This window comes from Heloderma suspectum, chromosome 3, assembly GCF_057233095.1.
Source record: "Heloderma suspectum isolate Gila_16-S chromosome 3, 16-S_ref, whole genome shotgun sequence".
NCBI lineage: Eukaryota > Metazoa > Chordata > Lepidosauria > Squamata > Helodermatidae > Heloderma > Heloderma suspectum.
Window position 1 is genome coordinate 320,115,458 of NC_139460.1, and position 127,625 is coordinate 320,243,082.

At 47.9% G+C, this 127,625-nt stretch overlaps 2 protein-coding genes across 3 annotated transcripts; both read right to left on the reverse strand.

The window, feature by feature from the left end:
* Positions 1–7,969: 7,969 nt before the first annotated feature.
* Positions 7,970–18,993, reverse strand: LOC146351617 (heat shock protein beta-7-like). Of its 2 annotated transcripts, XM_084842084.1 has the most exons (5): positions 18,875–18,993; positions 16,653–16,886; positions 15,499–15,644; positions 10,501–10,655; positions 7,970–8,433 (listed from the first exon to the last, which is right to left on the reverse strand). In XM_084842084.1, exons 2-5 carry the CDS (start codon positions 16,694–16,696, stop codon positions 8,260–8,262), a joined length of 519 nt encoding a protein of 172 aa, XP_084698210.1. In that variant the 5' UTR covers positions 16,697–16,886; positions 18,875–18,993; the 3' UTR covers positions 7,970–8,259. The 2 variants fall into 2 exon arrangements, with proteins under 2 accessions (XP_084698210.1, XP_084698211.1); XM_084842085.1 differs by lacking the exons at positions 16,653–16,886; positions 18,875–18,993 and having other exon boundaries at positions 15,499–15,812.
* Positions 18,994–25,578: 6,585 nt separating this feature from the next.
* FAM131A (family with sequence similarity 131 member A) lies at positions 25,579–104,878 on the reverse strand. Its single transcript, XM_084842086.1, has 6 exons — positions 104,833–104,878; positions 70,284–70,423; positions 47,130–47,223; positions 40,137–40,319; positions 30,339–30,467; positions 25,579–26,111 (listed from the first exon to the last, which is right to left on the reverse strand). Exons 1-6 carry the CDS (start codon positions 104,861–104,863, stop codon positions 25,579–25,581), a joined length of 1,110 nt encoding a protein of 369 aa, XP_084698212.1. The 5' UTR covers positions 104,864–104,878.
* Between the last annotated feature and the right edge of the window lie 22,747 nt (positions 104,879–127,625).

Sequence of the window (127,625 nt, forward strand, 5' to 3'; positions counted from 1 at the left end):
AACTGGCATTTTATATTACTGGCGACCCAGGAAGTGAAGTCTCCAACCCGTGGAAACTTGGCATGTCATGCAAAGACTTTTCCCTGTCTCTCATGTGGGAATCGCTGAGGTAACTTCTGACTGAGGGGTTCAACCTGGTACTCCCTATACATCTCATGCCCCTATACACCTTATAGAGCACTTTGCAGGGTTTTTATAGGAACCCAAGTCAAGGAGTTGTCAATAGCCATCTATTGGCTAAGAAGGCATCCAGGTCCCTCCAGGCCGAGCTAGGCATGATGTTAAATGTATCATTGCATTTAATGTGCAGGTTTTTTAAAATGTGAACCACTTCAGCTGAGGAAGTGGAGCAAGGGAATTTATCCCTTGCCTGGCTTGCTTTAGTGCTGGGAAAACAACTCCTCTGAAGCTGGTATTTGCTAGGGGGGCGGGGGAGAAAATTTCCTCACTGGTACCAATGGGGAATTTGCGCACACACACAGGCTGCATTTGGAGGAGGTTGCTTCTCCCCTCCAATCCCAGTCACAAAGTGAATAGTACCTTCAGAGGAGGGATTTTCCTCAAGACTGCAGCAGCTGAGGAAAGGGCCCCTCCACGCCTGCTGTTAACAATGATTTCTGCATGCCCCAGTTGCCTTTTTAAATGCAAAGGTGCATGTTGCATCAGGTGGTGGCAGTGAAGGCTGATGGCTCTGATGTCACTGGGGCGGTGAATCCACTCCTGGTTTCAGTCAGAACTCTAAAGGGGTTATCCAAGGTGCATCTGGGGGAGCTCCTTTAGAGTTCTGACGGGAACCTGGAGCAGATTCACTACCCCGCTGACATCGGAGTCACCTGCCTCTGCCGGGTGGTGGATATTTTGGCCCTCCGTTTACCCCTTCCCAGGCCCCAGTGCCCTGCAAATTCTTGCTCTGGCACCAGCCCGGCTTTTGCTTCTGCTGAGGATGGCCAGCCTGCCCCTGACAAATCGCCTCTCCCACCTTGGGGACAGCAGCCAGGCTCAGCTGCTGCTGTTTGGTTGTCCCACTCCCCTGCTCTGCTGCCGTGATATTCATGGGCCCTCCCCGCCGTCTCTGAGCTGCCGTGGAAGGTGAGCCTCTCCCTCGGGCTCGAGCAGCGCTCGCAACGACACTCGCTCAGTGCCACGACAGATCTGTCATCGTCGCTGGGCTGCCTGGAGCTCCCACTTGCCAGCCTGCTGGGAGGCCTGTGACCCTCTGACCTCTGGGCCTGCTGCCCCCCCCCCCAGCTAAGAGCAGCTGGTGCCCTTGTACCTGCCGCGTGGGGCTCGGCTCAGCCCCGAGAAGGACTTTGTGGTGACTTTGCCACTGAATGAGCTCTGCGTTGCGGAAGAAAGGGAGAGAGGCAGATGGGGGGAAGTGAACGGGAGCACACGCACAGGCCAACACAGGCTGTGCCGCTTGCTGTCACACCAGCTCTTGGGCTTCTCCTTCACCCAAGGTGCTTAAGCAGATGCTGGATGGCTGCCTGTCAGGGATGCCTTAGTTGCATCCTGATTTGAGCAGGGGGTGTGATTAGATGACCTCCAAGGTACCTTCCAGCTCTTACGATTTTAAAGCAAAGCTTCTGCTGCTTTTAGAGATCTGTGGGTCGGTGGGGGCCCGTTCTGATGCTAGCAGGGGGTCTCATTGAAATTTACCGTGCTCAGAGGATGTTGCTTCAGTGCCCAGCGTTGCATCTCCCCTCAGCTACCGAAACTACAATAAATGATGCAGGATTACATAACTGGGGAATCTTGCTCAACCAGACCATTTGATCTAGCATCCTGTTTTAAACAACAGCCACCAGACACACCCAGGAAGCAGCTCTCCCTGGGTTTTTGGTCCAGTTCTCAGAGGTACACTGCCTCTAACTGTGGAAGCTCTGTTTTTGCCTGAACAAAGCAAGCACTTTTCCTTAATGTGCCCATCCGGCATCCTGTTTGTCAGTAACACAGTATGACTTGTGCTGCAGTCCTGTGCGCACACTTACCTGGGAGTAAGTCCCACTGAACTTAGCTGGGCTTAGTTCTGAGTGGACATGTGTAGGAATGCACTGTGAAATGCTTAGGAAACTTTGGTTCACATTTCCAGAACATCGTATTTTAGTACTCTAGCTAACTGCAAATTTGTCTTTTTCAAAGCAACCTGCCTGGGATTGCTGGCAATGCTCCAGGAGTGACACACACAGAGAGACACCCCTCACCGGCAGGGAAGGCTGGTGGCTCCAATGTCAGTGGGGCGGTGAATCCACTCCAGGTTTCAGTCGGAGCCGGTCAGAACTCTAAAGAAACTAGCCAAGGTGCACCTTGGAGAGCTCCTTTAGAGTCCTGACTGAAACCCAGAGCGGATTCACATAGGAGCCCCCCGCCTCCACTGCATGCCAGCACAGTATCTGCAAGAGCATGGGAGTGCAACCTCCGGCCTGCAGGGCCAATCCGGCCTACAGAGCCTCTTCATCTGGCCCACAAAGACCCCTTCCATTCCTCCGGGGGGGGGGGCTTGCTGTCCAAATCCCGCCCCCTGGAGGGTGCCCCCTGAAGGAAGCCCCACGGTTCTCTCCAATCTGAGAGAACAGTGGGGATGCAGGCAGCGTGGGACTTGGCCAGCACTGGGAGGAGCGGACATTATTCCAGCACATCAGAGTCTGTTCGCGCAGTGCGTGCCAACCCCATGGGAACGACACATGCTGCATGAAGCTTGGGACTCAACCGGCGCTGGAGGGAATGACTGCACTTTCCAGTGCGGGTTGGGCAGGCCCGTGGCTAGCCAAAATGTTCGGGGGGGGGGCACCAAAAAGGTATGGGGGCAGTTCATCTGGTTTGCAGGCCTTTTAAAGACAAAATCGTACACTTTTTAAATTACTTGGGGGGGGGGAATGGGCAGAGAAAATTGGGGGGGGCAGGTCACCCCTAGCCCACCCCTAGCTACAGGCCTGGGGCTGAGTCCATTCATGTGGTGCCGCATGGATACAATGAACAGCGCACAAAGCCGGGGGGGGGGGGGGGGGCTCTGGGAGAAGGATCTGCTCCTCCCTCCCCCAGCCAAGTCCCTTTCTCAGCACAAAGAAAGGGAAAACGGTGGTGTGCGTGACATCAGTAGGTGTGGCCATGCCCACTGACATCATCCAGCCCATGGGAGGCCCAGTGGGGGTCATTTTGCACCCCCACCTGCCACTGGTTGCCCATTCTGGCTGGAGGGGAAGATTGAGCTGGAACGTGGAGTCCAGTGATTACTGCAGAACAATGAGAGCCCATGGTGGGACACACACACACACACCTGCTCCCAGGCACCAAATCATGGGGCTGTGTTTGTATGCCCCGCAATTTATTTGCGGGTTACTGGTCTGGGAAAGACATGGATGGGCTTATGGGAGGAGTCGTAGCTTAGTTGTGCATGCATGTTTTGGATGCAGTGTGTCTTCAGTAGGGTGAATCTGCACACTTTGGTCTCTCTCCGTTTATCATTTTTCCAGTCTTCAATTCATCCTGAACTCCATAGTTTTCTTAAAAAGTTTGAATGAAAATTCATATGTATTTCCGTGCACAGTTCTCCAAGTACATGCATTATTATATATTATAGAGATAAGTTGTGCCTTTGGAAGCCCTTGCCCAGTCTTTCGACACACTTTTAACGTTATCCCTGCTACCTTAAAGGCTGCAGTCTTGCCTGATTGTGTGTCTGTTTTTAAAGGTAGAAACAGATCTCCCCCAGCCCCCAAAGCCAGATTCTGTGCTAGATACCCAGTTCCATGTTGCTCTGTTGGGGTTGTGCCACATGGGAACCGGCCTTCATTCATCACGGAAGGATTCTAGGAAGGCAGGACTCTGCTATGGCTTGAGGCCATATCTTACCATTCTCTCCTTCCAGATTGGCTTCCTTTTTCTTGTTTGTTTCTTCTCTCTTTTTTGCCAGAGCTCTCTCTGCCTAGTCTGGGCTGGCCTTCTGGGAGCTGTGTGCGAGAATGCTGAGTGAGGCGGCCTGGGGATGGGAATAGAGAGGGAAATGGAAATGAAGCCAGCGGGCTGGAGAGATGTAATGAGCAGCTGGCATCTCCCCCGAAAGAAGGCGGCAGTGAGCTGGAGCCAATAACTCCTCTGCCAAAGTCATGTGGATCCTTTAGAAAGAACTTCCTAAAGGGGGGCTGGTCGGCTGCAAAAATGCAGCTACTAATACGTCCAGAGTCGTAGATGTGGAGTTAAGTTAGGGGCCAATTGTCATACTAATAAAAATGCCGTGTGCCCAGTGGTGTAGTGGCACATTTGGAAGTGCAGGCTCTCATCATGACCATCGACATAGCCACACCCCTAGGGAGGGGCCAAAAATGCAGGCAACTGCGTCCATCTACATCAACAAATCAGTTCTAGCAGTTTTCTTCTGCACGAGGAGCTGCTCTTTCGTAAAGCTATTGGGTCTTAATTGCACATTCAAGACCAAGGCACCCCAAAATACTTTGCATTATGACAGGGAACAATATATTGCTGCTGGGAAAATTCATTTCCCCACAGCTACGGTGAGGATTGCTGCTAAGCTCAAAGGGAGCAGGGAAGCCTGAGGAGGGCTGGAGATGAAGTCAGTGCCCCTGCTAATAAAGTGCTGGTGTTGTCTCCCCATGAGCCCTGAATCTGCTGCTTCACTGTGTGTGCCCCCTCGGGCAAAGTATATGTGGGTGAGGTACAGTTTTGGAATGAGAGCCATCTTTTGAAGTGGACAAGCACTGAGAGACCCAGCGTTGTTAAATTATCAGTGTGAAATTCTTGGCTCGAGCCTCAGAATTCTTCCACTCATGCCCTTGACAAGGACTGGGCCCAGAAGGAGAGCACCACTGAATGGGCAGTGATGACCATGGCAAGAAGGAAGGGGGGAGGGCAAATGAAAGCAAGTGAGGGCATCTTACTTGAGAGCCTTGGAAAACCCAGAGCCAGCGCTGACCGTGATCCACTGGTCCATTTCTGATGGGCCTGCTGGTTGCTGGGATTCCTTCCAAAGAAAGTTTGATGAAGTGGACATTGATGTGACCCAGCAGTGCCTGTTTGGGATCACTGAACACTGATGATTAGTTGTAGCTTAACTGCTAAGAGAACCTGCATAACTCTTGGGCTATACGGGCTGCAGGGATTCTCGTTGTTGTTTCTGTTTTAAGTAGACTACCCAAAAATGAAGTCAGGTCAACCTTGCTGTATTAAGGCTAGGGATGTACGAAAGTCACTTACCTTTTCGCAGCTTGGCTTTGCGGTGGGGGGGAGGCGCTTTGCTTTTCCCCCTGAAGTTCAGGCGAAGGGGGGGAGGCTTCCCGCCTCGCCCGGCTGAAATTCAGGCCAGGGGGGAGGCTTCCCGCCTCACCCGGCTGAAATTCAGGCCGGGGAGAAGCGCCCCGTCTCCCCGGCCGCGAAACAAAAAGTAAAAAAAAAAAAAAGACCCTGTGATAGGCTACGTAACAATTTACATAGCCTATCACGGTTAGATTTCCAAAGTCAGCCGTGATAGGCTACGTAAATCGTCACGTAGCCTATCACGGGTGACTCTGGGGGAAAAAAAGCGCGTACACAAATGGCGGCGGCCCATGGGCACCGCCATTTGCGTTCCTTATTTTGGCACGTCTAGTCTATGTAAAGATTTACGTAGACTACAGCGAAAATAAGGGCAACGCAAATAGCGTGCCGTTATTTTCGCCATAGTCTACGTAAATCTTTACGTAGACTAGACGTGCCAAAATAAGGAACGCAAATGGCGGCGCCCATGGGCCGCCGCCATTTGCGTACGCGCTTCCCCCCCCCCCAAGTCACCCGTGATAGGCTACGTGACGATTTACATAGCCTATCACGGCTGTCTTTGGAAATCTAGCCGTGATAGGCTACGTAAATCGTTACGTAGCCTATCACGGGTGTGTGTTGTTGTTTTTACTTTAGTGTTTTTTTTTTGCAATGGCAGCGGCGGCAGCCGGTCGGGAGACTGGCCACCGACCCCGCCCGTGACGAACCGCCGCCGAACCACCGCCGGGACCCGCCACCGGGAGGGACATTCGCCAAAGGTAAGTCCTGTCCCGGGGGGGGCAGGGGGGGAGAATTTCACCACCGATTTCGGGGGGCCGAATGCGTTGGCGCTCGGCCCCCTGAAGATTCGGGGAGAAATTCTCCGCCATCCCTAATTAAGGCACATCACCTCAGGAATGGATGCTGGAAGGAGGGATGTCGGAGAATCCGCAACGGATTCAAATGAGTCTGGATTTCTATGACCAACCTTCAGAATCTGCTGCGGACCAGCTTTTTCTGAATCTTTTGGATTCCACTGAGTTGCAGACTGGTTTTTTTACTTGGGGGAGGGGATTAGTGCAAATTCACACACGTGCTAGTGGGCATTTGCACAAGTGGAATGAAATTTTTGTACCTCCCTCAAAAAAATCTGATTGTATCAGTGAGCAGATGACAGAATGAAAAGCGCCTAACAATCTGTGAAACAGACAGAATGGGTTTAGCAGAATCCGTACATCCCTAGCTGGAAGAGTACAAGGGTCGTGTTCCTGAGCCGTTTCTCCTCACCTCAAGCAGCAGTAATCCCTCCCCCAGCGTATCTACTGTCCTTCACCTCTAAGCTGGTCTAAAGGGCTGCACGATGCTGAACAAAAACCTCACACCCACATGACTCCTGCAGTGACCAGAAGTAGCCCACAATGTAAGGAAGGGTGTCCATGCTCTTTACAGAGGACAGTCTTTTATTTGAAGGGTCGCCAGTGGACTGTCCTCTATTTCGAAGGTGTCCTCTATCTGAAAGGCTGCCTACTCCAAGTCCAGTATATAAAGATGTACCATCAGAAGGAAAAGCTGCATATTCACAGTTGCGCCTCAACAGCCCCGGAACAGCAGGCTGCACAGGCAGGCACAGAGGTCACCTGATCATAGCCCTCCACAGTATGGTGAGATGTGCTGTATTTTGATTGAAATTATAATAGTTATGTCTAAAGGTGCATATATTTGTATATATCAGGACATGCAATTTTTATGCAAAATCATGTCCTCCCTCTTTTTGGGGGGGGTGATGCATTTCCTCTTTCAGGGGAATTCACAATTGGCCACCCTAAAGGAGGCGCCTGCTCCCTGACATGCACGCTCTGCTGCTGTTAAAGGAGCTGCTAAAGAGAGAAGGAATCAGCGAGCAGAAGGAACGCTTGCCCACAAACTGTACCTGGTTGGGGCAATTCCTGAAGCAGAAAGCCCATCATCCACAACCCACACCATCTGCCATCCAGCACACTCTTGCTTGTAGGCATGCAGTCCTGCCAGGCATATGAGATTTTAAAATCTTGAGACTTGGAAGGGACCTTGGAGGTCACCTAGTCCAACTCCCCGTCAATGCAGGGATTGTGCAGATACACCAGTCCTGCACCACAACCAGAATGGCTGTGTACTGAACATTCGGCACAACAGAGCATGGGTCGGATCCAGATTTAGGCATGTGCAACCAGGCTGTTTATTTAATCTCACAAGCTGTCATGGCCACTGGTCATTAAAGAGACCCCTATATGGCAGGTGTGGGGAACCTCAGGCCTGTCAGCCAAATCCAGCCCACTTAGGGTCCCAATCCCCAGGCCCTAACCCTTTTCCCCTCAACACTGATCATTCAGAGGATTCCCGGCTTTTGCATGTCCCCACCCCCCATTCTATAAAGGCTGAAATGCCTCTCTCTAGTCTTAGTTACCGGCAGGAAAAGCTTTACACTAAAATATGCTGGTATTTCTGGCCCCACCCCTTTGGCCCTGCCAGCCACCAGCACGCAGCTGCCGAGAACCTCTCCACCACTGAATTCACCTTGGGCAGCAAGAGGTTCGACACTCCTGCTATATAGGAATACGGTGAAGGCATTCCCTCCATCTAGGTACAAAAAAAGGAAAGGATGCAAAATGTAGATAGTGTGACAAAGAGACGCAAGGCCTGGTAATCAGAACGAAAGAACGGTGTAAACAATACTCTATTTAGGTGTAAATTAACATGGTTTAATGGTCAAATGTGCAGTTTTGTTTAGGGCATATATGAAGAAATATTGATGGCAAACTTCACTTGATTGAAACCAATGATTTAAATGGGTCTACCGTTGATTTCAGTCTTAATTGCCTTGATTTCAGTCAGTGGACCCTGTCTAACAAATGCTAATCCATCCACAACTCCAGCCCCACAACGCCCCTGCTCACATAACTACCCTTTGGTCCTTAACCTGCCATTTCTTCCTTGGCTTACATGTCCAGGCTTACATGACCAGGTGGGCTGTTAGAGCTTGACCTCGGTGCGATAGAGTGGTGGCGGTGCCAGGAGTTGCCGTCTGGCAGTAATGATCAAGTTGCCGGCATCATTCAGGGAGCAGCTGATGGACAGGGGATCCATGTCTGCTGGGAGTTGGCACTTGTGGGTGAAGGTGTTAGAGATGGTGCCGTCTTCTGCCACCTGCGGGGCAAGCAATTGCACGGGCTTAGGCATTTCTCCCAAATGGATCCTTGAATTTTGCCGCAGGCAGAACTCAAAGGCTCAACAGACATTGCCTAAAAGGGAGGTTTTGTTTTTTTAGAATGGCACCATGAGCACAAACAGGTTCCAATGCTCTTTGAGAGGTTCATATTCAAGAGGTTCAAATGCTCTTCAGAAGTGTGTGTTCCCCTCTGACCTACATCTCTATAGCTTACTATTGTTTATGTCAGCGGTTAGGGACATAGGAAGGTGCCTTAGACTGAGCAGGGTAGTGGGCCATCCAGCTCAGTTCTGTCCAGTGGAGCCTGGTGGCTCTGATGTCAGTGGGGCAATGAATCCACTCTGGGTTTTCATCAGAACCAGTCAGAACTCTAAAGGAGCTATCCAAGGTGCGGATTTCTGACTGAAACCCAGATTCGCCACCCCACTGACATTGGAGCCACCAATCTCCACTGGTTCTGTCTACACCATGTGTGGGCAGATATCAGGCTGGTGGGCTCTACTTTGTTTTCTCCTAGCCCTCTGAGATCCAGCAACCGGAGCAAGGAGGAGCAAAATGGTGGCTTGGGGCAGGGCTTGGGGCCAGATGAAAATGATGGAATAGGGGTTGAGTCAATTGCCTGCTGTATTCCATGAGCCATGCACACACTGGGATGGCCTTTATCTGATTTACTATGGATCAGGGACGCTGAAAGCCTAACTAAAATGTTCAATGAGAGTAGGAGCTGGAAATGAAACAAATCATCCAGAGATCCAGCAGTAAATCCCAATATACCATCTGTCTACCTCTGGTCTACACTGACCAGTAGCAGCTCTCCAAAGTCACACAGGTGTTTTTCCCATCTCTATCTGGAAATTGAACCTGGGACCTCTCTTATTATTAATAAGATTATTAATAATATTATTAACCACCATTGCGTCATGCAAACTGGGCCTCTGTCTCTCTGTCACCCCTACACTCCCTCTTTCTGTCTGTCTGCCATCTCCTTGTCTCTCCCACATTTCTCTCTGTCTCTCTTTCCCACTCCTCTCTCTTATTTCTACCACTCCTCTCTCTCTCTCCCTTCCCCTCTCCCCCTTTCTACCACTCTTTCTTTCTACTACTCCTTTTCTCTCTCTGTCTGTCCCTCTGTCCCTCTTGGGCTGTTCACACAACACACTAACTCGCACTCAGTGGTTGAGTGTGGGTTGTTTTGAACCACGGGTTGTTTGTTGAACTGTCGGTTAGTGTGTTGTCTGAATGCAGCATGTTTTCCACAGGGTGGGTTATCGTGTTGTCTGAATACAGCCAGTGTGGCTCGTTAATTATGCAGTGTGGCTTGCTAACCACCCTGAACAACCCAGCAATAAACCATGGGTTCTCAAGGTAGTTTGTTCAGGAAAGTAAGCGACACTGCATGGTTAACAAGCCACCCTGGCTGCATTCAGACAACATGATAACCCACAGTTCAACAAATGACCCATGGTTCAAAACAACCCACCCTCAACCACTGAGTGTCGGTTGCCCCTCTGACTCCCCACGTTTATCACTCCTTTCCTCTCCTCCCACTTTCTACCACCCCTTCTCTCCTTTCTGCCCTCCCTCCCTCCCTTCCTTCCTTCCTTCCTTCCTTCCTCCCCCCCAATCTCTCTCTCTCTCTCCTTGCTTTCCTCCTTCTCTTCTTTCTACCACACTTTCCCTCTCTCCTTTCTGCCACCCCCTTCCCCCTCTTCCTCCATGCCTAGCAGGCTGCCAGGGACGGACAGTTTGTTCTTGCCAGAGGTCTGAACAGATGGCTTACAGAAAGCTTCTGAAGTTAGCCAAAGGGATGCCCGGGTTGCCCACCCCTGGTCTACAGTGACTGGCAGCAGCTGACATACTTGGCTGGGGGATTATAGGAGTTGTAGTCCAACACACCTGGAGGGTACCAGGTGGGGAAGGCTGCCTTAGATTAAAGCAATGAATTGAAACCAGTGGGTGGAGAGAGAGTCCCACATCCAGCAGTCTGGATTTCCCCACCCCCATCACCTCTGAGTAACTCAGCTCTGCTTGGGCTCCGTTCTCACCTTCTCTGCCTGGATGACAATACAGTAGTTGTAGGTGGTCACCACGATGTCTTGAGGCTCAAACTGGCTGACGTCGGCCATGACCTGGTACTTGTCCCCACTGGCGATCACATTGCTGCTGCCCAGAGTGGAGGGATGCACCGGCGGGGGCGAGCCTGTACGGAGAGCAAAGGCCAGAGGAGGCGCAGGGGGTAACGCATGCGTCTGCCCACTGCAGCTGGTCCTTTGGGGATGCATCCCAACAGAGGACAAGGGGAGAGGAGCATGTGCCAGATGCAACAGAAGCAGGCAGGGCTCCTGCGACGCTAGGAGTTGGGCAGGAGAGAGAATTTCAGCAGGTGCAGCTTTTCTGTCCCCTGCTTGGCCAGCTGCACTTTCCAAAGGTGGGGATGGGCCCCTGCGTGTGTGTCCGCATGTGTCCATCTGTGCGTGCACGCATGTAATACACGTACTTATTTAAAAATGCAGAGAGCAAGTTATCATGCCAACTTCCTTCTCTCTCATGCCTCCCCTCAGAAGGGAATGCTTCTTCTAAGGGAAGGAAAGCTTCCTCCTGTGCAAGCACCGGGTCATTACTGACCCCTAGAGGGATGCCGCTTGTGCTGGCGTTTTCATGGCAGACTGTAGCGGGATGGTTTGCCATTGCCTTCCCCAGTCGTGACTGCCTTTCCCCCAGCAATCTGGGTCCTCATTTTACCGACCTCGGAAGGATGGAGGGCTGAGTCGACCTGAGCCGGCTACCCGAGACCCGGCTTCTGCTGGGATCGAACTCAGGTCGTGGGGAGAGTTTCGGTTGCAATACTGCCACCTACCACCCTGCGCCACACGAGGCTCTTCTTCTAAGGGGACACGATTATATGGCACACATATGTGCATGATCTAAAAGCAAAGTCAATATTGTTATGGGGTTGGGGTCAGTCTGATTGACCTTTCAGGGAAACCCCTTATGTCCCAGTGCCTCTGAGTGCGAAGAGATTAAGGATCCCTTCCAGCCCTGTAATTCCTGACTTTAAGGATTTCTGCAAGTAGAGCTATTGGTGGCTTGGGTGCCTTGAGGCAATGCTTCTTAAGGCCTGACAAAGGACAGTTGATAGCCGGTCGGTCATTCTGGTGCTGTCTTTCGGGAGCTGGCCTGGCCAAGAAGGCAAAGGTCAGGAGTAGGCAACGTGGTGCCCACAGAGCCCAGTGTGACTCCAGCCACCTTTCTGGCATCCGCCAGGGTGCTGTCCCCTCTCACTTTTCTCTTTAAATCCACCACCACCAAGTGTTCCTCCCAACACCTGGGATTGCTTCAACACAAAAGTTCCTTCACACGGAGCATTTATCCTGTGATGGAGATTGCTCCTTCAGGGAAGTTTGTGGGCTCTTTACACGATGCCGTGATCCTCCAGGGCTTCCCCCGCACTAAATTCCCTTTCTTCCGTTTTTAAATAGATCGCGGATAATGAGCTATTGAATTACCCCGTTGTGTTCCGCTTCAGTTTTCTCCGTGAAAAGAGGAAAAGCGGCAAGAAGAGGAGCGAGATCAGTGAAAGATCATGGAAGACGCAGATATGGGTGGGGGGAGCAGAGGGGAAGGGGAGGGGAGGGGAGGGGGAAAGGAAGCACGTGTAAATGGAGTCAGTTGTGATCCTGCATTTAAAACAGAAGCAGAAAGCCCCGCTTTAAATGCAGGATTTTAGGCTAGTGTAGACACTAGCCCAAAATGTCTGCCGTCTTTATTTCCCATGAATGCCTCTGGGCCAAATGCACCTTCTTTGGAAGCACAGTCGTGCTCCTGGGAGCTTTCCAGAAGCATGATTCTGCTTCCCAACAAAGCGTGCGCTCCCAGCGTGCCTTGCTTTTAAGCAAAATCGTCCCTCTTTGTGCCGCTGCTCCCACCATGGCAGCAAATTCAGCTGTGGTGGGGAGCAGCGGGAGCCACAAAAACAGCTTGGGGTGGGAGACTACTAGTAGTGTCAGCCCTACTAAAAATTGAACAGCTCTGTTCAGAGGCCGTCTGCTTCTGGATACTAGTTGCAGGGGTGTGTGTGTGTGTGTGTGTGCAGAGGGGTGACTATCTTTAGGCCTTGCTTGTGGGCTTATGAGAAGCATCACATAATGGAACCAATTCCCTAGGGAGGTGGTGGGCTCTCCCACACTGGAGGCAGTCAAGATGAAGCTGGACAGCCATCTGTCAGGGATGCTCTGACTTGGATTCCTGCACTGAGCAGGGGGTTGGACTCGATGGTCTTCCAGGCCCCTTCCAACCCTGCTATTCTATGATTCTATGATCTGGCTGCCCTCTGCTCACAACAGAATGCTGGACGAGATGGAGTTTTGCCTGGTCCAGGAGGGCTCTTCTTAGGTTCCAAATTATCCCTCTCCTGCGCAGCAGTTAATGGGAGAGGAGGCCTGGCATTCTTTGCATCGAATAATCACTCGACCCTCTGCTGTAGCCTAGACTGCTTATCCAAACCCAGGGGTCTTAGATTGGGAAGTTACACAATGAATCATTTCATCCAGCTCTCCTGGGCCTTAGCAGGGTGTCTCCTGTCTCCGAGTTCCTTCACTGTCACAGCTGCCATCTTGCTTTCTGGTGGGGCGTCTGTCTTCTACAACAGGCAGAAATGGGATTTTTATTGTTGCTTGCTCGAAATTGTTTTTATATTGTCATGTGAACAGTTTCATATCATGTTACATTGTATTTTTAGGCTTATATTTTTTCTCAACAGCCCACAGAGCCTTGGCTATTGGATGGTATAGAAATGTAATGAATGAATGAATGAAATGGAACAGGCCAAGCTGTCCTTGACACTGGTAGGCATCTTACATGCTTCCCCTCCCAACCAATGACCATGCTGGCTGGGGATGGTGGGAGTTGTAGTCCAATACATGTGGAGGGAGGGAGGCTGCAGAAGGCTTATTTAGAGCCTCATTTTCCCCCTCCTGGTAATAGGCTTACAGCCCAGGCTGCCTCCCACCACCACCCATAGAACCACAGGCCTGGATAAAGTGCCCTCTCCTCCACCTCCATGCTTGGGCCCTGTGTTTCTCCAGCCCTCTTCTCTACCTTATCCCTAAGCCTCTCTGAGTGGTGGAAAGATGGGAAATTGGGATATAAATGAGAATGGATAACTTTGATGGATGCCACCCATATTTACCATCCAAACGTAGTTGTGTATTGGATCCCGTATCTTCATGACCAGCTCCAGCATGGTAGCCACAGCTTCTACTGTCTTCTCTAACCACTTTTCCCATGCACAGAGGCCGTCTTGTGGTGGCTGAACCTCGGCACGCCCAGAATACTCTGCATGCCTCAGTCATTAACACAGCACTGTCAGCCCTTCTGATCAGTGATTAGCAATGGCGTAGTGGTATATTTAGAAGTGCAGGAGCTCATCACAACAGCCCCCATAGCCACGCCCCCAAGGAGAATTCATAGCCACACCCCCAAGATATAAGCTTGATTTATACCCAAAGAAGCTAACGCACAAAGGATTCTCCAATGTCAGTGGGGCAGTGAATCCACTCCGGATTTCAGTCAAGACTCTAAAGGAGCTTTCCAAGGTTGGAGAGCTCCTTTAGAGTTTGGACTGGTTCAGACTGAAACCCGGAGCGGATTCACCACCCCACTGACATTGGAGCTACCAGCCTCCACTGTAAAACACTTCCATCCAGAACAAACGAACCACTAACAACATCTCACAGTTAATTTTAGGGGGCATGATTGCAATTCTGTGCATAGTTACCTGGGAGAAAGTGCCACTGAACACAGTGGTGGTGCTGACTTCTGACTATATAGGTGTGACACACTGAGCTTTAACAAAAGATACTCAGCCAGCTGAAATGCAACCTTCAGCTTTCAATTAGAAATGCAAACCATCTGGCCAGGAAGTGTTGCCATTTAAACTGCTCCTGTGAAGGAGAAACCCCCTCAAAGAAATGGAAAGAAGTATCCATCCTCTACTTGGTTATTTTCTGCATTCTCTGCCTTCTTCTACGCTCATCTGTCACAAGTAATAGTAAAAGTTGAAAGCCTTGTTATCGCCTCATTCACTTGCCCAGCAAAGTCCGGCAGAAAAACCGTCCTGGAGCTGTGCTCCCCTGACTTCCCCCTCCACTACACACAGGCAGCTGGAAACCAGTAGCTCTGAGGATGGAGCAGGTCATGAAAGTGAACTCTAAGGGAGACTGGACGACGGCAGCAGCAGGGGGCGGGGTGTCCCATGCGGAACAGTAGAACTGCAAAGCAGAAGCGTTTGGCCTTCCAGGAACCTTCCCTTTCAGGAGAGGCTTTGCAGGAGGGGCCAAGTTTTGGCCTACAATTCCCATCTGCCCTAGCCAGCATAGCCAAGGGTGAGGGATGAGGGGAGTTGTAGGCCAGAACAGCTGGAGAGTCACAAGCTGTTCCCCACCGCCAATTGCATCAATATCTGTCCATGTCCCCAGGGCTGGCCTAACTGCAGAGACAAACCGGGCAACTACCTAGAGTGTCGGGATTCCATAGGAGCCTCAGCTGCAGAAACGTCTCGTGCGGGGCGGCAGTGCTTCTGGAGGGGGGCTCCGAGGCAGCTTAGCAGCTCATCAGCTGAGTGATCTCCCTGCCTTTTGATGTCCACCAGCCACCCAGGGGGACATTAACTGAGAGACCCTCATATATGGAAGAGCGAGTAAATAAGTGGCAAATGTTCACACTGGAAATCAGAAAATAGTGTCCTGGAGGTCAATGTCTGATCATCTAAGGCAGCCTTCCCCAACCTGGCGCCTTACAGATATGTTGGAAGGACCATAATGCCCATCACACCCAGCCAGCACATCTGGAAGACACCAGGTTGGGGGAAGCGGAGTACCACAGTTACACTGCTCAGCCCACAACGTGGGACGCCGCATCCTCCATTCGTGCAGTGCCGCAAAATCATTGGGCCGGCCGTGACTTCCCTCTGGTTCCATAAGCCCAGAGGGGAAAGGGGGCTGGAGGTCCAGGGTGCCCGACCTTGCCAAGTGTGGCTCACTCACCTGAATATCCGTAGGAGTCCCGGGCCCTCCCAGCGGTGGCAAAGATCCCATGCGGAGGGTCGAGCAGGGGTTCGAAGCAGCCCTGCGTGGTGGGGCTGTAGGTGCTGATGTGCTCCGAGCGGAAGGTGGATGAGGATGAGGATGAGCTGTGAGCGGAAGACATGGCCCCGGTGATGGTGGCAGCTGTCTGCTGTGGCCGAGGCCTGTGTGCCTACGTGAAGGGCCTGCGAGGGGTGGGGTGGGGGAGAGGGAATGGCCTTGTCCTTGGCTGGTCAATCTGAGATGCCCATAATTGGCTTAGCCTCTTGCGTCCTGTTCGCTGGAATGCGAGATAAGGGAGGCTGCATTCTCAGCGGCACGGAGTGAGGGGCGATGAGGGGAACAGGGCAGGGTAGAGCCCCTCCCTCTCTCTTCCCACCCTCAGTCTGCTCCTGAGCGACCCGTGTGACTGACTGTGCCGCTTTCACAACAAAATGCCACCTCTGACAATGGCTGCAACTGGAGAGGTGTCAGGGCTGTCCCCAGACACTTTGCTGCCTGAGGCGGAGCATCAAATTGTGCCCCCTCCCTTATCGCAAGCCAAGATGTCCAGTGCTCAAAGCCAGGCACGTTATTTTAGTACATGAGGCAGGAATTCCAATTCGTACCTCTCCACATCCCTGGCAGTGGAAATACACTCATAACAAAGGCAATGACTAACAATCTGCTGCCCTTTCATGACCACCAAAATCTGCTGCCTGAGGCATCTGCCTCATTCTGCCGAATGGTAGGGCCGGCCCTGAGCAGTGTGTCCATGAGAGGACCTGTTTTATAACAAGGACTTTCACCACAGTCATTTGGGCTTCCGAGGCTAGCACAAATGAAGCAAGATGCTGATCAGAACATTCCGCATTCGCATGGAAAATGCGTCATGCACGGTCTCCGTAACCCTTGCGACAGCCTATAGGTTGGGCTGGTACTATTATTCCCATCTTGCAAATTGGGGTGGGGGAAGAGACTGACAGAGGGTGACTTGCCTAAGGCCTCCACAGGAGCGTTTGGCTGACGGTTAAGCTCGCATGATGCTAGGCTACCATTGGCTAACCTTCAGCCACGCATTCTCTCTCTCTCCCTCTCTCTCTCTCTCTCTCATTCTCTCTCTAAGTTTAGCCTACCATGCAGGGTTGTTGTGATGTCTGCCACTCGGCTGGATAACCATGTCATGGATAACCTGTTTGGCAAAAGTGCCACAAGTTGCACTCGAACTAGATCATTATCCTGCTTCTATGTTGTTGCTATTGCTGTCTTCTGCGCTCCTTTTATACTGCGTTTTCATGGCTTAGGAAATATGGTGCTTCTATATTTATATAGTGGACATTGCCCTGTGAGGGCTTGGCCCTATAAGAGAGCTGAAAAATATTTTAAACAAATGCACTTTTTAGAAGAGTACACAGGCTACAGTACATAGCTGTCCCCAGCTCTCTCCTTCTCCCCGCTGCAACATCCACCAGCAGTTTTGAGTGGACAGGTTTGCAGACACCCCACCACCCCACCAATTCAGTTGGTTTTGCCTCTAATCATCAGAGCACAGTATGTGAAAGCCGGGACAGTGCACAACATGGACTCTTGTGCCTGTTGCAAGGCCCATGGGCAGGGTCGGCATGGTTGGGCACCTGCCGAGGGTCCATAGCTGAGCAGGGGGCCCACTGACAAGAGCCCCCTGGACTTATTCCTCTTCTTCTTCATCGCAACCTGCTTGTTCCCTTGCCTCTTGCTCTGCCCCTGACAACAGCAGTGGTGATAAGGAGGAGCAGGAGATGCCTACATGCAAGGAGGCGGCAGCAGCGGTGACAGTGCTGGTGAGAAGGCCTATGGAGGGTGTCTTGCCCAAGGACTCTCCAGAATCTGGCACCGGCACTGCCCATGGGCCTTCCTGCCCGTGCCTAGGCACAGCTGAAACCTCTGTTTCCTGTGCCACAGATTGGCCACCAACGGCTCTTCCTGTGGCCCATGATGGTCTTGTCTGGTCTGACATGGCTCACCCACCTTCCCCCACAGCTGGCCACAGCAGTGCCTTCATCTCTAGTTATCCCAGTCATGGTTGAAGAGTGCAGGTGAATGCCTAGCTAGGTGAATGCCTAGCAAAAGCAACCCAGCTTGCTACGTCCCTGGTCAAGTTACTGTGGCCGGTTTGCCTTTGTGCCCATGTGCCTGCCTCAGTGCATCTATGTTGCTGGAGATGCTGGCGGCACCATGATCTCCGGATCAGAGAAATGCGCGGCCTCAGACTGTGCATGGGTTTGGTGTCAGCCAGCCTCAGCACATACTCTTCTTCCTTCCCACATGGTCCCCAGCTCTCTCCTTCTCCCCGCTGCAACATCCACCAGCAGTTTTGAGTGGACAGGTTTGCAGACACCCCACCACCTCACCAATTCAGTCCCCTGTCGCACGCCGATGTCCCTGTGAAATTCCTGTGCTCACCTCTTCTCCATTCACTTCATTGGAGACGCCAAATATCAGAGGTGTTCAACCTCTTTCAGCCCAAGGGCTGAATTCCATTTTGGAGAATGGAAATTGGGGGCCATAGTCTGGGGGGGCGGCAGAAGTCAAAAGGCCCCCAAATACTAAAATGACCAGAATATTGTAGCTTCAAGCTCTCACTGGCCAGTAATTAAGCCATGGGAGAGGAAGTTCAACCTTACGGAATGCGGGGGGGGGGGACTGCACAAAAGCCCGGAAAACTCCCTGTGATTGGTGATCAGGAGAATGGGGGCGTGGCCATCTGGGGAACCCTAGATCAGGGCCAGCATCAAGAGCAGGCCTGGCTGGGCAGTTGTCAAGGGCCCAGACCCCAGCAAAGGCCCACTGACAAGAGCAGTCTGGAGTTGCTTCTCCAGCTCGCCACTGGAACCTGCTTGTTTACCTGCCACTTGTTCAGCTGGCTCTCACTCTGACAATGGCGGTGGTGGTGAGGAGGGGGACCAGGAGATGCCAAGGCCTCCTCGCTCCCCGGCTCTCTGCCTGTCAAGCAAGCAAGTGGCAGCAGTGATGAAAAAGAAGAGCAAAAGCAGCTGGGGACAGTGGCAGTGAGAAGGTAGGCTCACTGAGGGAAGGGGCCCAGCGAGGGTGTCTTGCCCAAGGGCCCTTGAACACCTGGAGCTGGCACTGCCCCAGAAAGCTGGATGAGGGCCCCAGGTGGGCAGGATTTGGCCCCTGGGCCAGAGGTTCTGCATCTTGCCAGATATTCATGGCAGCATGTTGGTATGTTGGCCTCTGGGACATCCAGAGCCAAGTTGGTCTCTGGGGCATCCCGTGGAGACCATATTACATCGGTTTTAAAATCTTTACACTGGCTGCCAATTTGTTTCTGAGCAAAATATAAAGTGCTGGTTCTTACCTTTAAAGCCTTACATGGGCTAGGTGCAAGGTGCCTTAGGGAGCGCCTTCTCCCCTACATCGCAGTCCGCACCTAAGGTCCTCTGAGGGCTCTCTGCTGCGGCTGCCTCATGTGAGACTGGCAGCCTCACGCAAGAGGGCCTTTTCCTTTGCCGCCTGTGCTCCTGCTGACCTCATTGAAGGTCTTTAAGCGGAATCAACCCTGAGTGCTCATTGGAAGGACAGATACTGAAGCTGAAGCTCAACTATTTTGGCCACCTAATGCGAAGAGAAAACTCCCTGGAAAAGACCCTGATGCTGGGAAAGACTGAAGGCAAAAGGAGGAGGGGATGGCAGAGGATGAGATGGCTAGATAGCATCACCGATGCAATGAATATGGACTTGAGCACGCTCCGGGAGAGAGCGCAGGACAGGAAGGCCTGGCGTGCTATGGTCCATGGGGTCACGAAGAGTCGGACACGACTGAACGACTGAACAACAAAAAGCGGGCATTAAAGACTCTGTTATTCCTGCAGGCCTTCCCTTTTGAGAAGTCTTGTTCCTTTTCTTAATTCTTGTATACTGTTTTTAAGTCGTGTTGTTTCATTGTTGGATTTTTTTTTTTGTTAAATTGTTTTAGCTCAAAGTAGTTTTTAGTTATATGCTGTTTGTATATCTTGTCTGTATACTTTTATGTAAATAGCTTTTAAACTTTGTATATTGTGTTTTAATGTTTTATCTTCTGTAAACCGGCCAGAGAGCTTTGGCTATGGGGTGGTATAGAAATGTAATGAATGAATGAATAAGTGCCAAATTCACCTGTCACGGTAATGCCCTTGCTGTGGCACCAATCGCCACATCTATAAACATGCACACAACGTATGGCACACAGATGTCTAAATTCATGGTGCACACAGACAGACCCACACTTCCTTGGATTGTGACCACCACTGCACCCAAACACACACGCTGCTATATATGCAATCTCGACATGTGTGTCTCCTTCAACCCAGTTCAGACGTGCTTGGACATTGCTTGGTTTCTTTACGCTCACTCTCACTGTATGCTACTCAGTCAAAAACAGAATGTGTGTGAACCCTTGAACAGGATCGCCTTTGAGGTGATGGGGGAGGGGCAATATGACAGTTCTGTCTGTGGCATTATATCCACAATGGCACGGTCATGTGTGCAAGTCATCCCTTGATGTCACTCATGCTTGTATACCAGAATTCAATCTTTCCAACACAGCTTTCTGATCTGGAAGCCTTGTACTCTCTAGTCCAGTTGTTTTCAGGATGCATTCTTTCTGTGTAGGGTGGCCAGGTGTCCTGATACACATAGAATCATAGAATAGTCATAGAACAGTACGGTTGGAAGGGGCCTACAAGGCCATCAAGTCCAACCCCCTGCTCAATGCAGGAATACAAGTCAGAGCATCCCTGACAGATGGCTGCCCAGCCTCGTCTTGAATGCCACCAGTGTGGGAGAGGCCACCACCTCCCTATGTCATTGGTTCCATTGTCATTGGTTTCATTGTCGTAGTGCTGTACCAGTCAGGAAGTTTTTCCTGATGTTCAGCCGGAATCTGGCTGCCTGTAACTTGAGCCCAGAGGACAATGCTCTATTTCAGCTTTCTCTCAACCTTGGGCCTTCCAGCTGTTTTGGGCTAAAACTCCCAGTGTTCCTCTTGGCCATTGGCCATGGTGGCTGGGGCTGATGGAAGTTGATGTCCAATACATCTGGAGACCACCAAGTTGGGGGAAGGCTACTCCATTTGAAGGTGGCCTCTCTTTAATGGGCTGCCCAGCCCAAGTCACTGCATCTTGTGGAAGTCACTACTTCCCCAAGACGTAGTGCTGGCCACCAATTTGGATGGCTTTAAAAAGGGGATTGGACAAATTCACAGAGGACAAGGCTATTGATAGCTACTAATCCTGATGGTTATATGCTACCTCCAGTATCAGAGGCAATGTGCCTATGTTGCTGGGAAACATGGGCAGAAGTGTGCTGTTACACTCATGTCCTGCTTGTGGGCTTCCTGTGGGCAGCTGGTTGGCCATTGTGTGAACAGAATGCTGGACTAAATGGATGCTTGGCCTGATCCAGCACGGCTCTTCTGATGTTCTTAAGTCTGGTATAAAGTCAAAGTACCACAAGGCCAGAGAGCACAGAGGCCTTGAGGTTGCCCTTGAACAGCACCTGGATGGCAGACTGAGCAGACGCACAGGTCACCTGGCCAATCTTCCCCACTATGGTGAGTTTATTTATTTATTTATTTATTACATTTATATCCAACCTTCTTTTCCCTCAAGGAACCCAGGGCGGCACACATAATCCTCCTCCTCCATTTTATCCTCACAACAACAATCCTGTGAGGTAGGTTGGGCTGAAAGTCTGTAACTGGCCCAAAGTCAACCAGTGAGCTTCCATGGCCGAGTGGGGACTAGAACCTGTGGTGTTGTATTTCTATTTAAATTACAGTTATGATTTCTAAATTTCTACCTGTGCATATAAATGAGCATATGCAAATGTTATGCACATTGGTGACCTCCTTCCCCTGTTTTGATGGTGTGTAAGCAGCCAGCCTATTTCTGAGTGATCCTGGGGCTTTGGGGAAGTTTATCAGGGGCCCCTCAAAGAGAAACTCAGTAAGGGCACACATCGGTCCCTGAATGACAGTTTGCCCTATGTGTTTTGGATCACACAAGTTCACATAAGCTAACGACAGGGCCTGGGGCAGTCATATCCAGGTGCCCCAGAAACTCTAGGACACCGATGGGGTTCTGGAGAGGGGTTTCTGCACAGGTAGAAAGTTTGATCCACCAGCCTTATCAAGGAGGAAAGTCGTGGTTATTTGAAGGAGAATGCAGTGGGAAGGGGCACAGCCAGGAGGAGCAGACCACGGAGACAGAGAGACACACAGACCAGTCAGGTAGAACCAGCCTTTTAATGAATTACAGATACAAACAGAACAAAACAGACACTCATACCAGCCAGGGGCATACACCAGGAGCAGGACAGGGCAGAAATAGGGACACACAGAAAGATATTGTGCATTTGGGGGGCGGGGGAGTGCAAGGGCTGGAGAGGATGAGGGCGGGGGGGCAGGGGGAGGAATGCATAGGCTTTGGGACACAGCTCTGCACAGGCTTCAAGGGGGATAGAGTTGGTGGCGAGAAGGGTGGCCGCACAGAGATTAGAGGGGGGGCGGGGGAACGTGCTACAGTTCCTCGGAATGGACTGACTTTGCACAGAAGTGTGTCAGACGATTCAGGAGAGGGAGGAAGTAGTGATGACTTCTTAAGCATCCTCGATCGCAAGGGGTATCCTCAAACTGAATGTAGTTTTCTCCTCCCCCCGCCCCACCCAGAATGGGTTTTTATCCATCATTCTCTCTCATTGCAACACAACACCCCTCATCTTTCACAGTCACCCTTTTAGGCTGTGCCACAACTGTGCCAGAAGAGCTGCAAGGGACCATTGCAGTCCCTGATGCCCTTGGAGCAAATCTACCCTCTTCAGGCATGCGCAGCTGTTAGGAAAGATATACCCTCCCTGTCCCCATGGAACAGACATCCCGACAAGCTAAAAGACAGGACCAGGGACAGAACAGTCACTGGTGCTTGGGATATGAAGTTCCATCCCTGACTATTGGGACACCCCCCCCCCCGCAATGTTTCTAAGTATTTAACAACAGCCACAAGCTCCCCACAAAACCAAGAGAGCTATTAGAAATGTGGCACCCAGTCCCACCCATGGGAGATCAAGAATCTCAGTATTCTGGAACAACGACCACATTCCAGCAGGCTCAATGTCCAGATCCTGCTCTCTGTGGAGGACCTGATTAAACTAAAACAGGATAGGCAGCAAAGCAAAGGGGGGCAGTGTGCCTGATTGTCTTTGTAAGGGAGTCCTGGGCTACGTTCGTGCTCTTGGGGCCTGCTTCCCGGTAGGCACATGAGTGCATGCATGACCAGGTTATGGATTCATCTACTGTGGGTTGCTGATGCTGGGCACATAGGATGTGCATTGGCAGTGTTGCTCTTTTTGTGCACTGTCCTTTTCTAGGAATAATTCTCGGTGATCACACTTCCACCACAAACATAGGGTGTCCGGATGGAATCCTAGAGGACTGGGGCTCCTGCACCTTTCATAGCTGTGCCAAAGAGGGAAAACTGACAGGTCGTAGCACTGCAGGGCTGGAAAAAACCGGACTCGGCTGAACCCAAGGTGAACGTTGCAGGAGGGCACACGTATCCCACCCACATGCTGCTACCAACAATGGTAAATAACCTGCCTTCGGGAAGGCCACAAGCAGAACCCAAAAGTAACACCCCTCCCTGTTTTCTGTCCCCAGCATCTGGCATTCTGGGATATATTACCTCTGCATATGGAGGTTCTATTTCCTCTGAATGGAAGGGAACTAGGAGGAATCCTTGCCTCTTTTGCAACTCCTGTCTTGAAGAAGCAACAGAAGAGGTGGAACTAAACAACATTAAAATAAAGCAACAAACCAATAGTCAAGTGCATTGAGCAGGGGGTCCACTCAGTGGTCTTGTAGGCCCCTTCCAACCCTACTATTCTATGATTCTATGTGCAAAATGGCTTAAAAGTAGTTGGCATGGCTTCTCCTCTGCCCCAAAGGAGCGCTAGGAACTACAGTTTCAGTACAGTGCAGAAATAGCTCAGAAATTATGGTTACCAACTTTTGTTGCCGACCCTGCTCCTGTGCCTTTAGCATCAACCTGCCTCTCAGAAATTTAGCAAGCGAAGCTTCTCCCACCCGTCCCCAGCAAAGACATAAAGCAGCGGTAGATGGAAAGCTTTGTCTGCTAAATTTCTCCAGGTCAGGCTGGTGCAGCAGGACCAGTAATAAAATCTGGCAACCCTACCAAGAGTTTCAGCTCCTAGGATTTGTGGTGGATGGAAAGGGAGCCCATGCTTCTTAAACTGCCTTAAGCCGTGTGTGTGTGTGTGTGTGTATGTGTGTGTGTTTACACACTGCATAGGTATGTGCATTTGTGGGGGAGCAGGCCTGTACTGAAATATATCTTGTGTGCATGCGTAGAAACATTCATGCAGATGCTCTACTGATGGAAGGGCACAAGCCAATGGTACATGCAGGCTTGCATCTGTGTGTCCTCCTCCCCCTTGCATATGTACACCATAGATTTAACACTGGTTTAAGAGTCCTTCCCTCTCTCTGGGAAACTTTGCTGTAGTTCAGTGAGGAAAGTTGAGAAATCTTGAACAGAGAATTCTCAACACCCTGACCACACTACAATCCCCAGGATCCTTTCGGAGGAGCCGTGACTTTTAAGCTGGTATAAAATTGGTCCAATTATTTGTAGCACAGATATGCCCAGCCTGCGTGCATAAATTCTTCACCGCACCAAGTCGATTTCGCTGCGCCTGCCTTCCTGGAGTGTACGTGTCCCCTTCGCTTTCGGAGCTGCTTAAGCTAATTGGGGACAGGGAGAGGGAGGAGATCAGCCAGTCCTGTGCATTGGGCAATTGCTAGGGGCAGAAAGGTGAGATGGGGATCACAGTATTTTCCACCCTGCGTGGCCAGGGTGGGAGAGTGGAGTGGCAGGAAAGAAACCCCTTAGAAAACCCAGCCACAGTAGGGGCAGCAATGCCCATGAAGACGGCAACGCGGAGACACACACATACAAAAATATAGAAAAGATCTGGGGCAGAGTGAAAGGGCTGGCCGCTCCCACCAACCCACGCCATGCTCCTGGCTTCCTCCCAAGGGAGAAAGCGCATCACTGAGCACATCAATGCGCCCCTGCTCCTTCCTTTTCCCTGTCCTCCAGTGGGTCCACAGTAGAAAATTCAAGACAGTAAAAGCCAAGAAGTGTCCATTTGGGCCAGTGTGGATTTTTTTTTCTTTTTCTTTTTTAAAAAAAGGCATAACAAATCAAGCATCCATTGCATTCCACATTCCATTTCAGCCCTTCGTCTTGAGCCGGAGGTGTTTGGAAGGGAAAGGAGATATACGTATCTATATATATATTTATAATTGACTATATATATATATATATATATATATATATATATATATATATATACACACATACATACACATACATACATACACACACACACACACACATACACACACACACACACACACACACACACATATATATATACATACATATATATAGTCAAATTGTCTTAAGAATCATAACAGTTCTGCTTTAAGAGCATTAGCCATGCCACCTGGAGAGCATAAAAGGTGCCTCTTCTCCCTGGGGCACAGAGATCAGGGTGTGCAGCATGCTCCGAACTGGCCTGGATGGTGGTGTATGGAGTCAGCAGTGCCCTGTTTTTGTTATTTTGCTTGGGTTTCCCCATCCCCACCCCCACCAAGACATTCTCATGCAAAGAAAACAAAAACAGGCCACAAGAGAGAGAGACAGAGAGAGAGAGAGAGAGAGAATATGCAGCAGGCAAAATCCACGAAGCCATGTGAGAGGCCCCTCAGGCTTAAATGGTTGAATCAGATGGCACAGTGGAGGTGAGGAAGGCATGGGAGGGGAGGGGTATAGTTTGCTTTCAACCCACCTTCCCCTGCCCAACATAGAGTCACGCCACCTCTCGGAGGGTGGGAGGAACCATCCCTCCAAGAGATCTGATAGGCCACAGAGCAGGGTTGAGGATGGATGCCACGGAGTGGGACAAAATGGCAGGTGAAGCATGCCACGGATGGAGGAGCATTCACTGCTCCCCAGGGTCCTTCTCTTGCTCTTCCCCCATCTCCTCCTCCTCCTCTTCATTGTCATCGAGCGACACCACGCCTGAGGAGGCCACATCAGACACTTTCCTCTGGACCTGGCAGCTGTCCCCGTGGACTCTGCAGTCCTTGCACGGAATCCCCTCGTCCTCCATGGGCGAGAGGCAGGACTCGGTGAATGACATGGAGTACATAGAGTCCCGGCACTCGAGCTGTGCCAGGCTCCGGAAGGCACATTCTCCGGCTGTCTGTATGGGCACCTTGGAGAGGAGCGCCTCCTCCCCGCCGGACGTGGAGCCCAGCAGCTTGGCGGCCAGTTCCGACGGCGAGCCCAGCTCCTTGAGAAGGAGGCTGTCCTCCAGGCTGCAGAGGCTGGAGCACAACGTCTCCGGGGAGATGGTGGTCTGGGAGGAGTCGCTCTCGGGATCGCAGGAGCCTTGCCGGGCGCTCAGCTGGCACAAGCGGCTGTGCAGGAAACCTTTCAGCAAAGTGCCAGGTGGGAGCTGGTTCACTGCATCTGCAACACAGCAAGGGACCAGGTGTTAGCCGCTCAGGTGACTCAGAATTGCCAGGGAGGGCAGGTCAGGACTCAAGTGAAGTCTGCAGAACGCCCAGAAGGTAAGACCTCAAGGACATAGGAAGCTGCCTTCCACCCACTCACACTGCTGGTCTGGCTAGCTCACTGGCTGGCAAGGTTTCTCTCTAGGGTTTCAGGCAAGACTCTTTCCCAGCCCTACTTGGAGATTCTGAGGCCTTCTGCGTGCAAAGCAGGTGCTCTATCGCTTAGCTACGACTCTTCCTCAAACTGGAAGGATGTCAGGGAAGGCTGCAGCCTATCACCGCCACTAAGCCCTAGCAGCTGCATGGAAATGCAGGGAGCTCAGCAAGGCCTGTGCAAGCGCTCCGAACCTCAGGTCAGGCACTGCCGTGCAACCCCCTTATGACGCCTTCCGGCTCAGGCCAGCTCCTGCCGCTGGAGCAACAAAAGGCGCTGGCTTTCTGCTGTTCTGTCTGTGTTTCAGCCTTCAGACTTGGACACCCCTCCTGACTCAGCAGGAACTGCATCTATGGCCATGAGACCAAAGGTCCGTCTGCCTCTGACGGCAGCCAGCCAAATTGCCAAGGGAGCCTCGCAAGTGGTGCACTGTGGAAACAGCCACCCTGTGTTGCTAGTCCTTAGTATCTGGGCATCAGAGGATTTGGCCTCATTTCTAGATGCCATGGTGAATAGCCCCTGAGAGAAAGGTCCCCATGTCCATTTCATGCTATGGTGGTGATAAAACGGCCATGAATGGTATACAGATTTCACCTCGGCCCAGGAGCTCTGGTTTGTATGGACACGAGTCCCACCGATTACTGGGAGCAACAAAGTGATGGGACCATGGGAGACAAAGCGTTCTACATCTCTAGGGGGCTTTAATGGAACTCTGAAGAACTGCACTCAGCTGCAGTATTCTAGCCAACTGGGCAATCATTTAATAAACGCATACATGGGGTTCCAGTCCTTTCCCACTTGCTGATTCTGTGCTTATTCCTCAGGAAAAGCAGGCCTTTAAGCGCGCATGCGCAGTTCACAACAGACGGCCTCATGTGACTGCTTTGCCGTTTAACAATCCACGTTCTTTTTGTAACAGAGACCCAGTCTACTCATGCAGCAGAATAAGGTGGTAGAGAGGTTGGTAACACAACTCTGTGCAGATGGGAGAGGACTTTTTTTTAATGCTCCCTTAGGTTAAAAATTCCCTGCAAATGGAAAAGTGGCACTAAGGGCTCAGCAAGAACCTCTCCACATGATGTGCCAGTTTTCTGTCTGCAAGGAGTTTTTTTAATGTGGGGAAGCATTCAAATGTGGTATCCTGAAACAGTATCTCCAAGGGAATGCGGCCCACAGTAGAAAAGGGTTTCCCCATACCCCTGCTATAGAGAATTGCAGGGGAGGGGTGCCCGTTCTTAAATTAGGTCTGTCTCATACTCTCCAACTGTCCCTATGCACCAGGAACAGTCTCCATTTCCTGGTACTTGTTCGGTGCAAATTATTCTTTCGAACTGGAGTGGTTGAGCGTCTATCAGTATGGAAGGAAAATCGGACCACCCAAAAATAAGGCCGTGGTTTCTGCATACTTAGGGGACCCCCTAGATGCACAGAAATATATGTTTGTAAACTAAAAGGAATATAATTTGTAAATGCCCCCAAAATGGCCCAGAAAGGACCTGTGAGCTTCCAAGACTTACGGAATATTGATGGCAGAAAATGAGAAATACTGGAGTAATTCCTCCCGTTCCCCGGAGATGGAACTTCCTGCTGGCTTTAGAACCCCCCTTTTTATTTCTCCCCGCTCCCCCGCCCCCAGAAAAAAACCTTAACCAAAAGAAAAAGTACCTCATTTGTTTTTAAATCAACGAATTCTAGGCTCTGGCAGAGTAAGAGGACACAGCATACAGCAAATGGAACAGAGACTTTAACCACACATAACGAAGCGGGGAGGAAGCTCAGAGTGTGATCCTCTGTCATGAGAACAGGGACATTACATGCTTGTCCCTATTTTCATCTCTGAAACATTGAAGGGTGTGAGGTGTGTCTAAGAAGTCTAACTGTTGTAGGGCTGATGTGCAACGGAAAATGTAATTATGAATGTAGGCTCCCACTTACAAAAGGGGTTTCTTGACCTCCAGAAATATTTTGACAACATTTGGGCATGGTCAAATAACAGGCATACAGTTTGACAAAAGCCAGCCAGTCAGTTTCCATTCTAATCTGCTGTGCGTACAGCCCCCTTGCATATAGAATATGTCCAGAAGCATATCCAAGTGAATTTTGGCTATATACATCTAACCCAGGGAGCCTTTTGATTTATTTTGGTTTGAAAGAATAATAAAAAAGACATTTTCTTAAAGAAAGGGAAAAAAGCATGGCTTACTATAATCCTCCTCAGTGCTGGGTGTGTGGGTCTCTGCCATGGCTGCAGGCTGCCTACCCATATGACGTACTTTCCCTGCAACTAGTGAGAGGTAGTGTTCTCATCCATGTCACTGCCTCCCCCCCACCCCCGTCTCTCTATTGCCCACTCATTCTAATTATACAGATGAGAAATTAGAACTTTCCTGAGATGCCACACAGGCAGATTACTGCTGACTTTCTTTGATATGTAAATGGCCCCAGATTCGTTGGCAGTTAATTGTAGAGAAAAGAGAGCTTTTGTTTGTGCAGGGGAACGCAGATTACATGCTCCGCCAACACACGTGTGCCAGCTGTTGGGCTCTCTGTTGGGCGCAAAGTCTTCTGGAGGCCCAGAAATCCTTTGTGCCAAGCCAAGCCAAGGGCAAGCGGGCAGCGGTGGGGGAGACAGACCAAGATTCGTGGCCCAAGAGGCAACATCTGGGGGTGCAGAGTGATGGCCATTTACCCACTCTGCAAAAGGCACTTGGGGCTTTAATCTGAGCCAGTTCCCAAACTGGAATTTGATTGCAGAAGTTGGCATAAACCCCAGAATGCACCGAATGGGATATTCACGCATTTGAATGCTTTATCTCCAACTTCTTCACATGACGCATGTCAGTTCATGGAAGATATGCAGGGAAGGTCAGGTGCAGAGCACGTGGATGGTTTCAAACCCAGTTGGGAGCTGTTTTTCCAGTATACCAGTAATGGATCTTCCTTTATTTCTAAAAAGAGGAGTGCTGGGCTTCAGAACCCCAAGCGAGCCCCACTGCCTGGAAGAAAGGCCTGCTCCTTAATTCTAAGTGTGCGTGAGAAACAGCTGCAGTCGCTCAGTGGTGAGGGGAAAGGCACTCTGTACATGTCTAGAGCAACTCATCTTTACGATGTAATAGTACTTTCTATCTGTTTCTTCAACAAAGAAGGGGATGCAACCTGTGGAGGAAGCGATGCTAAACAGGCGTGGCTTAGGGAGGAGAGGTACAGCTCCAAGACCACCACTGGAGAGGTCTTCCGGTGGATATTTATTACAACAGCAGACAACGGAGCCTCCTGTGTTCAGATATACTTCCGATTCCCTGGTGCCAGAGCTGGGTGAGAAGGGGTGGCTCATGCCATCTCCCTTGTCCTGTCTGAGGTCTTTCTGGGAGATCTGGCTCAGCATTCAGGGTGTGGCTTCTCTCCTGAGGTGTGCACTACATGTATCTGCACCCCTTGCCCTTGAAATTCGGGGGGCATTCCTGGACTGTCAATAAGGAGCAGTGTGGAAAAGAGAGAGGTCCCTGCTCTGCCCATGGCAAGAGGATACACCACCCCTAAGGATGTTGGAGAAATCTGCAGTGGAACCAAATGAGTTCAGATGTTCATGAATCCGACCAGCGGGTCCCGCAACAGACTGGCTTTTCCCTTGTCAGGTGGAGTCTGTGGACTTATGCACCAGTTTTCTAACTTTCCTGAATATTATGCACATTTTGTTGTAGGAAAATACGCAAACTTTAAAAAAAAAATGGCCAAAAATGCACATTCCCCCATAGGCTAAAGTGTGAAAATGCCCATTTGGGGGGAATTTGTGCATTTTTTTCACATGCACATTTGCACAAATGTGCATTTGTGCAAGTTTGGGAACAAAAAAATCCCGGCGATGGGTGCATGACAGAACAAAAGGCACCTGACAATCTGCCCAGAGAGCTTCAGCTGTGGGGCGGTATAGAAATATAATAAATGAAATGAAATGAAAATCTGCCAAACACAGATGGAACAGATTTTACACAATCCACACATCCCCAGCCTCCCCTCACCCTCACTTACCAGCTGGTTGGGTTGTCTCGGTGGGAGTGGCAAAATCCTCATCATAGGACTCATCGTTGGAATCGTCCCCATCCACCGAAGACCAGGCTCGCAGCTTGGCTTCCGCAATAGCAAACTGTTCCGCCACACCTAGGGAGGAGGGAGAGCTGTCAATCACAGAAGGAGAGGCAGGAGCCTGGCAGAAACAAGGGGTCATGGGACAACATCTGGAACAAGTGCCAGCACAAGGGTGCTGTGTGACAGGCCGAAATTCAAGATGTGTGGTTCTCCCAGCCATGGCGATGCAGTGGGGGAACCCTAACCTGTGACACTTCAAATTTCCAAACAACAGACACATAGGGAAATGTTCCACCACCGAAGGCACAAAGCGGCAGATGCCACCGTCTTTCCTGACAGAGGCTCCTGTGCCTATAACATGCCAAGGGGGTGTTCCAAGTAAGGTAGCCAGATGCAAAAGTGGACAGGGCTCCTGCAGCTTTAGTGGTGTGGAAGAGAGAATGGTATGACAGTTCCTTCTTCTGTACAAATACTCTTTCGTATAGGGGGAGCAGAAGCCCTGTCCTCTTTCGCATCTGGCCACCTTAGTTCTAACAGGTGCCATTTCTTCTCTCATGGAACTGCAAATATTAGGGGCCGTTGAATCTTTCCCATCACATGGCGCTTAAAGGCATGGGTGCCTCTGGCAAAAATGGAAAAGACTTGGCAGCCTAGCAACTCACTTTATACTAGGCCTCCCTTACTTGTGACCCATCAAGCTGATATAGCCGGCTGGTGGCTCCGATTTCGGTGGGGCAGTGCATCCATTCTGGGTTTCAGCCAGAACCAGCCAGAACTCTAAAAGGATATTTTGGGGATAGGGTTCAAAATTTTGGAGAGCTCCTTTAGAGTTCTGGCTGGTTCTAACTGGAACCCAGAATGGATGCACAGCCCCACTGAAATCAGACCTACCAGCCTCCACTGCTTTGATCTGCAGCAATGAGCAGCTGGTCGTGTGGATCTTCTATGTCACAAAAACCTTTGCCTGCTGATTTCTGCCTAACAAACATCTGTTAAAGCAGGAGTAGGCAACTTCTCGGGGTCGGGGCCTCTGCACTGTCCCCCCCCCCCCCGAACTCTGTAGAAGGCACACTGCTCCCTGCGACTGGTTGCAGTTGCTGTCACTGAAACCCCAATGATTTTGCCAGGAAACAAGCTGCACATGTTTCCAAACAGCTCTTGGGAATCCCATTCTTCAGATTAACAAGGCACGCTCAGGTGGCAACCCCCACATGCCCTGTTTTCTCTGCAGAATCACCACTGGGATTTCGTCTTCAGTGACAGTATGGGGACCCTGGAAGGCTGCATCCAGCCCATGGGCCTAATGCTGGTCACTCCCGTGTTAAAGCCACAGGAATAGGCCAGGCCAATTACAAACCTAGTCCCAAGTCATATACACCTGGTCCAGACTTGCTCTGGGCTTACACAGGAAGTTGATCTCTCTCATCCACTGGATAAGAACACAAAATCTTAGCATAGTTTTTAGAGTCTGAAGAATGTACAAATGCACTTCAGATGCAAAAGATGCTTCTAGTCCATATGGTGGCAGGGGAAACCTAAAGACTTACACCTCCCACATCCACCCATTAGAGTTGCCAGTTTACAACCCAGAAAATGTGCATATTTATTTATTTACCACATTTACACACCGCTCCACATCTAGACAGATTCCGGAGCAGAGAACATTAAAAGAGAAACAGGTAAGAAGCTAAAAGAATAAAACTCCATATTAAAAATTGTCATTTTAAAAAACAGAATGCTGATAAATACACCTTTAAATTCTGTGATGCAAGGGGAACAAGCAGTTGCATCATCTTAAATTCCTTCCTTGACCCTGCTATCCATCCTTTCTCCGCCTGCTGTAATGTCCTGGGCTCCCGGTGTATTATGCCAGGTGGAGGAAGGGGGCTGGAATGACAAGTCCAGGCAGGGACGCTGAAATTGCCTCTGTTTCCTCTTGCATTGCAGAATGTAACGGTACATGCACATTTCCCAGGCTGTACCCTGGCAATTCTCAGGGTCACCTGATTGTATCCTGGAGCTTCTATCTGTCCCTTTAAATATCTTCAAGTAACCAGTGAGACAGGAGCTACGGTACTGTTCCGCCACCCCTCACATTGGCTAATCCACTTCCCATGTAGCTGATTCTATCTCACAGGGGAGGAGGGTGGGTGAAGGGACTTTGGGGGCAATGGGACAAAAGACAGCTACATATTCTCCCTCTTCCCCCCTGAGCAATTAAGGCATCAGCAGGGAACGTCCAGCACATGGGCTGAATTTGGTCTGCAGAGGTTCCCAGTCCAGACCATGGAAGAACCTCTCCCAGCCCTGTCCATCTCCCAGGTCCTGCCTGCTCTCTTGACATCATCCCTGCCTAAGTTACATTTCTAGGTGCAGACAGAGGCATGGAGCTGTCTCTGCACTGAGAAAGCAAAAACAGTGGAGTGGGAGTTGATGATGTCAGGGGCTTTGGGGGTGAGGCCTCCAGACCAAAAAAGGTTCCCTGCCCCTGATTTAAAGAGAAAGATGGGACCTCCAGGTTGCAGTCTGGCAGCCCCACACCTAAGAGAACCCCAGAATAGAAATTATTAGGCTAACTTATTAATTTAGGCAGGTTGCCAACTCTCCCAGAGGAAACCAGCCCCCACTCGCCCAAAATTCCACTGTTGATTTTCACATGTTCATTGCTCTGAAATATATATGCAAATTAAGAACTGCCTCTTGCCCAAGGCGAAGTTGAGATGTGACAACAGCCGGGCCACTGAAAAAATCCAATTGCCTAAATTCTATTATCAGGATAAATTGTGCACATTAGGAAAATTAGCATGACACAACCTAATTTGCATGGTTTATGGCAAATGGGAGATATATTTATTTAGGCTAAGGTCTCCCTAGACTTGGTGGGAAGGGGAGTGGGTGATGATATGTCTGAACTATTTGCAAAAAATAAATGGTAGGGGCAGAGAGGTTGGTCTAGAGGAGGTATGGATGGACAGTGTGCATGGATCTGTCAGGCCTTGCACACTTCAAATGGGAGGGACATCTCATTCCAAGGATGCCCATCCTGAAGTCTGCTCCCACAGGAACCTAAGAACTGCCTCACTGGATCAGACCAAGCTCCTCCTAGCCCAGTATTATTTTCCTACCACAAGCAGGGCATGAAGGCAACAGCCCCAGCACTGTTTAACCTCAACACCTGTTCTTCAAAGGCAGACTGCCTCTAACATGGAGGTTCCATCATGCAGTGGAGGCTGGTGGCTCTGATGTCAGTGGGGCGGTGCATCCACTCCAGGTTTCCATCAGAACCAGTCAGAGCTCTAAAGTAGCTATAGGTTTAGAGTTCTGACTGGTTCTGACAGAAACCCAGAGTGGATTCACTGCTCCACTGACATCGGAGCCACCAGCCTCCACTAGAATCACAGCTAACAGGCCTTGGTAGACCTCCCCTCCCTTGTGAATTTGCCCAATCCCTATTAAAGGCATCCAAGCGAGTGGTAATGAGTGCTAAAATTTAACTGATGCCTTCCGTGAGAAGTATCATAGAATAGTAGGGTTGGAAGGGGCCTCTAAGACCATCGAGTCCAACTTGAGTCCAAAGTACTTCCTTTTGGATGCCTTGAATCTACTCCCAGCTGATTTAATTGGGTGACCCTAATTTGAAAATTAAAAGAGAGTGGGAAGGAGAAACCTTCTCACTCTTCCTTGGTCCAGGTCAGTTCAGCACTCCTCAGGGCCCTCAGCACATTACATAGCATCACCCATGTTTGCCACTAACTGTACATGTACAAGAGCTCAACCCCCTGGCAACTGTACCCACATAATACACACATTTGCAAACAAGTGTGTGTCAAATTCGCCCATTACTCAGTTGTAGGTGCACATTAAACACTTTACAGGTACAAAGTATGGAAAAGCAACCCTGAGATTTCCCTGTTAATGTCCTTGGCCAGTTTTCCCCAACCTGCAGTTGTGTTGGACCACAACTCCCATAATCCCCAGCCGGCACGATCAAAGAAGAAACTTTTCCATCTCCTTCAAGTCCTAGTTTGAAATGTCACTGCTCCCCTTCTGCAATTATACACAAGAAGAGAGACTTGTGTATAATTACCCTAAAGGCCAAAGCCCAGCTAGCCACTGCCTAGGGCAGCATAAATATCAATTCCCATTTAAAGTAACATTGCCACCTTTTTTTCTAGCTCTGCTCCTGTGCTTTGTAACAGCAGCCTGACAGGACAAAATTAAGCAGGGAAAGCTTTTGCTCACATAGCTTTGTCTGATTAATTCATCAGTGCTGTTTGGTTGCTGCTAAGGTAAATTAAGGGGGCAACTCCAGTTTAGACTTTAGGGTAGTTTTCAGAACCTCTTATCTGGTCTGAGAACCTGCACTTCCCTTTTCATCCTTTAGCCAGTTCCCCCATCGCCACTGGTACCTGGAAAGCCGACCAGCTCTGACCATATGCAGACCAGCTCTGACCCTGCAGTCAGTCCATATGGACTTGGGACTGGGCTCTGGCACTTCTCCCCCCCCCCCCCCCCGGTAAGCACCATGTGCAGCAGCCAAGAGTCAGGAGTGCACAATTGGATGGAGCTGCATATTTTGTTAATTTCACTTGTCAGTAAGCAGCCGAGCCTGTGGTTAAACTGGGGCTGCATGTGGCTAATTTGGGGCTGCAGCTGCCTGTGTGCGTCACCTCCTGGGGGGGCGGGGAAGAGAAGGGGTCACTCCCAACTTCAGGCTTCAGCCATTACAATTAGCCCAGAATTTGCCTGCAGAGCTCAGGTTGAATCACAGCCAAAGCCGTGGCTGGCTAAATGGCCCTGAAGGCAACCAGCAATTCATGGCAGATAGGAACAGAAGCTGAGTGGCCAATGGAGGAGGAGAAAGAAGAAGTGGAGGGCAGGGCAGAGAAGCAGCCATTGCAGCTGGTGCAGCTTATCATGCAGGGGTGAGAAGGCAAACAAGGGCGAAAACAAAAACCATTATGGGGGTCAGCACAGGAACCCTGCCCTCTGCTGCATCTGTTCATCGCCCTAGACCAGTCTTTCCCCAACGTGGTGCTCTCCAGATGTGTTGGACTGCAACTCCCATCATTCCCAGCCAGCACCAGCGGCACATCTAGACAGCACCAGTACAGGGCCTGGCGAAGAATGGGCAGCCCTTTCTGCTCCTGTAAATCTCTCCATACCTGTTGCTTATAGTGGCCGCTAGCCAAAGGAAATTGGCTCCCTTTCATCGTTCCTCCAAAATGAAAGGCAGGCGAACGCAAAAGCCACCGTTCTCTAACTAAGAGGGTAACCCGGGGATCGGCCCTTCATTTGCCCAAATGACCAGCTGAGCAGGAATGACAAAGGCAGAGCAGAGGGACACCCAGCGCTCGTTGCAGGGAATAAAGCATGGCAGATCCCAGAGTCCCACTAGTGTTGAGCACACCAGTTTGTTTCACCAGGCCTCTCCAAACAGCAGCCGATGCAGTGCAACTTGAAAGCATGGACACCTGAGCTGGCATTGCTTCTCATGGCCATATGTGATGCCACCATGACCCAGGCTGGACATGAATGACCTTGGCATGACACGACGCAGGAAAAATGGTATGTGAGTGGAAGCGTTTCCTATGAGCTATTCCTGACCTATTGCCTTCTTACTGAAATTTGCTAAAACTGTTTGACCTTTGAAGATGTTTCCTTGACTCTTCAGCAACCATTCTGTACTTCCTTCACTGCTATGTAACAAAACTTAACACATCATCCCTGTAGCCTTTCTCTGGTTTCACAGTGCATTAGAGTTCAATGAGTGGCACTGAGGTTAACTGAGGTGCCTGCCATGGTCATTTCTTTAATGGCCAGTGGGAAGAACTACCCTGGAATAAAGGATGACAATGCCTGTACCGAGGGACTTCCAAAAGCGGGGAGACGAATTACCCTCTGGATGCTGTGTGGTCAGTCCCCCTCTGCTGAGAGGAACGCTCTCAAAGGCACAGCTGTGGATCTGAGTTGCTCTGGCAGCAGTCTTGTCTGTCACTGTTTATCCTGCCCCACATCTGTCTCTCCCCACAGTTGTCAGGCAGCAAACAGTTCAGCCCTTAAGGCAGGCTGGGTGCTTGGGTGACAATCATGCCATATGACAGCCCCTTTTGTTTCTAAAGCAGGGGACTTCACAGGAAGGAGGACAATTGCTTCCCTGTTCCAGATCAAGCCCCAGCTTTGCTGGGCCCTGGAAGCACAGAGGGCTCTGGACCAACCTCTCCTCCCAGGTCCAGTGGGGAAGGGCAGGGGACGAGGGAGTTAATGATTCCCTCCCAGGCTCTGTTTCCCTGGTTCCCGAATCAGTTGGTGACTCAGCTGCTGGCCTTATGTTAGGCTGAGTTCCTACAAGGGCAGAGACAGCCTCTCCTGCTAGCATGGGAGGCGGCAGGGAGGTGAGGGAAGGGATGGAGCAGTGATGGTCAAACCAGCAGCAGCAAAGGCAGCTTGTCCAACACCCGAGCCTCTCCAACCTGCAGCATCACCAACCCGTTTTTCAAGGCCAGCTGTCCATGCAAGAGGATGCGCCCACTGCGAAACAGCTTTCTCCCAATGCTTCGGGCCAATTCAAATGCTCTGAAAAGTGGGCGAGCAAACTCAGCGGACGTGGGTGGGGTTTTGGTGCAGAGTTAGCAGCTGTGTCTGATGCCAGATTTTTTTCCCTGAAGCAAGCTGACATTTTGACTTTGCCCATGGATGTGGTTTCTAGGACTTGTCCAAGTGAGGCGTGGTAAAATGTCGGCCCACAACATAGAAATCAAGCTTCAGAGCTGCTGCTGAAGAAATCACATGACCGCCCCACCGTGTGGAGGCTTACCCTGGGCTTGTGCTCTGCTTATGAAGCTCCCCTTTCTTCTGTACTCCAGTGGCTGCCTGTTCGTCATAACCCTATATACTAACAGCAAACTCAATTCTCCGAGTGTGACTCCTTATAGGCTTGGGGGAACCGTACGGTTTGCAGAAGTACACAATGACTTCTGGAGGGGGAAAAACCCAAAATAACCCAATGAGGACCAAGCACGCTCAGTGGCAATGGAATGCGGGCTGACTATTTGGTGGGGGGGGGGGGAAACCAGGGAGGAGTGGGAATGGAATAAAGTATCTGTTAAGAGGGCACAGCTGGCTGGAACCTTGAACCAGAATATTCTACTCTGCGACATTTTGTTGCAGGTCTCCCATTTTTATTCTTAGTGACACACTGGATGCCCATGTGCATGGGGCTTTACAGCATCAGCTTAAGCAAAACAATTTTTTAAAAAGCAGTTCTCTGCCACAAGGAGATTACAGTATGAGAATGGGGCAGGGGAAAGACAGAGGGAGGGGAAAGACAGGAGAGGCCAGTGTAACAGGGGAGAAATGAGATCTAATGTGGGTATGTATACGTACTGACGTTTCAGTTAGACTGGGGATGAAGACGGCAGGAGCTGAGCAAGGGATCCTTTACACCATGAGAAATGAGTTGTCTGAACACAAGCAGACACGTGGGTCTGTATGCACATAGCTGTGAGAAACTCCGGCACATGAGTTGAGGGATAGCATGCAGCAGGGTGGGCGAGAGTGCTCGCGCTCATTGAGTCCACACTTCAGACGGCTGCCTGGGTTGTGTCAGGACTGAGGCATTCACTTGACCTTCAGGTCACAGAGCTGATCACTAATCTTCTATCTGGCCTAATTTGCATGAGCCTGGATTCAGCTGTCCCTGCAGCACCGAGAAGATGTGAATGCTCCATCACAGGCACAGATTCTGATTCCGTGTGACTTACACAGACTGATCCTATGCACATTTACGCAAAAGCAAATCCCATGGTATTCAATTGACCTGTGTCAGAATGCCAGAGCGTGTGCTTGAAGGATCAGGCCCATGACAACCTTACTGCCACATCAGTGTGGCAAGGAATCCAGCTTTCATCAGTTGAGGTACTGGGTGGGTACTTGGGTGGGAAATATTGATAAAATATCCACACAAAATCCAATTAAATCAGACAGCTCTGAAACTCTTGTCCATCCCATCTTTACCCCAGAACCCAAAAGCCAGCCCAGAAATTCATTTCTCTTTCATTTCATTCATTTCATTTATTATATTTCTATACCGCCCCATAACCAAAGCTCTCTGGGTGGTTCACAAACATTTAATGGTTTGTGAACCACTAAATTCACAATTTGTGAATTTAATGGTTCACAAACCATTAAAATACATTATATAAAATATAAAACCCTTCACATAATAACATAGAATTACACACACACACACACACACACACACACACCTAAAACAAAAACAATAAGCCAGAGACAATCAAGAGACTCATTATACACTGCCAAATGACTGAGAGAAGAGGGCAGTTTTAACCTGGCACTGAAAAGATGACAATGTTGGCACCAGGCGGGCCTCATCAGGGAGATTATTCAACAAACGGGGAGCCACCACTGAGAAGGCCCTTCCCTTTGTTACCTCATCTCGCCCACAAGCCCCTCCCAAAGTTCCACCCACCCCACCTGTTAAATGGCCATTTTGTGTGCTGTCTGGCACCTCCAGAAGAGGACAAGGTGGAAATTCAGGTCTCTGTGAAACATCTAAAAAGCAGAGGGAGCAGGTATAAGTGGGAGAAGAAAAGTGTTGGGCAAAGTGTTTAACTCCCCCAGCCATGTTTTCCCAGGCTGTGGCAAACATGCATTTGGGAACCCCACGTAAGGCAGGAGGTGTATGGGAAAAGAAGCTGGAAGGGGAAGGGCTAAGCCCCTGTCCTTCACCCAATGCTTCCCCACTCCAAATCACATCCTCCACCCACCCCCACCCCCCATTCTGCAATTCTTCTTTGGAGACCTGTGGTTCCCTGAGCCTATTCTGCTACAGTGATGGTAAAGGAGCTATCCACACCTTGGATAGCTCCTTTAGAGCTCTGACTGGTTCTAACTGAAACCCGCAGTGGATTCACCACCCTGCTGACATCGGAGCCACCAGCCTCCACTGGTGGTGAAATGGTAAAATTTTAAGTGCAAGCACTCATCAGCACAGTCCCCACAGCCAGGCCTCCAAGGAGCATCCAAAATGCAGGCAGCCATGTTAACACACCAGTTTTAGCCGTTTTTGTCACGAGTAAAGCTAGTTGGTCTGAATTGCCCATTCAAGACCAAACCACCCCAAAATATTTTGTATTGCAACAGGGATAGAGCACAATAATACAGGGCTGCTGAGAAAACCCATTCTCTCTCACATGGCCCAAAAGCTACTCCGAGGATTGTAGCTAAACTCAGAAGGAACAAGGAAGACTGAGGGGGCGCAGGGGGCAGATTATGTCATCACCCCTGCTAACCAAAAAGTCCTGGTGCTTTGACCCTGCACGTCCTGGCTCCAGTGCAACACTACCAAGCATCCAGTTATGAGATGTCTTTGCTTGCAAAAGTTTAAAGGAATTGTGTGCAAGTGTCGTTGGTTTGTTCCTCCACTCCCTCAGATTAGAAAGGCTATCGACTGTCCTCTATGCTACCTCAGCATCAGAGACAGTATGCCTAGGCACACCAGTTGCTGGGGAACACAGGTGGGAGGGTGCTATTACACTCATGTCCTGCTTGTGGGTTTCCCAGAGGCAGCTGGCTGGTTACTGCACAAACAGAATGCTGTTCTTTGGTTTGATCCAGTAGGGCTCTTATGTTCTTAAGAGACCTTATTTCTGGGTTTGTACAGAATAAAACCCCCACACCAGACAGCACAACGTCTTTCCCCTCCCATGCAGGTCCCACCTGCAGCAAACCTGGCCTCCTGCTCTCCTTCGCTGAGGTCTGAATAGGAGTTGAATGTGCTTTCCAGAGCCACTGGGGAATCCACGGGCTTGCACCATCCCTTCCACTCAATGAGGTGGGCGACCCTGCCTTGGGCCATGGCAGTGGGCTTGGTCACATGATCCTTCACCACCTGCGAAATGCCTGCAACAGAGGAAAAGGGGGTTAGCCGGGGAAGTGGACGGGATGCCCCAAGTCCTTGACGAGATGAACGCTTTACGGTGAGGCTCTCCATCCCACAAATAGCAATCCAGCCACCTTCCAGAGCCACTGACCCTTGAGGGAGGGGCTGAAGCTCAGTGGCAGAGCACCTGCTTTGCATGCAGAAGGTTCCAGGTTCGATCCCCGGAATCTCGTGACTCCTGGTCCTGACAGGTATCTGTTGCCTCCAGCTGGGGAACATGGCTGGGGAACATGGGTGGGAGGGTGCTCTTGCACTTGTGTCCTGCTTGTGGGCTTCCCGTGGGCATCTGGTGAACAGAATTCTGGACTAGATGGACCCTTGGTCTGATCCAGCAGGGCTGTTCTTACGTTCTTATCTCCGGGCAGGTCTAGGAAGGATTCCCACCTGAAACCCTGGAGAGCCACTGTCAGTCAACGTCGGCAGAACTGGGCTAGATGGATGAATGGTGTGGCTCAGTATAAGGTAGCTTCCTACATGCCTATGCTCCCTGCGTAACCAGGCCCCAGGGCGAAAGAGACCCCTGGTAAGAGGGAGACCCGCTGAAAAGACACGCTCGTAATAAGAGCCCAGTCACGAGTAGCCTGACTGTTTCGGACTCCACCATTCCCCACTCCACAAAAGCACCACAAGGCCCATACCGGGGGGGGGGGGGGCTCATAACCTTTGCACTTCCTGTGGTGTTAAGGGACATGAAGGAAAAGGGGCGTGCTTCCCAGACAGTTTGCTGTGTTGCTGTCACACGTGATCCTTGAGGTTTGCTGCTCAGCAGCCTTGGCTACAATTGCCAGCAAGTCCAAGGCGTTTCCTGTGGATTCCGCAGCACAGCAGCCACGCCAGACGGCAAAATGTCTTCAGCTGGCTCTGCTCCTGCTTCTGGCTATGCCAGTGCACAACACCCCAGAGGACACAGGGGCGGACACCAACTGCTAGCAGGAAGCAAATCCAGTTACAAGATGCCCTCGCTTGCGAGAGTTTAAAGAGGTTGTGCTTGTGTGTTCGTATCCCCCACCCTCCCAGATTAGAAAGCCTATCAACTGCTGCGAGTCACGATGGCTATATATGGTGCAGTGGCTAGACTGGGGAAACTCGGGTTCAAATCTCCACTCAAGACATGACATTTACTGGGTGAACTTGAGCCAGTCACTACCTCTCAGTCTAATCTACCTCACAGGGCTGTTGTGAACATAAACTGGGGGAGGAGATATGTATGCCTCCCCAACTCCTTAGAGGAAGTGTGAGAAAAAAAGCATCATAAATAGTAATAATAGACAAGTCCTACTCCCCTCCGCACCTCCCTAATCTTTACTAACGCTGACACCATAGGACAACCTTCCCCAATGGCCATGCTGGCTGAGGATTATGGGAGTTGTAGTACAACACAACTGCAGAGCACCCAGTTGGGGAAGATCAGCACAGGACAACAGCAGAGGAATGAGTCTCTCCCAATTCTCTCCAATTTCCCACCAAACTTTGTTTCCATACAATGATGGTGATGCTTACATTTATATCCCGCCTTTTTTCCTCTTGCAAGGAACCCAAGGCGGCTTTACGTGGTTCTCCTCCTCTCCATATTATCTTCACAAAAACCCTGTGAGGTAGATTAGGCTGAGAGTCAGTGACTGGCCCAAAGTCACCCTGTGCGTGTCATGGCCAATTGGGGACTAGAACCCGGATCTCTGACTCCCAGTCCAACACTCTAACCACTGTACTACACTGGCTGTTTTATGTTTATTCTAATTGTGCACAGCTGTGGTGCAAATGCTTTGTGCAATGTTAGTTTTGTTAGTGTACCTATGGAAAAGCAGGGTATAAATATAATATTTTAACCCACCCCCACCCCCTAAGATGTGAGTTATTTGGGGGAACCCTTCCTGATCTCAGTGGGTCACAACTGAGGTGTCAGAATAATAAAATCATCATCATCAGGCCTGGTCTACACATGTGGTACAGGCCTGAGGTGGTACATTGGACTGTACCACTTCAGGGTGTCGGTGAATGTCATTGGATTCAAACCCAGCTTTCTCCCTGTTGTAGCAGTTCTTTTACTTGCATGCAATATTTTATACATGGGAATGTTTAAAAAAAGATGATCACCCACCAGCAGTCTGAAATGGTACAGTCCAGTCTGCCACTGCAGGAATCTCTCATTTTGCATGTGGACATCAAACCTCAAAGTTGCAAAATTCAGTTAGAAACTTGAGTACAACCCATCCCTAATGTAAGAAACCCTGAAAATCTGCCTTTGAAATGCACTTTGGAATTTATAGCCTTTGCATGCCCAGAAAGTGTTTACCATTTAGAATGTCGCACACTTGGTTCAAGTGACAGCTATCATGTAAAGCAATATGTAGGTGATGCGATGTGCAGGACATGTCATTCCAAACCACAATAAACAACCAGCAAAAAATGTATAAACAAACAGAAAAAAATTATAAACACACAGATTTTAAAATGTGAAACATTTAGGCATAAAATGCCAGCTTCAGTCACAAATGAGAATGTGCTACCACTTATAAACTGAGGGTTCCTTCACATGGAGCTTTTATCCTGTGATCACGGAAGTTTACGGGCTCTTTACATGACACCGTGACCCTCCAGGGCGTCTCCTGCACTAAATGCCCTTTGTTCTGTTTTTAAATAGATTGCAGATAATGAGCTATCAAATTACCCTATTGTGTTCTGCTTCAGTTTCCTCCCTGAAAAGAGTAAAAGCAGCAAGAAGAGGAGCGAGATCAATGATAGATAATGGAAGACTCAAGTACGGGGAGAAGGAGGGGGAAAGGGGGTGGGGGAAAAGGAAGCACATGAAAAAGGGAGTTGTTGTGATCCTGCATTTAAAACAGAAGCAGAAAGCCCCGTTTTAAATGCAGGATTTTAGGCTGGTGTAGAGATGCCCTGAGCCAAACCCAATCAGAAACAGACCAGAAACAAGCCTCAGAGGGGAATTATTAAGAATCAGCACCTATATTAAACAACTTTTCTCTGGAAAAGACCCTGATGCTGGGAATGACTGAAGGCAAAAGGAGAAGGGGACGGCAGAGGATGAGATGGCTAGATAGCATCACTGATGCAATGAATATGGACTTGAGCATGCTCCGGGAGAGAACGCAGGACAGGAAGGCCTGGCGTGCTATGGTCCATGGGGTCACGAAGAGTCGGACTGAATGACTGAACAACAACAACAAGCTGCGTTAATAAACATCATGGCTAGTTTCATTTCATCCTTCACATTGATATCAAGTTTCAATATATCCATAAACAACTCTTCCTTAATCTTAGTCCTTTGGAGTTTCTGTTCAATTACCAGCGCAGAGATCTTAGCTGAGGTTGGCCTACAGGCAGGTCTCCCCTTCATATAAAGAGACCACAGTCTAGCCCTTGCTTCATTATGCTGAATATCAACCACGGGCATCTTTTCAGGAGAGGTCTTCCAATTTCACCAATGTAAAAGGAGTTACATTCTAAACCTTCAATTTTATAGATGGTACCCTTACTTGTGCACTCCCCCTTACCTTCAACACAAATCGGACATTCCCAGCTCCAGCATTTGTTATTATACAAACGGGACTTCACAAGATGTTGTTTCAGTGTACCGGGACAGTAAAACATTAGCCTCGATTTTACAATGATTTCTGACCGAATCTATCGGTCGCAAATGGAAGTTTCAAAACAGGCAGACCTTCAATATACCTCACACTCCTTACCACTGGAACTGGTAACCTAACATCATTAACCTCACCAATTTTACTGCCTTGTGTTTGTATTTCTCACAATAATTACTCGTGGATACCCCAACAGCTTTCTGAATCCTATTCTTTACCACCTGTCTTTTCACCAGCCCAGGGTGCCATTCAACAGTATGTCCCTTTTCATAGATTTCCTATACTGCCTCGTTTCTAACTGCCCATTACAGATCCTTAATTCCCACATCCAAAAAGGGAAGACAGGATCTACATTTGGCTGCTCCCATGTTAACTTTATACTGCCAGCTGCATTCTTGCATCAAACTCTTTATCTACTTCCATCACTGTACATTTTGTAATTATAATATCATCAATATTGATGCCCACTTCTGTTTCCTCTGGGGTACCATGCACTGGCACAGCCAGAGACTTGGAGCTATCATGTAATAGGTGATAGACAGACCATGGTTAGACCATAGACAGACCAGACAGACTGGGTGACCAGTCAGATGGGCGATTAATAAATTTAATAAATAAATTTAATAAATAAATGGTTGGTGTATCAATGCCCTGGCTTAACTTGCTGTAGGTGGATAATTATCTGGGCACATTTAAGAGGCAGCAATCGCAATGATTGATCAGAGCAGTTTCGCAATTTAGGTTTTCAGGTTAGAACTGTAATGATCGCAAGGATAATGTAACATGAGAATTCGTTCATTGACAATCCACTGGCAGTTTGTCAAGCAACTTGCCCTTGGTTGACTGACACTGCTACCGATAAAGGGAATCGAGATATGCAAAGTTGAAACTCTCAGCAACATTTGTAACAGGCAGGTCCCATAACATTCAGAAACTAATCATTTGGGTGCCCTTATTTGATTGGGAAATCGTAAAGGCCTTTTCTTTTGTAAGCGGTACACATGCAGAAAGTTCCATAGGTCTGCTCAGTGGCTTTTGATACTCTTGACAATGGAATCTTGCTGGATTTATTTATTATTGCACTTATATCCCACCTTTTCTCCTCTTGCAAGGACCCCAAGGTGGCTTACATGGTGGGCTGGGGAGTGGGGGCAGGATGATCCAGTGGTTCCATGCAGGATTGTTTCCAGAAAGTGGTGCTGCGTTACTTCTGCTGACAATTGTGCTATGGTGTCTGCAGGGCTCCATTCTGTCCCCCATGCTCTTTAACATAAATATCAAGCTGCTGGGAGAGGTCAGCAGGGGATTTGGGAAGAAGTGACAGCAGTACGCTGATGGCACCCAGCTCAAGAGATATGCCTGGGGCCAACTTGATTGACATTTCGGCACCTGGCTAAGACTGATCTGTTTACCTGGGCATTTATGAGTGTTTATTTGCTGCTGCAATCAATCTGACTGCTGTTCGTTTTACTTAAGACTTAGTCTAAATGTAGCTCCCAGGGTTGTTGTGAGGATAAAAAAAAAAAAGGGTGTGTGTGTCTGAGAGATGGACAACCATGTATGCTGCCTTCAGCTGCTAGAAGAAAAGGCAGGATATAAATGTAATAAATAAATACAACAGAAAAATAATTGGCATAAACCTCTGAAACTACAGCAAATTCATAAAAAAATGGTTGTGCCTTGCTTGATCGGCTCTGTGTGCACAGAGCAGATTCCTGTAGACATTCCGCTGAGCTCTCCTCTCCCTTGGTCACTGTCTCTGACAAGCATGCTGCCTCTCTGCTGGGTGCTGTGGGCCTTGAATCACAGAGTAGGGCTGTGCAGCCCACGTACTCTTTCTCTTGGAACAGCTGGCCTGGGCTTTGTGGCACTACAGCACCTCCACTGCAGATGGACAGAATGTGTCCATTCAGCTTTCAGATCAGAAGCCTATAGGATTCCAACTGGCCTTATATGAGCGCTGACTACGGCCTGGCTCAGACTTCTATGATCTCCTACTGAACTGCCAGCTTGCCTAGCTCTTTGCTGCCCAGCCATGATGAATAAGAAGAGGTCCTCCTGTGCTTCACTTACAGGTATCCAGCTGTCCGTTCCTCTCCAACCTTGGCGGACAGGCTGTTCCCAGAAAGGGCACACGTTGCTGAAGGCCTCACCTTATCAGAGACAGCTGAATGTACTGCCATGTGCCCTGCGCTGTAGCACCCAGTGGGTGGCGAGGAGAGGTCTATGGCGAACCCCAGCATGTGTGCAATGCTGTGCACATGGAGAGCTCTACACACCCAGGAGGGGATCAGTTGTGCCGGCTGTTACATAGTCTCTATTTTTCCCTCCGCTGAGGACCAACTAGGGCACCTCCTGACCTGTTTTGCAGCTCCCACAGCCCCACACTGAAGTTGCTGCTGCTGCCCCAGCAACAAAGAACTGGCAATTTTTGTTAAAAACAAGGCACGTGGGGAGCGTACACCTTGTTCTGAAGCAGAATCGTGCTCCCCAAAGGATCCCAGGCATGCCATTTTGCGCCCAAACAAGTCATGTGCTCCTTGCACACCTTGTTTTCAAGAAAAATTACTGGGGTTTTTTTTGCTGTTGCCATGCTGCTGTACTTTGGCGGCAAATGCATGGTGCAGTGGCAGGAGGAGGTAAGGCAGCAGCCCATGGTGGAGTCTGGGGGGCAATGCACCCCCCCAACCCCTGGACATTGCCCACCCCTGAACTAAGGGCACAATTCACTGGGAGATTCTCTCATCACTGAAATAAACGTGGGATACGCATGCACACAAGCGCTTTTGAATCTCCATTTTAGAGTAACAGAATGGGACTGACCCTGAATGAAGTAGCTAGTGAAAGATATATGGAAATCATTTTGCATCTCTTAACCGACGCTATGTTTTTTAAGGGCACACCCCACTTGGAAGGTCTCATGTGCAGGCCTCACTGAAATGAATGGGAGATGCGCAAGCACATGGGTTCTTGTGCATCCCCATTCATTTCAGTGTGGCTTTCACAGGAGACATTCCCAGTTGTTTGTGTCCCTAAAGGTTTAGCATCTGTTAGCAGAATCAAAATGGTTTCCACATCTTGTTCGTTACCTACTTCACTTAGGCTTAACTACATTCCATTATTCTAAAATGGGGACGCTCACATCAAGCCATATTCCCTGCCCCTTACCGTGCAGGGAGGACCGGGCGAGGGCTGCGATCTCTTGGATGGTGAGCGCTCGCCGGGACTTGGGTAACATTTCGACAGTGTCTTCAACATTTACCTTCAAGAGAAAAGAAAAATGAGGTCAAGAGATAGCCTCACAGAGGGTTAGGACGGAGCCCCTATCCTGTAGGGAAGTGTGCATGTGTGTGTATGTGTAAGTAGAAGGTGGAATTCAAACATAAAACACTGCTTCACATTAATAATAGTTATTGTCAAGCTCTTCCACGGAACTATTACTAGTCTACCTTAACAATAGCCTCTGACACCAGGATTTGGTTGTGGGAAGAAACTTGGAATTTCAACTGGGCAATCAGGGCAGAGATGCCATGTAAGGTTACCAACTCCTGAAATCAAACCTTGCTGGATGGAGCTTGTGGGTAGAGGCCAAAATGGTCCAAGAGTAGAGCTCAGTGGGTTTGGGAGGGTCTTGGGATGGAGCCCAGTGGGAAACAAAATGGCAGAGGGCAAAATGAAACAGTTTCAGCCACTTGCCTTTCTAATAACAGCCCGAAAGCTGGCCCTGGCCTGGCCAGTTTTGTCCTAGTCAGCTGGCAACGGTACTTGGAAGCCCGGTTCACTACCACTAGGCTGATCAACCAACTAAAAATCAATTGATTAAACACCCGCATTCAAGTTGATTAATCAACAGGTTAAATTTAAACACATTTTCATATGACCAAAACTTCAGTCCAGGTGCTGTTTTGAAAGAACTAAAGGCAAAGTTCATAACGGAACACTCCCGCTCATCAAAGGAAAGGTCATCTTTAAGCCTTCTTTTTCATTCCCTGCCTACAAGGAATGTACAGGTTTCCCCAAAAAGCACAAGGAGCAACAAACAAATTTGTCATGAAATCTAAGCCCATTGATTTAAATTTGCCTTGGCCAAGCAAAATTGACCTTCAATTGATTTGTCAACTGAAGCTGTCATACTGATTAATCTACCAATCAAACTGAATAAAAGCTAAGAGCAGCCCTGCAGGATCAGACCAAAAGCCTATCAAGTCCAGGATCCTGTTTCCCAGAGTGGCCAACCAGATGCCCCAGTGGGAAGCCCATAACCAGTGCATGAGGGCAACAGCACCCTCCCACCCATGTTCCCCAGTGACTGGTATTCAAAGGCACACCCTCTCTGATCCTGGAGGTAGTAATGACTAAGAGCTATTGATGGCCATCGTCATCATCATCATCCCTCCATTGTGTTCAGTCGTTCAGTTGTGTCCAACTCTTCGTGACCCCATGGACCATAGAACGCCAGGCCTTCCTGTCCTGCGCTCTCTCCCAGAGTGTGCTCAAGTCCATATTCATTGCATCAGGGATGCTATCTAGCATGTGTCTAATCCCTTTTTAAAGCCTTCTATTTGACGAAAGAAGGGAAGCGAAAAGCAAGGGAGAAAGGGGAAGCTATATCCAACTGAATGCAGAGTTCCAGACAATAGCAAGGAGAGACAAGAAGGCCTTCTTAAATGAACAATGCAAAGAAATCGAGGAAAACAACAGAATGGGAAAGACTAGAGATCTCTTCAAGAAAATCGGAGATCTCAAGGGAACGTTTTGTGCAAAGATGGGCATGATAAAGGATAAAGAAGGCAGGGACCTACAGAAGCAGATGAGATTAAGAAGAGGTGGAAAGAATACACAGAAGAACTATACAGGAAAGATCTGAATGTCCCTGATAGCCATGATAGTGCGGTCACTGAACTTGAGCCGGACATCCTCGAGAGTGAAGTCAAGTGGGCCTTAGGAAGCATTACTAACACCAAAGCTAGCGGAGATGACAGTATTCCAGCTGAGCTATTTAAAATCCTAAAAGATGATGCTGTTAAAGTGCTGCACACAATATGCCAACAAATTTGGAACACTCAACAGTGTCCACAGGACTGGAAAAGGTCAGTTTACATTCCAATTCCAAAGAAGGGCAACGCCAAAGAGTGTTCAAACTACCGCACAATTGCACTCATTTCACATGCCAGCAAGGTGATGCTCAAAATCCTACAAGCTAGGCTTCAGCGGTATGCAAACCGAGAACTACTGGAAGTACAAGTGGGGTTTCGAAGAGGCAGAGGAACTAGAGATCAAATCGCCAACATTCACTGGATCATGGAGAAAGCAAGAGAATTCCAGAAAAAGGTCTATTTCTGCTTCATTGACTACGCTAAAGCCTTTGATTGTGTGGATCACAACAAACTGTGGCAAATTCTTAAAGTGATGGGAGTACCAGACCACCTTACCTGTCTCCTGAGAAACCTGTACGAGGGTCAAGAAGCAACAGTAAGAACCAGACATGGAACAACTGAGTGGTTCAAAATTGGGAAAGGAGTATGACAAGGCTGCATATTGTCACCCTGCTTATTTAACTTATATGCAGAGTACATCATGAGAAACGCCGGGTTGGATGAATCACAGGTCGGAATTAAGATTGCCGGGAGAATTATCAACAACCTCCGATATGCAGATGATACCACCCTAATGGCAGAAAGTGAAGAGGATCTAAAGAGCCTCTTGTTGAGGGTGAAAGAGGAGAGTGCAAAAGCTGGTTTGAAACTCAACATTAAAAAAACTAAGATCATGGCATCTGGCCCCATCACTTCCTGGCATATAGAAGGGGAAGAAATGGAAGCAGTGACAAATTTTATTTTCTTGGGCTCCAAGATCACCGCAGACGGTGACTGTAGCCATGAAATTAAAAGACGCTTGCTCCTTGGGAGGAAAGCTATGGCAAACCTAGACAGCATAGTAAGAAGCAGAGACATCACCTTGCCGACAAAGGTCCGTCTAATCAAAGCTATGGTTTTCCCAGTAGTAATGTATGGCTGTGAGAGCTGGACTATAAGGAAGGCTGAGCGCCGAAGAATTGATGCTTTTGAACTGTGGTGCTGGAGAAGACTGTTACGAGTCCCCTGGACTGCAAGGAAGTCAAATCAGTCCATCCTAAAGGAAATCAACCCTGAGTGCTCATTGGAAGGACAGATACTGAAGCTGAAGCCCCAATATTTTGGCCACCTAATGCGAAGAGAAAACTCTCTGGAAAAGACCCTGATGCTGGGAAAGACTGAAGGCAAAAGGAGAAGGGGACAGCAGAGGATGAGGTGGCTAGATAGCATCACTGATGCAATGAGTATGGACTTGAGCACACTCCGGGAGAGAGCGGAGGACAGGAAGGCCTGGCGTGCTATGGTCCATGGGGTCACGAAGAGTCGGACACAACTGAACGACTGAACAACAACAACAACAACAATGTTGGTGGCCATCACCACATCTTGTGCCAGTGAACTCCATGCTTCATGTGCGGTACTTCTTTGTCCTGAATCTCCTGCCATTCAGCTTGATGGGATGAGCCCATTCTAGTTTTAATGCAATTAAAAAACAATGACCCAGCACAACCCTGAAGATATACTATAGTTATGTGCCCTCTCCACTTCCCTGAGAGTGAGATGCTCCTGGGGCAGTGCAAACAGGGTTTAATTTGATTTAGATCAGACAGCATCAGAGATGTAAGGTGCAGGGTATTTTATGTACAGACGTACAAGCACAGCTTGCTGGAAGCAAGCAGAGACTCAGCCCCCTCTCTCTGCCGCTACCTAATTCTGGCTGCTCCCACTGGCTCTGAAGGGTGTCATCTGTCAGGAAAAAGATCCCCCAGTGCTTGAGAGCCATTAAGGATATTTTGTTAACTCCTGGACTACCCCTTGAGGACAGATCAGTAATCAGCTTAACAAAAGGGAGTCAGCCAGCAATATATTTGGTGTGGCTACTGTGTGTCAATTGGAGAAGATAAATAATTGCTATGCAGGAGTGGAGAATGAGCACATGCTGACAGCAACATCACAGGGGATTTCATATATTGCTCCACCATCACAGGGGATTTCATACATTGCTCGTTCTGCGCACACCATCCCCAAGCAATGTTGGAGAACAATGTGCAATCTCAATCAGGTAGCGCACAGACCGAGGAGTCCATGTACACATTCCCTGTTTGAGGGCAATGTGCAAAACTTCTGACCAGCTCGCTCACTCCAAGTTACCATTGGTGATGATCCATATATTTTGATAATGACAACCTGTGCAAAATCCCCCCCATGGACACATGTGCTGACTGGGGCTGATGGGAGCTGTAGCCAAGCACATCTAGAGGGCGCTATGTCCCGGAAGGCTGTACTAAGGGCTGGACTCCATAATGACTCAAGTCCTTTCGGCCTCCATGGCTGGTTTCTAAGAGGCTTACATACGGTTCTTTTTTTCATAAATTATTTGCAAGCCTGGATCAGCAACACACCAGTTGCAGCAGGCTGTAAATGACACTCGCATGGGAAGTGTTGCAAAAGCCAAATGGCTGAGAAGTAACCTATGGCAGGGGAAGGTGTGGAGGGCAGGAAAAGTAAGTCAGCTTCAGAGTCCCCTTAGGAACATAAGGGCTGGGGAAGCACCTGTTGGATCAGACCAAAGGGCCATTTAGCCTAGCATCTTGTTTCTGACAGTGCTCAGCCAGATTCCATGGGGAAGCTTAAAAGCAGAACATGAAGGCAACAGCCCTTCTTGCTCTTGTTTGCCTCAGAAACTCCGGGGTATACTGTACCTCTGTACATGAAGATTCCATTTAGGTATCATGGCCAACAGCACTCTTGATGGACTTATCCTCCATAAGTTTGTTGCTTCCTCCCCCTTCCCCCACAAGTCATCTAAGCTGGTGAGCAACACCGCACCTTGTGGTGTGGAAGGGAACTCCATAACTTGTTTATGCATTGTAGTATCACCTGAGAGGTTGCCAGGACCTTCCTTTTGAAAAATGGCTTCCTGCAAAAATTCTATACACTTGCCTTCTTTCTTTGGGGTGGATCACACTGACATCGGACACCCACTGTCTTGGGGCTGGGGAGGGCATGCTCTCTAGCTCCATGCCCCCAAGGTCAGCAGCCCGAGCTGGAAGACAATTCTGAGTTGCCTGAACTGCAGCAAGAGGGGGCAATCAAGTAAGGATGTCAGAGAATTCCGTGACGGATCTCGGTGAGGCCGAATGCCAGTGTATTCGGCCCCCCAAAATCCATCGCGGAACGAAGCCCCCGCCCCCCCAACCCACAAAAGGCGTGCGGGACAAAGTCCCCGCCGCCCCCACCCCATGAAAGGCGTGCGAAACGGAGCATTTACCTGCTCCCGTCCGCGCTGCTTTGCGAATGGCAGCTGTCCTGCGGCCGCCATTCGCTTCCTCCTCTTCATAGCCGTGATAGGCTACTTAAATACTTACATAGCCTATCACGGCAGCGGGGGGAAAAACCCAGCGTACGCAAATGGCAGCGGCTACCGCCATTTGCGTACGCTGGGGTTTTCCCCCCTGCCGTGATAGGCTACATAAATATTTACGTAGCCTATCACGGCTCAATACAGGGACGCAAATGGCGGCGGCTACGACAGCCACCATTTGTGTCCCTGCAGGGCTGCCCAGCGGCCGGATGTCCGGCTGCGGGCAGCTGGAGCCGGCTGGCGGCTCCGTGGCTTGGCTGCGGAGCAGAGCCGGCCAGGCAGGATTCTGGGGGGAGGGACTCCCCCCCACTGTGGATTGCCCGGCACGGGGCCAGGTAGGTGTTTCGTACATCCCTACAACCAAGTTTGAGGGGCAAAACGCCCTCTGGTGAGTCCCCTTTGGCCTCTGGTGGGCTTGGCTGGTGGTAGCAGCAGTGCTCTGATCAGGGCCAGGCTGGTGGGTCTGGCAGCTGCCATTTTGATTTCCCACCATGCCCCAGAGTGATATAACATTGGGGGCATTGTGGGAAAATTAAAATGGTGGTTCCGAGACTCATCTGCCTAGTGCCTAGCACCTATTGGAGTGCCAGAAAGGTAGGTAGGTAGGTAGGTAGGTAGGTAGATAGATAGATAGATAGATAGATAGATAGATAGATAGATAGATAGATAAAGATGATGATGATGAGTGGGGGTGCTGGGGATGGCAAATGCTGGCCCAAAACATTTTGCTTCCTGAAGCAAATCCCAAATGGTACCCCACCTCCATCGTCCTGCTACAGCCAGGACTTTAAAAAATCATGTTGTTGCACCATTCAGACTCTATTTCCTGCCGACTGCCTCCTCGCATCTATCCCGACCCCTCCTGATGCTGCTGCAGCAGGTTGCTTCATTCTACTGAGCGGGGCACAGGACAGACAGAGGTGATGGGCCCTGTGTCCTGAGCAGTTGCCTGAGGGTGCCGCATCCTTACGCACAAGGATGTTAGGCAAGCACAACCCAATATGAAACTCCCATAATCCTACACCATCTAGCCTGCTGCCCCGGCTAAGCCTCCATGCTGGTTCATACCTGTTCTTTATCTGTTTTATTTATCAGCTTGCAAACATGACTTATTATCCCAAACTGAGAAGAAAACATGACAAAATGTAACAATTCTCATATGAACTTTACAACCAGTTTTGCACCCCTGTCTATCTTGTACCCCTTCATGGATCACTGCCTTGTTGTGGCGAAGGGGCTTGAGTAACTCAGTGAAGCCATAAGCTATGCCGTGCAGGGCCACCCAAGACGGACCGGTCATGGCAGAGAGTTCTGACAAAATGTGGTCCACTGGAGAAGGAAATGGCAACCCACTCCAGTATTCTTGCCAAGAAAACCCCATGGAACATATCACAAGGCTAAAAGAGATGACGCCGGAAGATGAGAGTCACAGACTCTCAGCCCAACCTACCTCACAGGGTTGTTGTTGTGAGGATACAACGGTGAGGAGGAGGATAATGTAAGCCGCCTTGAGTTCCTTGCGAGAGGGAGAAAGGCGGGGTATAAATGCAATAAATAAATAAATAAATGAGCCCCTCAGGTCGGAAGGTGTCCAATATACTACTGGGGAAGAGCAGAGGGTATTTCCAAGTAGCGCCAGAAAGAGTGAAGCGGCTGGGCCAAAGCTGAAAGGGCACTCAGCTGTGGATGTGTCTGGTGGTGAAAATAAAATCTGATGCTGTAAAGAACAATATTGTTTAGGAACCTGGAATGTCAGATCAATGAATCAGGGTAAGCTGGAGGTGGTCAAACATGAGATGGCAAGATTGAACATCGACATCTTGGGAATCAGTGAACTAAAATGGACAGGAATGGGCGAATTTAATTCAGGTGACCATCAAATCTACTATTATGGGCAAGAATCCCTTAGAAGAAATGGAGTAGCACTCATAGTCAACAAAAGGGTGGGAAAAGCAGTACTGGGGTACAATCTTAAACATGATAGAATGATCTCAGTACGAATCCAAGGCAAACCATTCAACATCACAGTAATTCAGGTCAATGCCCCAACCACTGAGACTGAAGAAGCTGAGGTTGATCGGTTCTATGAAGACCTACAACACCTTCTAGAACTAACACCAAAAAAAGATGTCCTCTTCATCATAGGGGATTGGAATGCTAAAGTAGGAAGTCAAGAAATCACTGGGATAACAGGCAGACATGGCCTTGGTGTACAAAATGAAGCAGGACAAAGGCTAATAGAGTTTTGCCAAGAGAACACACTGATCTTAGCAAACACTCTTTTCCAACAGCACAAGAGACGACTCTACACATGGACATCACCAGATGGTCAATATCGAAATCAGATTGATTATGTCCTTTGCAGCCAAAGATGGAGAAGCTCTATACAGTCAGTCAAAACAAGACCTGGAGCTGACTGTGGCTCAGATCATGAGCTGCTTCTTGCAAAATTTCGGCTTAAATTGAAGAACGTAGGGAAAACCACGAAACCATTCAGGTATGACCTCAATCATATCCCTTATGAATATACAGTGGAGGTGAGGAATAGATTTCAGGAATTAGACCTGATAGACAGAATGCCTGAGGAACTATGGACGGAGGTCTGTAACATTGTTCAGGAGGCAGCAACGAAATCCATCCCAAAGAAAAAGAAATGCAAGAAAGCCAAGTGGCTGTCTGATGAGGCTTTACAAGTAGCTGAGGAAAGAAGGGAAGCAAAAAGCAAGGGAGAAAGGGGAAGATATACCCAACTGAATGCAGAGTTCCAGACAATAGCAAGGAGAGACAAGAAGGCCTTCTTAAATGAACAATGCAAAGAAATCGAGGAAAACAACAGAATGGGAAAGACTAGAGATCTCTTCAAGAAAATCGGAGATCTCAAGAGAACGTTTTGTGCAAAGATGGGCATGATAAAGGACAAAGAAGGCAGGGACCTAACAGAAGCAGATGAGATTAAGAAGAGGTGGAAAGAATACACAGAAGAACTATACAGGAAAGATCTGAATGTCCCTGATAGCCATGATAGTGCGGTCACTGAACTTGAGCCGGACATCCTAGAGAGTGAAGTCAAGTGGGCCTTAGGAAGCATTATTAACAACAAAGCTAGCGGAGATGACAGTATTCCAGCTGAGCTATTTAAAATCCTAAAAGATGATGCTGTTAAAGTGCTGCATTCAGTATGCCAACAAATTTGGAACACTCAACAATGGCCGCAAGACTGAAAAAGGTCAGTTTACATTCCAATTCCAAAGAAGGGCAATGCTAAAGAGTGTTCAAACTACCGCACAATTGCACTCATTTCACATGCCAGCGAGGTGATGCTCAAAATCCTACAAGCTAGGCTTCAGCAGTATGCAAACCGAGAACTACCGGAAGTACAAGCTGGGTTTCGAAGAGGCAGAGGAACTAGAGATCAAATCGCCAACATTCGCTGCATCATGGAGAAAGCAAGAGAATTCCAGAAAAAGGTCTATTTCTGCTTCATTGACTACGCTAAAGCCTTTGATTGTGTGGATCACAACAAACTGTGGCAAATTCTTAAAGTGATGGGAGTACCAGACCACCTTACCTGTCTTCTGAGAAACCTGTACGAGGGTCAAGAAGCAACAGTAAGAACCAGACATGGAACAACTGAGTGGTTCAAAATTGGGAAAGGAGTACGACAAGGCTGCATATTGTCACCCTGCTTATTTAACTTATATGCAGAGTACATCATGAGAAATGCCAGGTTGGATGAATCACAGGTCGGAATTAAGATTGCCGGGAGAATTATCAACAACCTCCGATATGCAGATGATACCACCCTAATGGCAGAAAGCGAAGAGGATCTAAAGAGCCTCTTGTTGAGGGTGAAAGAGGAGAGTGCAAAAGCTGGTTTGAAACTCAACATTAAAAAAACGAAGATCATGGCATCCAGCCCCATCACTTCCTGGCATATAGAAGGGGAAGAAATGGAAGCAGTGACAGATTTTACTTTCTTGGGCTCCAAGATCACCGCAGACGGTGAATGTAGCCATGAAATTAAAGGACGCTTGCTCCTTGGGAGGAAAGCTATGGAAACCTAGACAGCATAGTAAGAAGCAGAGACATCACCTTGCCGACAAAGGTCCATCTAATCAAAGCTATGGTTTTCCCAGTAGTAATGTATGGCTGTGAGAGCTGGACTATAAGGAAGGCTGAGCGCCGAAGAATTGATGCTTTCGAACTGTGGTGCTGGAGAAGACTCTTACGAGTCCCCTGGACTGCAAGGAGGTCAAATCAGTCCATCCTAAAGGAAATCAACCCTGAGTGCTCATTGGAAGGACAGATACTGAAACTGAAGCTCAAATATTTTGGCCACCTAATGAAAAGAGAAAACTCTCTGGAAAAGACCCTGATGCTGGGAAAGACTGAAGGCAAAAGGAGAAGGGGACGGCAGAGGATGAGATGGCTAGATAGCATCAGCGATGCAATGAATATGAACTTGAGCACACTCCGGGAGAGAGCGGAGGACAGGAAGGCCTGGTGTGCTATGGTCCATGGGGTCACGAAGAGTCGGACACGACTGAACAACAACAACAACTATCTTGTACCTTAGGCAAGGGCCTCTATTGCCCCTTCCTAGTTACGCAACTGTGGTAGTGACAGGTGCATGACATCACTACCAGGTGCAGGACATCACTCCATTCTATCCTTCCACGCGTTATGAATTACTTGCAAATGTGCTTAAATTTTCACTATTTTCCCTCTTTTGTTTGGTTTGTTTGTTTTGCTCATAGGCTCTGGTGTTGCCCTCTCCAGCAGCACTTATCTGGCTCAACAAGGCTATCCACAGCAGCAAAAGCAGTCTGCCCCCTTCTCACAGTTATATGGATTTCAGAGAAGATGACAGAGCTGGCAGACAATTCATAGGGAAAAAAAGAGTTGCTGGAATAAAACAGAGATGGCATGGAATTACAGTGCCGACTGGCTGTGCTCAGTTAAATTGTGTGTGTCAATCAATCTTTTCCTGCAGCACCAAAAACAGATTAGATGCCCGTGTGTGTCTCACACACACACACACACACACACACACAGTGAAAGAGAGAGAGAGAGACTGTACATGCATAAGATTTCAGTGGGTTCCAGGTGCAATGGCATCTCATGTGACGCATACACAAGTTTATTATTATCATTCCTTCTACTTCCAATTTTCATAGCTAAGTGCCATTGCTTACGTAGTCAAAACGACACCCCCCATGCACAAGTAGGCTCAGGGAAACCCAAAGATTCACAGAAGTACAAAAAAATCTTTAGCAGAAAACCCCAAAGCGGTGAAAACCCCCAAACACCCTAGTGACGACTGAATGTACTCAGGGGTCCCCTAATGCTTACTGATTGACTGGGGGAAAATTGAAAACCAGGTGGGAGTGGGAAGTGGAATGCCACGGAAAAGGCTACAGCTGGCTGGCACACCGAACATGAGCGCCCCCAAACATGAGCGCCCCCAAACATGAGCGCCCCCAAACATGAGCGCCCCATGCTTCAATGTTTTGTTCCAGGTCCCACTTTTGTTTAATAACATCAGTGCATATGGCGCCTTAAGCAAAAATGACAGCTCTCTGGCCCCAAGGAGATTACAGTGTAAAACTTTGACAAAAGAGAAGACAACAGAAAAAGCAGCAGGGATTGCGAGGGATTCCATAAAATGTTCATGGGCTGCTGAACAAGTTTGAATAGTAAGCTCTGAACTGGAGGTGTTTTCCTCTCGCCATATAAGCAGCACCCTTATTTATTTATTTATTTATTTATTTATTACATTTATATCCCGCCTTTTTTCCTCCAAGGAACTCAAGGCGGTGTACATACTCCTCCTCCTCTCCATTTTATCCTCACAACAACAACCCTGTGAGGTGGGTTGGGCTGAGAGTCTGTGACTGGCCCAAAGTCACCCAGTGAGCTTCCATGGCCGAGTGGGGACTAGAACCCGGATCTCCCGACTCCCAGTCCAGCACTCTAGCCACTACACCACACTGACCAGAATGAGATGCAAAAAATGGGGGCAACTGTACTGCAAGGAGACAAAGATGGACACACACACACTCCCAACATCTCAATCAGAGCAGATACAGAGGCCTGAAAACAGTCCAGCACCCTGCCACTACAAAGGGTTGTTAGACCTGATGTGTGGGTAGCAGGAAAGAGATGAGACACATGGTGTCTCTACCAGACAAGCTGCTGGTCCCTGGGAAAGACAGGCAGCTGGATAGAATGCACAAATCGCTGCCATGATTTTATTGGAGCCCGCAAAAGAAGGAAGCAAGTTTGCAGTGTGTGGCAGACCGATCAGTAACAATGGGAGGGAAAATAGGAAGTGTGATAATGGATAATGCTTTAGCCATTAAAGCAACTTAACACACAGGTACAACTACCCTGGCAATCTCCCCACATGGCGTGGCACCAACTCTCACATTTGCCTACAATGGTGCAGAGGAAACAGCAAGAATGAAGGTTCAGCTCTCGCTGAACATGATGGAAACCACCCCCAGCTGGGAAGAACGGCTGAAGGCTTAAATCTTGTGGAGCCAGGGGATGGGCCAGCTGCAAACCCATAAGAGAGGAACGTCTTCATGAGCCACAGTGACAGACCAGAATGAGATGCAAAAAATGGGGGCAACTGTACTGCAAGGAGACAAAGATGGACACACACACACTCCCAACATCTCAATCAGAGCAGATACAGAGGCCTGAAAACATTGGAGCCGTTATCATATTAAAATATGTCTTTGAGTTCCTTTGCCACTCTATAAGGTAACCAAGACACAGACCCCACCCAGGACAGTCTGTGCAGATAGAGATGTGCTTTGTACTCAACAGGACAGTCCTTGCTGATAGTGATGTGCTTTGTGTTCAATGGCTCCTGCTTAGTTTTATGGAACAAAGCAAATGGGCTGCATTCTGGGGACATTGTTGATGGGCAGAGGTAACAAAACTTGCTCCCTGATCTAAACAGTGATGTCAGGGGGCTCTGCAATACATGGAGTCACCCCCTCTCCCCACACCATCTGTTATTTTGATGGCATGTTGCCATACCACTTTTCAATATACAACATAGTTTACGGTTCTCATCCCATTAAATCCCTCTGACAACAGCTACTGAATTCCACTAAGGGACAGACGAGACCAGCCTTGCCCTACCTGGTGCCCTCCAGATGTGTTGGGACTACAGCTCCCATAACCCCACAACCAGCACAGCTTTTGCAAAAAGCAGATGCAGGGAGGTCAAATCGGAGCAGGAGTGCTGGGGAGAGGGATTTAACCCTTTCACCCCATGCCATTTGAAAAAACATGCATGTTTCTTCTAACCAGGGCAAATGGCAACTTGAAGGAGGGGGGACTTTTCTTCAAGTTTCTATTTGCCCCAGTTAGAAAAAAACATATGCACACAACAGTAACTTGTTGAGGTTGGGGAGTTTTTCAATGAAAAAATGGTGCAGGGGGAAATGGCTTAAAACCCACTACTCTATGTGTCACAGTCCTGATTCAAATATCCTTCCCACTGTTGTTTATTTGCAAAAAATTTAAGAGACCGGAGAGCTATTCATGCGTCTCCACCATCATGTCCAGTTTAATGGTTAATGATTTTATGGAGATTTGAACCTGGGCCTTCAAGCTGGAGCTCTAACACATATATACACACACTCAACACTTCTTCTAATCCACAACAAAGGCTACTGTTTGCAAAGGCTACTGTTTGCACCCAGAGGCCATCTCACGCATGCAAGATTTAGGATTTTAGGCCTGTGACAGAATGATGGTGGGAGGGGGGGGGGCGTTTAGACAGCCATGTGTATTACTTTAGTTGTGAAGCACACAAGGAACATTTCTCCCCTCCCCTCCCTGCCAGTCCATGCATCACAACTGGTACTACATTCCTAATATGTTGGAGCAAAAAACACGAAACAAAACAAAAACCTATTTGTCAACCCTGATTAAAAGAAAGAAAGAAAGAAAGAAAAATACTCTGAGCACGTGCAGTTTTGCATTTTAAACTCATTTAAATCACAGCACTATCATGATGAGTATTGGAATAACATGGGGTTTGCTTCCGCTGCCCTGCTGCTAAACACATTTTCTCGGCAATAAGCATTGTTTTGTTGCAGAAAAGGTTAATACATTTTAAAAGGAATAAATAATAGAAATGAACATCTGTAATGATGTACATGCCCAGCCACCTGCCCTCTAACTCTAAAATGTTTAAAGCTAAGAAGGAAGGATGCTGAGGGGAGCAGCATCAGGCCCTGGTTTCCCAATGTCTCCATCGCCAGCTGCTCTCTGGATGGTCATATGGCCGGGGGAGCCAGGGGGAGCGGGGCTTCGGCCCAAGGTCCAGGCTTTGCTGCACGTGCACCACTGCCCGCAGGCTGCAGCACAACAGGCAACTCTGGAGAGCAGGTGGGCCTGCAAAGGCTCAGGCAACAGGTTCTCTGCCTGGAGGTGGGATGTTGCAGGGAAAGCATGCAGGAGTTACTATAAGCATGCTACCTGGATACCCCTCCCTCAGACACACATATACATAACAGTTTTGCGGGGGGGGGGATGTGAAATAGCAGCACTGGGTGCCTATTTCCACAGCTGCAGACACATTGCATGTCAATTTAATTTCCGAGTCCTCTCTCTCTTCGTGCCACAGAAAGCCTTTAAGAGACAAGCCCCAAGCCACGGCTAAAAGGCAGAAGTGACCCCCCCCCCCCCACGATTCTTACCTAGCCCTTTCTGGCTTCCTCCCTCCCTGCCGGAAGCAGCCCCAGCGGCCGGCAGCCAGGGGCTTCTTTGGAAGCGGTTTCTGGACTTGTAGCTTGCAACAAGGTGTATTTCCATGGCAACGAGTCACCATGGTCTGATTTCTCCCAGGATACAGGCCCGGCTTTGTACTGACGTCAGTGCAGCAGCATGGGAGGTACTACAAAGTAGGGAACCCTGCAGGCCGTGGCAGGAGCTGGGCTGCGGAGGAAGAGTGCCAAGGGGCCAAGACCTGACTCCCCGTGAGGTGATATATCTGTGTCTGGGCTCTACCACTTCAGACTGCTCACATGGTTGAGGGCCCCTCCATCCTGGGGAAAAAAGTTTCAAATTGCAGCAGGGTCTCAGACAGGCGGTCCCTTCGTTTCAGCTACTACCTCAGAGGTGGGCAACCTTCTTTCTGTTGAAAGCCGCATGGCAGTGAGCGGGACTCAGCCCTCTTTCTATCCCTCTCTTTTCTCTCCCTTTCCGCCACCCCCCTTTTCTCTCTGTCCCTTTTCCTTCCGACCCGTGGGCTGCCAAGCAGGGGTGGACGAGAATTTCATTTCAGTTGGCAAATTGTCCGAACTTGCTCCGTTTGCAATACCAAACATGAACTTGAGCAAGAGCGCCATTCTTGGGTAAAGTTTGCGTTTCCCAAACTTGCGTTTGCATTCAAAAGTGCACATCTGCGGTAGTGGCATCTTGTGGTAGCAGATTCCATAGTTCAACCGGCTAGTGCATCTGTGTCATACTTTAAAACGTTATGAGGGGGCTGAGGGATTCTTGCTTGGAACTATAAAAAAGAAATATCTTCACATGGCTTTCCACTGCTCCCCCCTCCCCCAGCTTCTCAGACTTCCTAGAATGCATTCTCCCATGGCTATTCCAGGAAGCACACTGGCCAGGAGAAGCTGCCGATAGAGTACCTAAGAGCTGGACATCTTCATCTTAGGGGGTGAAACTGCCAGCTCTCAGATGTTCCACAAACGGCCTCCCCAGCTAGCATGCTGGCTTCCTGGAGTGCCCATGGGAAGACATCACATCATGACATCTTCCTGTGGGTATTCCTGGAACATAGGAAGCTGGAACATAGGAAGTGGAACGGGAGCGCATTTTTTTAAAAAAGTGTTTGCACATTCCTGAACTTGCAATTGCATTCGAAAAGCACTTTAAAAATGCACATTTTGAAATGCACATTTAAAAAATTCATTTACATGCTTTAGTTAATGGCGGGAAAAGTGCACACTTCTGAAAAATGTGCATAGACAGGTACACTTTTCCCATTCGGGCAAACCGAAGAACAGGTCATGAATAAAAATGGAAACAAGCCGAATCGAGCGAAGTTCAGAAAATTTTGGTGAACTGTAACATCCCTACTGTCAGGGAAGGGACAGATGGCTCATGCCGGAGGTCTGAATTGATCATATGCAGAAGGCTTTTGAAATTAGATTGGGGGCTAAATACAATTAGGACAAGAGTCTGATGCAGCTCCAGGGCTGCAGGTTGCCAACCCCTGGACTGCCTGATCCATTTAACTGGCAATGGCTGGAACTGAACCAGAGATCTTCTGCGTGCAAAGCATGTATACAACCACTAAGAGCACAATCCTATGCATGTTTAGACAAGGCTGGCTGGGGCATGCTGGGAGTTGTAGGCCTCTTTTCTGTCTAAACATGCATAGGATTGTGCCCTAAACTACTCCGAAGAACATGTATGGAGAAAGTGAGCACATGAACCCCACAGACTCGCTTTCAGCAGTGCGTGAAATGCTGCGCTAAGGGATCAGCTCAACCACCCTTCTCCGTGCACGTGTGTGGGCGACATTGCTTATTATTTTTATATATTTATTACTTTAAAAATAATTACAGTCATTGTATGCTGGAATCACCACTTGCTATTTTCGTTGTCGTATTTCACTTGTTGTTTACATTTTAATTATTTTATTCTTTTAGCATTGCTAGCCGCCCCCTCTCTGCATACACAATACTTGCACTGAAGGGCAGGATATACATTTGCAAAGAAACAAAAAAAATATTTCTATTGTGCCTGTTTAAGTCCTAAGGGAACACTCACGGTGACTCACATCACAATGAACAGTAAAAACAATCCAAACAATAACCATAGAACTATTAAAATAGAATATTAATGCAGCAGTAGAGAAAACATTAAAACAATAGAGAACCAAACTTCCCTCATCCTAAATTCAAGGAACAGATAGACCCAAACACCAGGCGGCAAAACACTGGTAGGGAGGGGAAAACTACCAAACTTCTCGGGGCAGGGAGATCCACTGATTTTATTGCTGATTTTCACTTAAAAATGCCCAGCATTATTTACAACATTCTGACAACCAGCACAACATTCTGGTTTTAACACAAAACACTAGGGCAACTGGCCTGGAGGGGTTAGGGGTTGAGGGGAGGTAAACCGACAGCTGAAAGAATGCAAGGCCTTTGCTTCCTAATTCAGCATTTTGCCACATCCTTTTAGGCTACTCTGCAGATCAGGCAACATTTGCTGGCCAAAGAGAAAAATGTCTCAAGCCCAACCCTGGGCAAAACACTGCCATCTTCCAAACAGACTGCTTAAATACCACTGGAGTCAAGGAGATGCAGGCAGCCCAACTGAACAGGATTACAGCTTTAGAGCCTAATCCATGGCATTTGGTGGAACATATTCCCAGGTCAGTGCGTGCCTGGGAATGCAACCTTTGCATTTTATTCTGGTGCCTTCTGGAAAATCACCCACCCGCCTGTGCTCAAAGCCATCATCACCGGGAAAACAATAACAAAAAAGAAGGGCTGTATCTGCCATTTTCTGGCACGCAGCACCTGTGTAGCTGTTTGTTTGTGTTGCCATGGCACCAAGAGCAGTTGATGAAAGATCCGGGCTTGCTTGTTCTGGGCCTTCAAATACACAAGCAGCTCTTTGCCACCGACAGCTCCCCTAGGATGCTGGCTGGGCCCATCTAAGAAGCAGAACCGGCCCAATCCATAGGGCCAAAGCAAGCAACCGGCCAGGGTAGCAAAATTCCAGGGACACCTGCTTCAGCTGTGCAACTGACTTGGAGCAAAGAGAGGCACAGCTTGAGGTTTTGGAAGAGGCACCGAGAGGCAGCACAGCTGCAAACAGCTCTTATGACCTCGCTTGCATTCCAGGGCACACCATAGAGAGCTGAATGATCCTCACCGGCCACCTGGAGCATAGAGACAGCTGTGAAGGGGCTGGGGGTGTTGGATTAAAGCCACGGCAGACATTAACAATAAAAATGAGAAAGCAGTCCCCCAGTCAAACCCTGGTTCATTTAGGGTGCTGCTGTGATGCTGCTTGGCATACGGGATGACACAACAGAGGGTGGCAAAAAATCACTTTGCCTGGGTCAGCAAAAAACAGCAACGCTTGGGCTAGAAACCCGAAGATGACTGCAAAAGACCCCACACAGCAGAAAGCCTAATGGAGAAGGTGGAGGAAGCATTGGGGACAACAGGAAGAAAGATGAAAGAGAAAGACATTACAGCATAGACAGCAGGTACACAGTACTGCGAAAAGAGCCACAGGTGGTACCGTGTAGTGATATAATCCCTGCCCTGCTGTGTGAGCCGTCCCGCTTTCCTTCCAGACAAGTTGAAACACCTGCCCAGTCCTCTGCAGAGATTTATCAGCACAGCCCACCAGCCCTAGGACATCAAGTGACACTTAAACCATTTACCTCTTGACTAGGAGGCACCTTCATTTTAAATAACTGGCCCTCTTCCATTTTCTGTGCCACAGAGAAGTGACACATTCCAGATTTTAAAAAGAAGTACATGGAGGGGGAGCAGGTCAAATTCCATGCTAGGGATCGCTAGAAAATAAAACTGCCAATTGTTAGAAATGGGCAACAACGCTTGTTAATTGTTTGGGCCCCTAGGAGGTGATAGTTGTGATCATCTTTCTGTCCCTGCTGACTAACCCTCTCTCTGGTAAATAACGGGGTTAACTTGCTTAACCTGTCTTTAATTGCCCCTTTTCTGCTCCTATATCTTGACCACTTTCTTTATCTCACTTCCTCCCTTTTTTCTCTTCCGTCTGCAATGAGGTGTTTTTATTTTCCAGCAGCTGAGAAGACCGCGTATGTTTCTTTTTTACCTTGAATAAAGTTTTTTATCCATCTTTTTCACCTTGGCTATAAGTCTTAACAGATGGTTTATTGCAACTGCTATCTGCAAATTTATCAAACTACTTCCCAGTATTTGCACACCATAATGCAAAATGCAAATCTATGGCACAACCACACTCAGAATACCGTATACAATTTTTAGTTGCTGCATCTCAAAAAGGGTATTGTGGAGCTGGGAAAGGAGAAGAAAAAGGCAATCGAAATGATCAGGGGACTGGAGCAATTCCCCTATGAGAAAAGGTTACAACCTTTGGGACTATTTAGCTTAGAAAAAAAGGTGAGTAAAAGTAGTGGTGGGGCAAGGACATGATAGGGGTGTATAAAATTATGCATGGTGTGTAGAAAGTGGTTAGGGAGCAGGTTTTCTCCTTTTTTCATAATACTAGAACCCAGTGTCATCCCATGAAGCTGAATTGCTTTTTGGAAAACGTGTATCATTGCCTTTAATTTGTTTTCTCTGTATTGCTAATGGTGGCTGCAGTAGTCCTGAAAAATCTGTTTAAGGTTCACTAGAACATGCCAGTTTATGGGTACATCTGTTAGAAAAGTCCCTGGACCTGAACAGTTAGAAATTCAGGAAAAATAAGAGGAAATATGTCTTCACACAGCACATTGTTAAAACTTTGGAATTCACTTCTAAAAGATGTGACAATAGTTGCCAGTGTTGAAGACTTTAAGGGGGCAGTATAAGATGTTGAACTGCAGACCGGAAGGTCGGCAGGACAGCAGTTCGAGACCCGAGTGCTGCGTGACGGAGTGAGCTCCCGTCTTCACTCCTAGCTCCTGCCAACCTAGCAGTTCGAAAGCAAGAAATTGCAAGTAGATAAATAGGTACCGCCTCGGCGGGAAAGGTAACAGCATTCCGTGCACCTTGGTGTTTAGTCATGCCAGCCACATGACCACGGAAGCGTCTTCGGACAGCGCTGGCTCTTCAGCTTAGAAACGGGAATGAGCACCGCACCCTAGAGTCGGACACGACTAGTTGGGGACACCTTTGCCTTTTTATTCAAATCCATGGAGGATAAGGCTATCAATGGCTACTAGTCATAATGGCTGTATGCTCCCTCCAAGAGCAGAGGTAGTATGCATGTGAATTACCAGTTACTGGGGAACATGAATGTTATTGCACTCATGTCCTGCTTGTAGGCTTCCCAGAAGGCATCTGGCTGGTCACTATGGGAAACAAGGATGCTGGATTAGACAGACCTTCGATCTGATCTAGCACGGCTCTTATGTTTTTACGTTTACTTGATGTCAATTGTGCCATTGTTTCTCATTGCTGCTCAGTCTTTCAGGATTCCTGATTAGAACGATATTCCTCAGCTTAAAAATTCCTTTCCCCACCCCCACTTCCCACTTTAAACATAGTCTACCTTCTGCCCACTTACTACTTGGTGTGATAATCTGTGGTTCAGGGCAAATGATTATGCTGAAGCTAAGATGGTCTGGGTTTGGTCAGTCACTGGATGGGAGATCTCCAAAGAACTCCAATATATGCTCCCTTGAGTTGTAACAGAGAGAAGGGAAAGTAGAAGGTACTGGACTAGACAAACCAATCATCTGACCTGGTGATCTGCAGACAATCACAGGTGATCACACCTGCCTCTGTGCTATGAAAAACTGGCTGGATAGCATCACTGATGCAATGAATATGAACTTGAGCACGCTCCGGGAGAGAGCGGAGGACAGGAAGGCCTGGCATGCTATGGTCCATGGGGTCACGAAAAGTCGGACACCACTTAACGACTGAACAACAACAAAAGCTGCCGTTCAAGGCATAGCAGTAGGCCAGTCAGGAGTTTCTTTTGGTCAGCTGGCAATCCTTCATGCTTCCTGGCTCCCTTCTGAGCAAGGCTTTGGAAATATCATAATTCTGGCCAGGCCAAGTCAAGAACCCGCTGTTCGACTTATTAGCCATTTAGTTAGAATGCTAGGAGCAGTGACCACCTGGGGCTAGGTAATTGACTTAATCCCAGTGTTTGAAAGAAGGCCTCCCCCGGAGTGGGTAAAAACCATGGTTTTCCCAGTAGTAATGTACGGCTGTGTGAGCTGGACTATAAGGAAGGCTGAGCGCCGAAGAATTGATGCTTTCGAACTGTGGTGCTGGAGAAGACTCTTACAAGTCCCCTGGACTGCAAGGAGGTCAAATCAGTCAATCCTAAAGGAAATCAACCCTGAGTGCTCATTGGAAGGACAGATACTGAAGCTGAAGCTGAAATATTTTGGCCACCTAATGCGAAGAGAAAACTCTCTGGAAAAGACCCTGATGCTGGGAAAGACTGAAGGCAAAAGGAGAAGGGGACGGCAGAGGATGAGATGGCTAGATAGTATCACCGAAGCAATGAATATGAACTTGAGCACACTCCGGGAGAGAGCGCAGGACAGGAAGGCCTGGCGTGCTATGGTCCATGGGGTCATGAAGAGTCGGACACGACTGAACAACAATGTCAGACAGGGACAGCTCACAGGGAATAGGAAATACAAGATGAGAGATGGGATTCTTTCACAGTCTGATCTTCAACAGCTGGCTGCACTGGGGAGAATGGCAGCCTTTTCTTCCTGACAGATGCTCTGCACCTTTGACAGCTGTATAACAAGGGCAGAAACAAAATGGAAAAGGTATTCAACAGGTATAGTTTTGCCCATCATTGCATCTCCAGTCTGGGTAATGCTGCACCTGCTGAACTGTCAGCTTAAGATGCCCGTTCTTAAAAGAGCAGATACTATGCCAGGAAAAAAGGTGGGAGCCTCATGCCATTGGCTCATCAAATAGGAATCTTGGAAGGGATTGCCATGACAGCCAAGGCTAGTGCTCCCTTCTCTCCTTATTAATCACACACACACACACACACACACACACACACACACGGGGCATTTGGCTGAGTATGGAGCAAAACTACACACATATTCTCCTCCTGTTACCCTCACCCACATCTTCCTCCACTCACTTGGTTGCTTCCCCTGGGACAACCTTTTTTTCAAATCAATTTTTATAGTGAGTTTCAACAAAAGAAACAAAAACATAACAAAACCAAAAAAATAAAAATATAACATACTCTAAAGCCCTCAGTTTCAAATAAAATAATATTTTAGGAGGAAAAAAAGGAAAAAAAGAATAGAAGAGATACACCTGGGACAACCTTTAGGTTGTAGTACCTTCTCAAGTCTGTTGTGTGTGTTACTCTAGAAAACATCTTGGGACATTGAGGGTAGGCACTATAGAAATGCTAAATAATGACAGCATTATTTATAGTCCAGATGGGCTGGGTTTCTTGTGATCTGCTGCAGATCTCTACCCTAAGCACCACATCTCACTTCCAGCTCACTCCAACCTCAGGAGCTGATCATTGGATATTGGGATGCAGGCCAGGTGGCCAGTTATGTATCCCAGAAATAGTGAAAGCTTCCAGTGGAGAATTCCTCAAAGGCATCATCTCGAGGATGACAGGATTGTTTGGGAGCTGAAGTATCTGTCTGGAAGGTTTGCCTTTAATCCCAGATTGGGTTTATGTGGCAGGGTTGTGGATGTTTAGTATAGATAAACGAACATGCACTCTGCATGTGCTCCGGGTCATTACTGTTCAATAGGAACCCCGGACACTGCCTCAGAGCCAGTCAGACTATTGGCCATGCTGACTGGGAATGATGGGAGTTGCAATCCAACACATCCAACAAGAGGGCACAAGGTTAGAGAAGGCTGGTCTACACTGACTTGCTGAAATGGCTGGGTGACCAGCCAGATGAGTGATTAATAAATTTAATAAAAAATAAAACAAATAAAATGGTCACATTGCATCAAAGGGAATCCCACCCACCCCAAACCAATGATGTTTTGACCTGAGCACAGACCAAATCAGAGTCACTTGCAGATGATCTTCATATTCAATGTTGGAAGGAAAGGAAAGGAAGGAAAAACACTACCCCTGCTTCCCGCTCTCTTCCCCTACCCTTTCTCTCCTCCCGCCCTCCCCGTGAACCGTGTCAAACTTTAGGCAGTAACCCCCTTGGGGCTGGAACTTGTACTCTGTAAAGTGCCATGCACATTGGCAGAGCTATATAAATAAAATAATAAAGCATAACCTTGGCAGATATCTTCCTCGGGGAGGGTTTATCTATAGCTACTGTCAATTTTTCTTCCTTTCTTTTTCTCATTTTTCCAATCTTACATTCAGTCCATCGCAATCTTTCAGAATTTTCCCCATCTGAAGTTGAGCATTTTTCCAATCCTAAATGTGTATGCATTTTAATGTGCATTTCTCCTAATGCATTCATTTTATACAAAATTTTGCCTAATACATAATTTCCCTTAATATATGCATTTTTGTGTACACTTTCCCCTAATATGCACATTTTTGTATGCATTTTTTGATTGGAGAGCAACATTGCAAAATTTGAAGAAGTGCAAATTTCAAAGGATAACTGAGTTTCAGTTTGCATATTTGTCCGAACATGCAAAGTTAGGTAAGTTCGCATGAAAATGCGAACTGAACAAATTTCTCCCCCATTCCTACCTGTAGCTCAGTGGCAGAGAAAATGCCCTGCCTGGTGAAGGCCTCAGGCTCAATTCCCTGCTTCTCTGCCTGAAAGTATCTCAAGGAGTGGTAGGTAAAAAGACTCCCTGACTGAGACCTTGGAGAACCATTGCCAGTTAGAGTAGACCAGGGTGGGGAACCAATGGCCCTACAACTCCCATCATCCCTCTCCATTGGCCATGCTGGCTGGGGCTGATAGGAGATGGAGGACCATAAGTTCTCCACTCCTGGAGAAGACAACAGTAGACTAGTTGGAACATCAGTATGACTCAGTATAAGACAGCCTCATGGGTTTATGAGTCCCTCCTTCCCCCCCCATGCCACATAAGAGAACAGAAACATCCCATCATGCACCAGCCTGCCCTTAGCTCCACGCACAATAGAGTGCAGCACTGACACTTTCTTTGCAAGGGCCTGCAAGCCTAGAAGCAGAACGATTAAAACGGGCACCTCGAGAGAGTCCTGGCTGTCCACAGAGCTTTGGCGAACCAGCCTGCGCACCAGTGAGGTCCGGGTGTGGCCCAGGGGTGAGAGGGCAGGCAGGGACTTCACCTCGTTCCACTCCACGTGCAAAGTAGTGTCCACAGCCACTGCAGGGGAGAGCAGAGAGTGAGATCAACCTCTGGGGGCAACAAGAAGGAGCGAGCAAAGCTGGGTGGCTCCCTTCTGCCCTCGCTTAGCGGAAGATCATGCCTATTCATCATGATGGCTGTATGCACTGTCCAGGTACAGAGGCCATATGCCACTGCATACCAGCTGCTGGGGAGCAATGCCCCCAAAGGGCTATTGCTTTCGTGTCCTGCTTGTGGTTTTCCCAGAGGCATCTGGTTGCCTTCGATTTCAATGATCCATCTCATTTTCATCCCATCCCTTCCTCCAAGGAGTTCAGAGCAGCACACGTGGTTCTGCTGTACCTTTCCCCACCCCAATTTTTTATTGTCACAACAAGCCCATGAGGCAGGCTAGGCTGCAAGAAAGTCACTGGCCCCAGGATACCTGGGGAGCTTCATGGCTGAGGGGAGGATGGGAAGAACTCCATGGTCTTAGTCCAACACTCTAACTGCTATACCACACTTACAGTTCTGACAGAAAGCATGCCGATCAAAGATTGAGGGATGAATGTTCTTCTCTCCCACTTCCCATGCGCCTGGGCAAGCATGCACAGAGAGAAAAGCCATGCCTATCAAAGACTGAGGAGCTGTGACGAATTTTCTTCTCTCCTCCTACCCCATGTGCATGCACACACAGAGAGAAAGAGAAAATGCCAATCAAAGATTGAGGAGCAGTGTTGAATTTTTTTCCCTCCCCCTTGCCATGCGCACACAGACACAGACACAGAAAAAGATATGCCAATGAAAGATTAAGGAAAAATTGTCTATTTTCTTCTCTCTCCCTCCCCATACGCACGTGTGCACACACAGGGAGTATAGGCATGCCTATCAAAGATTGAGAAATGGTGGTGTAGTTTATTCTGCCTCCCCCTCCCTATGTGCATGTGCAGACACACACACACACACACTTATTTATTTATAAGATAGACTAACGACAGAGAAATTTCAAAATATATTTATAGCTAAACATTTCCGTTTCCGCCCTCAACAGTAGCTGTGATGTTATACACAAGCGCGCACACAAATGCACACAGGGGTCCTCTTTCTCCCCCTCTCCTCCATTATTAGCTTGCTTGAAAGCTGCTGCTTCTAGGAACAGAGGGGGGGGGTATGCCCCCACACTTCTCTTCCCTGCCTCCCCCCCCCCTCCGCTGCCTTCACCTGCCCGGGGGACGAGAAATTAGGCTTCATCTCTCTTCCATCATACTGCTGCATTGCTGTTCCTACTCATATTTCTTCCCTGGGGCTTTCCAAAGGAGCCCTACAGTTGCTGGCTGCAAGGGGCTCTGTTCCAGGAAGGCGTCCAGACTTCAGGGGCTGTTAATGGAGCTGCTTGGGAGATGAGCAGCACAATAAAGGAGAGGAAAAAGCTTTCCTGACCATCCGCCTCTCCTAGGCAAGCAAAAGCCTTGACCAGCCCCAGGTTCCCCCTGGACTCAAGGCCAGTAGATATCTTCAGCAAGTGGTAACACTTTTTGGCAAGTCCTGCATTTAGAACAGAGGCAGGCAACTTTGGGGGTCTGAGGGCCATTTTCATCCCTGCAGACACTCCCCCCGCCCACGCACATACACAGGCTGCACTCTGTGGGGTCTTCACAAAAAAATACCCCCCATGAGCTCTTTGCTGCCAAAATTCAGCTGCAAACAATTACAGAGTGCTAAAAAGGATAAAGTTTAGCTTGTTCTTTTCTAAATTTTAGAAAAACAGCATCTTAGGGAGAAGGCTAGGCTGAATCTTCTCTGGTCAGTTTTCTATGTTCAGGGATTGTTGGGTTTTTGTTTTGTTTTGTTTTTTGGTGGGGGAGCTTTCAAACATGCAGCAATATCCACACACAGAGAGACACACTCACTCCATGCCTGAAATACATCCCAGGAAAAAAAAGTTTCCCACTTGATTGTACTAAAGATATACATTGGCTCTTGGGAAAGTAGCTAATACCTGCAGGAGTTTCCAGCAACTGCTGGGGCTCTCCTCAGCAAAAGAATCAATGTAGATCCCTACACCCTCCCTAAGGCCTTCCAGCTTTGTGTCTTGCTATTCCAGCCAGGGATACAGTACATGAAGTTATTTCATTTAACCTCACAGCAACCTCACAAGGTAGGTTAGACTAAGGAATATTGCCTTGCTCTGAGAAGGTCACCCTGTAAGCCACCTTGGGAAAGGATTTTCCCCCAAGACTTCCACATGGAGACTCAATACTCTACTAGCCATTGCCAACAGGGTTTTCTGGGGCCAGTACATTTTATATGGATTGGTTCCTCTGTTCCATCCATAATCTATTGGCAAGAGCTTCTGCTTATTTATGTGTGTGTGTGTATGTATGTGTGTGTATATATATATATATATATATATATTGTGTGTGTGAGGGGACTTATTATTAGATAAGGTGGATGGGTGGTCTTTCGTCTTTATTTTATGTGTTGGCGGGACAAGCAATGCACTTCAAAACTGGAGCCACAAATGCATGATGCCAGCCATCTTTTTTCCGTACACTGCATTTGAGGCTGCAGTTTTGACGTGCGCAGCAGCACCACTGCCAAACTGCAGCTTCCTGCAGAAACCAATCTATCCTATGGCCATCTAGCCTCTGACCAGTGGCCATGGGATTGTGCCCTAAGTCACTGAGTATGGTCAAGTGTGGGTTGTCGTTGAGGCGTGGGTTGTCGTTGACTATGGGTTATCGTGTTATCTGAACCCAGTGCGTTTTCAGCAGGGTGGTTTGTCAACCAACTTGAACAACCCAACAACAAACCATGAAAAATAAGCTACCCTGCGTGGTTAACAAGCCACCCTATGGAAAATGCGCTGGGTTCAGACAGCATGATAACCCACGTTTCAACGACAACCCATGGCTCAATCACAACCAAACTCAACCATTAGGTGTGGCTTATTGTGTTGTGCAAAGTTGGTATCTGTGAGAGAGAAGCCAAGCGAGCTGCAGTACAGATCTCATATTTTTCCAATGTTGTTTATGAGTGAACTGCAGCCAGAGTACAACTACTTTGACACAATCCTGCATTGTTAACTATGGAATTTTCTATGACATGATGCAGAGATGGCCACTGATGTGAGGGTCGTAGAATCATAGAATAGTAGGGTTGGAAGGGGCTTATAACACCATTGAGTCCAACCCTCTGCCTAATGCAGGAATCCAAGTCAGAGCATTCCTGACAAGTGGCTGTCCAGCTTCATCTTGAATGTCCCCAGTGTGGGACGGCCCACAACCTCCCTAGGTAATTGGTTCCATAGTTGTATTGCTCTAATAGTCAGGAAGTTTTTCCTGATGTTCAGCCGGAATCTGGCTTCCTGTAACTTGAACCCATGATTCCGTGTCCCGCATTCTGGGATGATGGAGAAGAGATCCTGGCCTTCCTCTCTGTGACAACCTTTCGAGTACTTGAAGAGCATTATCCTATCTCCCCTCAGTCTTCTTTTCTCAAGGCTAAACATGCCCAGTTCTTTCAGTTTCTCCTCATAGGGCTTTGTCTCCAGTCCCCTGATCATCTTTGTTGCCCTCCTCTGAACCCTTTCCAGTTTGTGTACATCCGTCTTAAAGTGTGGCACCCAGAACTGGACACAGTATTCAAGATGAGGCCTAACCAGTGCTGTGTAGAGGATCTAGCACTTCACAGGATTTGGAAGCTATACTTCTGTTAATGCAGGCCAAAATAGCATTTGCCTTTTCTGCAGCCACATCACATTGTTGGCTCATGTTCATCTTGTAATCTACAACAATTCCAAGTTCCTTCTCGCTTGTTGTATTGTTGAGCCTTGTATCCCCCCATCTTCTAACTGTGGTTTTGGTTTCTTTTTCCTAGGTGCAGAACTTGGCATTTATCCCTATTAAATGTCATTCTGTTGTTTTCTGCCCAGTGCTCCAGTCTACCAAGATCACTTTGAATTTTGTTTTTGTCTTCCAGGGTATTAGCTATCCCGCCCAATTTTGTGTCATCTGCAAATCTGATAAGCATTACTTGCACCTCCTAATCCAAGTCATTAATAAAAATGTTGAAGAGCACTGGGCCCAGGACTGAGCCCTGTGGTATCCTGCTTGTTACCTCTCCCCAGTTTGAGAAGATCCCACTGATAAGCACTCTTTGAATCTGATTATGTAGCAGATTGTGGGTCCACCTGACAGTTGTTTGATCTAGCCCACTTTTAGCTAGTTTGCTGAAGGATATCATGAGGCGCTTTGTTGAAAACTTTGCTGAAGTCGAGGTATATTACGTCCACAGCATTCCCACAGTCCACAAGGGAGGTTACCTGATCAAAAAATGAGATCAGATTGGTTTGGTAGGATTTGTTCTTGACAAATCCATGTTGGCTTCGAGTAATCACTGCATTCCCCTTCATGGATCGCTGCCTTGTTGTGGCGAAGGGGCTTGCATAACTCAGTGAAGCCATAAGCTATGCCATGCAGGACAGGTCATGGCGGAGAGTTCTGACAAAATGTGGTCCACTGGAGTAGGAAATGGCAACCCACTCCAGTATTCCTGCCAAGAAAAGCCTATGGAATGTATCACAAGGCTAAAAGAGATGACGCCGGAAGATGAGCCCCTCAGGTCAGAGGGTGTCCAATGTACTACTGGGGAAGAGCAGAGGGAATTTCCAAGTAGTGCCAGAAAGAGTGAAGCGGCTGGGTCAAAGCCAAAAGGACACTCAGCTGTGGATGTGTCTGGTGGTGAAAAGAAAATCTGATGCTGTAAAGAACAATATTGTTTAGGAACCTGGAATGTAAGATGAATGAATCAAGGTAAGTTGGAGGTGGTCAAACATGAGATGGCAAGATTGAACATCGACATCTTGGGAATCAGCAAACTAAAATGGACAAGCATGGGCGAATTTAATTCAGGTGACCATTGTATCTACTACTGTGGGCAAGAATCCCTTAGAAGAAATGGAGTAGCACTCATAGTCAACAAAAGGGTGGGAAAAGCAGTACTGGGGTACAATCTCAAAAACGATAGAATGATCTCAGTACGAATCCAAGGCAAACCATTCAACATCACAGTAATTCAAGTCTATGCCCCAACCACTGAGGCTGAAGAAGCTGAGGTTGATCGGTTCTATGAAGACCTACAACACCTTCTAGAACTAACACCAAAAAAAGATGTCCTCTTCATCATAGGGGATTGGAATGCTAAAGGAGGAAGTCAAGAAATCACCGGGATAACAGGCAAGCATGGCCTTGGTGTACAAAATGAAGCAGGACAAAGGCTAATAGAGTTTTGCCAAGAGAACATGCTGATCATAGCAAACATGCTTTTCTAACAGCACAAGAGGCGACTCTACACATGGACATCACCAGATGGTCAATATCGAAATCAGATTGATTATGTCCTTTGCAGCCAAAGATGGAGCAGCTCTATACAGTCAGTCAAAACAAGACCTGGAGCTGACTGTGGCTCAGATCATGAGCTTCTTATTGCAAAATTTCGGCTTAAATTGAAGAACGTAGGGAAAACCACTAAACCATTCAGGTATGACCTAAATCATATTCCTGATGAATATACAGTGGAGGTGAGGAATAGATTTCAGGGATTAGAACTGATAGACAGAGTGCCTAAGGAACTATGGATGGAGGTCTGTAACATTGTTCAGGAGGCAGCAACTAAATCCATCCCAAAGAAAAAGGAATGCAAGAAAGCCAAGTGGCTGTCTGATGAGGCTTTACAAGTAGCTGAGGAAAGAAGGGAAGCAAAAAGCAATGTGTATTTCTTCTTCATTGACTATGCTAAAGCCTTTGATTGTGCGGATCACAACAAAATGTGGCAAATTCTTAAAGAGATGGGAGTACCAGTCCACCTTACCTGTCTCCTGAGAAACCTGTACGAGGGTCAAGAAGCAACAGTAAGAACCAGACATGGAACAACCGATTGGTTCAAAATTGGGAAAGGAGTACGACAAGGCTGCATATTGTCGCCCTGCTTATTTAATTTATATGCAGAGTTGTTGTTGTTGTTTATTCGTATTCATGGACCAGCCCATGCCAGAGCTTCCTGTTGGCCATCGCCACCCCCAGCTCCCCCAAGGTCGAGTCCGTCACCTCCAGAATATCATCCCTCCACCTTGCCCTTGGTTGGCTCCTCTTCCTTTTGCCTTCCACTTTCCCTAGCATCAGCATCTTCTCCAGGCTATCCTGTCTTCTCATGATGTGGCCAAAGTACTTCAGTTTTGCCTTTAATATCCTTCCCTCAAGTGAGCAGTTTGGCTTGATTTCCTGGAGTATGGACTGGTTTGATCTTCTTGCAGTCCAAGGCACTCTCAGAATTTTCCTCCAGCACCACAGTTCAAAAGCATCTATCTTCCTTCGCTCAGCCTTCCTTATGGTCCAGCTCTTGCAGCCATAGGTTACTATGGGGAATACCATTGCTTTAACTATGCGGACCTTTGCTGTCAGTGTGATGTCTCTGCTCTTCACTATTTTATCAAGATTTGTCATCCCTCTCCTCCCAAGAAGTAAACGTCTTCTGATTTCCTGGCTGCAGTCAGCGTCTGCAGTAATCTTTGCACCTAGAACGACAAAGTATGTCACTGCCTCCACGTTTTCTCCCTCTATTTGCCAGTTATCAATCAAGCTGGTTGCCATAATCTTGGTTTTTTTGAGGTTTAACTGCAACCCAGCTTTTTCATGTTCTTCTTTCACCTTCATCATGAGGTTCCTCAGCTCCTCCTCACTTTCGGCCATCAAAATCATCTGCATATTGGAGATTGTTAATGTTTCTTCCAGCAATTTTAACTCCAGCCTTGGCTTCATCAAGCCCAGCACGTCGCATGAAGTGTTCTGCATACAGGTTGAATAGGTAGGGTGAGAGTATACAACCCTGCCGTACTCCTTTCCCAACCTTAAACCAGTCCATTGTTCCATGGTCTGTTCTTACCGTTGCTACTTGGTTGTTATACAGATTCCTCAGGAGGCAGACAAGATGACTTGGTATCCCCATCCCACCAAGACCTTGCCACAATTTGTGATGATCCACACAGTCAAAGGCTTTTAAAAAAAAGGTAAAGGTGTCCCCAACCAGTTGTGTCCGACTCTAGGGTGCGGTGCTCATCCCCGTTTCTAAGCCGAAGAGCCAGCGCTGTCCGAAGACGCTTCCGTGGTCATGTGGCCGGCATGACTGAACACCGAGGTGCACGGAACGCTGTTACCTTTCCCGCTGAGGCGGTACCTATTTAAAAAAAAAAAAGGTAAAGGTGTCCCCAACCAGTCGTGTCCGACTCTAGGGTGCGGTGCTCATCCCCGTTTCTAAGCCGAAGAGCCAGCGCTGTCCGAAGACGCTTCCGTGGTCATGTGGCCGGCATGACTGAACACCAAGGTGCACGAAACGCTGTTACCTTTCCCGCCGAGGCGGTACCTATTTATCTACTTGCAATTTCTTGCTTTCGAACTGCTAGGTTGGCAGGAGCTGGGACTGAAGACGGGAGCTCACTCCGTCACTCAGCACTCGGGTCTCGAACTGCTGACCTGCCGACCTTCCAGTCTGCAGTTCAGCATCTTAACCACTAATAGATGTTTTTCTGAAACTCCCTGGCTTTCTCCATGATCCAGCGGATATTGGCAATTTGGTCTCTAGTTCCTCTGCCTTTTCTAAACCCAGCTTGTACATCTGGCAATTCTTGTTCCATGAATTGCTGGAGTCTACCTTGCAAGATCTTGTGCATTACCTTACTGGCATGTGAAATAAGTGCCACTGTTCGATAGTTTGAACATTCTTTGGTGCTTCCCTTTTTTGGTTTGGGGATATAGGTTGATTTTTTCCAATCTGTTGGCCATTCTTGTGTTTTCCAAATTTTCTGGCATATGGCATGCATCACCTTGACAGCATCATCTTGCAAGATTTTAAACAGTTCAGCTGGGATACCATCGTCTCCTGCTGCCTTGTTATTAGCAATGCTTCTTAAGGCTCATTCAACCTCACTCTTCAGGATGTCTGGCTCTAGCTCACTGACCACACCGTCAAATCTATCCCCGATATTATTATCCTTCCTATACAGATCTTCCGTATATTCTTGCCACCTTTTCTTGATCTCTTCTGCTTCTGTTAGGTCCTTGCCAACTTTGTTTTTGATCATACCCATTTTTGCCTGGAATTTACCTCCGATGTTTCTAATTTTCTGGAAGAGGTCTCTTGTCCTTCCTCTTCTATTATCTTCTTCCGCTTCCGCACATTGCTTGTTTAAAAATAATTCCTTATCTCTTCTGGCTAACCTCTGGAATTTTGCTTTTAATTGGGCATATCTCCCCCTATCACTGTTGCCTTTTGCTTTCCTACTTTCTTGGGCTGCTTCCAGTGTCTCAGCAGACACTTGCCTTTTTGGTTTTCTTTTTCTTTGGGACGTTTTTTGTTGCCGCCTCCTGAACAATGTTGCAAACTTCTGTCCATAGTTCTTCCGGGACCCTAACTACTAAATCTAGTCCCTTAAATCTATTCTTCACCTCCACTGCATATTCATGAGGAATATTCGTGAGCTCATATCTAACTGCTCTGTGGGTCTTCCCTATTCTCTTTAGTCTGATTCTAAATTGTGCAATAAGAAGTTTGTGATCTGAACTACAATCAGCTCCAGGTCTTGTTTTTACCAACTGCATAGATGTCCATCACCTTTGGCTACAAAGGATGTAGTCAATCTGATTTCAGTGTCGACCATCTGGTGAAGTCCATGTATAAAGCCATCTTTTAGGTTGTTGGAAGAGAGTGTTTGTTATGCACAGTGAGTTGTCTTGGCAAAATTCTATCAGCCTATGTCCCGCTTCATTTTGTTCTCCCAGACCATGCTTGCCTGTAATTCCAGGAGTCGTTTGACTACCTACCTTAGCATTCCAGTCTCCTGTAATGAAAATAACATCTTTTTTTGGCGTACTATCCAGTAGGTGGAGATCCTCATAGAACTGATCTACTTCTGCTTCTTCAGCCTCTGTGGTTGGGGCGTATATTTGGATCACTGTGATGTTAAATGGCTTACCCTGAATTTGAATTGAGATCATTCTGTCATTTTTTGGATTGTATCCAAGCACTGCTTTAGCCACTTTATTATTAATTATGAAGGCTACTCCATTTCTTCTGTGGACCTCTTGTCCACAGTAGTAGATCTGGTGGTCATTTGATGTGAAGTGGCCCATTCCAGTCCATTTCAGTTCACTGACACCCAAAATGTCTATATTTAATCTTGACATCTCCCCAGTAACCACATCCAATTTGCCCTGGCTCATAGATCTTACATTCCAGGTTCCTATGGTGTGTTGAACTTTAGAACATCGGATTCGTCATTCAGTACCAGCACCATTGGCTGCTAGCCGTCCTTTCGGCTTTGAGCTAGCTGCGTCATCACATCTGGGGCTAGTTGAACTTATCCTCTGTTCCTCCCCAGTAGCATTTTGGCCATCTTCCGACCTGGGAGTCCCATCTTCCGATGGTATACCGACATATCTGTGGTTGTACTGATCCATTTAGTTTTCATGGCAAGAATACTGGAGTGGGTTGCTGTTTCCTTCCCCAGGGAACGTATTTAGTCTGACCTCTCTGCCATGACCTTCCCATCTTGGGTGTCCCTTCACGGTTTAGCTCGTGACATTATTGAGGTGCTCAAGCTCCAGCACCACAACACGGTAACGATCTCCTTTGCAGAAGAGTACATCATGAGAAATGCCAGTTTGGATGAATCACAAGTCGGAATTAAGATTGCTGGGAGAATTATCAACAACCTCAGATACAACAGACGATACCACCCTAATGGCAGAAAGCGAAGAGGATCTAAAGAGCCTCTTGTTGAGGGTGAAAGTGGAGAGTGCAAAAGCTGGCTGGCTGCAAATGGCATCCGGCATAGGGGACGCCATCTGCCTGCCCTTTGCCATGATTGGCTATGTAAATATTTACGTAGCCTATCACGGCAAAGAGCAGGGGTGCAAATGGCGTAGCGGATGCCATTTGCCGCCACAGCCCGGCAGCAGCCCGCTGCGGAACGAGGAGGACGGACCTGGAGCAGCCAGCGCCAGGTAGGGTCCGTCCCGACCAGGCTTCACAGGGTGGCAGGGGGGAGCAGTCCATTCCACCACAGACTCCAGGGGGCCGGATTCTAAAGAATCCGGCCTTATTGGAGTCCGTGGCGGATTTCTCCACCATCCCTAATTAAGAGTTCAAGTTTGTTCTGTTTGTTTCCCATACTCTGGGCATTAGTATATAGACATCGAAGACCATGTGCTTTATAGTCTGACTTTCTTCCTACATGTTTCTGAAAGACTATTATTGGGTGCTATTAGAGCTGTTCTCTCCATTGTGGTGCATGAGCCTTTCTCCATTGTTACCCTCAACTTTACATCTCCCTTCCCCGTAGGATTCAGTTTAAAGCCCTCCTGATAAAGTTCTTCATGCTGTGGCCAAACACATTCTTCCCAGCCTTTGCAAGGTGTAACCCGTCCCTTGCCAACAGTACATCCTCCAGGAAGTATAGCCCGTGGTCCCAGGGCTTTAAAAGGGGATTCAATGAATTCATAAGAGACACAGCTATCAAGGGCTAGTACTATGACCTCCAGGATCAGAGGCAGTCTGCCTGCCTCTCCGAAAGCTGGTCCCTGGGTGAAACAACAAGGGGAGGCGAGCACCATTCACACTCCTCTTATGAGTCCTGGGGCCCATCTGAAGTTTGGATTATGTAAACCCCAAACTGATTCAGTAAGGCAGCCTTCCCCAGTCTGGTGCCCTGTGGAGATGTTGCACTGCAACACCCATTACCCCCTGTCTGGGGTAAAGTACCTGGGAATGATGGGAATTGCAGTCCAACACATCTGGAGGTTGGGGAAAGGCTGCAGGAAGGCAACCTTACATTGTCTTTGCGAGTCTGCAAGAAGGGACTCCCTTCTCCTACGCTTCCCATCTTCACCCATGTGTGGGGAAACACGCAGGGAAGAGACACTGGTCTCTTTGTTTTCCAGTTTGCTGGACTTCTACACTTTAGTTATCCAGTCAATAAACAGCCTGGGCATGCTGCTGAAGATTTCTCTCCCATTGTCTTGTTTCTTCCTCTCTGGTACCTTAAGGGCCCTTCCTGTCCTTGTCTCCAAACACCACAGCCTTCTGCCCATCCTACAATTAACTGTGGATTGCGGGCCTTGCAAATATCCAGGAAGGAGGCCCTGGCCCTTGACTTTCTGTCCAGACTAATTGTTGCAATCCTATGCATGTCTTCTCAGAAGAAAACCCCGCTGAGTTCAATGGAACTTATTCCTAGATCCGTGTGTTCAGAATTGCAGCCCTAGTGGCTGTTTGGGATCATATCATTATCTATCCATTTTCTCTAAAAAGACAAGAAGTCAGAGCCTCCCACAGGGAGGAAAACTGATAGGCAGCAGGCATACAACACAGAGAAGAACTTCATCGCACAGGTTGTGATTTACATGGAATTTACAGCCACAGGGTGTTCAGACAGCTACTACCATCCAGAGCTTTGAAGTCGGATGTGTTAAATGCATGGAGGATACATCTATTGACATGATAGCCCAAACTACATTCCTCCGTTTTTAGAAAGCATGGACTTCTCCCCATTTAATGCTGAGGGGAAACAGCAGTGGATGTTTCTGGCGACCATGCGCAGTCTGGGAATGTTCCCAAGAAGACATCCTGGTTGGCCACTAGCACATGTCAGAGGGACCATTGATTAGATCCAGCATTATGATGAGAGCCAGTGTGGTGTAGTGGCAAGAGTGTTGGACTAGGAGCCAGGAGATCTGGGTTCTAGTCCCTACTCAGCCATGGAAGCTCACTGGGTGACTTTGGGCCAGTCACAGACTCTCAGCCCATCCCACCTCACAGGGCTGTTGTTGTGAGGATAAAATGGAGAGGAGGAGGATAATGTAAGCTGCCTTGGGTTCCTTGCAAGAGGAAGAAAGGTGGGGTATAAATGCAATAAATAAATAAATAAATAAATAAATGATTCATACTGGTAGGACCTGCAACAAAATGTCGCAGTCTGAGCTGCAGCGGTTCAGGATTCCATCCACTCAATTCCCCCCAGCTGTCAGTCCCCCACCCACACCCCGCTCTCCACAGTCAGCATTCTGTGCCCCTGGGTACATTCAGGCCCCACTGGGCTCTTCTGGGGAGGGATGCGATTCTACTTTTTTTTCTTTTGGTACTTCTGCAGACCCCAAGCCTGCTGATCTCTCCCTCTTGTGCATGGGTCCATTTTGGCTGTATGAGCAATGCCACTCATCACCTGAACATCAGAAATAGAGGGAATGGTGTTGCTATTTAAGAATGTAAGCTCTGTCCCACTGGGTCAGACCAAAAGTCCATCTAGTCCTGCATTCTTTATCCAACAGCAGCCAGCCTTACAGGCAGGACTATGAAAATTAAGAAGAGCCCCCCACCATACAGGGGCAGTCTACCTCTGAATACCAGTTCCTGAGGACAAATAAGAGAAGGATCATCTCCCTGTGTGCTTCCCAGGGGTATCTGGTGTACAACAGTTGGTGTTGTATCTGGTGTACAACAGTTGGATGCAGAATTGTGGTCTAGATGGGTGTTTGGTATGATCAAGCAAGGTGATTCTTTCATTCCAGGAAGGGAGCAGCCAAGAAAAAGGTCCAAGGGGGACCAAATAAGAGATGCCCCCATGACACAAGACTATTGTTCCAGAGCTTTTCTACATGAGGCTGTTAATCTGCTGTATCTACTTTTGCTTTCATCACAGCATGGAGATCTGAGTTATGTACAAAGAGCTTTTCCTTTTCTGCTACATAATCTCTAGGTGATGCTGTGCTACAGAGGAATATCACAATTACACAAGTAGGAAAATGCCTTTTCTTTCACTTTCAGAAATAATACTCCATTTTCCCCACTCTAAAAAGAACTGGGAAAGTGGTTTTAGGGGTTATCTACACAAAGCTGTTAATCTGCTGCATCTAATTTCGGTTTCGTCGCAGAATTGAGTTCCAAGCACTACACAAGAAGCATTTCCTTTCCTCCTTTTCTGCTATTTAACCTCTAGGTGGCACTGTGGTATAGCAGAATAGCCCAAATCCACAAGTAGAAACAGCATTTCTTTCTGCGATCAGAAATAATACCCCATTTTCCCTGCTCTAAAATAACTTGCTGAAAGTGCTGTTTACAAACAGAAGTGAAACTGGAGGCTCACAATACCATCTAAAGAACCTGTAAACAACTGTGAGTAAGGAATCATGAGCACACAATAAATGCCTCCTGAAGAAAAGCTCCCAGTTATGAGTAGGTGTGGATGAGCAGCCAGACTGCTAAGATGCAAATTTTACTGGAAATGGGACAGAGTTTTTTAGGGTGTGAGGAAGTTTGGGGAAGCCTACCAAAGGTATGGTGGGGAACTGTTTACAGGAAAATATGCAGCTAGAATACCATTTCCCAGGGCCCCCAATCTCTTCCATAGAGCCCAGATTGACCATTGGAGCCAATGGAAGGTTTTTTCCCCCTCAGCTTAACTGCCACACAGGGGGCAATTTTCAAGGGGGGGTGCATCCGGGGAGGGAAGGGTTAACTCTCCCCTTCCCACATGCTGCAACACTGCAACCTCCTGCCCCCAGCTGCATGATAATAAAGCTTTTTAAAAAACAACGTCAACAGCCCTATTTTCCATTGGTTTGGGGTGCTCTGGCTCAGGATGCAAATTAACTGAAGAATGTATTTTATCTGAGATGATTTGGATAGGAAATTAATTGGCTGGCCTTGCCTCCTGTGAGATTTAAATAAATCCTAGTCATTCTTTCTAAATTTGGATGGATAGATAGATAGATAGATAGATAGATAATAGACAGACAGACAGATATTAGCATATGCAGCTTTTATGCAGAGTTGTGTCCTATGGGCCTGGGCCCCAAATCTTTTAAGTTCCTAGCAGTGCCCCTGCATTCACTACTCCCAGATTATATAGAATTCTATAGTGGTCAGCATCGATCACAGCAGGGCTACTGCATGCATCCCAGAAGATAAATGCTTCAGGAGATGCTGCGCTGCGGCTTGTTTTGCTAATAATAATGGCCTCGCAGCTTCCTGTCTAGCTGTCTCCCCTTCAGACCACCTGTTATCGCAAGCCTGAGAGCAGCACTTGGGCTGGTTGCAGCCATCCTTGCATGCCAGCTCTCTGGCAGATTTTGCACGCGGTGTTATGAGGGCAAAAGAAGGATGCCTTCCCTTGCATGCAACTGCATGTGTCTGCCTCTGCACCATGTACACCCACCAGTCTATTTGAAATATACCCCCCTCCCTGCTGATCTAACCTCCTATCTCTGCTAGATCAGGCTTGCAAATAACTCCATCACAGTGACTAGCCAGAAATACTTTTACTAGCCCATGCTTGCCCATACGTATCTACCTTATGCTAGAGATTGATACTGGTATTTTACAGAGACTGACTGAAAGGTGATCGCTGCTGCTAGTGTGAATACTCAAACGTTTAGACCACTTTTGCCTCTGGGAACACAGGTTTCGTATATGGCTCCAAACCCTTTTTACCAGAGGTGGTAGCAGGCCAAAAGAAATGTGCATTCACACTGCAGAACAAGAAACCTCTTGCAAATCAGCTCTCTTAAAAACCATTGTCTTGTGTCTAACCTGTCAGCTGAAGCACATGAGCTACAGAATCACAGAAGATGTATCCCTGGTCTTGTTGGGATGGTACTACGTCAGCGTAAGAACGTAAGAATAGCCCTGATAGATCAGACCAAGAGTCTATCTAGTCGAGAATTCTGTTCACACAGAGGCCAACCAGCTGTCAACCGGGAACCCACAAGCAGGACATGAGGGCAACAGCACTCTCCCACCCATGATCCCCAGCAACTGGCATACAGAGGCGTACTGCATCTGATGCTGGAGGTCTCATCCAGCCATCATGACTGATAGACTTATCCTCCATGAATTTGTCTAATCCCCCTTTTAGAGCTGTCCAGTATTCTCTCTCTCTCTCTCTCTCTCTCTCACACACACACACACACACACACACACACCAGTCTCCAATTGAAGTGGTACGGAGTGCATCACATGAGACTCTTAATGGGGTAGCTCAGCTCTTAGGCCACCTAGTTAAATTCCACCCAAACCACACAGATGCTGTTTCCCGTAAGCTGCTAACTAAGCAGAGATGTCCCTCCCCATGTGGCTTGGCTTCCTGGAAGCAACCGCACTGGTGGAATAATGTATGAATGAACAGAGACTAAAGAACATCTTATGATACAATCTGCAAACAATGCAACATATGATGGAGCCGTCACTGTAAGCCAAATCCAGGGACAAAAGATGACAAAATTCCTGCACAAAGCACCATTTTCTGTGGATAGTCATTGTAATGGGAAGGGGTTCCTTTGGTTTTTTTCAGAAGCCCTGGGCCAAAACAGAGAGAGAGATGTGTGCTGAGAGAGAGTGAGAGGTGGGAAAAAAAGAAGGAAGGATGTGTGAATCTAGCCAGGATTTCCTTCCAAGAAGAGACTGCATCTGGCAGTGTGAGTCTCTCTCCTATGCAAGGGACACGGCGTTCCTAACAGGCGAGCCATTAATTTTCTAGAGTACTGCCATGGTACCCAAGAGGTGCCAGCAACGTCCGCAGAAATAGCACCCTTCCTCCTCTCCCTTCCACTTTAAGACAAGAAGAAGAAGAAGAAGAAGAAGAAGAAGAAGAAGAAGAAGAAGAAGAAGAAGAAGAAGACGTGGCATCAGTCCACGGTGGGGGCCAAAATAATTGTCCTTCCTGGACCAGAATCACAGATTTCTGAGCAGATGGACAGGACAAAAGACAGCCCTGAGGGCCAAGTCCTGCAAAAATCTCAACAGTGCCAAAAACAGGGGTGGCAATGTGACCTTTTGCTGCCAGAAATAGATGAGATGAGATGAGATGAGAAAGGGAAGGGAGGGGAGGGGAGGGGAGGGGAGGGGGAGAGCAGGCCTGCCTCCTCATCCTGGGCCCAGATAGAAAGGGAGCAGTACATTTCTAGGGACAGGGGCTGATCAAAAGGGTTAAATCCAGGGCTGCAATTTTTAAATCAATTAAATGATTAAAAAAAAACTTGTTACTGACTATGGGTGCCATTCTATGCAGTTTTTTTTAATGGAACATCATTATGTTTAATATGCCTATTTATTTATTTTTAAATGCACATGGGAACCCTGCACCTTCAAAGAGGTATTTCCCCTTTTTCTGATATCCAGGAGGGTATACTTTTAAAACGACTCCAGCCAAAACAACATATATGCATGCATCATTTAAAAAATGAAGAATACTTTCAGGTCTATTTTTTTACCTTATGCACATTTAATTTTTGTGAATGGCCCAGAGAGCTTCTGCTATTAGGCAGTATAGAAATAAATAAATAAATAAGATCAGTCAACTGAAACCCACACAGTTAATCAACTAAGATTTCGTTGACTGCATGAAACCTTGGAAACCCCACCAAAGACTTACCTTTCAACCTCAAAACACAGTCCTATGAACAGCTAGTTCAACTGAAGAAATCTTGAATGCTCTTTCACTTGTGTTCTGTCCTCTCGAGAGCCAATTCATAAATTAAGTGAGCAGCGTGGGAGCCACTTGGCTGTGGTCTTGAGTCATGCCACTCCAGTGAGCTGGCAAGACACCCCCCCCCCTGCCAAGTGGGTGGGTGAACGATGTGGTTCCTTCCCACACCCTGTGTGTATGGGGGGCGGGGGGAGGGACCAAGTCATTTGGCTGATCCATGTTGTTGGACTCGATGGTCTTGTAGGCCCCTTCCAACCCTACTGTTCTATGATTCGATGGTTGTTCCTCTGCACGAACAGCACTGGGAGCTGCAATGGATCAGTCCACAGGTAATTAGCTGCCACACCACTCCAGCCATAATGCAGCCATCTGACCTGAGAGAGGACAGAACAGGAGCGAAAGACTAGAGAGGTAACATTTCTGAAGCTGTGGGAAGACGCTGTGGGAAGAAAATCCAGGTTCTTTTCTGGATTTTTTTGGGAGGGGGGAACAGAAATTTGGGGGAACATGGAAAAATAGCCAATATGTCTCTCTTTTTAGCACTCTTTACAGATTTAAAGTCACATTGTTACTTTAGGAGCCTAAAGTTCATTATGTGTAACCTGGTATGCTCATAAAATTATCATTACAATTTTTTAAAAAAACATTTAAAAGTAAACTCAGTAAATTTGTCATTATTGTCTGAATGAACTATACTTTTAAATTTAAGATATCAAACATGATAATTTTATGAGCAAATCAAGTTATACATAATGCATTTTAGGGACTTCAGCAAGCAGTCCCTAAAACATCTGGATCATCCTAGAAGCTAGAAGAAACAGGAGGAGCTCAGGGCAGAAGGTAAACTAGACAATACATTACATGCATAGTATCTAGCAGAACCTAGCCTTTTCTTTCTTTCTTTCTTTCTTTCTTTCTTTCTTTCTTTCTTTCTTTCTTTCAACACCAATGGAGTTTTGCCCCTTTTCTTAGCCCCCGTGAAGAGGGAGGCAGTGGAGGCTGGTGGCTCTGATGTCAGTGGGCCAGTGAATCTGCTCCAGGTTTCAGTCAGAACCAGTCAGAACTCTAAAGGAGCTATCCCAGGTGTGAATCACCTTGGATAGCTCCTTTAGAATTCTTACTGAAACCCGGAGAGGATTCACTGCCCCACTGACATTGGAGTAACCAGCCTTCACTGGAGGGAGGCCAAGTTAGGGGGAGAAGTGACTGGGTGGAAAGGTTTAATACCCCCCTACCTGTGTTCTGTGGTCCCATCTGGATTGGGCTCCTGTGTGCTTACAGAAAAGTTAAAATAAAGGGTAGACTCTGCCTGATGCTATGCATTTAACCAATTGTCTGGTTTAGCCCAGAGGAAGGCTTGTATACAGCATCTCGTCCTGTTTGTGAGGAATTGGTTGGGGTGGTGTTTCGGAAAATCTGGTCTGAAGACAAAGCTACCGAAACCTTATTTAGCTGGAGAAGATTCTCTTACCTATTAATAATTGTAACCAAGCCTATTTGACTTGGTTGATATGATCACGCCCAAGCGCCCTCTCCCTCTGAGCAGAGCCTGGCCAGCTCCTTGGTATACACCTGAGCTGAGGGCAATGAAGCAAGAGGGGAGACAGCTAGAACGCAGGTGGAGGAAAACCCGTGCTGAATCTGACCGAACACAGGTTAGAGCTCATTATTGAGTGTACTCTGTGGCAGTGAGGGTGGCAAAGAGACAGTCCTTTTCCACCAGCATTGCATCTTCTCAGTGTTGGCCAGAGGAGCTTTTCTGAGTGGTTCATGGCCTGTTACATTCTGGCCCAGGGAGAGAGACTTTGGAACCCTTGGTTGAATGCTGTGACAAGTCTGCATGGAATTTTGAAGATAAGGTCTCTCAGATTTTTCATGAATTGGACACCACAATTAATGCCGTTCCATTGGTAGAGGCATTCAGAGCACTGTTTGGTCCAGTTTTATTGGATGAGTTTCAGTTATTGAGGCCTGAGGATGCAGACAAGGTGCTTGGCCTGATTGACCATGTGTGTGCTTGACTCTTGCCCTTCATGGCTTATCACATCAAATAAGGAGGGGATGCCTGGCTGGGTCTAGGAGGTTGTAAATTCCTCCTTGAGAGAGGGAGTGGTGCCAGCCTCTTTAAAAGAGGCAGTAATCAGACCACGCCTGAGAAAATCTAACCTAGACCCGGAGGACATTAACAATTATAGGCCAGTGGCCAACATCCCCTTCCTGGGCAAGGTGCTTGAGCGGGTGGTTTCAGAACAACTCCAGGCACTCTTGAATGAAACGGATTATCTAGATCTATTTCAATCGGGCTTCAGGCCTGGTTTTGGAATGGAAACTGCCTTGCTCACCCTGTGGGATGACCTCTGCTGGGAGAGGGACAGGGGGAGTGCGACCCTGTTGATTCTCCTGGACCTCTCAGCAGCTTTCGATACCATCGACCATGGTATCCTTCCGGATAGGTTGTCTGGGCTGGGAGTTGGAGGCACTGCACTGCAGTGGTTCTGCTCCTACTTGGAGGGCCGACTCCAGAAGGTGGTGCTGGGGGATTATTGCTCTGCGCCATGGCAATTGTGCCATGGGGTCCCACAGGGCTCTATTTTATCTCCCATGCTGTTTAACATCTACATGAAACCGCTGGGGGAGGTTATCCGGAAGTGTGGGCTGAGGTGCCATCAATATGTGGATGACACCCAGCTCTACCTCTCTTTCTTGTCAAACTCAGGTGAGGCAGTGGCTGTTCTGAATCAGTGCCTGGGCACAGTAATGGACTGGATGAGGGCCAATAAACTGAACTCATCCCAGACAAGATGGAGATACTGTTAGTCGGTGGTTTGTCTGCGTGGCTAGGAGATATCCATTCTGTTCTGGAGGGGGTTGCACTCCCACTAAAGGATCAGGTTCATAGTTTGGGGGTGCTCTTGGATCCAGAACTGTCACTGACTTGAGGCACAGGTGAACTTAGTGGCACGGAGCACTTTTTATCAGCTTAGGCTGGTATACCAACTACGCCCTTATCTGGACAGAGATAGTCTAGCTACAGTTATCCATGCTCTGATCACCTCTCGCCTGGATTACTGCAATGCATTATACGTGGGGCTGCCTTTGAAAATGGTCCAGAAACTTCAGCTAGTCCAAAATAGGGCAGCAAGATTGTTAACAGGGACTGGCCAACGAGCTCATATTACGCCAGTACTTTTCCAGCTGCACTGGCTGCCAGTCCATTTCTGGGCCTGATTCAAAGTGCTGGTATTAACATTCAAAGCCCTTAATGGCTTGAGGTCAGGTTATCTGAAGGATCGCCTCCTCCCGTATGTGCCTGCCCGGACCTTAAGATCATCGTCAGCGGCCCTTCTCCATGAGCCCCTGCCAAAGGAAGTGAGGCGGGTGGCTACTAGGAGGAGGGCTTTTTCTGCTGTGGCACCCTGGCTGTGGAATGAGCTCCCTAGTGAGGTTCACCTGGCACCTACATTGTATTCCTTCCGGCGCCAGGTGAAGACCTTTTTATTTTCCCAGGCATTTTAGCTTCCAAGTCTTTTAGCTCTGGGGTTTTAAATCTGTATTTTAAATCTTTGCATTGCTGCTAGGTTTTATTCTGGTTGTATTGTTATATTGTGGTTTTAATGCTTTAATATTTCATATTGTTTTACAGTGTGCTTTTTGGTTTTAACTTTTGTGAACGGCCCAGAAAGCTTCAGCTATTGGGCGATATAGAAATAAATAAATAAATAAATAAATAGATTTAATTTAAGAACCTTTAAACAATCTTAACCTATTATTTGAAGAGTGACATTTTATTCACTTTTGTAAATAATTCCCCTTCTTAAACATCTTAATGTTTGTTCCTTTCGAAAGGTTGTCTCTAGTTGTAGCATCAGTCCAACGCCTATTCCATAGGGACCAGGCTACTGGGTTTCTTTTCGGTATAGAGAGTTAATTCTGGTGACAGAAATGGAAGATTTTATAGCTGAGGCAGCATTCCTTAACAGCGAGGTCTAATTGGGAACTTTATTAAAAACTGTGGCCCCAAAGTTGTGCTTTTTGTTTTTTGTTTTTCAAAGAAATGTAGGTGGGGAAACCCATATGGTCTGTTACATATGGTGGGATGACATATAGTCTCACATATGGGTTTTAAGAACTACATTCATTGACTGCTACTGCATCTAACTAGAACAAACCCAGAAACATGGGACTCTGTAGAACAGGTGGTGCACCTCAGACCTGCAGACCAAATCTAGGGGTCTCCAGATGGCCATGCCCCCTTCCCCTGGTCCCACTTCCTTTCATCCCATCACCAATGATTTTGTGGTTTCCTGGCTTTTGCACAGTTTTTGCCCATTCTAAAAGGTTGAAATACCTCTCCTAAGGGTTAGTTACTGGCGGTAAGAATGATACTTTTTTGTATCAATAATGTTTTTTCCTTCACTGCCTTTTGCCTTCACTGGAATGCAGCCCCTGAAAGCTTTTCCGAAACTGGATTTGGCCCTAGGGCTGAAAGACACCCCTGCTATAGAACAAAACCCAAACTATCAAGAATGCACATTTTCTTCACATATTATGTTATGGTGACTCTAGTCACATGTTGGGAAACTGAGCATCCATAAATGTCTTTCAGTAAAAGATTCATTAAATCAATAATGGTAATAAGAAAAGGAAGAAATAACTATGCTGGAAATCTTACAGAGGAGATTTTAAAACAATTCCCCCCATGGCTTCAAAATTCCCTCGTCTTAAACATTTTATTCATCAATATTTCCTAATCCAGAATTGTTCAGTGTTTCTGGACCCCCCCCAAAAAAAAAGTCCTTGGAAAAAAATGGAAAAAGAACTGGATGGCAGGGAGGGCTTCTGAATTTTTTCAGTTTTTTTCCAGGCTTTCACATCTCTGTGGAACAGCCTTAAAAGCTTTCTTACACTGAAGTAACAGTTCATTAGGTTGTTACGGCTAAAACAGCTAAACCAGTAACACTGAAATGAACAGAACTCACTGTCTGAATGTGGCTTTTGGCAGTAAGGGAAGTCTTGCCTCTTGATCAGCCTGAAAGAACTCCATTGAAATGGCTGGCTGGATTTACACTTCCTTCCTCCCTTCCTTCCTTCCTTCCTTCCTTCCTTCCTTCCTTCCCCTAAAAAGTCTTCCCTATCCAGGACAACAGTTCCTGTTAGAAAGTAGAGCTTTAAACACTTCATAACACTTAACTCTGATGTAGTGCTTTAGAAAATGTCCAAATGCTCAAAGCACAATTATATGTACACTATTTCACAACAACCCTTTAAGGTAGCGAGTGCTACTATCCCGATATTGGAGATGGAGAGGAAGGTTGAATTGGAGAGAAAGAGGCTTCCTTAAGACCGCCGGTGATTTAATGGTGGAAGCAGCATTTGAACCAGGGACATCCTACTTATGTGGGCCCCTTTTTCAGTGTCTCTTTCCAGCACCAGAGAGGAATGTGTAGTACTGGGTCATGTGGGGGAAGTCCGCATGATCCCTTCTTCCAGTACCAGCTTCATCCCTTCCAGAATCCAGGGAAACAACATAAGAAGGATCCATAGCATGGACTCCATCCACATGGCCTCGAGACTCTTGATACCTAACCTGTTGCCCTCCAGATCTTTTGGACTACAACTCCCAGCATTCCCAACTATTGGCCATGCTGGCTGGGGCAGCTGGGAGTTGAAGCCCAACCTGGGACCTTCAAGACGTTTTGGAGTACAACTCCCATCATCAGCATGCTGGCAAGGACAAATGGGAGTTGTACTCCAAAACATCTGGAGGGTCCCAAGTTGGGGAAGGCTACTTTATGGCAGGGGAAGGAACTGAGACATAGTGCGTCCCACACCACAAAGCTAACATCTGAAGAGGCTGCTAAGCCTCAACCACACTACTGAGAGTAACATCTGAAGAGGCTGAAGAGGCTAACATCTGAAGAGGCTGCTAAGCTGCAACCACACTGCTGAGTAGCTTTCTGCCAGCACAAAGCTATGGGAAGGAAGGTACAGGCTCCACTCTGGTCTGCTATACAGAGCCAGGAGTAGAAAGCCACATCCTTCATGGAACCAGCATCTGAACTGAACACCTTAATGTCAATGTTCTGGAGGACTAGGAAAAGGACAGACCTAGCAGAAAGCTTTGGCAAAAGTGAGAGGAAGTCAGCAGAACTGGTTCCTCTGTTCCATAGGGGATGCGTAAAAAAAATCAATGAGAAGCAGGAATGTGTGTTTTTCTATACCCTCTGTGGGATTGGAAGGTTACACGGGAGGCTGGAGAAAGCTTGCACTCTGGCTGCCAAGGGGAGACCATCAATAATTTCAGTGGCGGGGGGGGGGGGTGTTGCATGCCTGTAGAGGTTTTCTTTCATAGTTTTAATTCTCAGGGCACCATCACACCAGGCACCGCTCCTACTAGGGGGGAGAAAGACACCCCTCCTTCACCCAAAGAAGCTAATGATTTCCCACATGCCAAAGAAGCCAATGATTTCCTGCAACAGGCAAGGAGTGAAGCCAAAAAAGGAGGGGTGCATCGCAGTGTGTGCAGTCCCCGCAAAAGCACAAGAGAGGTTGTGCTGCTGATTGCTAGGGGAACAGCGTTCCCATCCCCGCCAACACTGCTGCAGGGATGCGTGGATGCAAGCAGAAGCCAAAGGACGCTGAAGCGGCAGAACGGGTTGTTTTGACTCCCCCATGATTAAGAGGTTGAGTGGCACGTGTGGAGAAATGATAGGGCAGGGGCCAACAAGGCCTTTTCAGAGCAGCGTTCGGTGCAGCACCACAGAGGTGAGGGTTTTGCTGGTCTTCAGAAGCAGCAGGATCCAAAGGTCACACAAAGAACGGAAAAGCTCCACTGGGCATAAGAGGGATATGTGCTCTGCTGTACATGTTATAACTCTGCCCAGTGGAGGCTGGTGGCTCCAAGGTCAGTGGGGCGGTGAATTTCGCACATTGGAGAGCTCCTTTAGAGTTCTGACTTTTTCTGATGGAAGCCCAGAGTGGATTCACTGCCCCACTGACCTCAGAGCCACCAGGCAGGTCACAGTGAGGAAGGCCAGGATCTCTTCTCGATCATCCCAGAGTGCAGGACATGGAATCATGGGCTCAAGTTACAGGAAGCCAGATTCCGGCTGAACATCAGGAAAAACTTCCTGACTGTTAGAGCAATACAGCAATGGAACCAATTCCCTAGGGAGGTGGTGGGCTGTCCCACACTGGAGGCGTTCAAGATGGGGCTGGACAGCCATCTGTCAGGGATGCTTTGACTCGGATTCTTGCACTGAGCAGGGGGTTGGACTTGATGGTCTTATAGGCCCCTTCCAACCCTACTATTTTATGATTCTATGATTCTATGACTCTATCCCTGCCTATGCCACCTCCTTCCCTCCCTGCTTATCTTTTGATCTCTCACCTCCCCGCAAGCTCTGATCACCTCTTTTGTCCTTCTCCAACTCGCCTCCCTGTTTTCTTGTCATGCTGCTCCCTATGACTGTGTTGTCAACAGGGGGCAAAATATCTCTCCCCCACCTACCCACCCAGGTCTTTGTACTACCTGGCACTGGATGCTGGAGAAGAGAGGCCCACCTGTACAACGGCCAATGACTACTCCAACACCACTGGAATTTGGTGTCACATCCCACCTACCTGGGTTAGGGCTGAAATAAACTATTTGGGTTCCACCCATCCCTGGTTTGGATGTGAGGGAAGGAAGGCAAACAGTATCTCTGTATTTGCTTTAAGCCAGGTGGCAGGAACCAGCCTTATGGGAGCTGCCACAGCATGCTGTTGCTTTTGGGTACCGGTGCTGTGTTAGGACTAGCACTGTGTGTCCATCTGTGCTGCTTGCTTCCCACCTGCTCAGTCTGTACAAACTAGCAAAATGCTCTGCAAACCGGGGAGTGTGAGATATGTATGGTGTCACTGTGTTGGTTGTTGCTCACCTCTGCATGCCTAAATTTTCTGTTGACACTTTGCCAGGCTTAAAAGGTCTGAGGAAGCAATCTTTGCCCCATACCTTATGACCCCCACAATGGGAGGCTTTTTTTAAGCCTACCTGCCGGGCAGTGGTGTGTGGGTGGGTGTTTGTGTGCATGTGTATGTGGGTGTGGGTGTGTGAGAGGGGGGGGGAGAAAAAGAGAGGTGACCCCCTACTTTTTGCTTTGGCTCCATCCACTGCTACATACGAGACCCAGAAAATTAAAAACAAATGAATACTCAGGCTAAAAAAGGTTCCCCAGCCCTGTCTTAAAAAAGGTGTCCCCAACCAGTCGTGTCCGACTCTAGGGTGCGGTGCTCATCCCCGTTTCTAAGCCGAAGAGCCAGCGCTGTCCAAAGACGCTTCCGTGGTCATGTGGCCAGCATGACTGAACACCGAGGTGCACGGAACGCTGTTACCTTTCCCGCCGAGGCGGTACCTATTTATCTACTTGCAATTTCTTGCTTTCGAACTGCTAGGTTGGCAGAAGCTGGGACTGAAGACGGGAGCTCACTCCGTCACGCAGCACTCGGGTCTCGAACTGCTGACCTGCCGACCTTCCAGTCTGCAGTTCAGCATCTTAACCACTAAGCCACCGTGGCCCTATAGCCCTGTCTTAGTTAATAGTTAATAGTTGCTAGGCATGCAAATAGATCTGAGTGGGGATTGGTGCAGTGGTTGTTGATGTCATAAAGAGCCAGAAAAGCAATCATATTCCCATATGCAAGTCCTAAGGAGGAAAGGTGAAGGGGTGTGTGTGTGTGCTTTCAACCAGGTGAAAGGTTGCAGATTTCACAAACAGACACTGTTAGCTTTCTCTCCCTCTCAGTTTTCCAAAAGTACTGGCTAAAGATGTTTTGGAGGTAAAGGTGGACAGAGAGTGAGATTCCTTCCACAGTTGAGACTTTTAGTGTTGGAATTAAAACACAGTTCCACAGAGCACTTAATATATTATCCAGCAGTCCCCTCCCCATGGCCAAGATCCTGCTATGATGCTTACTCAGAAGTAAGTTCTATTAAGCAAAGAGCCATTCAATTGTTAATTAGAAGTTTCCTGTTTGTATTGCTTCCAGTTGATCATGACTGGGCCATCAGTGATAAATAGCCTCTCTTAATTGCCCCCAATATCTATTTCTGTTCCTGCAGGGAAGAAGGAAGGCTTAATTTATGATTTCCTATCATTTTTAATTCCTATGCAAGGAAAACAGTAGATCTCCTCCCCCACTGTGATGACCCACAGCCCTCTGATCTTCCAATGTGCAGCAGAGGCTTCTGATGAGGACAAGGCACAGGCTACTTCCTTGAGGATGGGACAGTCAGTGATTTATTTAGGGCCCTCCCAGCCAAAGGACACAGCCCTGCCATTGTCCTCTGAGTCAGAGGATGAGTCCCTGGTAGAACCTCCATTGCCCCAGGCTTGCTCAGGCTGCAAAGTCTCCAGCGACAAAATCAGGCAAGGGCCCTTTAACAGTCTGATAGGATCCTCCAGGAGGGGCAGAGCTGACCACACTACAGGTCTTGTCAGCCTACATAAATCTTCAGTTGGCTTTAGCTCCCTGCTGAGACAACATCTTCCTATTGCTGTGGTAGGAGAGAGTACCAGCCAGCAGACCCACTTAGAGCTATCCAAGGTCCTTCTTTTGTTCTGACTGCTATTGGATGCTATCCCCTGTGAGCTTCAAAGTATCATAGAATGTGACACCCACACCCACTAATTGGAAGAGAAAGGGATATTGAAGCAATGATGAGAAACTATTTGATGGGCAAATAAGAGTCAATACATCACTAATCCCCTAGTTGTAGTCAACAGGGAAACAACAAAATGGGCAAGACCTGCAAGGAGGAAACATTTTATTAAAGGCACAGGAGACCTAAAAAGGCTCAACAGTTACACTGGACAGGTTGGCAGTATAACTGCATTTTATTGTGCACAGCAGGTCAGGGGTGGGGGGGAGGCACAGAAGAATGACACAGGAAACACTGGATTGCTATTCTTTGATAATAAAATCACCTGAATTCCCAGTAACAAGTAAATGAACAAAGGGTGGCAACTCCAGAAGGAAAGGACTAGTATGGAAGCAACTTCAGAGTTGCAGGGATGTAGGAAATTATAACAGATAATACTAAAACATACACACATTTCTAGTACACTCTCTCCTCCCATCATGCTTTGATTGTCAGCAGCCAGCCTGATGCCCAAGGAAGCCAACAGTGTACTGGGTTAGATGGACAATTGATCTAACAGGCAAGGCTGTTCTTATGAGCTTGGGCCACGCAGAAAGCCTACAGTATCTGAGCTTTCCCCGATCTGGTGCCCTTCAGATGTTCTAGACTACCATGCTCAGCCTTCCTGACCATTGGCCATGCTAGCTAGGACTGATGTGACCTCAGTCCAACTGAAGCCTAAAACCTCTGGTGGGCTGGTCTATCTCAAGGAGCAAAACCCCCCTACCAAATTTTGGAGGCTGGGATAAAGGCCCATCGCAGCTTGGCAGCAGGACACATGCTTTGCATACGGAAAGTTCCATGTTCAATGCCTGGTATCTCCACCCACAGAGATCTCTGGTAGTAGACCCAAGAAAGACATTTGGCTAAGACTGTGAAGAGCTACTTCCAGCCAGATCAGAGAGTGCCTGGCTGGCTGAATCAGTGCCTGGCTGGCTGAATCAGTGCCTGGCTGGCTGAATCAGTGCCTGGCTGGCTGAATCAGTGGTCAGACGCAGTGCCTGGCTGGCTGAATCAGTGCCTGGCTGGCTGAATCAGTGCCTGGCTGGCTGAATCAGTGCCTGGCTGGCTGAATCAGTGCCTGGCTGGCTGAATCAGTGGTCAGACGCAGTGCTTGGCTGGCTGAATCAGTGCCTGGCTGGCTGAATCAGTGCCTGGCTGGCTGAATCAGTGCCTGGCTGGCTGAATCAGTGCCCGGCTGGCTGAATCAGTGGTCAGACACAGTGCCTGGCTGGCTGAATCAGTGCCTGGCTGGCTGAATCAGTGCCTGGCTGGCTGAATCAGTGGTCAGACGCAGGGTGAGGCATTCACTTCATTTGTCACTGACCCCCGATCACCAAGCAAAGGAGCTACTCCGTAAACTAGATGCTGACCAAGGAAATAGCCAACCCAGGACGAAATTACGCATATGTTACCCTAGGAAGCAAATAACTGACTGTCACACCCCCATGCTGCAAGGGATCGTCTTGTTGTAGGAACCCCATCAGTCAGGGGGAACACATAGTCTGGGCTTAATCAAAGGAAAACTGGAAATGTTTTTTAAAATTTATTTTCTCCCTAATAAAATCCAAGAAAAAAACAATGCTCCTTAGAAACAAATAATTCCACACACCGTGCAATGCCAATAGCATCTGAGCTGTGAAATGCAGCAGGTTCTCTCCGAAGTCCGCCCACTTTTCTGGTGAGCTTAGCATGGTTTCCACATCCTGTCCATCTGCCTCAAGACTCCTACGCTAAAATACTGGCGTTATAGCTGAGGTGAGCAGATTGACCCAGAGACTACAGACATGCAGCCTCCTCCTACCCCTCTTTTTGCTGACCAGGGTCTTTGTAAAAACTATGAAGGAGCTGCTGGCTTTTCTAGGATATTTTAGCAGGTTTCTCACTCTCATGGTGGCAGACATAAATCCAAATATGTGATTGGCAGTATTACCAGTGTTGTCTTATGTACAGAACACATCAACCTCTTGGCACAGATTCACTGTGAACTGACATTTTCCCTTGTCACCTATTTCTTATTTGGAAAAGAAGCAAGACAAAATGCCTGAATTCTTACTTTTACTTGTCTTATGTACAGAATTCTTACTTTTACTTGTCTTATGTACAGAACACATCAACCTCTTGGCACAGATTCACTGTGAACTGACATTTTCCCTTGTCACCTATTTCTTATTTGGAAAAGAAGCAAGACAAAATGCCTGAATTCTTACTTTTACTTGTCTTATGTACAGAATTCTTACTTTTACTTGTCTTATGTACAGAACACATCAACCTCTTGGCACAGATTCACTGTGAACTGACATTTTCCCTTGTCACCTATTTCTTATTTGGAAAAGAAGCAAGACAAAATGCCTGAATTCTTACTTTTAAAATATTGAAAATCTTTATTACAATTGGAGGTGCTAATGGTGTCTCTTTAATTTCTCACAGCTGGGAACCCACTTTCCAGGCAAGTGTAAACCAAGGATTCCAAGAAGTCTGCCACGAGGAAACAAATGGGTTTGGGATGCCCAAAGTGCATCTTCGTTTGCAGTACTATGGAGCAAATCCTAATAAACGTGCTTCTCATTTATTGCAGTATAGGGGCTAAGAGACGTTGCACAATCCTATGTATACTACAAAGTACATCCCACTAAGTTCAATGATGCCTATTCCAATTAAGGATGCATAGTTTAGGCTGCAATCTTAAACACATTTACTGGGAAGAAAGCCCCATTGAACTCAGTGTCACTTACATCGAAGTATTTGCATAGTGTTGTGCAGTAAGCTGAGAAATCAGAAAGTCCAGGTTTCAGATATTGCTTTTGTCATCCATTCAACAAGTGGCCTTCATCAAGCCATGATCCTTCTGCTTCAGTCACTGTCACCACCACCACACTGCCTGATCTGCAATATGGGACTAATAATACTGGTCCACCTTACAGGGCTGCTGTACAGATTACATGACTGATGCATGCAAAGTGCTTTGAACACTCCAAAGCAGGCTGATCCCAAACTCCAGATATTTTGGACTTCAACTCCCATCATCCCCAGCCAGCATAGGCAATGGCCAGGAATGCTGGGTATTGTAGTCCAAAACATCTGGAGGACACAAGGTTGGGGAAGGCTTCTCTATGGTGTGATTTAAATTTAGTGGTGTAATGGTAAATTTTGAAGTGCAGGCACTCATCATGACACTCCTCATAGCTGCAGCCCCATGGAGATTCCAAAAATGAAGACAGCTGTGTTGATCCACATCAACACACCAGTTCTAGCAGTTTTCATCTCCACCAGGAGACGGTCTTTTGTAAAGTGAATGGGTCTTGATTGCCCATTCAAGATCAAACCACCCCAAAATACTTTATAAGGAGGAACAATATGTTGCTGCTTGCGAAATTCCTTTTCCCCTAGCTGCTGTGAGGACTGCAGCTAAGTTCAGAGGGAACAGGGAATTCTGAGCAGGGTGGCAGATGATGTCAGCATCCCTGCTAATAAAAAAGTGCTGGTACTACATCTCTATGAGTCCTGGGTCCACTACACCACTGTTTAAATCTGAAGCATTATGACTGAACATGAATAGGGCTAGAGTGTAAGGGTCCAACCCTACATCATCTCACTTGGACATATGCGTATGCCCCATTGGAACCCATAGTATTTACTCCCAAGTGAGCATTATTAGGGCTGGGCAATATCAGGCAGGCAAAGCTCACTCTTGTCCTAGACATGGTGCTAGCAAGCCAGCATGGAAAGGAGGAAGCTATACCCTATAGCATGCTTTCAAGGTGCCATAAGGGAGACTTTAGGGAATCCAAAATCTCTATAAAAAGTAGGAAATTGCTCCCTTGATCTAGTGGGAGAGAACTAAACAACTGTCTGTAGTGCCTGTGTGATTGAAAAGGATGGTTGGTGCCCTTCACTGCCTCAAGATGATACACAAAATCAGAGACTGGGCTGGGGAGTCCATAGGGAGCCCCATCTCATACATTTGGAAACTGAGTCTGAACTCACCTGTGGCCCTGAGAATTACAGAAATCATAGAGCTGGTTCACCTGTGCATGGCCATGATGACTTGATCGCTCCCTCACTTGACCACTCAGCATGTGCCATGCACTGCTGATTGTGTCACCTGCCTCCGCTTAAAAGTATCACGTTTGGGGTTCAGTCTCAGGTGTTGTGACAGCTCGAACATATGACAATACATCTGTGAAGGCTCATAGCGTTGCTAACCACCCTGAGGACCTTTGAATGGGGAGATGCCAAAAGTCCAGCCCCTGGCATAAAGGCAGAACCAAACAGACCAAAAACGAAATGCTGGTGCTTTTCCCTCAGCCATACAAAACCACCCCTTTGCCTCCAAAGCAAGTAGGTAAGGAGTTTTGTCAAGGGTACATCTCTACTCTGCAACCTTACATCAGTTTTATACTGCTTCAGTTGGAATGGCTGACTGCTTCCACCCACCCACCGGCCCCCCATGGCTTACAAAATACTGGGATCTATAGTTGGTTCTGAGGTATTGTGAATTCCCTGTTAGAGAGCCTGGCCCCTGCACAAGCCATGGGAATGACTACTAAACCAGGGCTACAATCTTATGCATATTTACTAGGGAGTAAATCCCACTGAAACCAGTAGGACTTACTTCTGAGTGAGGTGGCACTGTATTTGTATGGGCTGTATCCAGGCCCCAACAAGGCCCTAGCTTTCAAGAAAGGATTGAACAAGTATCTTCTAGGACTAATTCTGGGCATAAGACACTACCGCTTAAGGCAGGGGTTCCACTAGAAGCCCTCACTGCTTCCCTTCTGGCCCTAGGTGCTGAAACTGGCTATGGGCTAACTTACTGCCCACATGAGCCCAGCCACCCCTCTGTCCTATGGGATTGTCCCCAGATGCAGGCAGCTGGGTTAAGGGGACTGAGACATAGGAAGCTGCCTTATGCTGAGTCAGATCATGGGTCCATCTAGCCCAGTATTGTCAACACTGACTGGCAGCAGCAGTGCTCCAGGGTTTCAGGCAGGATGCTTTCCTAGCCCTACCTGGAGATGCCAGGGATCGAACCTGGGACCTTCTGCAGGTGAAGCAAGTGCTCGACCACTGAGCTGCAGTACTCTTGCTTGAGTAATATTTACAAAAAGAAGGACTCCAGTTATGGCGTGGTGCCTTCCAAGGCTTGGTCCTAACAACTGTTTTCAGTGGCAGGGCTCAGCCCTGGAACAGGTGAATTGAGAGTGGATGAAAGCATCCCTGAGCAGGTGCAAAGCATGGTGCCTCACCAAAGAGATGCCTTTGGGCCAGTCACTCTCAACCTATTGGGTGGATTAAAAATGCCATATTCATAGTGCTGAGCTCCATAGCAGGATGGGTGAGATGCAAGTGTCATTTAACAAATTGGGGGAGAGACTTCCAGGCCAGATGATGCTGTTTCCATTGCCCTGACATCTCTTTCTTTACAAAGAGTGGCCTTAGTGATGAAGGCTGGGAAGTGATAGAAGCAGGAGTGGAGAAAGTTAGGAATCCTCTTTCCTAAGGGCATAAGGACATAAAATATTGGATTAGACCAATGGTCCATCTCATCCAGCATTCTATTCCCACAGTGTCCAACTGGCTGCCTGTGGGAAACTCAAAAGCAGGACATGAGTGGCCGGCATTGCCCAGAGTGGGCGATTAATAAATTTAATAAATAAATAATAAATAATTAGCACAACAGCACCCTCCCGTTCCGGTTCCCCACAACTGGCATACAGAGGCATCCTGCCCCTGATACTGGAGGTAATATATAGCTATCAGCACTAGTAGTTATCAATAGCCTTATCTCCCATAAATTTGTCTAATCCCCTTTTGAAGCTGTTCAAGTTGACGGCCATCACTGCACATTCTGGAAGTGAATTCCATTGTTTAACTATGCGCTGTGTGAAGGACTTCCTTTTGTCTGCCCTGAATCTCCTAGCTTTTGGCTTCATGGGATGGCACTGGTTCTAGTAATGTGAGATTCAGCATGCGTGTTGGCTGGGAACACACACATCTAGGAAAGGTGCCATGACCTGTGATATTCTGAAGAAGTGGTGTGGTTGGGGTAGGGGTAGGGGGTCAGGGTGGGGTGGGGACATTACAATAGAGCATGGTGCTGCCAAACAGAGGGTGTTTCTGGAGCCTTCAGCCCAGAAATGCAAGGAGAGGCTACAGATAGACAGACACACAAACACACACTGCAGGAGGACCCAACACTTGAGCAAAAAACAAAACAAAACACCCCACTGGCATGATGCTAGCCCACATGGGCTGAGGACTAGCCAGTACAAGGAAACACGAGAACATAAGCGCTGATGGACCAGGGCAGTGAAGGCTGGTAGCTCCGATGTCAGAGGTGAATCCATTCTGGGTTTCAGTCTGAACCAGTCAGAATTCTAAAGGAGCTGTCCAAGGTGCGAAGTACCTAGAGTTCTGACTGGTTCTGACTGAAACTCGGAGTGGATTCACTGTCCCACTGACATCAGAGCCACCAGCCTCCACCGAAGCAGGGCAAAGCATTCTGCTCCCAGCAGCAGTCCATCAGATGCCCAATAAACGTGGCATGAATGCAACAACCCTTCCCTCCTGTTGCCTGTGCCCAGAACATGATATTTAGAGAAGAAAGTGCTTCAGAGCATACTGGAGAGGTGGGTATGTGGACATTGGAGTCAATGATTACTCTGCTAAAGGGGGAGGGCATACCCCAGCTTTGGAACTTTGTCCCCAAGAGGCTCGCCTGGCATGGGCATGGTCTCTTTTCAGTGCCAGGTGAAGACCTTTTTTTTCCTTGGCCTTTTAGGTCCACCAGCTTTAAGTCTTCCTTACATTAGCATTTTTTTCTGCTGTGTTATAATACTGCATTGTTACCCTTTTTAATCCGTTTTTATTGACGGGTTTTGATTTCCTGTTAGAAGCTGCTCTTAGAATCCTCACTGGATTGAAACAACACGACGTGGAGTGTTCAGAGCATCCATCGGTACATGCCATTTGGTAGGTTACAGGGCTTCCTCCCCTCTTCCAGAGAACTTTCTGCCAGCTGCTTCTTGGACGCAAGAGCGTCCTAATCCTAGACACCCTAATCAGGCCTGGCTTTCCAGAACTTCGTTCCCAGCGATGGACTCGAGCTCTGGGTTGAAAAGCGCTGCTGCTGTCCATGAGCGGCGAGCAGCCCAGAGGGATGGCTGGCATGCCGCTGGAGACCGGGTAGATTCCAAGCGGAAGCCACACATAAAATAACCCCACCCGGCATGGGGGAGACAGCGTCTCACCGCAGCGTGAGCGTCAGGGGACCCCCCATCTGTCGCCCCGTCCCAGGGGTCCTGTTCCACACGCCTCCCAAAGGGTGACCTTAAAAAATACCGTCCCCAGCCCCCCGCGCCGCTCCAAGCAGCCAACTGCATTGGCTTCGGCTGTCCGCTTGGGAAACTGACCTGCTGCCGCCGCCGCCTCCATCCAACTTGCGCCAAGTCTTTGCCAAGCCAGCGGCTGAGAATTCAGACGCTGACCCGAGACTCGGCTCATGAGCATCGGTCCAAAAGCCTCTTGTCTTCCCCTGTCCTTCCTGTGCCCAGAGAAGGCACCGCTGCCTGCCTTGCAAGGCAGGAGGCCGAGCCTGGGCGTTTCTCCCCGCTCCTTCCTCCTCCTGGGATGGCAACTGGGATTGGGACGAGAAGGCAGCGGCGGGTGGGGTGTGGGGTAAGGCTGAAGGTCTGCTAAGGAGAGTGGTTCCTTGGCAACAGCAAGTCTGCCCTCGCATGCTAATTGCGCCGGGCTCCGGCCGTGGCTGGCGGCGCGGGGTGCGGGGAGAGGCGGGAGGGAGAGGCGGAAGGGAGAGCAAAGGAAGGGGGAGGAGGTTTCCAGGCTCTGGAGGAAAAACAACCCTCGAACTGCTGGAGGGCTGCGGCGCCAAGCAACCCCTACGAAGCCAGCGGAGCGAGCGAACAACACCTCGGCCGTGATTTCCACGCCAAGCAAGCCAAGGCACCAAGCCCACCGTCTTCTGCTTGGCTTGGCTAGATGCATCCCACCCCACACATATACACACACCCCTCGACTGGAACGCACTTCCCCCAAACACACGCTACAAGGGACAAGTAACCTGCCCACCTCCCGTCTCCTTCTCTAGGGAGCCTCCAAGCACCTGCATCTACCCCTCCTCCAGCTGGACTTGGCACCTGGGAGGTGCAGCCACGCTCCCCCCTCCCGCCGCCTCCTCCCTCCCTGCTGCCACCGCAAGGAAGGCAATCTTACCGATGGTGGTTTTGGAGCCAATACAGCCCATAATCGACGGGGACAATTTAGGATGGCAGTAAACCTTTGCTCCAGACCGCACACATTGCCACAGTACCTCATGGGCTGGGATCTGGCAGGAAGGCAGGCAGGAAGGCGGCAGGCAGGCAGGCAGGCGGTGAAACCAACCGGAGAAGTGATGTCTTTTCCCGGGGCTGGACTGGTGACACAGAGAGAAGGGGGGATTAGGAAACACACAGACACACGCACACACAGTCTCCAGGAACCGCTCTGGCTCTCTCTCTCTCTGTCTCCTCCTCCTCCTCCTCCTCGGTTTCTGCCCCCTCGAGAAGCTGGCGTCTCAGGGACACTGGGGCTGAACCACTTGCACGTTCGACTACGTCACTGCTGCTGGCGGAGAATTGAGAGAGAGGGAGAGAGAGGGCGAGAGGGAGAGCGGCAGCTGGCTTCAGCAGCAAGACGCTATGGCTTCAGCACCGTGGACAGCAGCAAATTGACTTCAGGGGGCGATGGGTGGTTTCAGCACGTCGGACAGCGCTCCGGGAGCTGCACCCCGGGGCCGTGGGATTTTGTGTAGGTGCCCGATCCATCGCCTGCTGTGTCAGGTCTGCTGAGCCTGACGTGTGGCCACTAACACCCCTGGCTCCTATGCGCGGACTGGGGAGGCTTGACTCACCTCTCCCAAGACACCCAGCCCCAGCCCTGCCTCTCCCAGATTCCTTGCTCTGCATAAGCAGTAGGGGTTCCTGGTGCCTGCAAGAGAAGGTGCTAGTCCCCAAGAGAATGTTATTAGTAAGCAACAGGCGTGGGCAACCCGTTTCTCCCACCAGCCACCCAGAAAGCCCCCTTACTCCAAAGGCAATGGTTAGAATCCTCTTCTGCTGGAAACTACTTTTCCATATGAATTGAAGACTAATTTATAATCTTGATTCCAAATAATATGTGATGTGCTTCCTTTTCAGCCAAAAATTGTGTGGAATGGTCCATGCATTCTTTTCAAGCAGACTGTTTACCTATTCAGTGGAGGCTGGTGGCTCCGATGTCAGTGGGGCAGTAAATCTGCTCCAGGTTTCAGTCAGAACTGTAAAGCACGTTGGATATCTCCTCTACAGTTCTGACTGGTTCTGACTGAAACCTGAAGCAGATTCACTGCCCCACTGACATCAGAGCCACCAGCCTCTGCTGTATCTATTTACATCAGCTTTCTATTTCCCCCCAAGGCTTTGCTCAATGAAACCAGTCAAAAGCCTCTGATCTAAAGACAAAGATACATCACTTCTTTCACACCTACAGAAAGCCAGTTGAACTTGACGGTGTCCAAAAGAGGGTGACAAAGTGAGGGGCCTGGAGACCACACCCCATTAGGAAAGGCTGAAGAAGTTGGATATAAGGAAATATGACAGCTACCTTCAAATATCTGAACGGCTGTCAGAGACATGATAGAGCAAAGTTGTTTTCTGTTGCTCCAGAGTGGCATTCCCCAACCTGTTACCTGGTACCCTCCAGATGTCTTGGACCACAAATCCCATAATTGCCAGTCAGCATGGTAAATGAGGGCACACTGTCTGGAGGATGATGGGAGTTGTAGTCCAAGACATCTGGATGGCCGCAGGTCAGAGAAGGCTGCTCCAGTGGGTAGGGCCTGAACCAACCAGTTCAAATGTGAAGGAAAAGGATTTTGACAAAATATTCAGTAGAATTTCCTGACTGTGAGAGCTGCTCGACACTGGAAAATACTGACTCAGAATGTGGTGGACTCTCCTTTGTTATAGGCTTTTAAGCAGCGGCTGCATGGCACATCTATCAGGGATGCTGTTGTAATGGATTTTCTGCATCAGTATGGGGTTGGACTAGATGAACTTTGATTCTACAATAAGGAAAGGAGTTGTGGGATGACCAAAGCTTCACCTCATTAATGTCAATTCAAAATGGGGATGAGGCTATACAAAAAATAATGTATTTGAGCACCCTTGGCAAAATATTAAAATGGTTCCACACTACATTTCTTTAGCCAGTTGGTCTGGCAGCTGTTTCTCACCCTGCCTGACAGGGTTGTGACAAACTAGTATGCTCTCCTTCACAAGCCAGTGTGTTCTAGTGTCCTCTTGTTCAACAAACTTGTTCATAAGACATTGTGTTTGTGATAGAAATGGCCTTTGATGGTGCCCTTTTGGTATAAGGGAGATTTATATTTCTGAATAAGACAATGGAGATACTACTTTCTCCCTCTCCTGCTAGTCCCACAAGGCACACAGTAGCACAGAAGGCCCTGAAACCATGCGCAAGGAAGAGAAGGGAGGTGCCCATAGACATCGAGCTTTGGCACTGGCAATGCAAATTGCTTTGCGACATGGAAGGGCTGTGGCTCAGTGGTAGAGCACATTCTTTGTATGCAGAAGGCCCCAGGTTCAATTCCTGGCAGGTCCTGGTTGGTCTGGGAAAGACACCCCCCCCCCCGAATCCTAGAGCCACTGCCAATCAGTGTACACAAAACTGCGATAGATGGCCCAGAGTTCTGATTTGGCATAACCAGTGGAGGCTGGTGGCTCCATGTCACTGCAGTGGTGAATCCACTCCAGGCAGAGCACCTTGGATAGCTCTTTTAGAGTTCTCACTGGTTCTGACTGAAACCCAAAGCAGATTCACTGCTCCATTGACATTGGAGCCACCAGCCTCCACTGGGTATAAAGCGGCTTCTTATGCTGTTATGGCGACAATGCCATCAGGAATCTGAGATTCCAGCATAACACACACTGCATCGCCATAAGGGATTTATCACATTCCTGAGAATCCAAACTTTTCATTTTTTCTTTAAAGAACAACTTTCTAGCACTCACCATTGCCAAGAGATTATTCTAAAAGCTTTTAGGTAGTGCCTTCTAAAAAAATTCTGACACTGGGGGGGGGGGTGTTAACTGAGCTGGCTTCCAACAGTCAGGAAGTAGTTGTATTACTCTGTGGCTCCCATCCCAATGGACCCCAGACACAGAAAAAAAAGTTGATCCAAAAGACCATGGCAATCTGAAACCAGGGCCGGCCCAAGATGTTTTGCCACCTGAGGTGAACATAAGAAGAGACCTGCTGGATCAGACCAAGGGTCTATCTAGTCCAGCATTCTGTTCACACAGTGGCCAACCAGCTGCCCACAGGAAACCCACAAGTAGGACATGAGTGCAACAGCACCCTCCTGCCCATGTTCCCCAGGAACTGGTGTACATAGGCACACTGCCTGTGATACTGGAGGTAGCATGCAGCCATCAGGACTTGTAGTCTTCTCCGCCATGAATTTGTCCAATCCCCTTTTAAAGCCATCCAAAGTGGTGGCCATCACTACACCCTGAAGTAGCGAATTCCATAGTTTAACTCTGTGCTGTGTGAAGAAGCCCTTCCTTTTATCTGTCCTGAATCTCCCACCAATCAGCTTCATGGAATGACCCCTTTGAGTTCTAGTATTATGAGAGAGAGAGAAATGTATCCCTAGCCACTTTCTCCACACCATTTTATACACCTCTCTCATGTCTTTGCCCTGCCACCACTTTTACTCGTCATTTTTCCAAGCTAAATAGTCCCAAAGATTGTAACCTTTTATCATAGGGGAGTTACTCCAGTCCCCTGATCATTTCAAGTGTCCTTTCTTCTCCTTTCCCAGTTCTACAATATCCTTTTCAAGATGCAGCAATCAAAAATTGATTTCTCCACACCATGCATAATTTTGTACACCACTATCTTGTCCTCCTCCCTTACTCACCTCTTGTCTAAGCTAAACAATCCCAGCTACTGTAACCTTTCCTCATAGTTCCTCCAGCCCCTTTATCATTTTAGTTGCTCTTTTCTGCACTTTTTCCAACTCTACTATATCCTTTTTAGGTGCAGTGACCAGAACTGTACATAGTATTCTAAGTGCAGTCACACCATAGATTTATATAAACTAAGGCAGTATGATACTGGCAGTTTTATTTTCAATTCCTTTCCTTATTATGCCTAACATGGAATTTGCCTTTTTCACAGCAGCCACACACCAGGTTGACATTTTCATTGAATGAAAATGACACCACAACCCCAAGATCTCTGTCAGGGTTGGTCACCGCTAGCTCAGATCCCACCAGCTTATACCTGAAGTTGGGATGTTTTTGCCCCAGTGTGCATCACTTTACACTTGCTTACATTGAACTGCATTTGCCATTTTGATGACCATTCTCCCAGTTTGGAGAGATCCTTTTGGAGCTCCTCATAATCTCTTTTTGTTTTAACCACCCTAAATAATTTGATGTTATCAGCAGACTTGGCTACTTCACTGTTCACTAATTCCAGATCATTTATGAAAAGGTTGAAAAGCACTGGTCCCAATACAGATCCCTGTGGGACCCCACTGTTTACATCCCTCCATTGGGAGAATTTACCATTTATTCTTACTTTCTCTCTCTCTCTCTCTCTCTCTCTCTCTCTCTGCTTTCTGTTCTTTAACCAGTTACTGATCCATAAGAGGACCTCTCCTCTTATTGCATGACTGCTAAGTTTGCTGAGGGGTCTTTGGAGAGGGATTTTGTCAACATATGGCAGCCCTGCCCACTCAATTCAAGATACATCATTCCTTGCCAAGTTATTTTGGCTCTTGAGGCAAAAAAATCCCATGGGCACCTCTCCCCATCCTTGGCAGTAAAAATACAATAATAATAAATTAAGGGCCCAATCCTATGCATATTTAGACAGAGTTGTAGGCCTTTTCTCTGTCTAAACATGCATAGGATTGCACCCTTAATAACTGAGTATTTACTGCTCTTTCATGACACCCAAAATCTGCTGTCTGAGGAGGGCTGTCTCACTCTGCTAATGGTAGGACTGGCCCTGATTCCAGACATAAACATAGACAAAATGCAAGGAAGTCAAAATACCTACACATATTTTTTATTCCTTATGGGATTTCTCTCATGCTCATGAATAAGTCTATGTATGAAACAGGTGAGACTACCCAAACCTTGTTGAGACAAGTAGAAACAAATTGGATCAATAACATTTCTGGGTATGTGTTGTTGTTTTTCCTTTGATGGAACAGCAGTAGAACCTAGATCAATAAAACTTCTGAATTACTTCTTCAGTGAAAATATTGTATCTTCTCGGCCTATACAAGCCCCATGCTAATATACAAATAAAATTGACTGCCATTAGAACATGGAATTAATGGAAATCACAAAATAGATGTAACTGACAGGAACCAGTTTTGGAATATGAAGAAATCTTGCACTTTAAAAGGCATTATACTCTGTGTGATGAACTATTTGATTATATGACATTGTTTGACAAAGATTTGCATTATTATCTGCAACTAATAGGAGTTCATTTTTAGAGAGTTTTCTTTGTGATATTATTGCACATACTTTCCACCTCTTTCGGGTTCTGACTTTTGGCTGTATTGATTGCTGAATCTGGGCTATTTATTTATTTATTTATTTATTGCATTTATATCCCGCCTTTTTACCTCTTTCAAGGAACCCAAGGCTGCTTACATTATCCTCCTCATCCTCTCCATTTTATCCTCACAACAACAACCCTGTGAGGTAGGTTGGGCTGAGAATCTGTGATTGGCCCAAAGTCACCCAGTGAGCTTCCATAGCTGAGTGGAGACTAGAACCCGGATCTTCCGACTCCCTGTCCAATGCGCTATCCACTACACCACACTGGCTCTCAGTCCTATGAGAGGCATGGCTTACTAGTACAAGAATGAAGAAACTGCTATGACTTTCTTTAGTGATGCTTAATTGCAACTTTTTATCCACTAGTTCTGTATCTTTTTCTACAGGCTTTTAATAACACAGCTGAGAGTAGTGTATGGTAATATTAATGGGCTTAAACACAATTAACTCTGTGCTGAATTATGACCCTCCTATTTAATTTCAATATATGTGTATTTATATTTGCCTTTAGCTGTTTCCTAATAAATATATTTTAGAGCTGTGTGCAAGCAGCCTCTTGAAATTCTCCACCCTATTAGTGGGTAGAGAATCTAGGAGAAGGATTTCACTGGATTTCTCCAGGGGAAGGAGAAATTCTCAACGGTCTCTCACAGTTGGGCTCACCATTGGCAGGGGTTGTAGCATGGCTTCTTTCTTTCCTTCTTTCTTCTTTCATAAGGGTTGGGGGGGGGGTAAATGCCGCCACAGCATCAACTGCGTTGGCAGGCTGACCCCCATTTTGCATCCACCACAATGCAGGTGTGAGTTCTAACTCCAGTGAAGAGGTGAAGCTACCGCTGAGCCAAAATCTGTCCTCCAATTTCCTTTAAGTTTTCATCCCCCCAAAAGGGGCTTCCATTGTTCTGCTCCATTCTCAGAGTGTTTTATCATTTATTTGGGGTTTTTTTTTTTAACTTACCTGATCGTTGTTAGTCTCTCGGGCCACCTGCGCTTCCTGATTTGAAAAGGCCCCATGGGAGGAATTACCTCATGTGTGGGAAGCTGCAGAGTGTGGGAAGCTGCAGAGGCTACACGCTGCCAGAGAGACAATTGTACAGTAAAAAACAGGACACTTGGACACACCCTTTGGCCACATCCTAAGTAAGGTAAGCACTAGAAACTCAAGCCTAACCCATGAGAATATCTCCAAAATTTCTTCACCATTCAATTTTTTTTTCTATCAAATTGAATGAGAATGATTGGGAAATAACTGTGGGAGAAATGTTGGGCACAGCACTAATGTATTTTATTAAAATGCTGCTAGTTTTGCCTGGAAATTCAACAGGTTTGGCTTTTTTCTTGCCCAACTGCTAGTACCTGTCCTGTTCTTGGTCAAAAGAGAAAGAGAGAAGTAAAAGTAAATAGGAAGCTGCCTTACACTGAGCCAGACCCTTGGTCCATCTAGCCCGGTACTGTTGACACTGATTGGCAGGGTTTCAGGCAGGATTCTGTATCTATATCTATATCATCTATATAGATGTCTCCTGCTCTTACATGGGGCTCCCAATGGTCTCCCATCCAGACTGCTGACCAAGTCCACCTACCTTAGCTTCACTCCTGGTGAAGTGACCAAGTCCTCTATTCTCAGACCATCCACTTAAAAGGATCCCAGGTAGCACAGCTGGGAAAGACCGGGGCTTCAGATTTGGGAGATCTGCTACCAATCAGGCTTGACCAGCTGCCCCCAACCTGGCGCCGTCCAGATGTTTTGGATGACAACTCCCAGCATTCCTAACCCTTTGTCATGCTGTTGGGGCTGATGGGACTTGAAGTCTGAATTATCTGGAGGGAGCCAGGTGGGGGGAGGCTGGAATAGACCATATTGCACTCAGAAGCCTAATAGTCTGGTAGCAGAAGCCAGCTTCATATAGTCAAAGTCATATGATTGCTGTAGGATTGGGCGGGGGTATTTTATTAACAGGAAGATTAAAAACAATATATTATGAGATTGTGGATGAGGTCCACTTTCATGCCAAGGTTCTGTGACCTTTCCACTTTTACCCATCCACCCCATCACCCTATTCTGTTCCTCCTCACCTGTATCTTCACCTGGTACACAGCCATCAAAGCCGCAACAACTATAGCTCTTAGAAACATAGAAATCTGTATTGTGATTGTCTATAGCACCTCCACTTTCACTGCAGAGTGTAGATTATGCTTGGCCGATTGTGTATTATTTAGGACTAGAAAGATTGGAGAAATGCCAGCTGTATCAATATAAGGGGAGTTTGGCCCAGCACTTGTCAGCTTTCCACCCACCCACCCCAGGATTTCATAGAATAGCAGGGTTGGAAGGGGCCTACAAGACCGTCGAGTCCAATCCCCTGCTCAATGCAGGAATCCAAGTCAGAGTATCCCTGACAGATGGCTGTCCAGCCTCATCTTGAAGGCCTCCAGTGTGGGAGAGCCCACCACCTCCCTAGGGAATTGGTTCCAGCGTCGTATTGCTCTAACAGTCAGGAAGTTTCTCCTGATGTTCAGCCAAAATCTGGTTTCCTGGAACTTGAGCCCATTATTCTGTGTCCTGCATTCTGGGATGACTGAGAAGAGATCCTGGCCTTCCTCTCCGTGACAACCTTTCAAGTACTTGAAGAGCACCATCATATCTCCCCTCAGTCTTCTCTTCTCAAGGCTAAGCATGCCCAGTTCTTTCAGTCTCTCTTCATAGGGCTTTGTTTCCAGTCCCCTGATCATCTTTGTTACCCTCCTCTGAACCATCTCCGGCTTGTCTGCATCCTTCTTAAAGTGCGGTGCCCAGAACTGGACACAGTACTCCAGATGAGGCCTAACCAGTGTTGAGTAGAGGGGAACTAGTACTTCCTGGGATTTGGAAGCTATACTTCTATTAATGCAGCCCAAAAGAGCATTTGCCTTTTTTGCAGCCACATCACATTGTTGGCTCATATTCAGCGTGTGATCTACAACAATTCCAAGATCCTTCTCGCTTGTAGTGTGGTTGAGCCACATATCCCCCATCTTGTAACTGTGCATTTGGTTTCTTTTTCCTAGGTGCAGAACTTGGCATTTATCCCTATTAAATGTCATTCTATTGTTTTCTGACCAGCACTCCTGTCTATCCAGATCACTTTGAATTTTGTTTCTGTCTTCCAGGGTATTAGCTATCCCACCCAATTTTGTGTCATCTGCAAATTTGATCAGCATTCCCTGCACCTCCTCCTGCAAGTCATTAATAAAAATGTTGAAGAGCACTGGGCCCAGGACTGAGCCCTGCAGTACCCCGCTCGTTACCTCTCCCCAGTTTGAGAAGATGATCCCATTGATAAGCACTCTTTGAGTCCTATTCTGTAGCCAACTATGGATCCACCGTATTGTTGTTTCATCTAGCCCACTTTGAGCTAGTTTGCTCATCGGGATATCACAGGCCCTTTGTCGGAAGCTTTGCTGAAGTCGAGGTATACGATGCCCACAGCATTCCCACAGTCCACAAGGGAAGTTACTTGATCAAAACATGAGATCAGATTCGTCTGGCAGGATTTGTTCTTGACAAATCCATGTTGACTTCGAGTAATCACTGCATTGTTTTCAAGGTGCTTCCAGATGGATTACTTTATCATCTGCTCCAGAATTTTCCCAGGGATTAATGTCAGACTGCCTGGTCTGTAGTTCCCAGGTTCCTCCTTTTTACCCTTTTTGAAGATAGGGACAACATTAACCCTCCTCCAGTCACCTGGCGCTTCACCCATCCTCCATGATTGCTTAAAGAGAATAGACAGTGGTTCTGAGAGTTCTTCTGCCAGTTCCTTTATTACTCTAGGGTGCAGTTCATCTGGCCCTGGAGAGCTAAACTCATTCAAAGTAATGAGGTTTTCCTTGACGATATGCCTATTGATCTCAAGCTGCAATCCTGCAGCCTGTACTTCGCCTTTGCCAGGGCGGTCATAGACCCTCTTTTGGGAGAAGACTGAGCCAAAGTAGGAATTGAGCACTTCTGCCTTTTCTTTGTCCTCTGTTATCATTTTGCCCTCCTTATTTAATAGTTGAACCACCATTTCTTTCCTCTGTCTTTTACTATGCACGTTGCTGAAGAAAGATTTTTTGTTGCTTTTAGCATCCCTCGCTAGCCTCAGCTCGTTTTCAGCTTTAGCCCTCCTGACGCCATCCCTGCAATTCTGTGCTACCTGCCTGTACTCTTCCTTTGTTGCTTGGCCTTCTCTCCACTTCCTATATGTGTACTTTTTTGTTTTCAGGTCACCTCTAAGCTTTTTGTGCAGCCACAATGGCTTCTTCTGTTGTCTTCTGCCTTTTTTTCTTGTTGGAATTGTTTGTTTGTTTATTTATTTATTTTATTTAGAGCATTTTTACCCCACTCTTTGGCTGAAAAAGGCTCCCAGAGTGGCTTACAAAGGCTAATATTAAGACAGTCCCTGCCCTCAAGCTTACAATCTAAAAGACACGATACAAAAGGAAAAGGGATTGGGAAGGATGAGGGGAGAAGTGATCTTCGACCAAAGTTCTTTCCGCACTCCAGACACTGATATGGTTTTTCCCCTGTATGAGTTCTTTGATGTAAAGTTAGATTTGACCTCTCACAGAAACTCCTTCCATGCTCCATGAATTTCTATGGCTTCTCTCCTGTGTGAGTTCGTTGGTGCTTAGTCAGTGTTCCACTGTCACTGAAGCTCTTTCCACAGTCTATGCATTTATATGGTTTCTCCCCTGCATGAGCTCTTAGATGTAAAGTAAGGCTTGACCGAAAATTGAAGTTCTTTCCACACTCCAGACACATTTATATGGTTTGTAATTGCGCCTTGAGAATTTCCTTTTTAAAAAACTCCCACCCATCTTGGACTCCTTTTCTTGTTAGAGTCGCTTGCCATGGGAACTTACTTATCATTGTTCTGAGATTATTAAAATTGGCTTTCCTAAAATCCAGGGTACGGGTTTGGCTACACTCGGCTTTTGCTTTAGAACCGGTTCCTTTAGAACCAAGAACTCAAGTATAACATGGTCGCTTTCCCCCAGAGTTCCTGTAACTGCTACTTTACCCACTAAGTCATCTCTGTTGGTTAGGATCAAGTCAAGAATAGCTGATCCTCTAGTTCCTACCTCTACTTTCTGTAGGAGGAAATTATCCGCCACACAAGTCAGGAATTTCCTGGAGGGGCCATGTTTTGCAGAATTTGTCTCCCAACAAGTAATGGGGAAATTGAAGTCCCCCATTACTACTACATTATGCTTCCTTGAAACATTGGCAGTTTGCTTTTCAAAAGTGTCATCCTCGTCTCCTCCTTGATTGGGTGGCCGTTAGTAGACTCTGACCACCAGGTTCCTTTTATTCTTTGCTCCATTTATTTCAACCCAGATACTCTCGATGGGGCTACCAAGCTCATCCTCCTGTATTTCTGTGCAGGGATATGTATTTTTCACATATAGTGCAACCTCACCTCCCTTTCTGTTCCTCCTGTTCTTTTTGAACAAGTTATATCCTTCAATTGCTGTATTCCAGTCATGGGAGTCATCCCACCAAGTTTCAATTACACCTATCAAATCATAATTTCCCTCCTGTATTAAGAGTTCAAGTTCATTCTGTTTGTTTCCCATACTCTGGGCATTAGTGTATAGACATGGAAGACCATGTGCTTCATAGTCTGGCTTTCTTCCTGCATGTGTCTGAAGACTATTATTGGGCGCTATTAGAGCTGTTCGTTGTGGTGCATGAGCCTTCATCCGTTGTTAGCCCCAACTTTACATCTCCCTTCCCCATAGGATTCAGTTTAAAGCCCTCCTGATGAAGATCTTCATGCTGTGGCCAAACACATTCTTCCCAGCCTTTGTGAGGTGGAACCCGTCCCTTTCCAACAGTCCATCTTCCAGGAAGTATAGCCCGTGGTCCCAGAATCCAAATCTCTCTTGTCAGCACCACCTTCGTAGCCAGTCATTCACCCAAAGTATTTTTCTTTCCCTTTCTATCCCTCTTCTGACTACTGGAAGGATGGATGAGAAAACTCTTTGGACCCCAAAGTTCTTGAGTTTCCTTCCCAAAGCTTCAAAGTCTGACGTGATTTCTTCATAGCTCCTCTTGGCGGTATCATTTGTTCCCACATGGATGAGAAGAGAGGGATACCTGTCAGTGGGCTTTATGAGTGTAGACAACCCTTCAGTCATGTCTCTAATCCGTTCTCCCGGGATACAGCATACCTGGTGAGTCCACGGGTCTTCGCGACATACTTGGGTTGCGATCCCACACAACAAGGAGTCTCCCACTACTACTCCTCTTCTCTCCTTGTTGTTGTAGGCCTTGGTTTCATTGCCTCTGCTTGACTGACCTTCAGCCTCTTGCTTGCTCTCATGCAGGTTCCCCTGTAACTCTTCCTCTGCAGGCTGTCCTCCAGTCTCATCCTCAAGTAACTGGAAATGGTTCCCTAGTTCCACTGCTTCCGCTGGTGCAGAGTGGCGTCTAGTTCTTCTGCTCCTAACTGTCACCCTTTCCCAAGGAGTATCCTCTACTTCATTTTTCCTCACCTCAGCAGTTTCCTCTTCTGCCTCAGCTTGCTGTTGCTCTTCTAGCTCCTGTACTTCGCTTTGCTACTGTAGTTCCACCATTCTGTCCAAGAACTCTTCGTGTTCTCTTATTCCCTGGAGGGTCAACAGTCGCTGCTCCAGTCCTCTCACTTTTTCTTCCAGCAGCGTGACCAACTTGCACTTGTTGCATGTGTAGGCCATGTTGATCTCAGGCAAGAAAACAAACATGGCACACACCTTGCAGGTCACCACCACTGGAGAGTCTTGTCCTTCCATAGTCTCTTTTCCTTTTTGTGTCTAGCTTTCTGGTTGTTCTAGAGTCGCCTGTGACTGGCCCTTACTCACTGGAGGTTAAAAACAGAGTCCCACTGGTATGGAAGTGTGTGTTACAAGACAAAGAAATGAAAAAAAAAGTTTTTTAAAAAGAAAAAAATGTTAGGGGACTCCCCCTTGACCTCCCCTGCTGAACTCCCCTGGCCAACTCCTGTTTGCTTCCCCTGTTCACTCGCTCTGGTCACTCACTCTCTGGGACCTTGCTTGCTTCTGTAGTCCCCATACTAGCTGGAGCCGCTTCCTCTTCTCTGCTCTGCTCAGCTGGGAGCGGGAAACAGACTGAAGCTTCCTGCCCACACAGCTGCTGGGAGAACTCAGGCCACACACACCCAATTCAGTTGGTGCTCCCAGGAGCACCTGGTGAGCTCACAGCCACTCAGAAGGACAAAGGACAGCACTCTGGGCTTCCTCCAGCTTCCTCCAGCCCACTTACCTCTTTGCCTTTGTCTCTTCTGCCACTGCAGCTCCCCTGGCCAACTCCTGTTTGCTCCCCCTGTTTGCCTGCTCTGATCGCTTGCTCTCTGGGAGCTTGCTTGCTTCTGTAGCCCCTGGACCAGCTGGGGCAGCTTCCTCTGCTCTGCTCTGCTCTGCTCTGCTCTGTTCAGCTGGGAGGCGGGAAACATACTCAATTTCTCTGCTAAGCTGTGCATGCATGGGAAAGCAAGTTGGGTGTGGTGGGAGAATTTCAGCCACCTCCCAAAGTGACTGATGCATCCACTTCGGACAAAGCCTGGCAGCTTGAAGAGCTATGCACAACCAGTCTTTGCAAAGCATTGATCGTTGGGCAACTCTGTCTCTCATCGTGAGTACAATGTCCCTGCTATTTGCTGCGGGTCATAAATTCCCAATAGCTCAGCAGATGATCAATAAGAGGTTATTGAGCCTTTTCATGTCCTGCATAGACCAAGCATCAGGCATGGAGGAAAGGACAAGCTTGCAAGGGAGACCAGCTCTGTGAGCATGAGGGATGTCTCAGCTGATGAAACATCTTAGCCCCAGTGACAAAGCATCGAGGCAAAGAGTTAAAGCAGACAGGTGAGTTAAGCAACTCTGTGAGAAGCAGAAGTTGAGGGAAGCTAGCCAGGAGTATAAAAATGGGGGGAGATCCAGAACAGACAAAAGGAAGGACTTCTTCACACCGTGCAGAGTTAAGCTATGGAATTAGCTACAGCAAGATGTGGTGATGGCCACCAGCTTGGACAGCTATAAAATGGGATTGGACAAATTCATGGAGGAGAAGGCTACCAACGGCTGCTGTATTACCTCCAGTATCAGAGGGAGCTCACCTCTGAATTAGCAGAGAGCAACAGCAGGAGGGCACCGTTGCCCTCATGTCCAGTTTGTGGGCATCTCAGATACATCTGATTGGCCACCGTGGGAAAAGGATGGTGGCGCAGATCGGTCTGTGGTGTGATCCAGCGAGGCTCATCTTATGTTTGAATGACAGCTGTCATCATGCAGTTAGGGGATCAATGAACAGGTGCTGGCATCTCAAACACAGCTCAAAAGGTGTCCAGCAGGGCCTCCGTATTGTTCTGTGCCTCCCCCTTCAGGGAGCAGTCGAGAGGCACCTGGCTGTCTGTATGGAGTAATTTCCTTTAGAGAACTTTAGGGACATAAAGGTGTCTTTGTTTGTAGTAATGTTTATTTACAAATGTACAAACTGAGCAGGTAGATAGAGGCACAGAGGCAAACACGCTGTTAGTTCCACACAGCAGCATTGCTTCTCAGTCCCTCCTCTACAGTCCTTCATTGGCCCATCCAATTTAGTTCCCCCTAAATTCTCTTAGCAAGAGCCGGTCCATTCTTAACTCCTGCCCCTTTGCAAGTATGGATGACTGCCAAGTATATTCCAAGCTGTTTGGGAAGAATAGGCTTAGGCTCCGAATTTAATATGCCTGTGTCAATGGAGAATGATATTTGGGATGAAGAGCTTAGAGCTGTGTGGCACATGAATTTTCCAGAGCAAAGGTACCACTAAATGGCTTACCTCCTTCACTTGGAATTGGGATTCATCTTCCACTGGTGCTCCTACACCAGAACATCTTCCAAACCAGCCTTCTCCAACCTGGTCCCCTTCAGATGTTCAGGGACTTCAACTCCCTGGGCAGGAATACTGGGAGTTGTAGACCAAGACAACTAGAGGGCAGCAATCGGGGCAAGGCTGCCCTAAATGGTAGCCGGGTTGGATGAATCAGAGGTCAGAATAAAGATTGCCGGGAGAATTATCAACAACCTCCGATATGCAGACGATACGACCCTAATGGCAGAAAGCGAAGAGGATCTCAAGAGCCTCTTGTTGAGGGTGAAAGAGGAGAGTGCAAAAGCTGGTTTGAAACTCAACATTAAAAAAACTAAGATCATGTCATCTGGCCCTATCACTTCCTGGCATATAGAAGGGGAAGAAATGGAAGCAGTGACAGATTTTACTTTCTTGGGCTCCAAGATCACCGCAGATGGTGACTGTAGCCATGAAATTAAAAGACGCTTGCTCCTTGGGAGGAAAGCTATGGAAACCTAGACAGCATAGTAAGAAGCAGAGACATCACCTTGCCGACAAAGGTCCGTCTAATCAAAGCTATGGTTTTCCCAGTAGTAATGTATGGCTGTGAGAGCTGGACTATAAGGAAGGCTGAGCACCGAAGAATTGATGCTTTTGAACTGTGGTGCTGGAGAAGACTCTTACGAGTCCCCTGGACTGCAAGGAGGTCAAATCAGTCCATCCTAAAGGAAATCAACCCTGAGTGCTCATTGGAAGGACAGATAATGAAGCTGAAGCTCCAATATTTTGGCCACCTAATACGAAGAGAAAACTCCCTGGAAAAGACCCTGATGCTGGGAAAGACTGAAGGCAAAAGGAGAAGGGGACGGCAGAGGATGAGATGGCTAGATAGCATCACCGATGCAATGAATATGAACTTGAGCACGCTCCGGGAGAGAGCGCAGGACAGGAAGGCCTGGCGTGCTATGGTCCATGGGGTCACGAAGAGTCGGACACGACTGAATGACTGAACAACAACAACAACAACAAATTACATCAAGCAGTTAAAAATAACACTGAGATCAATGGGACAACATAGACATGACTAACAGAAGAACCATTGATTTAAATAGAACTTGGGAGACAATTAGCTCTCTCTGGAATGGGGCCAATAATTCAGCTGATGTGGTGTGATATGCACATGCTCTCCCCTGCACATGCACATGCACTGGCTGATGTGCAGGTGTTTCCAGATGGGGGGCTCCTTGCGCTGCCACTCCAAAGGCATTGTGCAGCAACACTGCCTTCTCCTCCTTAACGGATTTTTCATGGAAAGAAAAAAGTTGGAAGGAGTGGTAGGAAAATGTGGGAGGGTTATGCTAAAATCTGGACCCCTCATAAAATCTGGAAGCTCCCTCAACAGCAGAACATAAACTCAGAGCCAGTGGAGGCTGGTGGCTCGGATTTCAGTGGGGCTGCAGAACCAACCAGTCGGAACCAGCCAGAGCTCTAAAGGAGCTATCCAAGGTGCTGAAACTATGTTGGGGGATAGGGTTCAGTAACTTGGAGAGCTCTTGAGAGTCCTGGCTGGTTCTGACTGACATCCAGAATGGATTCACAGCCCTTCTGCAATCGGAGCCTCCAGCGTCCACTGCTCAAAGCCCCACAGGCTTACGAAGCTGCCTTATGCCGAGTCAGACCTTATGCCGAGTCAGACCATCAGACCATCTAGCCTAGTTTTGTCGACAGCAGTTCTCCAGGATTTCAGACGCTTTTTCCTGCCCTACCTGGAGATGCCGGGTTTCAAACTTGTTTCCTTCTGCATGCAAATCAGGTGCTCTACTGCTGAGCCATGGCACTTCCCGAAGCAATAATTTTATTATTATTATTATTATTATTTTCACAAATCATAAGATATAGCAAAAAAGAAGAAGAAGAAAAGAGAGACAGTTATAACATTTCAAATGTAACATAAGGACTCAAACTTCAAATTCCAGTGCACTACAAAAACTGACCCATTCTGAATAAACTTGTTTACAAAACCTCGTTCTTCATATCTTCTTAAATAAGTCAATTTTATTATGTAGGCCATGTCCCAGACCTTCTGGAACCAATCTTCATTAGACAGAATCTTGGTCTTTTTCCAGAAAACAGCCATCAGTATTTTACTAACTGTTAAAAGGTTAGGTTAGGTTCAATTTTTGTGAACCACCCAGAGAGCTTTGGCTATTGGGCGGTATTGAAATGAAATGAAATGAAATGAAATGAATGAATGAATGAATGAATAAATAAATAAATAAATAACACTAAGCTCCAACTCACAAGTTAAATTTAAGTCTTTAAGGGAGCAATCCTATAGCTGCCAGGCAGCGGCTAGACAGCCATAGGATGTCTGGTTTTCCAGGAACCGACCTCGGAGCCCACGCTCTGAGGTTGGTCCCCGGAGAACCGACCTCCCCATACTTCCGCACTGCCTTGGAGGCAGCATAGAATAATACGTGCTCTGTGCTCACAACAGGAGCATGGAGTGGCCAAAAAGAGGCATGGCTGGGGGCATTCCAGGGCGGGGAGGGCAGAGATGCCTGTATGACACATCCAATGTGTCATACAGCTGCCTCCTCCTCTGCTCCACCCCCTCACAGCTAGACAGCCACAATCGGCTGTCTAGCCAAAAATGCAGGGCAGGAGAAGCGCGGAGGGAACAATCCCCTCTGTGCTTCTCCTGCCCTGCATTGGATAGGCGATCGCCTCTGAGTTCAGAGGCGGCCACTGTCTGAATAGGATTGCGCCCTTAGGTTTAGACAGAAAAAAGTCCTACAACTCCCGGTATTCCCCAGCCAGCATAGCATAGCTGGCTGGGGAATGCTGGGAGTTGTAGGACTTTTTTTCTGTCTAAACAAGCATAGGATTGCGCCCTAAGATAGCCAAGTAAAAGGAATTTTTAACTACTATGCAGAACAGAGGGAGAAGGCAATTGCCCTCCGGTCTGTATTGTGGGCTTCCCAGAGGCAGAAAAGGATGGCTAATAATTAAGCTCTAATCCTTTTTATTAAAATATGGTTATTTATTTATTTCATTATATCCCGCCTTTTTTCCTCCTTAAGGAACCCAAGGTAGCGTACATAATCCTCCTCCTCTCCATTGTATCCTCGCAACAACAGCCCTGTGAGGTAGGTTAGGCTGAGAGTCAGCGACTGGCTCAAAGTCACCCAGTGAGCTTCATGGCCAAGTGGGGATTGAACCTGGGCCTCCCCAGTCCAACACCCTAACCACTAAACCATACTGGTTTCTCTTTTGAGCTCCATAAGTTAGTTATGCATTGTGTAAACTCTTGGTTCCTCTCAGTTTTCTGGCATGTCCCAGTTTAAACACCATGCCAAGGGGAAATCAGTAGGGCTTGCCTTTAGCTACCTTTCTCTCCCTCCCCTTAATCCCCCCCCCCCAGCTAAGGGAGTAGCTCCGGGCTTTGAGGGCTTTTCATTCTGCACTTGGCACCAGCTTCCAGGCAGCGCCACCAATGCCGGCCCTCGCCTGGGCGCTTATGACATTGGTGACGCGTGTGTGACAAAACATCACATGATGAAAGGCAATGACAAATGTGTCCAGTCAAAGGAGGTCCAGGAGGGAATGTTGACAGACATCCGTAATGAAGCAGCCACTGAAGGACAGAGGCAGGCCGGAGCACACAGCACACTTGGCCAGCTGGACAGCAGGACCCAGGAAAACGGGCCCATGGGGTGATAAAAATATGTGCTTCTCAATTGCATTAAAGCAAAGACTGCAAGGCTGATCTTGATGGCCAGTGTGCATTTCACAGTCAGCATCTTTTCTGACAGCCTTACGCCGTGGTGCACGGTGGTAAAGTAGCATGGCAACTCAGAAGTACTGCCTCTGCTGAATCAGGACAAGGCCTATCCAGCCACATGTTCCGTTTCCAGTCCTGGTCAGTCATGCACTTTTGGAAGCTCACAAGCAAGCTGCGAAGACAGCAGGCCTGCCCTGTCGACTCTCTCCAGCATCTGGCGTTCAGAGATATGCAGAAGGACAGAACTACTTAGGTCAGGACTGGGCATTTGAGGAGACACAGAGCTGCCACTGCCACTCCACACCACTCTTTCTTCCTGGTAAGGTCTAGTTTAACACAATGTGCAATGTGACGTCATCGCACTACGGGTGGCCCTGCCCCTGCTGCTACCAGCAAGTGAGGGGAAGGTGAGGCGGAGCAATGCATGGGGCAATGACATCTTGTCATGCATTGTGTTAAACCATTGCAAGGAATTGTGGAGGGTGGGTGGGTCTATGACTCTCAAAACATCTAATTCCTGTCAAGGCTGAAGTGCAGGCCACCTCAAGTGGGAGCCAGGAGTCAATGGGGCTAAGCCAGCCAGAGAACAAGCCAAGAGCCAGGGAAGGCTACCTGTGCCCAGGCAATGTCCCAGCCAGAACATGAAGCCTTTACAGCCTTCCCTAGTGAGGGGTGCCAAGGACCCACCTGGGTGAATAGAGCCCCTCCCGTATCTGGAAAGCCACTGCCACTCAAAGTAGAATAGTGCCAGGCCAGATGTATCAACGGTCTGATCTAGTGTGAAGCAGATTCATACATTCCATATATTCACACAACCAAACCCACGTTTTGCCATCAAGTGCATGCTCGAGCTGGAGCATGTAGGATGCACATGCCTTCAAACACCTTTTTTATCATAGCAACACCTTATATTTTTAGGTGTATACCTGAGAAACATGATGACACCTCCATTAGCCCTGTCCTTGGAACCTTCACAATGGATCCCCGTCTCCCTTTGTATCCGCTTCATGGATCAAGTCCTTATGAAAGTGTTTGCTATTTAAAGAGGGTCTCGTGGAGGGATGTGGAGGGAAAGGGGAATGGCTTATTGAATGATTAAAAAGGTATGAGTCACCTTTCTACAAGGAATGTGCACTTAGGGTGACTTATAAAACGTATGTTGGCACAATAGAAAGCATAACAGCAGCCTAAAATGTGCTAAAATACTAAATAGTAAATGCAGCCCAATCAAAACCAGAGAAGCAGCAGCAATCAAAATCCATATCTATCTCAAGGAGCACCTCCAGCAACACCAGATAGGCCGCTCAGCAAGATCAGCCTCAGATGGCCTTCTCTCTGTCCCATCAGCCAGGACAGCTAGGCTGGTGAGGATGAGGGAGAGGGCCTTCTCTGTGGTGGCCCCCACTCTGTGGAACTTCCTCCCTAGGGAACTCCGCCATGCCCCCTCATTAATGAGCTTCTGCCACAAATTGAAAATGTGGTTGTTTAGGCAGGCATCTCGCAGGGCTGGTGGCCGCTGCCACCTCTCCACGCCGGCGTTGGCCAAGCTCTGCTCCCAGGGCGGCACCTCCCCTCCCCTCTCTTTGCCCCGCGCCTCTACCTCACCGTATCGCTCCAACACTGCCAGTCATGTGCATCCTACGTCAAGACACCACATGATCCTAAAGCAGCTAATGGGAAAGCAGCTAAGCCTTAGCTGCTTTAACATTAGCTGCTTTAGGAAGTTCCAGGGGAGAGGCCAAGGGAAGCAAACGCAAGTAAGGGAGCTCCGCGGTGCCCTTCTGCACAATTTTCTGCATTTCACGCGACACACCTACACACTGCCGCCGACACACTAATGTGTCGCGGCACACAGTTTGGAAAGCTCTACCTTAGAGAATATTCTCCATCAAACATGATTTATCTTTACAGGCATGGTTTCCATTTATTTTTAGCTCAAGCAAGAGAATCTCCTTTCATTCAACCGCTTACCTGGAAAGGGCTCTCTCACACAAATAGTGTTTCCATGCAAGTTCAACAGCCCCTCAAACCTTGCATCCTGTCAATTGTCTTCTGATTTTCATTGTCTATCACTTGTAAAGCCTCATATTTTCACCATTGTGCAAAACAGAATGTGTTACACATTCCATGTTTTTCTTGTATTATGGGGGGAGGGGAATAATAAAAACATTATTAAAAAAAACCCCTAAAAAATGAAAATTTGGGGTGGGGGGTTCATTTCAGCTCTAGGGGAGGAAGGCCCAGGCAATCCTTCTCACCCTCCTGCTCTGGATGGAAATGTGGGCTACACCCTCCATGGGCCCTCTCCCTTGGTGAGCCTACCGTCTCACTGCCGCTGTCACCAGCCGCTCTCGCTCCTCCTCCTCTTCCTCATCATTGTTGCCGCGTCCTCACTTGGCAGGCAGAGGGACAGGGAGCAAGCTGGCAGGGGCATCTCCTGTTCCTCCATCCCACCGCTACCACTGTCTCGGCCAGAGCAAGAGGCAGGTGAACAAGTTTGCAAGGGGACAAGGAGGAGCAGCTCCAGGGGGCTCTTGTCAGCAGGCCCCTGCTGGGGTGTGGGCCCTTGGCAGGTGCCCAACCATGCCTACCCTTGACCCCAGCCCTGCTCTCTGCCATTAATATGTTCGCAATATACATTCCCCGTGCCCTATGGGGAAGGTGTCTAAGTGGCTTCTGAGCCAGACGTAAAGCTTTTGTGCATTGCACACAAACAGCTGAGCTGCTCCATCAAATGTACCTCTCTGCAGGGATGCCATTACTCAGCCCTGATGCGATGAATTCAGATGATGAAAACACCCTTGTACAGTCCTTCCCAGGCTTTGTCCATCTCGGAAACGTTGCCTGAGAGGAGAGAACGTAGCAATACCCACTTAGTGATGGAAGGAGTGGGCCTTTAATGCGATGGAACTTTTGAATTGAGGGTCTCCTTGGGACAATTCCCTCTGACGCAACAGGCCTGGAGTGCCGCTCCTCACTTCACCAACATGAAGCTACTGAGCAAGCGAGTCTCTGCCCCAAATGAACTTGAATGCACGGTGAGTTTTTCATGCCCCCTTTCCATGCCCCCTTACCAGGGCAGCAGCTCATGTTATGATACCCAATGCTGGTCAGTCACTGGTGGTCCTCAGTGCAAATGTTCCATCCAATTAAAGGCTTCCTGGCCATTGACCATGCTGGAAGAGATCCCAGAGAGATCATCTAGTCCATACCCAGATCTCATTATTTTATGCAACTGGCAGTTGCCATCTACTGTCAGTTGTGTGCTTCATTGATTGTGTCTGTTTTTTGTTTTTTGTTTTATGTTGTTAGCTGCTTTGGGCATTGGATGGAAAGATGGGCTACAAATTCGCCAGTCCGTTTGTCTGGGTCCCCTGTTCAGCTGCTTTGCGTTCAAATTCCAAAAAAATGCATTTTAAACCTAGGGGAGTTTAAAGGCTCATTCACACATGTATGTTAATCATTTGACAATGGCAACATCAAGGAAACTAACACCACAGACAAAGGCCATGCTCTTCAATGGAGTCAGTTCACACAATCACCCACCAGTTATCCAGTGTAATCATATTATGAGAAATCAAGCACTGTAGATTAACATGTGAACCTGCCCCTTGTTGTGGGGAGGGGAGATGTAGAGGTGGGGGAGCTTCTGAAAGGACAGTCACAAGACAGGTGCAGTTAGGGATGTCGGAGAAATCTGCAATGAATTCAGACGAGTTCAGATTCCTATGAATCCAACCTGCGAAGTCCAGAGAAATTTTGGAGAAATCCACAGTGAATTCAGATGAGTTTGGATTCCTATGAATCCAACCTGCGAAATCTGGAGAAGTTTCAGAGAAATCCGCAATGAATTCAGATGAGTTTGGATTCCTATGAATCCAACCTGTGAAATCTGGAGAAGTTTCAGAGAAATCCGCAATGAATTCAGATGAGTTCGGATTCCTATAAATCCAACCTGCGAAATCTGGAGAAGTTTCAGAGAAATCCGCAATGAATTCAGATGAGTTTGGACTTCTATGAATCCAGCCTGGGATTCTGTAGCAGACAAGCTTTTTCCAAGCTGCACAGATTCCACAGACTCGCAGACCAGTTATTGGCTGGGGGGGGGGGAGATTTGTGCATATTCACACTTGTGCTAACACTCACTCATGCAAGTGAAACAAAATTCTTATACACCCCTAAAAAATAATCAGATTCCGTCAGTGAGCGGATGACAGAATGAAAGATGCCTGACAATCTGTGAAACACAAATGGAATGGATTTAATGTCCCTCACTGCAATGCACTCATGCATCTCTGGTCTGCATCCCATCCCTTCAAAAAAGAAAACAACCCAGCCAAGGATGCTGAGGACATGAATGGGCAGGCCTTATAAGTACCCCTGGAGGTGGCCGCAGGGTGGCAGGGGGGTGGATTTATCATTCACTTCTGTTAATTCTGTTTTCCCCTGGGTAATTCAGACCAGTCTGCCACCTTCTTTTTCTGTTAGGGCTGCTGTGCCTTTAACAGATGCAAGATGGGCCAAAATTCAATAGACAAACCTTTTTACATCACTACCTCCAAGCTAGGAGTATCTTCCCCCATTGTGATCTTGTCTGTCACACAGACTGGTAAAGGCACAGGAGCCATGCTCCGAGAAAAACCAGTACCAGTGGCAATCTAGGCCGTTCCCTTATTCTTATCCTATTGCTGAGCAACTTCTCAGTGAATCCGATTCCATTTTCGGGGTGTGCGTGTTCGTG

Coding starts and splice junctions, on each gene's coding strand:
- LOC146351617 (XM_084842084.1), bottom strand. CDS start 16,696: ATGGTTATCCAGCCGAGTGGCAGACATCACAACAACCCTGCATG. Junction 15,645..16,652: donor CATCACAACAACCCTGCATG/GTAGGCTAAACT, acceptor TTCCGCTCACAG/CTCATCCTCATCCTCATCCA. Junction 8,434..10,500: donor TTGTCATCCAGGCAGAGAAG/GTGAGAACGGAG, acceptor CTTGCCCCGCAG/GTGGCAGAAGACGGCACCAT.
- FAM131A (XM_084842086.1), bottom strand. CDS start 104,863: ATGGGCTGTATTGGCTCCAAAACCACCATCG. Junction 40,320..47,129: donor CGCCCGGTCCTCCCTGCACG/GTAAGGGGCAGG, acceptor CCTCTGTTGCAG/GCATTTCGCAGGTGGTGAAG. Junction 26,112..30,338: donor CGAGACAACCCAACCAGCTG/GTAAGTGAGGGT, acceptor GCTGTGTTGCAG/ATGCAGTGAACCAGCTCCCA.